At 41.4% G+C, this 126,683-nt stretch overlaps 2 protein-coding genes and 1 long non-coding RNA gene across 19 annotated transcripts; 2 read left to right on the top strand and 1 right to left on the bottom strand.

The window, feature by feature from the left end:
* The first annotated feature begins 15,768 nt into the window (after positions 1-15,768).
* KAT2B (lysine acetyltransferase 2B) lies at positions 15,769-83,064 on the top strand. 7 transcript variants are annotated; one of them, XM_038393487.2, is made up of 18 exons: positions 15,769-15,787; positions 27,538-27,664; positions 36,913-37,058; positions 37,651-37,740; positions 42,731-42,912; positions 44,337-44,528; positions 52,757-52,863; positions 54,749-54,874; positions 58,323-58,459; positions 60,749-60,957; positions 61,804-61,930; positions 65,895-66,005; positions 67,721-67,864; positions 72,005-72,119; positions 72,829-72,865; positions 73,136-73,199; positions 73,297-73,381; positions 80,675-83,064. In XM_038393487.2, exons 3-18 carry the CDS (start codon positions 36,954-36,956, stop codon positions 80,866-80,868), a joined length of 2,025 nt encoding a protein of 674 aa, XP_038249415.1. In that variant the 5' UTR covers positions 15,769-15,787; positions 27,538-27,664; positions 36,913-36,953; the 3' UTR covers positions 80,869-83,064. The 7 variants fall into 7 exon arrangements, with proteins under 7 accessions (XP_038249415.1, XP_038249409.1, XP_038249413.1 ...); XM_038393481.2 differs by lacking the exon at positions 15,769-15,787 and adding an exon at positions 15,859-16,313; XM_038393485.2 differs by lacking the exon at positions 15,769-15,787 and adding an exon at positions 15,973-16,313 and having other exon boundaries at positions 73,141-73,199; positions 80,675-80,813.
* On the top strand, positions 73,388-79,479 carry LOC122458954. The gene is made up of 2 exons (XR_006279326.1): positions 73,388-75,017; positions 75,363-79,479. It is a non-coding gene; the product is annotated as an uncharacterized LOC122458954 (long non-coding RNA).
* A 5,636-nt stretch (positions 83,065-88,700) lies between the features above and the next one.
* Positions 88,701-107,284, bottom strand: SGO1 (shugoshin 1). Of its 11 annotated transcripts, none has more exons than XM_043509043.1 (10): positions 106,843-107,284; positions 103,989-104,137; positions 103,709-103,905; positions 100,945-101,049; positions 99,196-99,260; positions 97,937-98,103; positions 94,391-95,239; positions 92,224-92,403; positions 89,675-89,861; positions 88,701-89,461 (listed from the first exon to the last, which is right to left on the bottom strand). In XM_043509043.1, exons 2-10 carry the CDS (start codon positions 104,128-104,130, stop codon positions 89,320-89,322), a joined length of 2,034 nt encoding a protein of 677 aa, XP_043364978.1. In that variant the 5' UTR covers positions 104,131-104,137; positions 106,843-107,284; the 3' UTR covers positions 88,701-89,319. The 11 variants fall into 11 exon arrangements, with proteins under 11 accessions (XP_043364978.1, XP_043364979.1, XP_043364977.1 ...); XM_043509044.1 differs by having other exon boundaries at positions 94,391-95,242; positions 98,045-98,103; XM_043509042.1 differs by having other exon boundaries at positions 88,701-89,464; positions 89,678-89,861; positions 94,391-95,242; positions 106,906-107,284.
* Between the last annotated feature and the right edge of the window lie 19,399 nt (positions 107,285-126,683).

Raw genomic sequence — 126,683 nt, 5'->3', positions numbered from 1 at the left:
CTTGAGTTAAGGGAACAACTGATATAATAGCAGGTTGTCACCCTCTGTGTGAAGCAGCACTAGAGGGGGATCAGATGCGTTCTTTTCCAGTGGATTTCACAGATATTTGCTGACAACAGAGGAATGACAACAGGGACTCCGAGATCTTGGCTTCCATTTCAGTTTCTTCAGGGGAGTATTCTCTAGGGGGCATAGACCCTTCTATCCCTGTGCTTCCCAAACCTAACCCCTTTTGCTGGTCCTTTCTCTCCCTGTCTCTCAATTCCTTGTCTGAGTCTCTACTCCCCATCCTCCTTGTCCCACTCTCTGATCCCCCAGATAGGACCAGCTCTAGGCACAAGCAAAGCAAGCACAATTCCAGGGGTGGCATTCCAGCATTTTTTTTTTTTTTTTTTGCTTGGGCAGTTGCCCTTTTGGAGCTTGGGGCTTTTTGCTTGGTGTGGCAAAAATCCTAGAGCCGGCCCTGCCCCCAAACCCCCCATCCATGTCCCAATCTTTCCCCAACCCTATCTCCCAGTTTCCCATCCAAGCAACTTGTTCTAATCCCCACCTGGCTGTCTGTGCAATCTGTCTTCCCTCACACTGGCTCATGTCCTCTTGCCCAGTCAGTCCCAATTTCCCCCTACCCCTGGCTCCTCATATGATTTCAGTTCCTCCTATTCCTAGCTCCCAGTCAGTCTCCTTGCCCAGCTGGTCCTAGTATCATCCCCACCATCACCAATTCCTTGTTTTAGTCTACTCTTTCCCCCCCATCTCAGCCCCAGGTCCAGCTCTTGTCCCCTCTTCATTTCAGTCCTCATCCTCCACGCTGACTGAACCAGCAGGGGGAACATTGAAATCAGAGGAGAGAGAGTTTCCCTGTTCTCAGATATTAGGCCTGACACTACTGGAGCAGCAAGTGCATAGAAAGTCTTGTTCAACCACTGCAGCTCCTGCATGTAGCATGCTCCGTGCAGATGGACTTGTTAGGGAATTTAGCTATCAATCACTAATAAAGTCTCTATGGAGCATGTGTGAACTGAGATTTTCCAGGGGCTTATAACTTGACATACTTAGAAAGATTTGCCTAGGGATGGCATAAGGCACATATCTGACACCAGGGTGAATCCCTTGCCTAATTCTAATCCCTAATCCTAATTCCTGCTATCGAGCATGGAGGCACAGGAGTGTCTCAGTTATAAGAATGTGTTTTAACATGGGCAAAACAATGTGTTTTTCCTAGTCTTATTCTTGGAAACAAATTAAAAACAAATAAATAAAATTAAATTTAAAATAAATCAGTCTGAAGTGTGGAAAAAATCCACTCAAACAGCTAACACTGTAAGTGAAAAGATGGTATTATAATGGAAAGTGTCAGACAACCTTTCAATAGGTGGCACTACCAGCTCTGCTTATAATATGTAATGGCTAAGAAATCATGCAGATGGTATTATGAAGCACTTAAACTCTCTCCTTTGCTTACATTACTGTAATGTGATATATGTATAAAAATCACAACTCCTTGTATAGCATTACCTGGCTCTAGATAAATAGATTAACTAGTGTGTGTACATAGGTCCTCAGATACTACAATGATAGGTACAGTATAAGAACCTAGAAGTGTTTGTGTGTGGCACAGCTAACTACAGTATACAGCATTCTATCTAGCAAATACACATACATGCTGTGTTTGTATGTATGAGTACATATGTATAAATATGAGGGAGAAATTAGCATTTGTTATAGGTAAGACTGCAAAATAATTTTCACTGTAACTTTTAGTCACTAACATAATTTTCCAATATATTCTTGTAATACAGTGGGGAGACACCCACCACCAAGGCAATGTCTTTGTCAACCATTTCTTACTCCCAAATGCAGGGCTGCCCTGCAGTAGGAACTCTTCCCCAAAGTGCCTTTCTGGGGGCTGGCCCCTTAAATGTGGTAGACCCAAGCGGCTGCAGACCCAAGGCGTCTACCTGACAATTAGCACTGAGGCCTGTAGTAAAAATTATCCTACTTGGCGTCTGAAAGACGGGGATATTTTCTGATGGCAGGGGGTTGGTCAAACAAAATTCTTTCCATTGATTTTTGTTTTTAGTCACAGGAGAGTTTAAAAAAAATATTTTTGCTATGGTAAAAAGCCTGCAATATATTTAAGATGCTTTATTGAACCTAATACCTCTGATTAGTTTGAGACAGGAAAAATCATTTAAAAAGTTATACGTGGACTCCCCCCTTCTGTGGTCAGTAGCATCTGCTACAATATTAGCAAACCCTTATAAAACCTTTGTAATATCATAGTGTGTCTGCTCCCTGCCCAGTCAGGTAGCTATTGCTCTCAGGCTCCAGGAGCTATTTGTATGAGGGAGGTGGTGTCTTGCTGAAATATGTACAGCAAGATTTTCTTAAAATGCTGTACTGCCTTAACAGTGCAGAGGAAATAATTGCACATGTAACCCCTGTTTGCTGGAAGTGGTACTCTGTCCCCCTCTGGTGGTGGCTAGGCCCCTTCGAGATTCATGAGCCTGCTACAGGCTTGGCCAGTGGTTCTCCACCCACAGCCCAATCAGCACACAGCTCGGTCCATGTGCCATCCTCAGGGCATACAGGTAGTATATATATATATTGTGTGGATGCAGCGCATATAGCTGCATATGTGGCACACAATGGTTAATTGGTTGAGAATTACTAGTCTTGGCTAACAGAGAGGTGTCTTTTAGCTCATGCACTAGCAGCTCATGCATTTAGCTCCAGAGTTCCCAGGTTTGATCCCCACTGCCAACACCCATGTGAGGGTCAGCATTACACACACATGAAAAAGTTTGCAGATTCTGTGATTATGGTGCTCTTTCCATGGTTTTGTTGCGTTCTGCATATTTTAAATTTTGAATTGAAGGATCAAAAAAGTGGTGGCATCAAAAAGGCCTGATGTAAGTGGGGGCATCTCCAGACTAAATAGGGGTAGAGTTTTTACAGTCTTGGTTCTGCACAAAAGTTGTCTGTCTGGTTTAACTAAAATCAGTTTTCAAATTAATTTACTTTAAATCAGTGCTTTCCCACTGGTGGGCACTCTTATGGTTTGTCTACACAGGAAAATTGTACTAGTTACACTACTAGAATTAAACAAGGATATTACACTGGTATAAATCCTCATGTGGACACTCTTATACCAGAATAAGAGTGTCCACATGGCAGTGGTAGGTGTTATACTGTCTTTATGATTGACTCATTTTCCCCCTGCTTGTTTTTTCCAGGAGACATATAAGATCTTGACTTCCCTATTTCCGCTGGAGGGCGGAAGAACTGCAGGGAAATAGTGATATCATAATATACTGAAACTGAGTTACCGCTTTCTGAGCCCTAAATTGAGTGGGAGAGGAATGAGAAGACTTAAGGTTCCAGACTATTGCGATATCCCTGTGCAACTCCAGTGCTCCAGCAAGAAAAGAGAAGCCAAGACAGGTACTGCTGATGTGTTTAAACATAAAAATAAAGCAGAGAAAAACCACACCTTAAAATGGTGAGAAGAAACTGTCAGGTCACCTTATTAAGGAGCAGTAAAAGAGCACCAACAATATAATATTTGCTAAGCAGCTTGCATCTGAGAGCCCATGCATTAAATCTTGGTTAAAATGTTACTACTATAAAATGTAGGCTACTTGGCTTCTGTAGGACTACTCATGTGAGCAAAGCAACTTACCCATGTAAGTGTTGCAGGCTATCAGGCCATAGGATTGTGGGCCACGGGCTAATATTGCACAATGCACCACAATCTCAGTAAAAATTTTAGTTCTGGGCATTGGTTTACTGCTTTTGCACTCTGATCTGGTCAATATGGGTAAAGCATATAGTTAGTCTGTATCTGCTACTGCTACAGTTTGGCTATAATGCAGTCTAGTGAGGTGACATTTCAATCACATGGTTTGTAATTTGTGTACCTGCCACTAATTAAACTGAGCATCAAAAATCTGATGTGTAATGAAAAGTAAAATGTACAAATGTTACCTTTTGTGTAGCCATTAAGAATGCAATATCCAAATGAAAGAGCCCTGTAAACTGCTTTCCTTACCCACGTCATTCCTCTCCCTTCTCCAGAATGTGCTCCTTCCTCACTTACCTATCATAGCCATCACCTCAACTGTAAACTCTTTGGGGCACCAGACCTTCTTCCTTGAGCTTTCTCTGAAACCCCTCCTGTACTTGTGGGCACTACAAGGTAATCACTACTACAAATAATAATAATATGGATGCAGCAAAGGTGGTTGGCTGACTTACCTTTGCAGTCTAGCACATATAGGAAGAAGGGGAGGAGGAGGAGGAGAAGGAAAAGATGATGTGTCTCTGAGGTCATAGTATCCCTGAAAATGTCATCATAATATCACCCAACAACACATTTTTCATCCTCCAAAGGCCACAGTTTGGGAAATTCTCCCTGAACAAGGATCATTCATACCCTCCTATTGTTTTTCATCTCCTTCCCTTCCCTCCTGTCTCCCTCTCTCCTCCCTTCTTTCTCAATCATCCATTCCTTCTCTGTCCCACATTTCTTCCCCAAGCTTGCTTATCCCTATCAGTCCCTCCTTGCCAATGGTGTGGAAATGCTGCTCATACTATCTCTCTATGCTGTCAGTTCTTCTCCTCTCCTTCTGACTTGTGCTCTGTTCCCTCCACATGTAATACATGGACAGGTTGGAGGTAGCTCAAAAGGGAATTGCTTGCACTAGAGAATGTTGATGTTCCCACTACCATTACAACCGTCTAGCAGGCATGTCACACACCTGGCAGCCACACAAATGCTTCCAATGGGAACTAGTATTCGCAGCATTACAGGTACAGCTCTTCCTCTGATCATCAATAAGCTCTGTCTCCCTGCTCCAGTGTAGTGCCGGTGTAGACCACAAGGGCTGGCATAGTGGCTGCAATGGTGCAATTGGTCCCTTAGTGCAATTCCACAATGCTCCGGCCCTACCGCTCAGTGACGGCTCTGACTGCCCAGAGCATGGCTCTGTCACTTGTCAAGATATCTCCTTACCAGCTGCATGCAGGCCCAAGAGCACTCAAGGCAATATTTATCTGGTCTCAGCACTACCCAGACCCTTACCCCAAAACCCAACTACAAAAGCAGCATCAGAGGCCCACAAGTTTACTGTAAAATAAAATTTATATAAGCTGTATTGAATACTTCTAAAATCTATATAAAAACTCCACCTGAAAGACGAAACTCCCTTGTTAGCCAGCACAGTAGTCACATCATAAACCTTCTACCAGGGCACTTATGTCATTGGGGGGTGGACTCAGAGGCCATGCACAGCCTCAGAGCATCTGAAAAAGGGACTATAGCAAAAGGGACATTAATTAGGGGCTGGACAGGAACACTACACTGTGAATCAACATATCTTACCATAATGCTCTAGCACCCACCCATGGTATATCCCAGAGCAATGATACAGCCCCACTGGGCCCCCACTGCAGGACATATGGGAAGGGGGGAAGGGAATTTGGCTGGCCACATGGATGGGGAGGGCCTAGAGGAACTTGGGCCCAGACCACTCCCATTTCTGGATCCTAGAGATAAACACAAGAGATGGAAGCTGTTAGTCTAACTACAAAGCAAAAGAAGAAAATACAAACATAATTAGAATAATTTATAGAATAAATGAATGAACATAACTAAGCTCCTTACTTCCCTCCATGAGAATAGACACTCAATGCTGATGGTGCTCAGCATAATATTGCCTGAGACTTCATGCCATTATCTTTATGGCAGCAAATTCAGGGCTTGCAACTAAGTTTCCACCATCATTTGCAAGTGTGAGGGTGTAAAAGGGTGTCATCTCAGTCCCTTAGGACAGACATGCAGTTCTCAGTGAAGAGCAGATCCATTCAAAGTGGGCAATGGAAACAACCAAAAGTGCTGCAAATGTACACTTATGTATTATAGATATTATGCATCTGCTTCAGGGAGCTGTGCTGCCCATTGTAGGTTAGGTGCAACAACCTACAAACCTGTAATCCTTGCAGTAACAGCTATGCCATGGACATGGTGCACTCTTTGCACTCAAAACAGAATGCTTTGTAGGTATGCACTGCGCTGCTGCAGCTTGCACCAGTGCAGGTTGCAGTGGTGTTAATTTGATCCATAAATATTGAAGCATATCAGAAGGACGTGTACACCATTGGTATGAGGTGGCCACAACAGTAAAACCTCTAAGCCTTTTCCTGGACAGTTGCAGAAAAAGGCATAAAAGTTTTCCTAAGGTAGCTGCATGCACCTGACGGAAGTAAGTGGCTGTGTCTTCCTTAGCGTTTTGCTTTCTCTCACAGCACTGTAATACCAACAGTGCAGCTCCAATGCTGGCAGCAATAGAAGCAGCACTAGAACAGTGCTCCCCGTTAACTGACCCTGGTAAAATACCAGTGGTCAGGATATACTAACCCTCCCACCATCACTAGCCCCCATGGACCTGCGTAGGTGGTAGTATATTCTGGGCGATATTAAGAAAGAAAAACATCAGTGCTGACAAGTAGCCTGTTGAGATAGGGCCAGGAAAAGTTCTGAGAAGTAGGATGATGCAGGACACTTCAGAGGTCTAGCCAACCACGAGCTGTTCACAGCAGCAGCAGGTGAAGAAGATGGGAACTCTGACAATGCTACCACCTAACAATGAGCTTTTCATAAAATAGTAGTGGCAGGAAGGGGAGAGACAAGGGCAGTGGAGTGGGCAGGATACAACGGGAGGAGTAGTAGGGGGAGAAAGGGGAAGGGCAAAACAATGCATGGGGCAGCCTACCATCTTTAAAATCCTGTAAAATAATACAATAGAGGCCTATACATAGTAAGACATTGACCATGTCTTTAAATTCTCATTTTGTGTAGCTAAATAGCTCCTAAAATGAGCTTCTGAACTTAACACCTGTACACAGTCACTGATTTTATAAGGTGCTCAGCAGTTTGTAGGTGAGAGTAGCATAGTATCCTGTGCTTCTATGGCCAACTGCTAAAGCACTTAGTTCATTTTTGCTAAGTCAAAACTCTTACTGAAGTCAATAGATAGTGTTCTGCGTTAGCATTGAATACAAACTATATAATTTCCCTGTAGTTTGTGTTACTAAAATAGCCAAGGTTTCAGAGTAGCAGCCGTGTTAGTCTGTATTCGCAAAAAGAAAAGGAGTACTTGTGGCACCTTAGAGACTAACAAATTTATTAGAGCATAAGCTTTCGTGAGCTACAGCTCAAATGCATCCGATGAAGTGAGCTGTAGCTCACGAAAGCTTATGCTCTAATAAATTTGTTAGTCTCTAAGGTGCCACAAGTACTCCTTAAAATAGCCAAGGAATATTGTAATGATCCTTTCTCTCACTCTTCCATTTATCAGTTTTTACTTTAAAAATTTAGTGTATTTGGGAAAAAGCAAATCTATCAGGAAGGTCAGTAAATAAAAATATCTCCAGCTCTTATTATCAACTTGAGCTCCTAGGCAGGGCAAGCAGTTGAAAAAAGGGGGTTCTCTTCTCACAAGTGACTATGCAACATTCCTGCTCTTCAGATCTGATCCCTGGGTCTATTCAGAGTCTTACCTTCCTACATGAGTGACAAAAATAAGTGCTTTTTACTTCCGCTAGCTCTGCAAGACTAACATAAGCCCTGGTACTTCAAATGCTTACACACATGCTTAACTTAATGCATACATGTGGCCTCATGGGGGTCAATGGAGCTATCCACATGAGTAAAGTTATATATATGCTTGTGTTTGTAGGATAAGAATTATAGCTAGAAGCGAATGAGCTGGATTCAACTCCTTTCTGCGTATCATCAATAGAATTGCTCACTAATTTCTGGTTAGTGCCAATTAGTCATACCTAGGTAAACCAAGTGAAGAGTCACTGAGGGCAGAATTTGAAGACAGTGGGGTTTCACAGATGTTACTTGGGGTATAATTTACCTTGTAGCGTCTTTATTATTGATGATGAATAAGAAGGAAAGAAGCCTCTGTGGGGTTCCGCAGGGATTGGTTCTTGGCCCTATGGTATTGTTTTTGATTAATGGCTTGGAAGAAAACATACAATCCTCACTGATAAGGTTTGCAGATGACACACAATTTGGGAGAGTGGTGTATAATAAGGGGGACAGGTCACTGATACAGAGGGATCCAGATCTTTTGGTAAGCTGGGCACAAGCAAACAATGTGCCTTTTAAAAGGGCTAAATGTAAATGTATACATCTCGGAACAAAGAACTCAAGCCATATTTATATGATGGGGGCCTCTATCCTAGGAAATGGTGACTCTGAAAAAGATGTGGGTGCTGTAGTGACTAATCAGCTGAACATGAGCTCCCAGTGCGGCACTGTGACCAAAAAGGTCTGATGCAATCCTTGGTTGCATGAACGGGGGAATCTCAAGTAGGGATAGAGATGTTATTTTACCTCTGTATTTGGCACTGGTGTGACCGCTGCTAGAATAGTGTGTCCAGCTCTGCTGTCCACATTTGAAGAAGGATGTTGGTAAAGAGAAAAGAGCCACAAGAATGATTACAGGATTAAAAAACATGCCTTATAGTGATAGACCCAGAAGCTCAATCTATTTAGAAAAGGTTAAGGGGTGACTTGATTACGGTAGATAAGTACCTACACAGGAAACAAATATTTAATAATGTGCTCTTCAGTCTAGCAGAGAAAGGTAGAACACAGTCCAGTGGCTGGAAGTTGAAGCTAGACAAATTCAGCCTGGAAATAAGGCATAAAATGTTAATGGTGAGAGTAATTAATCATTGGAATTTACCAAGGGTCATGGCAAATTCTCCATCACTGACAATTTTTAAATCAAGATAGGATGTGTTTCTAAAAGCTCTGCTCCATGAATTATTCTGGGGAAATTCTATGGCCTGTGTTACACATGAGGCCAGACTAGATGATCACAATGGTCCCTTCTTTGTCCTGCCTCAGTGCAAGGGACTGGACTAGGTGACCTATTGAGGTCCCTTCCGGTCGTACATTTCTATGATTCTAGGCTTGGAAAGTATGACTCAATTAACTAGTTTGATTTACAATCCCCAAATTGAGTTTATGAAGTTCAGTTAGAACAGCTATTTTTGTCCTTATAAATTAAGCACACTTGATACCAGAGTATCAGTGGGACACACTAAACAGGGAACTTCATAATATCATAGCAATACTGACTTCATCGGAGTTATGACAAGTAACACCAGCTGAAGATCTAGCCCAATGTTTCCAAGAAGTGAATCACCCTTATATTTTACAGGTGCCAATGTAGTGGATGGAGACAGGTGGGCATATGTTGACTGTCACCAATGCAGTTTAATACAAATTTGTGTCAGGCTTTGATTTATTTACTGAATATTTTAGCAGAGGATTTGAATGAGGATAAGGAATATAATACCACATTTCCTGTTTTTGTTATTGAATGAAAAATTATAAAGCTTACCTATTACTGCTAAAAAGTGTTTTCTTTTGCAGCCATTCCTCTCTGTAACACTAAGTAGTACTTCTGCATTTGTAGTGACACTGGTGTTTGCAACTGTTACCATAGTAACTGTCTCCTTAACCACAGGCTGCTAAATTTATTGTTTGCATTGTCTATTAAGCAATAAAGTTAAAAGATATGGGTGCTGTAAGATAACCAGACTCTTATGGATAGAAGAAGGAAGAACAATAAAAGTGTTATTTCAAACCATAATACCTAATATCCTATCCTATTTTATTTACTTATGACATTGAAACATAACTCATTTTCCCTTCACAAAGCTTACATGAATGTCATATACAGAATATAAACCATGCTAGACAAATTAACAACTAAGTGAGCTGTAGCTCACGAAAGCTTATGCTCTAATAAATTTGTTAGTCTCTAAGGTGCCACAAGTACTCCTTTTCTTTTTGCGAATACAGACTAACACGGCTGCTACTCTGAAACCTGTCATAAAAAGCAGTGTCTCATAACATTTTTCATCTTTGCTTTTATTTTAAATGGAAATAGAATCACTGAAGGCTTTTTAAGACCTTGGAGGATAGACTGAAGCAGTTATTCACATAGGCCGTGAGCCTGCAAGTGTTTGAACACGTGCTTAACTTTATGCACGAGTAGTCCTGTTGAAATCAGTGAGACTACTCACGTGTGTAAAGTTAAGTGCATATATGTTTGCAGGATTGGGCCACACAATGCACTTTTCAACCTCAATTTGCAGACTGAGCGTAAACTAAAGATGACTGATCTTGAAGAGAAGCTCATATTTGAGGGGAAAAAAGGCACTTCAACAAAGCCTAAATCCAAGAGAAATGTGCTCAGGAATGTTAAGAGTCCAATGGAAAAAGATTAATTTTTAAGAAATAAACATTTCACTATAGTGTTTGCAACTTAAACCATGCAGTAGAGAACCTTAAAGTGAAATTGACAAATGTAGTTGAGAGGAAAACAAAAAATAGACAAAAGTAAATGCGCTTAAAAATGATCTTTGAATGATCTAATGTGGTGTTTATAACATACGGTAGATAAGAATTATTATTATGTTTAATCCATCAAAGAAATAAAACACTAAAATTATAACAATTGTATTTTTAAAAGGACTAAATTTGTAAGCTAATGTGAGGTTCAATTTCTACAAACAACTTTAACTGATGTCCACATTATCTATTGGTATTCTGTATTACGTGGTACTGAATGACTAGGCCACCGGGACAGTCTGTCTTAAAAGGATGTCACCAGCCATTTTAATAGGACACTGCTAACTTGAATATCACAAACTTGTCAGAATATGTTGTACCACTTATAGTTACAAGTATCATTTATATTTACTAGAATTGAAAAAAGTTGGAATTTTCCCCTTTGTTTATTTTGTACATTTTGTGCATAGACAGTTTTACTTTACCCTGTGTAATAACCAGTTAGGCCCTGAACCAACAAGTGCCGAGTCCAAACAAGTAGACCCATACCACTATAGCAGTTGTACATCACCCTGGAATTCACTGTGCACCAGTGCTATTGCCTTCAGTGCACACATTGAGGAATTGAAAAAAACCCAAAACACTTAAATGCCCACAACCTTAACTCCAACCTTTTACATTGTGATTTTGTTATTATGGAACTGCCGTTTTTGGTTCCTCAGAGCTGAGTTGAGTTTGCAAGTGAAGCTGGGTTTCAACCACTTTGCGTTGTATGAAGAGTACAGCATATCCTGTCCAAAATCACTATTTGGACACAGAATGAATATTCTGAGAATTCACAAGTAAATCATTTAATTAGTTTTGAGTTAAAATGTAATTAAAAATAGGTCTATTATGAAATTTAGCATCTAGTGTCAAGCTGCTTGTTTTTTGTTGTTGGTGGTTTTGTGTTTGCTTTTTTAGGTTGGTTGGTTGGTTGGTTTGGGATATGGAATGATCTTAATAAACAGACTCTTCAAACTTCCCATATAGTGAACACTGATTGATATTTCATGCATTGGCTACTTTTGACATTTTATTTTTCAAACAAGTCATAAAAGAAATCCAGACACGTTAAGGTCTGAAAATACATAGTTAAGGCAGCCAAACAACCTTAACTCTGCCCTGTAGTGACACCATGAGAAAGGAAAAAAAAAACAACCTAATATGCCTTTAACTAGAAGTCCCCTAGAAGTTGTTTTTTGGAATTACACTTAGGCTTTGTCTACACTAGCACTTTTTGTAGGGAAACAGCACAGAAACCCCTGACTGACATAAGTTTCATGAACAAAAGAGCTGGTGTGGACAGTGCTATATCTGAGGGAGAAGCTCTCCCGCTCACATAGCTACCACCACTTGTTGGGGGGCGGTTTAATTATGCCAGCAGGAGAGCTCTCTCCCACTGGCATAGAGCAGCTACATGGGAGACCTTACAGCGGCACAGCTGCAGCAGTAAAGCTGTGCCTCTGTAAGGTTCGTAGTGTAGATGTAACTGTAGTAGATTGTGTAGGCTGACTTCATTGCACACTTTATCCCTCCGTTCCTCCTACAAGCTCCCTGTATATCACCCTTCCATCCCACTCTATTGTAGGGACTCCTTGCAACCCCGCCTCACCACCCTACCGCCACCATCCCAACCCTCACGCCTTGGGCTTTGTGTCCCCACTGCTTCCCTTATACCAGGGCCCCGGATTCTCTACCTCAACCCCAGGGGTTCACCCCCATTCCCTCTTCTACCCATATTCCACTTTCCCCCTTCTCCCATATGCTAGAGTTCCCCAATCTCCCTATGCTAGGGATTCTGTGTACCCCCATTCCCAGTCCTCCTGTACCAGGGTCACTCATTCTTCCGCCATGCCAGCAATTATGTGTGCATCCCCATTGCCTCTCCTCGCCATGCCAGTAGCTCTGTGTGGCCCCATCCCCCATGCCAAGGTCTCTCTGCCCTCTATTTGCCCCTCCCCCATACCAGGATCCCCCATTTACCCCAATGCCAGGGGCTTTGTGCATGCCCCCATCCCATTATTATATGTCGTCTTCTTGTCTGAAAGATAAGTCATTCATGGGGCCAACATGTTAGTGTTACATCTTTTTGACATTAGCAGCTAGTCAAAGTTTGAGGTTCTGTGGATATTCCAACTGGGAGTAGAAATCAAGGATGGAAGCTGGTATTTTCTTTGATGCAATCTTGTTTCTTTACAAGGAATGTACAAAGTCCTGCTTCTTTGAATGTAAGAGGAACCAAAAACAGAAGATAGCTTCTTTGATTACAGCACCAAGCCTCTCTAGACTGCACCAGACCCAAAAGCTCTCTGATCTTGGCTTATGCCAGTGTCAAGCCCTATTTATGGGATCCTGCTTGGCTTCCTCTGCTTCAGTCTCTCCCTGTTTCTTGTTTGCACCCCAGATTGTGTTTTTCACACACTCACCTAGTCAGACCAATATCCAATGGACCTTCCACACATACGGTGCTAGTTTCTGGACAAACTAACTCTAGTAGGCCTTGCTTTAGGTGTGGTCCCTTAACAATATCTATTTTAAGAGACGAGCACATTCACAGCAAGCCAGCACTAGGCATAATCAGACTAAGCAATTGCTTAGGGCCCAGAGCAGCTCAAGGAGGCCCCCCTATTAGCTTTTTTAGTACCGTAGAACCTCAAAGATACAAACACCAGACTGACTGGTTAACCAGACACCATGTGAAACCAGAAGTAACCAATCAGCAACAGAGACACCCTCCCCCGCACCAAAAAAAAAAAAAAAGAAAAGCAAATACTCCTGTACTGTGCCTGTAATGCATCTTAAAGGTAGGCACATCTGGGCTGCCTGTCCCTACCTTGCTCCCACCCCCACGTGCAGGGCAGCCACTTACAGCTTGGTGGTGAAGATGCTGGGGCTGCTGGCCCAAGGCAGCTGGAGCCGGCAGAGCAGGAGCAGCGCTGAGGTCCACTTTAACCTCCCTCCCCTAAGGGGGATGCGCTGTTTCCCCCCAGGATCCAGCGTAGTGGGGGACTCGCTGTTTTTTCTCTCTCTCTCTCACACACACACACACGTTGGGACGGGGACAAGTTTGCAAACTCAGTCCAATCCAGGGAAAGAAGCTGCCTGCAAGGAAGCTGCCAGTGCTGAGGCGGGAGCTCAGCTGCTGTTGAAGACTGGCCTGGAGTGTCAGCTGCTGGAGTTGCAGCCTGAACTGTACTTTGTGCAAAGTTACCGACAACCTCCATTTCCCAGGTGTCGTAACTCTGAGGTTCAGATGTATGTGTTTTGTGTGGGGGATGAGGGGGAATATGGGCTAGCACTGCCTCTGCATTTACACATTAGTTTCAACCCCCTAACTCAACACGTAAAATTTAACATTAGCTCATAAATAAGGCTGATTTTGTCATGGATATTTTTAGTAAAAGTCATGGACAGGTCACAGGCAATGAATAAAAATTCATGGAAGCTTGTCCCTGACTTTTACTAATAATATCCCTGACAAAATGGGGGCAGGGGGGAGAGGAGGGTCAAGCACCCTGCACCACTGCCTGCAGCAGCAGGGAGCTGAGGCCCCTGCCCAGTGGCTGGGAGCTTGGAGGGACTCTTGACTGCTGGGCTGGGATCTGCAGGGTCCACTGGCAGGGGCTTGGGCGCTCCAGGGCATCCTTCACCACCCATGAAGGCTGTGGCATTCAGGGGATACCCTGCTGGTGGCTGGGGCACTCTGGGAAATTCCCCTGCTGCCCATGGGGCTTGGAGAGCTCCAGAGGATTTCCCCAGTGATGATGGGAGCTGGGGGGCCACTGCCTGTCGAGGCTGGGGAGTCGCTGGGGATCCCCCGCTGCTGGGAGCTAGGGGGTGCCCTGCTGCCGGTGGTGGCTGGGCTGCTGTGGGGCCCCTATGTCAGGGAGGTCTCTGAAAGTCAGGGATTCCATGACTTCCGCAACCTCTGTGACAAATTCATAGCCTTACTCATAACATCAGACTCTATTGAGAATGGGCAGGGATGAGTTAGGGGTATGGTTATGCTGGAAGATATTAATGGCTGTCGTTAACCAGCTCTTTGATCTACAGACACTTGCAGAGGTGCCTGAGGCTGTGACTGCTTATACAGATGACAGAATGTCCATGTGTCCCCCATATTTCACCTTTCTTGTTTTCCCCCAAATCAGTAAGGTAGTACCTACTCATTCCTAGAACATTCCCCGAAGTCTTGGAATTGGTCCATGTGGTGTTCAAAAGGTATCATGTTATAGACAGAAATGCTACCCACTTGAGCAGAAGGCCTTACAAGCCTGGCTAAATATTAGTTTAATTTAGCCTAGGAGTACAAACACTTATGCACCAGTCACAATTATGTGGCTACTGCACGGTGTCATTAGCTAGAGTTAAGCTAATAGAGTTAAGGTCATGGGATGCTTAGGTAGTTCCAACCCTTAAAATATTTGCATTTCTTTTAAATTTAACCTTAATCCTCCATTTCCTGGGTTTGTGATGCTTGTTGTGGGGATAATCACAATATTATGCTTCTGATGTGGTTTACTGTTATTTTACAGATACGCGCTCAATCTTAACTTTATTTTAACAGAGGCTTTGTCTGGTTTTAGAAATAGCATATATACATGTATTGATTCAGTCTATTTGTGTGGGAGGTTCAGTAGTATGTATTGACTGTAGCCGATCTTGTTATTGGAAAGCCATAAAGTAGACATATAGTAGAACTTAGTGGTTTTGGCAGGGCAGTGGTTTTCAACCTTTTTGCTTTTGCAGACCCCCTAAAACATTTCAGATGGAGGTGCAAACCCCGCTGGAAATCTTAGACGTAGTGTGCAGACGCCGCTGGTCTGCGGACCACAGGTTGAACCACCCTGTTGTAGGGTAAGGACTACCTTTCAGGGTCCCCGGAGACAGCGTCTGCGGATGCCCGGTTGAAAACCACTGTGGGAGGGTAAGAAACGCGGACTCTTTCTCTGGAGGGTGTCAGTTCCAGTTTACCTGCTAACTGTGTGAAGGGGGGGGTGAGGCAGCGGACTGCCCCGCGAGGCTCGGGTGTTGGTGAATTGAAAGGGAGCGCGTGAGACCGGGAGCGTGGCCGCTAGCAGGAGGGCGGGGGACGACGCTTCCCTTCCTTTAGACTTTCTTTGCGATGCAAGAAATACACTGCAGCAGCAGCAGCAGCAGCAAGCTTCAGTCTCCCCTCAGGCCGGGTTTGGGCCGTGCGGTTTGTTCTGGGGGGAGGGCAGCCAGCAAAGCCGCTACCGCACGCACCCTGCTTGTGCCCGGCGCCCGGGGCTGGGAGCGCTGGGCGGCCGCAGACAGCCGGACCGAGCGGCCGGCGATGCTCCCGGCGGGCTGGGCAAGGGCCCTCCCCCCTCCCGCTAACAGGTCGGTGCCTCCCTCCTAGAGCTGGGGGAGCCCCGTGGGCTGGGAGGTCCGGAGCCGGGAGCACTAGGGGCGGCCCTCCCGGCAATACCGGGCTGCCGCCGCCGCTCCCCGCCTCCCGGCTCCAGAGGGGCCGCCCGCGGCGCGGCCGGTCCCTCCCCCGGGGAGCAGCCGGCGGGGAAGGGGAGGGTCTAGCGCTCGGCGCACCGAGCCGGGCACGGAGGGAGCTGCCGGACGGGCGGCTCCTGCCGGGTTCCGGGCCGGAGACGGCGGCGGCATGGCCGAGGCTGGCGGGGCCGGGGCCGGGGCGGGAGCGGCAGGAGGCGGCGGGGCCGGGGGGCTGCAGCAGGGCTCCCCGGCCGCGGGGGGGCTGGCTGCCTGCGGGCCGGCCCGTGCCGCCGCCGCCGCCGAGAGCCCCGGGGGCAGCGGGGAGCCCGGCTCGGGCCGCAGCGCGGGGAAGAAGGCGCAGCTGCGCTCCGCTCCGCGGGCCAGGAAGCTGGAGAAGCTGGGCGTCTACTCCGCCTGCAAGGTACCGAGCCGAGCGGCGGGGGGCTGGCCAGGTCCGGTCCCTGGCCTGGGGGCGGCGCCGGGCTCCGGCCCCTGCCGCCTGGGGAGCGCGGAAGCGGCTGCGCCCTGGTTGTTTGGCTTTGGTTTGAAACCAGGAGCAAAAAGGGAGGCCCCTAAAATGGAGCTGGGGAATGGTGGATGTGGGAGCAACCCCCCCCCCCCAGCACTCCCATCCCCCAGCTTGCCACCCCCTCCAACACGCACCGGCCAGGTACCTTCTCCCCTGTGCACCCCCCGCAGTAACCAACCCGTCCTGCCACCTTTTGCCTCTGGGCAGCCTCCGCCCCGCCCCGGTCACCTTCACCCCCTGCCCTCGGACCAACCCGCCCCCCCCATCTCCTTCCTGCCCTCTTCTCCCTTTTGCAAACCCCTCCCTGCCACCTTCACCCCCCTGTAACAACCCCGGTCACAGACACACCCCCGCCTGCCACTCCCCTGCGGCAACCCCCTCCTGCCCACTCGCCCCCCGCAAACCCCTCCCTGCCATTGCACCCTTTTTGCAACGAGCCCCTTTTGCCTCTGTGCGATCTCTTCCCTCCCACGACACTCCCCCTCCCCCTCCACCTCTTGGCCACCTTCATCTCCTGCAACAATCCCGGGCACCCCCCTCTCTGCCACCTTCACCCCCTGGAAGAGCCCCCGTGCGGCCCCCCCCCCCGTTTGCAGACCCCCGTGCCCCCTGCACTTTGTGGGTTGTTGTTGTGACATCTGCACGGAAGATCAGACCGAGGGGAGAGCCCCTCCCTTTCTCCTGAACAGCAGGAAGAGGGAACTTGGCCGTAGGAGGGTGGGGGCGGGACACCGGAGAATATTGCCCGTTTCTGCAGAAATAGTGGTTGATGGGGTAGGGGTGTCTAAAGGTATGTGTGCGGAAATCAGTGCACGTATCTGTCGGGAAGGCGATTTAGGTCAGCAGCACACACCAGCCCCTGTCATTACTGTTTGTTTGGTGAAATGCTGCTGCAGCTGCTTGCCTTGTAAACACAGGATTTGGCAGCGGGACAAGCCCCAGCTTTGAACGCTGTTGCCTTGTTATTTTAAGCCCCCGCCCTCGTTGTCCTCCCCCCCATGTTTGCAAGACGCTGCCTGGCAGAGCCCGATGCCTGCAGTGGCCCCTGCACGGGGGAGACGGGTGCAGGGCCAGGGTGGGAGTTGGGATTTGCAGCTGCACTCCTGGCCGCCGGGGCCCTGAGCTTGGCAGCAGCGCCTTTGTTTTGACAGGATGACAGCTGAAGGAGGCGGGGACTTCGCCTTGTTGCTTCTGCGGCCTCTGGCTGACAAAAACATTGTATTACTGGATTATCAGTAATGTGAGGAGGTCAGAGTCCAGCAGCCAGTGGTGGAGGAGCTTTCCCAGGGCTCATCCTAAAGTTCCTTTCCGTTCTTCTCCTTCTTTTCTAGAGGAAAGAGTCCAGGCTGTGCACATTCATTCAAACACTATTAGAGACTGGGTCTTGAAGCTCTTGATTTTATTAATCTTTTAAAAAGCATCCGATGAAGTGAGCTGTAGCTCACGAAAGCTTATGCTCAAATAAATTTGTTAGTCTCTAAGGTGCCACAAGTCCTCCTTTTCTTTTTTTAAAAACACTTGTTACCCAGGGAGCAATGATGGCTGTTTGATGGTTTTAGCTTGGTTCCCAGTGGGGGGGCTGTTGGCATCACAAAAGCCACTGCTAGAATTGGCACTCTCCTCTGCAGTCTTGGCAGAGAAGCAAAGGAGTGAGTGCAGCCTCTTAACTCCCACAAGCTTATCCCTACTGGTCATGATTTAGGCAAATTGGGGAAGTTGATGTTGCCATTGCCTTTGCTTCTATGGGGAAATAGGCTATGTTAGTCTCTGGGGTCATTAATCCAGCACCTTTGATGAGCAGTTAGCTCATGTAAATTATTTTCAGTACTGAAAAGCATTACTAGAAGTGTTGAGGTGAAGAAGAAAACTGAGAAACCGTAGATCAGTTATAAAGCAGACAGCCTTATTGCAAAGGTCAAGTAGAGTTTAAAAGAGCAGCATGTCTAGTTAAAGCCTCAGTGAGATTGGCTCTAGTTACCTGAGAGATTGATTCTTCTATAGCTGTGACCGTTCAAAACACCTACGTTTCACCAGAACAGTGAAAGTTTTGACTGGCAGTAGGAGCCAGAGGCTTCTGACTGCAGGAGATGGAACCTTCATGGGAGCTGAAATTGATGGAACTCAATCCCATAAAAATGAACACTTTCAGAATTAAATGTGAAATGAATTTCTTTGATTTAGCTCTCCCTGAATAATTTGTTGACACGACACTTCTCCTACCCACAAACATAAGCAAGCAAACAAATGATACCTTTCCTATGAAGGAATCAAGCTTTTTCTCCTTTAGGCTGGGAGGGAAGGAAGAAAGGGAGAGATGCTATTTCTAAATATTTGGCAGGTGTTCAGGTACCATAGTGATGGGGCTATAAAAGAAATAATATTTGCAGGAGGTTGCAACAGTGAAGAGGTTAACTTTGAATTTTCATGCTTTATGTCTCAAATTTTGATTCATTTTTGTGTTTGATTTCACAAGCTCTCAGATAACTGAAGTATGTAATTAGTGTTCCCATTCATGCAGTAAACATATGTGAATCCTGTAACAAAAGAGTAAATCTATGTATAGTTGTTCACCTTAGAGAGTGCAGGGAATGTGCCTGTCACTCAGCATGTTTGGCATTCTCTAGTCCTTGTATTTTTCTCCTCTCCCACTCCAGTGTGCATCACAGCAGTCAGCAAGATGGAATTTATTAGAATCTTAACCTTTGAGGCGCTGTAAGTAGCAAAGGAAGAGAGAACATTGATTAGCTCTGAAGAGACATGACAACACAGGAAGGATCAGAAAAAGTGAGAACACTGAATGGAGGAAGACTAGAGTGTGGGCCTATCTGGTAGCAAATGTTGCTATGCCAGATATAAGACTTCCACAATGCTCTACTTCCACCCTTTGCTCCTTTGGAAGTAGGTTGTTCATACCTTACTGCTATTGCTCTCTAATTATGCCCTCTGGCTCATCTTTGAGAGGCACTGGCAAACTCTGCAGGGAGCGTGTCTGTGATGCTGTGTACAGGTCCTTTGGTGGAGAGAAAAAAGGAAAGATCTTATAGGACTATCCCTTAAGGAGGATACAAAGGAGAGGCAGAGCATAGGAAAGACAAAGCACTTTCACAAGAAAACAAGATGATAAAAATAACCTTATATTCAGCACTACAAGTGTTTTTTACAAAAACTGTCTTCATTAATTTTAATATACTTTTCTATGTGACATACTTTTTAAAAAAGCTCTCTAAAACCTCAAGTTAAAGTGCACAGTTTACTTTAGATAGGCAAAATAGTATACAATTAAAATGAATTAACCCCCCCCTTCATATTGATATGCTTTGTAGTGCATTGAAATGGATACTATTATAAATATGAATGAATTCATAAATATTTATTTTGCCCAGCATGCGATTTGAGCATTTGAATGCAAGCTTGGCAATCATTGGTATGAAAATGGCACTGTGTGATTTACACTCATAAATGCATTTAGTGAAGATTGGAGGAGGAAAAATCATTGGCTTTTTATACGTGTTCTTTCATGTGATGTAAACCAAGTCTCATTGGGAGTTCTATAAATGTCTTTTAAGTATGTACTATTTTTGTACTCTTACAATTTCTATATATTAAAACAGGATTATTTATATGTAGTTCCTAGAGGTTACAACTGCGACTGGAGCCCCATGGAGTTTGCCACTGTACAAACACTTAGGTCATGTATGCACCGTGGGTATTAAAGCAGTACGTTAGTGTAAATGCAGCCTGTAGTGACAGAAAGGGTTTTTCCATTGCTGTAAGAACACCACCTTCTAAAGTGACAGTAGCTAGGTTGACAAAAACATTTTTCCAGGCTGTGTCTACACTGGGGATTGGATTGGTTTAGCTGTGAGGCTCAGGTGTGTGATTTTTCACATCCCTGAGTATCTTAGATATGTTACCCTAAATTTTAAGCTCAGACCAGGCCATAGTAGGAAACAGTCCCTGCCCTGAAGAGCTTAGTCTAAATAAATGAGATAGACAAAATGTTGGAGGGGGAATGAAGAGGTGAAGTGTGTCACAAGAAAATTAGAGCCAGAGTAGAACCCAGCTCCCCTGAGCCCCAGCTCAGTGATCTATCCGCTGGACCACATTGCTTCTCATCAGGTTCTAGTTGTACACTACTTCTGTAATGTTCAGATCCTGCGTGAGCTCAGTGAGGATGGACCCGTGTGCTCAGGTGGAGTCCCTTTTCATGTGAAAGTAGGAGCTAATGACGCATCTATTTAGTGTAATATTTCTGTCTTAGTTAATGTTACCTGCTTTATAGGACTGACTGAGATGACCCTTGACTGTCCTACCTTTTGCTTAGCTTTGTACTCTGGAAGTATAACTTTTGGAAGCTTGTCTGAATGATAAATTAGCGTGTGAAAAAGGGTTAGAGTTGTTCTCTGGACTATGTATAGTTCCGTAGACTCAGATGTTTACTGCTTTCTCAATATCAGTTTAAAAGCTGGGGCAAACCTGTCCAACGAGGTTTTTGGGCCCAATCCAACTTCCATTAAAGTAAATAAAAAATCAGCCACTGACTTACATGTGCATTGGGGAATGGGGGAAACAGCTCCATATTAGCCTACAGCTCCTATAAAAGTAACAACAAAATAGGAATAAATCATATTCTAAAATTTGTCCTCAGAAATCTAAGGGCTCTACAGAATACTTTAGTCAAATGGATCTATTCCCCACTTAATATCTCTGTGATTCTTCTCAATGTGATATATTTTTATGGAGGATACTTGAAATTTGAGTAGGAACAATTAGGAATAACTTTTACAAAGTTATCAACATTTTTGTTTTCGTCCTCATGAAGCTTCTTGTGTAAGAGTTTATCATAGATTTGAGGTTACTGCTTGCTGGGGAGAGCTGACTGCTAAATTTAGACACCCTAAACAGACGTGTATAACTTTTCTTTCTAAATCTGAAGGAAAGATAATCTTGTGTAAGGGTTTTTTTTTCCACTCCCTGGAATTTAGCAATTAACCTATTACATCCTACTTCCCCTTTAATTACTAAATAGGTCAGTCCTTCAAAAAGAGCCAAGTACAATGCCTAGCTCAAAGAGCTAATTCTCAGAGTCCTAGGGTCCTTTAATTTACAGCTAATCTAGCTCAGAATGTGTACCTTTCTGTGTTCATTTCCCCATCTTTAAAATGGGGATACTATTTCTTAGCATGTGAGGTATTGTGAAACATCACTCTTTAATCTTCTTTAAGCATTTTTAGAACCTTAGATGACAGGTTGCATGTGCAACCTTAAGTTTGTCATTTCCTGACTTTTGAATGCTTCATTTTATAATCTTAACATTGTAATTCCACAACTAAAACAAACAACCATGGGGCTATTAATATAGAGTATCTGAAGCATGCTATTTTCAGACTCATTTTGGACATAGTGTCAATGTACAAGGTTCTAAAGTGCAGGTCAGCCGTTTGTCTGTTGGACAGCAAATAATATTAAATGTAAAAGTTGTTTTTGGTTATTCTTGGTTCCTGGACAACATACTTTACTTTAATTACCCATAATGTAGAGAAGGAGTACTTGGACACCTTAGAGACTAACAAATTTATTTGAGCATAAGCTTTCGTGAGCTATAGCTCACTTCATCGGAATCAGCTGTAGCTCACGAAAGCTTATGCTCAAATAAATTTATTAGTCTCTAAGGTGCCACAAGTACTCCTTTTCTTTTTGCGAACACAGAGTAACACGGCTGCTACTCTGAAACCTGACATAATATCGAGGTATCATGAGGATTCAAATGTTTGTATTTTTTACATTGCTTTTATCAAGTAAAGACCATTGTAATTGCTAAGTTTTATACTAATCCAAATCTTTCCAGCATGGGTTGAGGATGTTTCTCAGATAACAAAATTACCTATTGTGGCCATTTAAGGAACAGTGTTAATGTCCCCTGGGTTGGAAGGATGGGGCTCAAAACCAAAGTTCTTGAAGGCTGTGGTAAGGCAGGGGAAAATGAAAGTATCTTAAGTGTCCTTTATTAAAGCCCTGCAGATGGCCTAGAAAATCAATACAAGAACTGGATGTACTAGGTCAGATACTCCCCCCAGACAGCTCCCCCCAAGACTGCTTTTGAAGCTAAATTAAGTTTTTGAGGAGGTAATTTCATACTTTCCTTTCTAACAAAAAGCAGATGAGTGACATGTAAAAAGAAAAACTGTCATGAGAGGGTCAGAGAAAGAACTGAGAGAACAAAACACGGTGGAAGACTCAAAACAACTCAACGGGATGTAATTTAAGCCACTAAGGAATGCACACTGAGTATTCAATGTATTTGCACTGTCAGGGTCCATAATGAAGGCTTATTTATCAAGAGGACCTTGTTCAGGTTGTGCTGCTGTGTTGCTGACCAAGCTTTTATGCTGTATCTGGTGCTTTATGCTGAGTTTTTAAATGTTAATGTTTGTTTGAGGCAGAGATCTCTGGAATATTGGAACAAAAGAATTGAACATTTGTTTCAAAAGATCTGGCTAGGTTAGGAAGTACAATTGAGGGCAGAAAAAATCTGCCACTGAACATATTTTATGTTCTGTGGGAGGGTTGATATTTAAATCTGGCAGTTTAACTGAGCTGTTACCACTATTCATACATCTGTTTGTTTGCATCTTTGGTGTTAATTATCGTGTGATGCTAAAGTTTGTATAGTTACTTGCTGTTTATGGATTTAAGGATTTGGAGTAAACATTGTGTTGTGTGCTTATGTGAAATGTTCACTGATGCTCATAGGAAATTGTCTTAGAATTCTTTAGCCCAGCTTTTCTTACTATTTTTATTAGCTATGATTGATGCAGCTACAAGCTTAATATTTGAGTGGCTTTTTTATAGCATTAAACATTGCCTTTTGTTAGAGACATGCTTGAGTATGAGTGGAAAAAAACCCCAGTTCTGACAGACACATAGGGAGAAAATGGATGGATCAAATCCAAGTCCCTTTTAAAAAATATTCTGGTTTCTGTTTTTCAGAGCTTCTTTATTACTATCTTTTGGAATTTTCCTTAATGATACTTTGTTATAGTCCAGGCTGTTCTTTCTTTCTCTCACAAATAACTTGCATTAGTGCAATGCTAAGGTTCTACATTTACAGTTATAAATTAGGAATTGCAAAAATTAGCAGTTTCATGGTAACACTGACTTTCCCACAAAGCATGTGTGGGAAATTTGGGTGGCATCAGGTCTTATCTTGCTCTGCAACCTAAGAAAAAATATGATATCAAACAATCTCAAAGGGTATGTCTACACTGCAATAAAAGACTCATGGCCCAGTCGTGGCTGGGCCAGGTCAGCTGAGTTGGACTGCAGGGCTGTCCGGTTGCAGTGTAGGCGTTTGGGCTCAGGCTGTGGCCCAGCCTCTGAGACCCTGCAAGGGGGGAGGATCTCAGAGCCCGAGGCCCAGCCTGAGCCCAGATGTCTGCTCTGCAATTTTATAACCCCATAGTCACCTGATCCAGGCTCTGAGACTTGATGTTGTAGTGTAGACATATTCAAAAAGATACTCTGTTGTAAACGGTGGAAAGGTTTACAACAGCGAGTGTCCATGGCTCACAGGCGTCACTCAAACCTTTGCCTTTTCTTCCTAGTAACTAAACATAAACAGGTTTCACAGCCATTGGGTGACTAAAACAAAAGTAGGACTCATGCTTGTCAGCATGTGAAAAATAAGAGTGCTTCTCCAGATAAGCTGGATATCTGTGGTCTTCCAGATACTGGTGTATATTCAGGTATTTTTCTTAGGCCTCGTCTACACTTACCAGGGGTTCGATGTGCGGTGATCGATGTGTCAGTGGTTGATTTAGCGGGTCTAGTGAAGATCCCACTAAATCTACCACAAATCGCTCTCCCGTTGGCTCCTGTACTCCACCTGAACGAGAAGCGCAAGGGAAGTCGACGAGAGAGCGTCTCCAGTCGACATCACATAGTGTGGACCCTGCGGTAAGTAGATCTAAGTACATCTACTTCAGCTATGTTGTTCATGTAGCTGTGTAATTTAGATCGATCTCCCCCTGTAGTGTAGACAAGGTCTTAGAATGCTAGAGAAAACTGCACAGAAGTATAGCCTGAAGTTCACTAGAATTAACATAAATCCTCCAGACTGCTGCTTATTTGGAAAAAAAAAATTATTGGAAAAATTGTTCCTATAAGTCCCGCCCCTAGTTCCTCCAGAACTGATCCTCCCTTTTGCCACATACAGACTCATCTCCTGGGAGTAGAGTTGCCAACTTTCCAATAGCTGAAAACCGGACATCCCTGCCCCTATCCCCTGCCCTGCCTCTTCTCCTAAGGCCCTGCCCTTCCTCTTCCCCGAAACCATGCCCCCGCTCACTCCTCTCCCGCTCTCCCTCAGTTGCTTGCTTCTCCCTCCCCCAGGACTCACCTGCCACCTACAGACCCAGGCTGGGAGAAGCTGACGCGGAGCCTGCCTGCCTGCCCAATTGGGGCACAGCAGTCAGGCTTTGGCTTAGAAAAGGGGCTAGGGTGGGGCAGAAGGTGGGGGGGTTGGTCCCCAGAGCAAGGGGATGAGGAAGGGGCAATCAGGGCACAGGCTAGGGGGGTGAATAGGATCCCCCCAGGCTGTGGTGCCAGTATCTACCTCTCCACCGAAGGCTTGAGCTGTGGGTCCGAGAGCCAGTTCTCTCTATCAGCAGCCGGGAAGCTCCTCCAGGCAGCAGCTGGTGCTCTTCCTGCCCTCTCAGCAGGGAGATTGATTGCGGTTACTCCCAATAACCAGACTTTTAGTGTCTGGTCAGAGGTACTGACTGGACACTTCCAGGTCCAGGAGCGGTGGAAGTTCCCTAAAATTGAAGGGGCCACTGGTGCCCAAATTGGCCTTACCCCCGTGCTGCCTCTTCCTGCGAGGATGCACCCCGGTGCCACCCCTTCCCCCAAGGCTGCACCCCCCACTCGCTCCTCTCCCCTCCTTCCACCCTGTCGCTTGCCCTTATGGCTGATAAAAAGTGGGAGGGCTATACTTTTAAGTGATGGGGCCATGGCCCATTGGCCCCCCGTTCTGGCACCCCTGCCAGATCCCCTTTTTGACTGGACTCCTGACAATCCTACCTGGGAGCTTAGTGGCTCCCTCCCCTACCTGGATACACCTCTCAGCTGCAGATAGCTGCTCACGTTTCTGCCAACCATTTCATGCCCTGACAGTAGCATGTACATGTGGAAGGGGAGGGAAAAGCACACTTCCTCTTTCCAAGGGTGGTGTGCTGTTATGTGCTTCCTGGGAACCTCTAGGGGTAATTCTAAGTCAACCTGTTGACTTCAGCTGCTGCATGGACCTTCTGCATCCCTTCTAATGTGCCTGACTACATTGGGTGCAGTCAAACTATCATTTGGCGTGCATATGGTATCACAGGGATAGACTGGTGGTGCCACGAGCCCTTTCAAATATATCCAGTGAATGGTAATTGTTCAAACGTTATGGAGAGTAAACGTGTTATGTGTTGTCCAGCAAAGAGGCAGCATCTGGCATTGCAATGCTTAGTGCACAGGTTGCATGATTTGAAATGATGGAGTTGAAAAACTATTTCAACACAGTTGACTAATATTTTCAGTTCTGGTACCTGAAAAGCTCCAGCCTCTGTTGGGCACTGGTACCTTAGGTATAAGGCAATTCAAAACAAAAGACGATGAAGTTTTTGTGGAATAAGCTACATTAAATATTTATTTTTCATACCTTTTCTGAACATAATGAAACACACAAGATAGACATTAACACCACAAATTGAAGTACTACACTTATTTTTAAGTTACTGTTAAGTATTATGCAGTATTTTGCAGTAATTTCATTACTAAGAACCTGGAACAGCAAATGATTGTGTATCTTGTTACAGTGCAGTACACAAGTATCTCTAAATATAGAGCAGAGAGGAGATGCTTTTCTTGTAGGTGGGTCTTCAGATTGGAATACGAGTTCAGTTAGGAAAATCCAGAAGGTCTTTAATTGCTTTGATGCTGATACTCAGGGAAAAAAAAAAACAAAAAAACCTTCAGTGCTGCTCTTGTACCAAGTTCTTTGCTTCTCAAGTGCTAGCATTCCAGTGGAACATTGCCACTTCACCCTTGAATGTCTGGAATCTGGCTACCGGAGGCCCCACGGCCTGCCTTATCATGTTATCAGTCCTGTTAGTTAAGATTTACTGAGCATCTTTTAGAGTGGTAGCTGTGTTAGTCTGTATCCGCAAAAAGAACGAGGAGTACTTGTGGCACCTTAGAGACTAACACATTTATTTGAGCATAAGCTTTTGTGGGCTAAAGCCCATTTCATCAGATGCATGCAGTGGAAAATACAGTAGGAAGATGTATATACAGAGAAAATGAACAATGTTCAATGGCAACCCCCATATTTTCATGTTCTCTCTCTCTGTGTGTGTGTGTGTGTGTGTGTGTGTGTGTTTATATATAATCTTCCTACTGTGTTTTCCACTGCATGCATCTGATGAAGTGGGCTTTATCCCATGAAAGGTTATGCTCAAATAAATGTGTTAGTCTCTAAGGTACCACAAGTACTTCTCGTTCTTTTTGGGCATCTTTTGCCATTAATATTTGGATCTAAATCTTCCAAGATAAGCAGCAGCATTTCCTTAGTAGAAACCAGTGCCTCTGGAATTCCCTCGTTTTGGTGGTTTGCTCAAACCTGTGGTTTTGACATCTCTATTGTGTGATGTATTGTTTATTTTGTTTTGCTTCACATGTCTGTTGTATGGTGGTGTGTTATATGGTTCCTAGTCAGCAGGATAGAAGACAGGGCAGTGATGCGGATGCTACCAGATGGGTGACCTATTTATTTTATTGTTTTAATTGTAAAAGTGTCTTGATAGAAGCCAGCACATCAAATAGATGAATGCTGCTTTTGCACAAAAGTTGGAGTGAGGGCCTTCTGTAGAGGAGTTAGCCCATGGTTTGGAGTGCTTGTCTGTTTTCTCAGCTGGTATCTTCTGACTAGCTGGAAGCAGTTATGGGCCACCACAGATAACTGTGAATACTCTGCTTTTAAGTAACGAGTTCTACTTTATTTCTGTGCATTTCTAGAAAACCTGAAATACATTAGTTGTGTGGTAGATATATTAACTGTCTATTTTTATTTCAGGCTGAGGAATCTTGCAAATGTAATGGCTGGAAAAACCCTAACCCACCTCCTACTCCTCCCAGGGCAGATTTGCAGCAGACAATTGTCAGTCTTACTGAACCATGTCGCAGCTGTAGTCATGCACTAGGTAAGTATTTAGCTTCTCCTGGATTTGCAATCCATGTTCTTAGACCGTAGGTCATAATATGACATGTTCTGTTATTCCCAGACAAAAACTATATTAAGATGGAGTTATGGTTGGGTGTATGCATCAGGAATTTAGAGTAAAATAAGGTAGAGATGTAGAAGTAATCTTAAAAACAAGTGCTACAAACCAGGAAATCCAGAATTAAGGTTAAACTTAAAAGAAATCCAGATATTTTATGGTATGAAAACGCACAATTAGTTCACCAAACAACTTTAACTCTGCCCTATAGTTATTTATTTAGCATGTGCATAGCTGTCTAGCCAAGCGTTGGCATCTTCAGTGGCGTGATGCAATTCTTCTAGGCCACCACTGAACCTAATCAGCAGGCATTCATCAACAGTGTGTGTCATCGTCCGTGTTGTGCCACAGCTGCATAAAGAGTTGTCACAAAAAACCCAGCGATACTAATTGGCTGCACAGAGACCTTGCCCAGTCTGGAACCTGTTCAACAGGGACCATTTGGGATGGGGCAGGTCAAAACCAGGCGGGCAGATTGTGGGGTTGGCGACGAGGGACAGGTTGGGGATTATAACAGATATCCATTCCTCTCGCCAGAGTGTTTCCATCCTAACATCCTGGTGTGGCAGATGAGACCATAATGGGCAACGTGACGACAAACGTGCGGCTGGTGGTTTAAAAAGGTCATTGTGCAGTGACAGGCTTGAGTTGGCATGTACTTTCTCTAGTAAGCAACCTCTTGTCTGATATTAGGAGGAGCAATATTGCTCAGAACTGGAAGCCATGGAGTCGGATGCAGGATGCCAGAGATTATACACATGGTGGCATGTAACTGTGTATATACCAGTTTGGTGTGTGATGATTGACACCAAACTGGTGCACGGGACTGTGCCACTGAATACGAGGTAGCAAGAGCTGACATCCGCAAAGTTGGAGCATGAGCACCCCATGACGAACATGCCAGTTTGCAAAGAAGATTGTTGTGTGTCTTAACTTTAGCTGCTGTCTTTTCAGGTGGGCATGGTAACTCCGTGTGCGGTCTAAGGTTACACCTAGATAGACCGGTTCTACTTCATGCTTCACCTTCTGACCATTGAGATAAACATTTGGTTCTCAGGTTGCGCTGGCGTGATGAAGATGGAACAAACTGGAGGCTGTTTTTATGACGCTTGGCTGGAGGCACCAAGCCTTACAGTAGTCAGCTAACTGTATCATGTCCCGGTTTAAGGTGGCATCAAGCTTGTGAAACGTTCAGGCCTAGGTACTACAACAAATGTCATCTGCGTAAATGAACTTTTGTGACTCCGTTGTTGGCAGGTCACTGGTGTAAATGTTGAACAGGGTTGGAGAAATCACAGAGCCCTGGGGTAACCCATTGTTCTGACATCTCCAAGCACTCGTCTTCTCCCCCATGTGGACTCTGAACTGCCTATCATGGAGGAACAGTTCAACAACGCCTCTGACCCAAGGTAGCAGGACCTGTGATACCTTCACGAGCAGGCCAGTGTGCCATGCCGTATCTCACATCACTGTTAGATCAATGAAAACAGCACCTGTTTTCAAGTTTCTCTGGAAGCCATTTTCAACAAATGTGGTCAGCGCGAGTACTTGGTCGCATGTGCTACAGCCTCAGAGAAAGCCGTCTTGATCAGGGCTCAAAATTCTCTCCATGTCGGGTAATATGCGCTGTAGGACCAAGCGCTCCAGTGCCTTGAAGCACACCGACAATAATGATATGGGATGATAGCTTGATGCTTGACTTGGGTCCTTTCCAGGCTTTAGGAGGCCAATGACTTTTGTGGTGCGCCATATCTTCGGTAGTCTACCTTCACTGATGACCTATAGTGAGACTATGCAATAATCATAGGACTAAGATTAAGGCATTTTAGTGTTTGTAGTTGTAGATTAGATTAAACTGATTTTTAAAGACAGATTTAGCCCCTGCCACCTCCATCCCCCGTTGTCAATATTATGGCTGATATCTGTGTTGTGGTTCTTCTGAAACTACAGCCTCATTTGGGGTCTGTCTATGCTACAATTTCACCTCTGTCACGTGACCTAGTTACAGCATGGTTGTCTCACAACATGGTTATTTTTGTAGTATAGATGAGACAGTGACTGTCTCTGGACAGTGCTAAAGGTAAAAGTCCATGTACGCTAACAAATGGAACTATGCTTGTACCAGGTTGTGTGAAACTGTGTTGGAACCAGTCTCCCTGTATGGTTAAAGCTGTGTTATAAACAACCTCGGTGCTACAAAAATGACCGTTTAAGTCCATTGTGAAACATGATTGTATCCCAACCAGGTTACAACATAATGATTCCTTACCAGTGTGGCCAGAAAAAAACCACCATGTATCAGGGACAGTTTGAAACTTTGTGGCTACGTAAGCTAAAACATGATTACTTAACATGGTTATAGCATAGTTTTTCTGACCGTAAAGTCAAGAAGAAACACTGCTAATAACAGTTGGGACACAACAAATTTCAGAACTGTTTAAAATGAAACTTGTTTTGGTTTTGTAGATATGGCCTGGAATTACAAATCAGTAAAATCAGCAATTTTGTTAAATTATGTAAAATCATCACAATAGGTGATTTTTTAAAAAAAGTAAACAGTGTACTTTTTGAGGGATTATTCACTGCAGAATTTCTGTAGAGGATTTATTTACTTCTCTGCTCTCCTTTTTGTGTGTTCTTTTAATATTTAACCTATTCCTGGGGTTTGCTTTTCTTCATTGTTTTCATTTATGTTCAAAATCTCTTCTTTCATGCAAGAGAGGAATAACAAATGTATAGCAGCACATGAGTTCAGCACGTTTAGCGAGGCAGTTCCTTTAACTTCTCAACGTATAGCATACTTTTGCTGCCTCTGGGATATGCAGTTAGATTCATTTATGTTATGAAACCCTTTCACACTGTGCCCTTGGATACTGAAGTTATTTCTTCACTGCTGCCTAATCCTGTTAGGTGCTGAGCCATTAAGCCACCTCTTCTATAGGATTTGAAGATGCTCACCTCCTTTGAGAAGAGCTCAGCGCTTCTGAGGATCTGACTTCTGATGAAAATCTTCGGTCACTCATTGGGAATCAGAAAAAGCAGTACGTTGTTACTTTGAATAAACATTACAGACCAAATCTGGTGTAGTGTTTCTATTTCATTACTGCCACAGTGAAGAAAGATGAAGCTCTGTCCCTAATGAGGATGATGCCTTGTTCGGAATAACTGAAATAAATAACGAGTGCCATGTACCACTCAGTTGTACCTAATGTGGAAATGTAAACATTGTTCAGAAATACTTCTCAAGACATTTTTCCTATTACTCTCACCCTGACCAACATTTTTCCCTCTTGAATTCTTTTAAAACCTGAAAGGTCATGAGATATCTCTATTTCAAGTGCTTCATCTGCACTATAGTCTCTCTTTCTAAGTGAGTTCTGAAAAATAACTATGCAGAAACTTCTCTACTATTCTAGGAAATGTGGTGTTGGCTTTTTGTGCTTAAATTTTTTTCAGCACTGGAGCCCAGGCATCAATGCACAGTAGGCTCTTCCCCACTCAGGACTTGTCTATATTTAGTTTCACTGGCTTAATTAAAGGTTTAGTTAATCAGATGCAAAAGACTGTGGATGCTTATATCTGCTTAAATTAGGCTTATTTCTGGTTATTTTGTGGGCTAGTCTACATGCAGATTTTCACAGAAGTGACATAAATTCACACTTTTTGTTATTTTGGTGAAAGTCCATGTGTGGATCTTCTTATTTTAGATTATGCTAAATTCACTTAAGGAACAATCTGAACTAAGAGTGTCGTGTTGTGATAATTGGGCCTACAAATTTACCCTAATTAAACACTCAATTGTAAAAAGTATATGAAAGTTGTTTTGATAACCTATAATAACAAATGTTGATGGAAAGTAGGTGAAGTCACTTTCAATAGTGAATATAGGCGCCGACTCCATGGGTGCTCTGGGGCTGGAGCACCCAAGGGGAAAAATTAGCGGGTGCTCCGCACCCACCAGCAGCCAAGCTCCCCCCTCCTTGCCTCCTTCTGCCCCCCCCCACCAAGTGCATCTCCCAGCGCTTCCCTCCCCCCCTGCCACCTAACGGCTGTTTGGTGGCGCTTAGGACTTTCCGGGAGGGAGGGCGAGGTGCGGGGACGCAGCACGCTCAGAGGAGGAGATTGAGAAGAGGCGAGGCAGGAAGGGGGTGGGGCTGGGGTGGGAAAAGTCAGGGTGGGGTGAGGGCGGTGCAGGGGCGAGAAGAGGTGGTGCAGGGATGAGGCTGGGGGCGAAGGTCGAGCACCCACGAGGCAGAGGAGAAGTCTGTGCCTATGATGGTTAATGTTATAAACAGGTGCAATAGAACCAAACAGGCTAAATTAGGTTAAACAAAAGGGCCTACTGATACGGTTCAAGAACTGTATTAAAATCATGCTTGGTAAAAACAGAAGATGTAGAACTGGAGAGGATTGGTGTGCAGGATATTAGGCCTAATTGGTGGATAAAATAAAGAGGGGATGGGTTATTTCACCCATCTCTCTCTTTGTGAATCCTTAAAGAAAGAGACTTTGGGGGGAAAATGAGAAGAACAGATATTGACTACAGGAGTGAGCTTCACTATCATGGCTGCCACGCCCCACCATCTCCTGGACCTTCTTTGTCCTAATCCTAAGCAATGACCTGACCAGATCAGGCCAGAGAGAAGGATCCAGATGACATCAGCTGACCCCATCAGCTCCAGCTGAATCCCAAATGCCACCTGCGATAAAACGGGATTGGACTTTAACAGCAGCAGCAACGACTCCAACTCATCTGAATTAACTACTTCTTTTCCCCCCAAAGGACAATTACCACCATCTTTAAATCATCTAACAGAGAGTGCCAAATATGTTTTTTTTCCTTTTAGGATTCTTTCCAGCTAAAGGGAACAAGGGATGTTGTGAAGTATTAAATATGGCTTTAATTTTAACATTTTAAATGCTTTAACTGTTTTTCTTCTTTCTTTATCTGTAATAAAAGGCTAAAATAATCCTTAATGATGTGTTTGCCATGATACTAAGCAGGCAGAGGTCTCTATAGACCAAACTCTGAACTTTGTTTAGTGCTGTTTAATGTTGGACAGTGAGTAGGTTGTGTTAACACCCTTAGCTCATTTATTCCATGTAAATTAATACAACAATCCACATACAGATTTACACTGGAATAACAAGGACATTCTGAAACAGAAATAACAGTTCTGCTCATCTACAAAAGGAAAGTCTGAGTAGCTTTCATCAGCACCACTGGTTTTACTACTAGGCGTTCTTACGATATTGATGATTATTTCTTTTCTATTAGATTGCTGAAGAAAGCATTTGCAGTTTCTGTCAAGCTACTGTAGACGTGTTTGTATGCATGCTTCGGAGCTTGAGTTTATTGCTCTTTTTAGGGTGATAGATCCAGAAATGATGGCTAAAGCTTTTCTTCATTTAAAAGATGTTTCTCACTTATACCAGTGTAAATCAGGTGTAATTCAATTGAAATCAAGTGAAACCAATTGTAAGTGAGAGGAGAATGAGATTCTTAGATTTCAAGTTGTCAAGTACACACAGGGTTAAAGTGGGAAACTTCATGGAAGAATCTGCAATGTCTTTAAACCCTGCTGTGGTTTAATACTTTATTGTGTGGTGGTGCCTGTGATTTATTCTTGAGTATATTAAAAGGGTAGAGAATAACAAATTCGGATCCTAGTTAGACAATTTGTTCTGTTTTCTCAGTAATACTAATAATTAATGAATTAATAACACTGAACCCATTATTAAACACAACATTTAGAACTTCTCTGAGGCTGTAGATAAAAAGTGCTTATGTTATGCAAGTCCCTTCTAAATTCTACTATGGTATATCCCGTACAAAACAGACTCTCTGCAGCATCAGAACAGCTGCAGTTGTTTTTAATTAATTAAGAACACACCGAATCTGGAATAATCTGGATTTCTCCATTGTGGTCCTCAACTCAGTCTTTTGATCTATCCACTTGTGAACCAAGTTACTGTCTTGTGCATGAGTGTTATATTTTTACTATATGGGGATAACCACATTTCCCTGATGCATCTTGATTGGCTGGTAGACTCTCTCCTTTATGGCAACTGATGTTTGTGGGTTAGTCACCACTGGCCGCTGCAGAAGGGTGTAAGCAGTGACGCTCTTGTGGAGAATTGCCTTCTTGCTGGTACTGATTGGATAGTGCAGCTGATAGGGATTACACAGCTCTGGGTCAGTTACTCCGTATTTGGTACCAGTGGAGGGAAGGAAGCATTTCTGTATAGATGGGCTTTAGTATTTGCCCTTTAGAGGTGGGTGACCAAAACATAATTTTAAACAGTCCACTAGACTGATATGATGATTTTAAAAAGTATTCACACCAATAATACAGAAATGGCAATCTGTGGTAAACACTAACTGTTAATATGTTTGAAGCAATTTACTGTTGGGTTCACCACATGGCGGTTAGTTCGACTTTATGTGTTGACATATGGCCACACACAAGTCAAGATAATATATATGATTCTGATAGCAGTTGTACAGGAAGTGGATGTAGCTGGCTTGTAATGCTCTAGTTGTTGGTCGATTCCAAGGTGCGCGCGTGTGTGTATGTGTTTTTTACAATGCTATCAATTTTTAATGTGCTGCTGATCTAGAAGTGAAAATTCATTACTTTAGCAAAATCAAAACTGATAGCTGGAAGTATTAAACTTTCATATCTTGTTGGAGGACAAAACTGGAATCATTTTACTCTGCCTGGAACTCAAAATATTTTTAAATTAAAGAAGATAACGTCTGATGACTATCTCACTTTCAGCTGGAGAATGTTAGGGACATGAGATCATATTGCAAACACTCTTTTTGCACCAATATCTTGCACCAAAGTCTGCTTTCAGTTGCATCCGTACAAATCCACGGAAGTCAATGGATTTGCAAAGAACTGATTAAACTTTCCAAAACAAAACATGACCTCTGAGCTGACAAAAAATAAGAAATTTCAACTCAAAGGGCATTTCCTTCTTTGAAGTCATAAGTGCTTGAGAACAGGAGCATATGATGGAAATACCTTCTCAGTCCTAACCATATTTCACTCCTAGGATAACATGAATAATTTTACAGCAAGTGGGTTATGCCATAGAGTTCAGTGGGACTATTTCAGTGAGTAGAATTACTGAGGTGCTTAAGTTTTGCAGCATTGGGCTCTTAAGTTGTAAGCTTCTTAGAGCAGCGACTGTAATTTCCTTTGACTAGTATAATGCCAGTCGCATTGTCCTGCCTTAACAAATAGTAAATTTCCTTTTTTCACAAAAATAAAAGTCCAGAATTAACATTACAGATGAAGGGCAGACTGAATATTTAGAATTATATAATATGTGAACAGTCTCCTTTTGAGGAGATGACTACAAAGGCAGTAGTGGTCATGGAGACAGTTTGGCATGTTTCAGGAGTCTATTCACTCCATGTTTCGTCAAAAGACATCATCCTTGATAAAAGGGGAAGGGGAATCCTCAAACACTGGGGGGACAAGGCCAGTCCAGAAGTCACTGAGCTGTTTTTGAGCTTTTATTCATCATGTGTCTAGAAATAGATGAGATTATTTTAGGGACAGGCCACTTTAAATTACTAAAAGTTTCAAGTAATATAATTTCTTCAGTCTTTGTGGATTAATTTTACTAATCTAATGGAATGGAAGCTACTGGCTTTTATCATGCTTATCATTGTTCTGTCTTTGTTCATTGAAAATGCATCTTTCAAATCCATATCATGGATATAACCCTGAAAACCCTAGCCAGTTTCTAGGAGTTAGGAGAGACCTGTAGAAGACACTGTGCTAGTTGTGGGGAGGAATGAGGAGGGACTCTTGGCTTAGAGCCAGTTAAGACCACTTACCATTTTTGGTGAACCAAAAATTTTTTTTTTTTTCAGGTTTAACTTCTCTATCTTCTTGCAGGTACTTTTGAGACCAAGTTTTGAGACCACCTTTCAGTGGATTTTCCTCTTTGCACTTACAAAACTGCAGCCTCAAAGAAATTGCAAGTGCAAAATTATGCTTGCGTTTTGCAGGCGCTAAAAGGAAAGACTGGCTTTTGAAATATGGCCCTGTATTTGAAAAACACTTCCCTAAAGCTTTGCTTGGAAGGGCATGTAGAACATGCAGCAGGAGGAGCACTGTAAATATGACCCACACTGTGAATCCTTGGAACTTGATACTATATAAGTAGTCATGAAACATACTTACTGGTGCCTAGTTTAAAGCAAGGTTTCAGAGTAGCAGCCGTGTTAATCTGTATTCGCAAAAAGAAAAGGAGTACTTGTGGCACCTTAGAGACTAACAAATTTATTAGAGCATAAGCTTTCGTGAGCTACAGCTCACTTCATCGGATGCATTTGGTGGAAAATACAGTGGGGAGATTTATATATACACACACAGAGCTCATCTTAAGTGATCACTCTCCTTACAGTGTGTATGATAAAACCCATTGTTTCATGTTCTGTGTGTGTGTGTGTGTGTATAAATCTCCCCACTGTATTTTCCACCAAATGCATCCGATGAAGTGAGCTGTAGCTCACGAAAGCTTATGCTCAAATAAATTTGTTAGTCTCTAAGGTGCCACAAATACTCCTTTTCTTTTTAGTTTAAAGCAAGAAATTTTCATTTGTGATAAGGAATTTTTTCTCTCATTGCTGGTTAAATTGCCACTTGTAAATTGCCACTGTGGGGATTGAATTTGGGATCCCTGAGTTAAAAATCATGAGCTACTACTACTTGGCTCTAGGACCAGATCCATTAGGTTGGAGGCAGTAGCATACTCATAATCTCTGTACATAACCTAGACACTAAAAAGGGAAAGAGAACTAACCTGCGTTAGTGTGAGTTACATAAATAGTGGAAGCACAATCTGCTGGTAGAGTAAAATAGTAGCAGGCAGGATTTGTGGGTTCTGTTCTCAGCATGGCCACAGACTTGAGTGAGTTTGTACAAGTCACTTATCTCTGTGCCGTAGTGTCTCAGCTGTAAACTGTTATAAAAATTGTCCATATGGAGCCTGTGCCTTCAGGTTCTTCTGATGAAAGGTGTTGTTTAAGTGCTAATGGTGGTCGTGGTTGCAAGAGGCGTCCTTTGTGTTGTCTTTGAAATTATGTCTTATTGACCATCCTACCAGCTATTTTTTTTTCACAATGTTTGGATTTTTATTTTGTTTAGCTGCTCATGTTTCTCACCTGGAGAATGTGTCTGAAGAAGAAATGAATAGGCTGTTGGGGATCGTGTTGGATGTGGAATATCTCTTCACCTGTGTCCACAAAGAAGAAGATGCAGATACAAAACAAGTTTACTTCTCCCTGTTCAAGGTAAGATGAAGATTTTTCTCAAAATGCAACATCATACAATTGTATTTCTGCAACCTTAGATACACATGTAGCATCTTGTCATATTTTTCATTCTTTTGTACTTACATTAATTTTATTGTCCTAATGGACCATTATATTTGTATTGTCTTAGACAATTTGTAGGGAAAGCTCTCCTTTTCCCAAGGTAGTAATAAGTTTTTTAATTTTGGACTAGATTCTACTACCCTTATGTTGCACAGTACCTGACTTCTGAAGTCTTCCCAGTGATTTCAGAGTCTGTTCCAAAGTCAGCACCCATTTGGTATGTATTTTCTTTCCAACCATCAGCAGCATCTTCCTTAATTACAAGTCAGAAGAAAAGCCAGTTGACAATGAAGCTACTTTAGCTATATACACAGGCCCAGAACAGCCTTTCTTGGTGCATTTCAGAGGGCGAAGCAATTAACTCTGAAGTTAATTTAGCTGCAAACTTAGTTTATTACATGTACTAGCAAATATTTCAATAATATGTTATACCAGTACATATTTCACTGACTGTCAAGTGTTTATATAAAGATGTTAACCATTTAAAAATAAAATTGTTTTTTGATAGCTTTTGAGGAAGTGCATCTTACAGATGGGGAAACCTGTGGTAGAAGGGTCTTTGGAAAGCCCCCCCTTTGAGAAGCCCAGTATTGAACAGGTAAAACAGAATATGATAATTTCTATGAACAGTGACCCTGCTGCAGTCCACATAAGTGGATTTGGGCAATGTGTGAATATTCGTTCCCTGCATCATTTTGAACAAAGGTGAATCTGAGGTTTGCATGAGGATGATTTCTCCTCCAGCCCCTGGGAAGGGCATTTTGGTTCAGTTATTGAATTATTTTTCAGAGTGGTAGCCATGTTAGTCTGCATCAGCAGAAACAAAGAGGAGTCCGTGTGCTACCTTAGAGACTAACAAATTCATTTGGGCATAAGCTTTTGTGGCCTAAAACCCACTTCATCAGATGCATGGAGTGAAACACACAGTAAGCGGTATATATATAGAGCACATGAAAAGATGGGAGTTGCCTTACCAAGTGGGGAATCAGTGGTAATGAGGCCAATTCAATTAAGGTGGAAGTGGCCTATTCTCAACAGTTGACAAGAAGGGGTGAATATCAAGAGAGGAAAAATTACTTTTATAGTGCTAATGAGGCCAATGCAATCAAGATGGACATCAGCCATTTCCAACTGTTGACAAGAAAGTGTGAGAATCAGCAGAGGGAAAATTACTTTTTGTAGTGACCCATCCACTGCCAGTCTTTATTAATTTGCAAACTGGACACCATCAAATTAGGCCTGAATAAAGACTGGGAGTGGTTGGGTCACTACAAAAATTAATTTTCCCTCTGTTGATAATCACACCTTCTTGGGAATGGGCCACATCCAGCCTAATTGAATTGACCTCATTAGCACTGACCCACCCCGCACTTGGTAAGGCAGCTCCCATCTTTTCATGTGCTGTATGTATACACTGCTTACTGTATTTTTCACTTCATGCATCCGATGAAGTGGGTGTTAGCCCACGAAAGCTTATGCCCAAATAAATTTTTTTCTCTCTAAGGTGGCATACGGACTCCTCTTTGTTTTTGCAGAATTATTTTTACAATTCAACTTACATTTTAATGTAATTTAGAATGTTTTTTCTCAGTTTGATTCACAGGCACCGATTCTTTGGGTACTCTAGGGCTGGAGCACCCATGGAAAAAATATAGTGGGTGCTTAGAACCCACTGATCAGCTGTTCAACCACCCCTCACCCATCTGCTATTCAACCAGTCCTGCTGATCAGCTGTTCGGTGGTGGGAGGGAAGCACTTGGGGGAGGGGGCGGAGCAGGGGCAGAAAGAGGAGGAGTGAGGGCATGGCCTCGGGGAAGGGGTGGAGGGGGGTGGCAAGAGGTGGAGTGAGGTGAGGCCTTGGGGGAGGGGGCATGAGATCTGGTGCCATTGAATTCAGTGGGGCCCAGATTTCACCCCAGGATTACAAAGCAGAAACAACTGAAAGAAAACCAACATTAGTTGGTGCTTTTATGAATACATGGATAGATAGATAACATACACAGAAACTGAGATTTTGATTCAGCAAGATACATAAGCATGTGCTTATCTTCAACCACACAAGCAGGTCTTCAGCTTGCTCAAGAGAGAGCCTCTCCACCTCCAAAGGATACCTAAAAGAAACTGGAACAAAGGACAGTAACCATGGTGGTGTGAGTGATTGCTGGACCCAGACTAAAAGGAGGCTAGTCTGTAAAAGAGGCTTATTGGAACATCTCTGAGGTTTTGTTTTTTTTATTTTCCTGCCTTCTCTGTCAATTACAAACGTTAAACAATCCTGTCAAAATGAGTGTCCTGCTCAGAAGATGTTGCTAATCAAGTCTGTATTTTCCACTGAATTCATCCGATGAAGCGAGCTGTAGCTCTCAAAAGCTTATGCTCAAATAAATTTGTTAGTCTCTAAGGTGCCACAAGTTCTCCTTTTCTTTTTTGCAAATACAGACTAACACGGCTGCTGCTATGAAACGAGCAGTTCTATTAACTTCAATGAGACTGCTCACATGTTTGAATACTGTGCTGAATCAGGGCCTGAATATCTTTCAAGCAATCTGTGGCTTAATGGAAAGTATACTCTTACATAGCCTGTTTTAAGTTGGCACACAGTGTAAATGTTTCTTTGAGTTTAGCTTATCATAACTCAGTAAAATAACACTCTTCATAGCGGCATTCCTTGTTTTTCAGGAATAATTAGAGTGTACATAATGTTATGTAGTAAATTTCTTATTTCAAAAAAGAATTAGTGTACGTAATGTTATATACTCCTACTCCCTAAAATATACATTTTGTACAGAACTTTTTTAGTAGTAAAGCACTTTAAGTTTTCCTTTTGGTTAATTGGGTTAAGAAATCTCTCTGGGTTGATATGAGGGGGTAATTCCCTTTAAAGTTTATTCTGAAAGGATTTCATGTCAAATGAACAATATTTTCTGGTAAATTATGGATTGTTATAAAATAAAAGAATCTAAGTCACATTAAATATTTGCTAAGGCAGCAATGCTATTTTTTGTTGTAAGAGTATGAATTTTGGCAATTTATTTTAATGACACATTTTAATTCTCTTTGAGTGTTTATTAAAGGGGTTGTCAAGGTTCCTTCCCCACTCTGAACTATAGGGTACAGATGTGGGGACCTGCATTAAAGACCCCCTAAGCTTATTCTTACCAGCTTAGGTTAAAAACTTCCCCAAGGTACAAACTTTGCCGTGTCCTTGAACAGTATGCTGCCACCACAAGCGTTTTAAACAAAGAACAGGGAAAGAGACCACTTGGAGAAGTCTTTCCCCAAAATATCCCCCCAAGCCCTACAAGGCTTGATAATAATCCTCACCAATTGGTACAGGTGAACACAGACCAAAGCCCTTGGATCATAAGAACAATGAAAAATCAATCAATGAAAAATCAGGTTCTTAAAAGAAGAATTTTAATTAAAGAAAAGGTAAAAGAATCACCTCTGTAAAATCAGCATGGTAATATCTTGTAGGGTAATCAGATTCAAAACATAGAGAATCCCTCTAGGCAAAACCTTAAGTTACAAAAAGACACAACAACAGGAATATACATTCCCTCCAGTGCAGCTTATTTTACAAGCCATTAAACAAAAGAAAATCTAAAGCATTTTCTAGCTAGATTACTTACTAACTTTACAGGAGTTTTAAGGCTTACATTCCTGATCTGTTCCCGGCAAAAGCATCACACAGACAGACAACCCCTTTGTTCCCCCACCCCCTCCAGATTTGAAAGATTCTTGTCCATTTTGGGTCAGGTGCCAGCAGGGTTACCTTAGCTTTTTAGCCCTTTACAGGTGAAAGGATTTTGCCTCTGGCCAGGAGGGATTTTGTAGAACTGTATACAGAAAGGTGGTTACCCTTCCCTTTATATTTATGACAGGGGTAATATAAAGAGTGAAGTGATGTGCATACGCAGTACAGGCAATTCATGAAGAAATAACACACTGTATAAACGGGAGTAAGATAGAAGTACTCCAAGCTCCACCAACACTTCAAAAGTAGCTGGAAGTTTTTGCTTACATGATCAGGAATTAAATATTGTTAACAATATCTCTCCTTAAATCTTCATCTGTAGTCTTCAGCACTAATGCTCATCTGCCCTGCTAGTGAGATGTGTCGTTGGTGGGTCTCGGAGTGATGGGGACATGCATGCCACCCTTTTCCCCTCCATGTGGGTGAGGAGCAGGGAAAGGGGGGAATTTAGGCTCCCACTGGTGCCTCTCTTCCCTCTTGGGGGGCAAAGGGCATGGCTTGGATCTCACAGTGTGTGAATTCTGAGCCTGTCCCACCCTTCCCTGCTGCCATTGGATGACTGGGATGAGGGCAGACCCCTTGTTTGGCTCCCTCCTGCAGAGATGGGGAGGAGGAAGGAAGGGTTGTTTCTGCCCTCTGCTGACCTCCTGAAACCATTTTGGCATTGTTCTGTCATGGGGATGATTGCAGGAAGCATACACCTCTCCTAGAGCTATTGCTTTAGTCTGTCTGCTGACACCAGAATGCAGAATTGGAATGGATTTCCGTAAAAGGGTGCCTTTTCAATCATAAGGAATAGAAACTCTTTTTCTTAAGTGAAAACTTAAATTTTGCAGGAACAGGAAAGTGTTGGTATGACTCACCAATTATTCGGTTGGTCTGACCCTGTGAGTTTAATGAATCCACGACTACATTGTACACATACAGTATTGGGGGATACAACCCAGAGACTTTGTTTCTTAAATCCAGACTTCCACCACATCCGCTAACATGTTGGTGTATATACTCTTTGCAGACTAATGCCACAAATATTTAATCAGATCTGAATTCCTTCCAGCAGAAACTGTGTTACACATACACACTACTGTTGTTTGACATTTTTATTGTGATAACATCTGGAGGCCTCAGCCAGGGCAAGGCTCCATTGTGCTAGGTGCTGTACAAACATATAGTTAATGACAGCCCTTGCCTCAAAGAATTTACAATCTAAAGGACAAGACATAACAGGTCAGTGAAGCAAACAGTAAGTGGGCTGAGTGTGGACAACTCAGCGGCAGACAGATTGTGCCAAAACATTCTGCTAAGTTTGCATGCAGTTCTGGCCAGTCAGTAACAGTAATCAGAATTGGTCATCTGCCTAGTCTTTCTCAGATGGCAACACCCTAGCTAGTATGTTACATGCTTTTCTCAGTCCCATGCCTAAATCTCAGAGCAGTTAATTTATAAGAAGTGAATGTCAATTTACAAAGAGTACAGCATGGTCATCAACAAAACTGCACATGTGGGGCGTCCAAGAAAAAGCGCATGACCTTTCCCCAGTAAAAGTTCTATGTCGTGTGAAGTAAGAGATTTATACCCCTTATTATAGGCCAATCGCTAGAGGGAAATAGAATCAAACACACTTGAGCAGGCATAACTTTCCATTTAGCAGAACCAATACTTTAGTTATATCTCTGACGGGAGCAAATATTTCAAACGACCCAATGTGTATTTTCTCTGTGTTGTAATATAAGTTCTGTTATAAGAAAAAAAAAAAAGCTAGTAGTGCTCACAGGGAAAAAGGTTACGCCTAAATTGTTAAATAATCATCACTTTCACCCTCTGTTTTAAGGGAGTGAATAATTTTGTACAGTACAAATTTAGCCACCTACCATCAAAGGAAAGGCAAACGATAGTTGAACTGGCTAAAATGTTTCTAAACCGCATCAACTACTGGCATCTGGAGACACCTTTGCAGCGAAGATTGAGATCACCTAATGATGATATTGCTGGCTATAAAGTGAACTATACAAGGTAACTATGCTTTGCTTCAGTTTTCCCTTTCAGAATATAGGCACTGATTCTGTAGCTAGATGCACCAACACAGATTTCTTACAACCATTGTCTTTACCTGTAGACCTACTGGCTTCAATGAAGTTCCATGCTATCATAAGAGGCCCATGCTGTCACTTCTATTTACAGAATTGGGGCTGTATTTAATAATTACTCTTAATCTGATTGGATGCTTAGTGGAATGTCAGGCTTCATTTCATGCACTATAAGTTCATGAAGCTTGTTGTTTAAAAACCTTTAAAAATTAGAAATCTCAAAGCCTCTGTTTCAAATTGAAGTATGAGAAAATGTGCAAATTAACACCATCTTTAAATATTTGAGAGCCAACTGGTTACCTGGCATTATTAGATTCCTTAAAATGAAAATTCATGTGTATATTTTCACCACTTGCATCAGAATTCTAAGGAATGACTTATTAATTGGAAAAAACCTAATATATTTTAATTTCTGTAAACTTATTTTTCTTAAAAAGTAGTATAGTTGCTTTTTGGATTAACAGCGGAGATACTACTTAGTCTTCTATAATAACAAATGCTCCAAGGAGGGGGTTAGAAAGAACTGCAGTTCAAGATCAACAGAGCTCTCCATCTTTACACTGATAATCTTAATTTTATCGCTTTTACAAAACTTGAATTCCATCAGCTGTATTAAAGAGGAAAGGCAAAAGTTTTCAGATAAAAAATATTCCTAAATTAATAAGAATAATTGATAACGTAATAGACTTCCATAATAGACCACCATATTGGTAGTCTTTATTCCCCCATCTGTTTGTGACAGTAATGACACATATTATTAGTGTGCGTAAATGAGGGGATATGATATCACTTCAGACTTAAATCTTGATTATAAAATTGACTCTACATAGTCAACTGTACTGCTGCTTAACCCCTTCAGTGCCACAATCCATCCCCTGGAGAGATGTAACACAAAATGCTGTATTTTTATATTGGTCTGCTAATAGACTATACAAAACCCTTTGTGGAATGAGTCACTTGTAAATTAAGGAGAGTATTGGGATTACATTTAGTGAGAGAAGGTGACTTGGAGAAAGGGAGGGGTGGAAAGTTTAGATAAATTTGGTCAGTCCTAATAAAAAAGTGAAAATCCCCCTGCACATATGCTATGATAGGATACGTCTGATATTCTCCCTTATTCAGTAGCAAGTGTGTTTTACATGGTCTGAAGGTTAGAGAGAGTTTGGGAAGATCCTGAAAGGAGTTACTCAATTTCCAGAGAAATGGCAGACCATGCAAGTGCTACTTCGCTATATGTGCAGGGGACCTAAAATGGATTTGTATAGTCATTTTGTCTTCTTTTGTTGATAGTAGTTTTGACACATCAGGTTATTCACAGGCTGAGGTAATTATCTGGTTTTTTTACTGCAGGTGGCTGTGTTACTGCAATGTTCCCCAGTTCTGTGACAGTCTACCTCGATACGAAACCACACAGGTTTTTGGGAGAACTCTGCTACGCTCTGTCTTTACTATTATGAGACGGCAACTCCTGGAGCAGGCTAGACAGGAAAAAGACAAGCTTCCTCAAGAGAAACGAACACTAATCCTCACCCATTTTCCAAAGTAAGACGTAACTGCTCATCTTCCTTTAAGATTGTTAACTAGCAATATGCAATTTTGTCTTGAGATGCAAAAATGCTTGTTAGGACAACTAACTGGTTACATCTGCAACAGAAAGACTATTTACTCTAATGTTCAGTGACAAATAGATGTCACACAAGCCCTCTGCTGTCACTTGCACTACACATAGTCATTTAGTACATTCATAGCTTCTACTTATATTTAATACTGTGGCTGTATCTCTTTGAGATGGAGTTTTGTTTTGTAAGTAGGGCTGTTTTTGTTGCCAGAGGAGTTGTTCTCACTTTATACTGGAATTTATGATTGGACACTGTTTCCGTTTTTTTTCTTTTCTTTAGACCACATAAGTATCTAAGGGTAGATCTACACTACTGCGCTACATTGGAGCAGCTGCATCATGTCTGGTGAAGATGTGCTATGACGACGGGAGAGTGCTCCCTCGTTGGCATAATTACTCCGCTGGAGGCGGAAGCTGTGTTGGTGGGAGAGCATCTCCCACTGACATAGCACGGTGTGGACAGCGCTTTAAGTGGATGAAACTTGCGTTTCTCAGGGGGTGTCGTTTTCATACCCCTAAGCAATATAAGTTACGTTGACTGAAATGGTAGTGTAGACCAGCATTAAGTAGTACCATACGTTCGTTCTCTATCAGTTTGTTTAGCTCTGCATCTTTCTATTCTCCTTTGCTGTGTAGCAATGAAAAAATTAGTGTATTGTACTACTGTCATTGGAGTAATATTCACAGATACTACTTAGCTTTCCATTAATGTATTTGAAATATAGTAACAGGACACAAAGTTGATTGTTTGGAATAGACTGAGATGGAATCGTTTATTAAAAGAGAGAAAGTAGGTGAGGCAATATCTTTTATTGGACCAACTTCTGTTGGTCCAAGGTACAAGCTTTTAAATGCAGAGCTTGTCTTCGGGTTTGATCTGAAGAAGGGCCCTGTATAGCTTGGAAGCTTGTACCTTGCACAAACCGAAGTTGGTCCAGTAAAAGATGTTGCCTCACCTACCTTGTCTCTCTCATATCCTCGGAGTAACACAAATACAACAACACTGCAATCATTTATTTAAAGACAGACTGATTGAGGTGAAGATGCTGCTACCAGCTCCACAGTCTCCATATTAATGACAACCAATACAACATATCTATATAATAAAATTCCAGGATTGTCATTTTGTCTGTGTGTCACTCTGAAGGCTAGAATGTCTGTTGAGTCATTGTGAAACAATGGAAACAGCTACAAAAGAGCTCTCTTGTTCAGAATTCCACCAAGTTTAATTATCACTGGGATTCGTGATCTGTTACTATCCAATTTTTAAATTCTTAGGCCTTTTGGATTTATGAATTTCACCTGTGTGACAGCACAGGCCTTTGGCTACAGTAAGGCATGTATTTATGCTATGCCAAGAATCCTAAACCATTGTGATATTAGCGGTAACTCAGCCTATCACTACTCTAATTCTACAGCTAATTTACATATAACAATTTCATTAGCTGTGTGAGGGAGTCTGCACAGATAGTGAATTACTTAGTAGTGGATAGTGGCTCAACTGACACACCCATGTGACAGCACAAGTAGGGTGACCAGATTTTCCAAGGTTCTCGGGACAGTCCCGATATTCAAGGTTTGTCTAATATTGGTACCTGTATACCCGCGCAGCCCCATCCTGATTTTTCACACGGGCTATCTGGTCACCCTGTGCATGGGCTTTCAGCTACTAGTATTCCAGTATTCAATACTAGTTGCAGTTCGTATCAGAACTGACAAAACAATAATATGCCGAGTTTGAAGTGGGTGGGAGATATGTCTAATCTCGGAACTTTGTTGAGGTAATTGGTCCTTAATTTCAAATGAACTTTATTTTTTAAAAATTGACTTGTTTGCACAAAATAGCACAGACATTTAAAAAAAAATTTTTTTTTATTTTATTTTTTGCAAAAGTGGCTCCTTTCTCTTATTGATATTTATAAAGGTTCCTTCTCCATGGAAGGAACTGGCTATACAAGGAAGGTAGTGAAACTGCAAGCAAAGTGCTATGCAGCTGTGTTGGTGCCAGGATATTAGAAAGACAAGGCAGGTGAAGTAATATCTTTTACTGGACCAACTTCAGCTTAAGAGAGAGACAAGCTTTCGAGCCAAACAGAGCTCTTCTTCAGGTCTGGGAAAGATATTTCCAGAATGACAGCAAAATGAAAGGTGGAACAGATTGTTTAGCACAGGGATTCTCAAACTTCATAGCACTGCGATCCCCTTCTGACACGACCTGAGGAGTGGGGACCAAAGTCTGAGCCCATCCATGCCCCACGACCCTGGCCACAGATGTCTAATTGCAGTGTAGAAATACCCTGTGTGGATTGAAAGCTTCTCTCTCTCTCTCTCTGACAGATGTTGGTCCAATAAAATATATTAGCTCATCAACCTTGTGTGTCTCAGCAAAGAGCTGTCAAATGCTAGCACGGATATACACCTACAGGAGTAAAGAGCAATATAAACCTACCTTGGATAATAAGGGCCAGATTATGATACCCCTTACTCATATTACCTTTCATTACATTGAAGTCAGTGGAACTGCTTGTGGAGTTAAGGTATTTCTCAGGAAGGCAAAGGGGATCACAGTCTGGCCCCTAAAGTAAAATGGTATTATATTAAATAGGGAGCAGATCTCTGGATCAAGAAGGTGCCATGTTTACATAGTTGTGGTTCTAACCCAAACTGTACTAGACTTGGTGGAAATTTAATTTGAAAAGCACTGTTATCCATGCAATTTCTTGATTTTTCTAAGAAAAGCATATACAAAAGATGTGTGAGAAGTATGAATGGAATAGTAAACCTTTTATACACTATACTCCTGCTCTGAATTATTTTTCCACTCTATCTCCCTCTGCTACCTAGACTTAGTTCATTCTGCAGGCTACAGTTTAGAATACTGAGCTAATTCTTATTTTCAAAGCGAAGTTCTCAGCAGTTAAACCCTGTATGGTCACTTGTCCTTTGTTCAATAATGTCTCCACATGGGTGGGTAAGCATGTGTGCCTTAAAAGCGATCTTTGAGGGATTTGTAATGTTATTTAGTTAAAATTATGACATCAATGTTCTAGGGTAGTGTTTCTCAAATGCTGCCACCGTGGCCTCATGCAGCCACCAGGGGCTTTTCATGTGGCTGCAGCCTCCTGGGTGGTGATGGGTTGGGGGGGCAAAGCAGCAGCCCCTTCCATAGCAGCCAGTAGGGATTGGGTCCTGCCCTCTCTGGAGCCACAAATGCTGGAGGAGCAGGCAGGCGGCAGGGCTTGAGCTTCAGATCTGGGGTGGCAGGCGGCAGGCTCCGGCCGTGTGGTGGCAGGCTCCATCCCCTGACCACCAGCTTTGAGCCCTGACCCCAGCCCTGGCGCCATGCTCATTTTCCCCCCCCAACCTGCTGCCTCCTCTGGCCCTGGGCTCTGGCCATGTACTCTGACCCCCAGCCGCAGGGTTTTGGACTCCACCCATGGGGCCACGCAATCCGGCCCCGGACTTATCGGGCTGTGCAGCTGCAGGCCTCCGGTCCCTGGACTCACTCCCCGCTCATCACCCCTGGCCCTAAGCTGCCTCCCTACCCACCTCCCCATCCAGGGCTTAATTTATCCCCCAGCTTGCCAGGGCTGAGTAAGTCTTTTGTGAAAAATAATATTTGTATGTTTGTTAAATCACTTTTCATTGCTAGCTAGCAGGGAGGCAAATCTGCTGCTGTGAAAAGTGATATTAACAAAATACAAATATCACTTTTCACACAAACAGACTTACTAGCTAGCAAGGCTTAAAAAACACATTATTTGTTTCTATTCTGTTTAGGTCCAGTAAAGAACAGAGAAAACTGTACGTTATTTTTATTATTGAGTCTGCCAAAAAACTCTGCATAAATAAATTACAATGATTTGGACATGTATATGTGCATATTTATTTGTTAATTAAATATTTTAGGAAAAATTGTCAGAGCGGCCACCAGCAGTAGTTGGTGACAGTACTCTGAGGCCACCAAAAATGTTCTTATGAGTAAGATCCTGGGTTCATCTAGACTGCAGTAAAAGACCTGGGGCACAACTGCTGCTGCTGGCCCAGGTCAGCTGACTTAGGCTTGCAGGGCTTGGGGTGTGGGGCTATAAAATGGCAGTGTAGACATTCAGGCTTGGGTGAAGTCCAGGCTCTGAGACCATGTGAGGGTCTACACTGTCATGTGATTTAGTTATAATTATAACATCAGTGTTCTAGGGCAGTGTTTCTCAAATGCTGCCACCGTGGCCACATGCTGCCCAAACGTCTATACTGCTATTTTTAGCTCTGCAGCCTGAGCCCCACAAGCAAGAGTCTGCAGACTTAGGCTCTGAGACGCAGTGCCATGGGTTTCTTATTGCAGTGTAGACGTACCCAGAGGCTATTATTTTCTTAACCAAGATAATGTAGTATTTTTAAAAAAGATGAGGAGGGTTAATTCAGAAGTATTTTCTGAGGTATAAGTTTATGGTGACACAGTGACACAATGTAAGTATACACATGTTATATCTGTGGGCGTCTAGGCAATGAGGGGAGTACAAGGACCATTGTGTCCTGGGCATGTACATTCAATATTTCTGAGGCCTGTAAACAGCCTGGACTAGACTTTAACTTGTTGTGATGCTCATTGTCAGTATGACTGAAAAATGGTTGTGGGGGGCGGGTTCAACCACTTAAAACGTTATATAGCCATTTTCAATTACAGTGGATATCAGTTGACTCCCCAGGTGCCACATATGTGTATAAATGTACTATGTCTAAAATACAATCCTGGGACTCAGTCCTGCAACCACTTACTGCAGGGGTGGGCAAACTACAGCTTGTGGGCTGGATCCAGCCCCCGGGATTGCCACCCCCGTGGCGCTGCGGGCACCATGTACCTGCTGCCGCTGGGGGAGGGGAGCTAGAGGGTGGGTACCTCCCTCAAAGCTCCCATTGGCCGGGAATGGGGAATCGCGGCCAATGGGAGCTTCAGGGGAGGTACCCACAGGCAAGGGCAGCACGCTCAGCCATCTGCCCCTCCTCCCCCAGGGGCTGCAGGGCTGTGGTGCTGGCTGCTTCCCGGAGCGGCGTGGGGCCAGGGTCAGGGCAGGCAGGCAGGGAGCCTGCCTGGTGTGCGCTGCTGCCACCTCAGAGCTGCTCCAGGTAAGCCGGACTGGAGCCCGCACCTGAACTCCTCCTGCACCCCACTCCCCAGCCCCCTGCTCTGAGCCCCCTGCTGCACCTTGCACCCTCCTGCACTCCAACCCCCGCCCTAAGCCCCCTCCCACACTCCGCACCCCTCCCTGTACCGCTGCCCTGAGTCTCCTTCCACACTATGTACCCTCTCCTGCACCCCAACCCCCTTCCCTGAGCCCCCTCATACACCCCGCACCCCTCTTCTGCCCCAAACTCTTGCCCTGAGCCCCTTCCTGCATGCTGCACCCCCTCCCACACCCCATACTCCCTCCTGCGCTCCAGCCCTACATTCATAGCCCTGCATGCAATTTCCCCACCCTGGGGTGGGCAAAAAGTTTGGACATCCCTGCCTTACTGAGTAGTCCTTACTCATAGATTAATAGCTTTGTTTTAGTTTGTTTGTTTTTTTAAGCCAGAAGCACTCATTAGATCATCTACCCAGCCCTCCTGTATAATACAGGCCATTACATTTCTTCCAGTTATCCTTAGATTGAGCCCCATAATTTGTGTTTGACCAAAGCACGTTGTCCGGAAAGGCATCCAGTCTGGATTCGAAGGCATCAAGAGATGGCGAATCCATCACAGCTCTTGGGGCTTTGTTCCAATGGCTATTCACCCACATTGTTAAATGTGGGCCTTATTTCTAATGGGAATTTGTCTGGCTTCAGCATCCAGCCATTGGTTCTTGTTGTGCTAAAGAGCCCTATGTACCTGATAGTTAAACCCAATCCAGGCATTAGAACACCATGATCAAGTCACTTCTCAATCTTCTTCCCAGAAGTCCTGGGTTCTGTTTCTGGCTCTGCCCCTGACTTGCTGTGTGATCTTAGGCCAGTCACCTTCCCACTCTGGGCCTCTGTTCCCTCCCACCCTCCTTCTCTCTCTTGTCTATTTAGCTTATAAACTCTTGGGAGCATGGACTGTCTCTTATTGTGTGATATTGTAGCACCTAGCGCAGTGGATCCTGATATCACTTGGGGCCTCTAGATGCTAATATAATACAAATAATTATAAATTATTAATAATGTTTATTATTAATACTGCAAAAAGGAAGGAACAGAATAAGGGTTAAAACTGGACTGAGGTCTTGGGAGGGATGAGTAACCTTTAATAGTCAGTGCTTCTATAGCAGCTATTGATCTGGAACTTGCAAAGCACTGTACAAAGGTAGTTAGTTTCATTATCCGCCTGTTTTACAGAGGGGAAACTGAGCCACAGATATGGGAAAGCAGAGCTGGGAACTGATCCCAGGTCATATGATCCAACAAAGAATTGGCCGTGATGATCTAGGTTCTTATTTCAGTGAGATATCACTTGGCAACTGAGTGGTGTCTGTGTATGCGTGTCTGTGTCCACTGCCTAGTGTCTGGGACTGTATACATGTGCATATCTGTGTGTGTGGATGGATGGATGGATGGATGGGGAAGGTGGTTTGGGTTTTAAACTAATACAATCAGATGGTCTTCCAGCATTAAAAACCTATTAACAGTCCAGCTGCATTTACTCTCAAAGTCCTTCTGAAATCTGGTACTTGCTGTGGTTACAGGGGACACTGGAGATGAGAGCAGTTGAGGTCGAAAAAGGAAAGACATGGACTAACAATTGCATCTTCAGCCTTTTTTCTTAGTGCCCTTGGCAGCACTTTACATAGTCAGTGTCACTGAATCTCCTACAAAGTCAGTTTCCCAGTGTTTTGTGAGGTTTCTCACATGGGGATATGACAGAGAAAAACATTTACAAACAAAAAATGAGGTGGTAATACCAGACCTTGGGGCAGTACCTGCAATGACTTTAAATCTTCTTTTGAAACTGCCTAGGTTACTGGTTTGATCTTTAAAGCGTCAGGGAAATTCACCCTTGGATCCTGAGTCAGTTTAACTGATTTCTCACTCAAATGATCACATTTGATTTCAGCTGGACAATTCACATGAATAAGGAAGACTCTAGAGAGTAAAATTGTGTACTGTCAAGCTTCTGGCCTCTAAAAACCCTTCTGTGTACCACAGGGTACGACTGCACTGCAGGGGGAGTTGTTATTCCCAGCTTGGTCAGACAGACAAACACACATATCAAGCTAGCATACTAAAAGTCACAATGTGGCCATGGAGGCAGGGGTGGCAGCTCAAGCCAGCCACCTGAGTACAGTGCTGTCTGAGATCCTTGCTGCATAATCAGGTGTCTAGCCTGTGCCATTGTGGTCTCACTGCCATTTTTAGAATGCTAGTTCAGTCAAAACTTGTGCATGTATGTGTAACAGAGCTAGGAATTACATGGTCCAGCTTCAAAGTAGACCTATCCAGAGGATGTGCTGTTGTCTGAGCTATGAAAGGGAATTGCTGTAGTGGTCCTATGAAGGCATGCTGGATGTTCTGATGTGCAACCCTTGAGTGTTATGCTTGTGAGACATTCCATAAGAGTGTAAAGTAAGTTCATTTTTTCTAAACATACAGACTAATTTTTAAAATGTCGTATAAGCACTAGGTGTAATTACGCACTTACATGTAAGTGTTTTCATAAGACCTATGTAAATGGCTAGTGCTATTTGGATTTTTGTACATCAACATGAAAGTAAGAATGCAAACTTGTGCTAAATATTAGATTTTTCAGAATTAATAGGAAAAAAGTGTATCGCAGTTGCATAAGACCAATGCACTCTTGCTTGTCAACACACAGCTCTCCTATTACTGCCCTCACTTGTGCTATGTAAATGCAGTATGCCATCTTTGTGATCGAAAAAAGTTTTAGTAGAGGAAACATTTACATCTAGTTAAGGTGTATAACCTCAAGTTTTACATGTTCATCATGGGCATTTTATTTAAAAATAATTTAAAAAACTGTCCAGCAATGGTCAGTTGTAGAATCACCAGTTTCTTCATTCTGTATTCAAAAGATTTTAATGAAAATTTTAAATGATTATTTTGAAGGAAGGCCTATCTTCCTTTGGGTAGTAGTAATTCTGTGATGTTTAACATTGCCTCTATATTTCTGCATCTAGGTTTCTATCCATGCTAGAGGAAGAAGTCTATAGTCAGAATTCTCCTATTTGGGATCAGGATTTCATGGTGTCCTCTTCTCGAACTGGCCAGCTAGGAATCCAAACAGGTAATCTGCATTTAGGACAGGGTCAGGGAGAGACTATATAAAGAACACAATACATCTGCAAAATCTTCCACTGAGAGAAAATGGTGTAATTGTAAGAGGCAGTACTGGAAATGCAGATTTATATGGAAGTTTCTGTTAAAATTGGTAGCTTGAATATCAGTCCATGGCCAGATGTACACAGGAAACGGTCTCTCTGGTTCCTCATGGAATGATGAAATACTCTCCTGATGAAATACTCTGCAAAGGCATACAACTGGTGTCTTACCTCAGAACATTTTATATCTTGTTGCTGTAATATGTACTTTAGCAGTCTTGTTTTTTTAGAGCTCCCTCAAGCATTGCCTGGTGTCCATTGACTCATCCTGCCCCATACCAGCTGTTCATCAGCTTAGTTCAGAGGAATGCTTTTTCCTAGTCAGGGCTCCCCAGAAGTCTACTCGTGGCTGTATCACAGAAGCAGCACTTATACATTCCAGGAGAATCTGGAAAAGAGGTATCTGTTTGTAAAATATTTAAAATCCATCATACTGCTCAGTAGTCTGTCTATCTATTAGACTACGGGAGTTAGGGTTGTGGATATAGAAGCATCTGATTTAGCTTTTCCTGACTGTCAACTGGAGAAGCATTGTGTGTCTCTGAAAATGGGGCTCTTACCACATATTAGGGACCCTTCTATTGGGACAGGCATGTAACTTTGAGTAATTCCTAGTTTCTAACTAGTATCTGATCATATATGGGCATTGCGAGGTTGGGGTGGAGGACACATGTTGAAAAATATATCTATAAAAATAGCTAAATTGTTAAAGGGCCAAGTAAAATTATACTAAGCTGTCCCCCACCCCCACCTAATCCATCCAGTTTATGAATGGTATAAGAGAGAGGCCCAATATAGCGCTAAATGTATCTTGGTTATAAAGGCCATTTCACCAGCTAATCTTCAGTACACTTCAAATTTTGACCTGTACTCCTTCAGTGTCAAAGTAGCCAGGTTCTTCCCTCATGAATGTTTCAGAAAACAATTGAAAGGGGGCCTGCTGCTTTTGAGGCCATAACAGTAAGGGTTTACAAAGAGAGAGACTGCATGTGTCCAGTTTTCAAGGAACGACCTTGTCAGAAAATGATTAATGGCACTAAACAAATCTGAGGAATTAAATATATTTTAGAAGGGGTGGAGAAGTGTGGGGTTTTTATTTTGAAAAATAATTGTATAGCTTTAAGTAGTGCCACAAGAGTCATTTTCATTGGATTTGGTTTGGATAGCATGTTCATAGAATCATAGCAATGTAGGACTGGAAGGGATGTCAAAAAGTCATCAAGTCCAGCCCCATGTGCTGAGGCAAGACCAAATAGTATAAGTGGAGTGCACTTGAGTGAAATCTTACATCTTTTCCTAGAAGACCCTTGAGAACTGGCTGCAAATCGTTTCTTGACGTGGCAGAATGCCAACTAGCTAGGTAGGTATGTTGAGGAAGCCCATTTTTACTAGCATTTGCACAATACTGCAGAGGAATAAAGCCTGACATTGGCAGTTGAGTAAAATTAGCTCTGTAAGACAATGGAAAGAGTTAGAGCTGTATTTGTTACCTGGAAGCTTTTAGAAGATATAGTTAGTAAATCCCCATCTGCACATCAAGGAATGTGGCTTGCTGTGCAGTATCAAATTTTAAAATACAATAAAAGAAATCAGAAAAAAACCCCTTCTAAAAATAGACACACATAGCATTCTATACCCTGGTTTTTGATTGCACTACATAGCATGGAGTGCTGTTGAAAACCCATTGCATACTTGCTACCAGTGTAACTCTTTGAAGTTGTTTGTTCTTCCAGTCAACGTTGTGGTGAATTCTAATGTCTTGAACGTTCTTTCTCTTTTATTTTGTTGCAGTTATCAGTCCTCCCCCTGTGGCAAGGTCTGTTTCGTATAGTGCAAGTCCTTCATCTCTAGAACAACCCAACAGCGGAAGTATGAGTCCTGCTTGCAAAGTTTCTTCTTGCCATGACCCAGCTCTAGGTAACTTGAAAGGAAGTTGATCTTGTCTTCTGTTCAGCCTAATTATCACAACATGGCTTTATGTTGTGTCAAACCTATAGTTTTCTTTGCTTTTAATAGCTGTGGCATAGCTGAAATCCAGATCTGGTTCCTTGTTGGACGGGAGAAAACAAATCAACTTTAAAGAATTGGTGTCCTTTCTAACGTAGACAAATTACAGCATAGCATTCACCACATGTTGAACTCTGGGGAACATATCCACTGTAACAGAAAGCAAAATGACAGGTTTCAGAGTAGCAGCCGTGTTAGTCTGTATTTGCAAAAAGAAAAGGAGTACTTGTGGCACCTTAGAGACTAACAAATTTATTAGAGCATAAGCTTTCGTGAGCTACAGCTTATGCTCTAATAAATTTGTTAGTCTCTAAGGTGCCACAAGTACTCCTTTTCTTTTTGAGAAAGCAAAATGATGCCCAGTTTAGTTCAAACTCTGTTATTTACTGGACTATTGTTTTGTTTACAGATATGATTTAAAACTCCCATGTTAATCCAGAAAAAAAAAAATCAAAGGTGACCCAAAAATCTTTTTGGAAAAATGAGGCAATTTTAGGGTCACATGCGTAATGTTCCAAATAGTAGGAAGCAGAGGGATATCAGCACATAACTGTTTATGAACTTGCTTTTTTCTTGTAGTTTAAAGTCCTTTGAAGTCATGTTACCGGCTTCCATTCCACTGCTGTGCTCCAGCATGTATCAGCATATGCTATTTGGATTACAAAATGACACAATTAAAAAAACAACAACCAAAAATGTTTGCAACACAATAAAAAAAAATCTTAACCCAGACCCCTTCCCTTCATATGTCGTCTCTGTGCACCAGTGTGTTTACTTGAAAACTGCATCATCTCAGTATGATGCTTATTGGGTCATCATAGCAGAGTGGAAGCCAGAGAACTGTGATTTGACACAAATAAAAGATAAATTTACAATTAGCCATATAGTGGATAATCTCTGCCCCTTGCTATTTGGGAGATTCAGCATTTAAATCATTTTTAAAAACAGTCTTCAGTCTGCCTTTACTACATTACATCTTAGTCTATAATTAACACCAGTGTTGTATCTATTGTATTTTGATTGGGGGTTTTAATATCTTGGTTTCTTAAAGTTGCATATGGTTGAAATATGATATATACTGTCAGACCAGCTGCACTTTTGTTTCCACAATGAGTTAAAAAACATCAATTGTGGATATTTAGTTCTAAGATATCCCAACATGTAAGACATAACTAGCTTCACTTTTATAACAAGTTTTGGGTAAAATTACTTGAGTTAATTTTTTAAAGGGAAGTGGATTTAGTAAACTTCTGATGTTTTGAAGAAAATGGCAAAAATACGTACTATTGGTAGGTTCCTACCAAAGTCATGATCCATTTTGGTCAATTTCACGGTCATAGGATTTTAAAAATAATAAATTTCATGATTTCAGCTATTTAAATCAGAAGTTTCATGGTGTTGTAATTGTAGGGGTCCTGACCTGAAATGGAGTTGTGGGGTGGGGGGGTTGCAAGGTTATTGTAGGGAGGGTTTTCCAATGCTACCCTTACTTACGCACTGCTGCTGGCGGCAGCGCTACCTTCAGAGCTGGGCAGCTGGAGAGTGGCGGCTGCTGGCCAGGAGCCCAACTGTGAAGGCAGAACTATGGCCAGCAGCAGAGCAGAATTAAGGATGGCATGGTATGGTGTTGCCACCCTTCTGCGCTGCTGCTGCCTGCAGAGCTGGGCCCTCAGTCAGCAGCTGCCACTCTCTGACCGCCCAGCTCTGAAGGCAACACATAAGTAAGGCTGGCAATAGTATGACCCCCCCAATATAACCTTTTCACCCCCTGCAACTACCTTTTGGGTCAGGACCCCCAATTTGAGAAATGCTGCATAGTAAAGGTAAATGTACACAAAACACCAGATTTCATGGGGGGGGAGACCTGATTTCACAGTCCATGACGCGTTTTTCGTGGCCAAGAATTTGGTAGTGCCTTAACTATTGGCTCCTAAGTGTGGGAAGCTTTTCAGAACTTTTCTGTGATAGTGCTAATTCACTATTCACTTTATTGGGGTTTCTTGTCATCCCCAAATACTCATAACAGTGCTAGTACAAGTCTGTGAGGTTAATGTGATTTCAAGATGGTGGCAATACAAATCTCTGAAGAGGACATTGTGATGATGAGAAGCAAAATGGCTTTAATGTGAATTTATGGAAATAAAAGTGGTGTAAGCAAATGTATGCATGTCCTCAAGTCAGTGCTGACATTCCAGCATAAAGGCAATGTTGCATTGGTGATGTTTACATATGATAATTTGATATAAACAAACATACCTCTTTGACCTTTCTTTCTATTTCCAGGTTTTTAAAAGAAATGAAATTATATACAAGCACCAAAATCTAGTACTAATGTTAGAATGCAAACCAACTAAAGCAAGAACGTGGTATAAATTGATGATTCATAACCTAGTCCCATAGTGCTTAGACACACAACATGCTGCCAATAACAATAGGAGAAGATTAAAGTGCAGCTAAAGGCAAACAAGCAATTATTAAACTGACATCGTTGGGGTATCCTCTCAAGGACTTTCATATTTAAGCAGTTAATACTGCAAATCAAAATGTGTTTATTTTTTAAATGCCAGCCTAGCAAATACAACAGGGGACCTGAAAGCTAAGCTCTTTTCTTCTTGTCTGTTACACAACAAGTAATAGATTATGCAGCTGGAATTCAGCTGCCAGATTTGTGGATGGTACATGAGTGAGAACAGAATCCAGCTCTGTCTTAAATAGCTATATTGTCTCTTTAGTGCAGGCTGGAGTGAAAATTTGTTTTGGTCAGTAAAGCCATTCAGTGAGCAGATATGTTGAGTCAGAGAAGGTGCCATTTTTAGTCACTCCTCATACCATAACTACACATTAAATAGCAGTGGGAAGATATTTAATCATTATGGGACAGGTTTGTGGAGAGCTATTTAAGACAGAGCTGGATTCTGTTCTCATTTATGTACCATCCACAAATCTGGCAGCTAAATTCCAGCTGCCTGCATTAGTTCAGTGGTAGCTCAGTTGCAACTTAAGAATATAGTGTGGTTTCTTAGCAAGACTTGTAGTGATTTCCTAGGGTTCTGAGTAATGGATTCATGCCTAGTACGGACTTATTAACATAAAGATTGATCACATGTCAGTACCGTGAATTGTAAAATTGACTTCTGGCATTGCTGAAAAAGCACCTCCAAACCTTAGTTCATTTACAGAAATCAGTTACATTAGGAAAGTGATTGACTGCCGGCTTGTGCTTGCTCAGATCCACTGCAGCATTCACGAAGCTAATTTCTTGCAGCTTTTGTCTTACAAGTGGAATATGTTCTGTGTCTGTGGCAACCTGTTTGGCCTTTAAATTATCCTTTCTTTTTGTTCTGATTTGACTGTGTAGGAGAGAAGAGAAAGAACACTGAACCTTATTCTCAGGAAGATTCAAAAAGGCCCAGAGTTGTAGGAGATATTCCTATTGAATTGATCAATGAAGTGATGTCAACAATTACAGATCCAGCTGCGATGCTGGGGCCAGAGGTGAGAAATATAGACTTGGCAATATTGATGGTTCACTTTTGTAACCATTACAACACAAACGGAATAATATAAACTACTAGAATTTAAGGATCCATTATAATTATCATGCCTTGTTTCGCTTTACTTAAAATGAAGGAAAATATTTGATCTGTTTCTCAAATGAAATGCATTGTTTGACAGAACAATAAATAGAGAGTAAAAAAAAAATCTTTTGTTATATAATATGTACCATTTACAAAGACACTTTGATACCAGTGGTAGCAAAGAAATGCTTCAGCAACTTAGATTGCTCACAGCTTGTTTTACAAGGTACTTTTACTACAGAGCAGTTCTATAATACTTCATTGTTAATTGCAGATGTTTCATATTTTCTCTTGTTACTTTAAGACATGGGTGAAGTTGATACAAATCTTGTAGCAGAATATTAGATTCAGATTTGAAACTTCTGCCAATCACAGCAGGGTCGATTTTTCTTTAGTGAATATGTAGATGTGCTGAGGCTCAAAAATGAAACAACTTCTTTGCTTTTTCTCCTAAAGGTTTTTCCTTAACTGGGGGGGAGGGGGGAACTGAATTGCATTCTACCCATTTTCTACATTAGCATACACACCACAACATTGCACACATTTTTTTGGTTTGCATTGCCAGCTCTTCCTTCTCCTCACTCTCCTCTTGATTATGTTTTGCCAGTCTTTCATATTTGCCAAGTTTCAGCCAGAGACTGCAGAAGATTTGGAGCTTTTACAAAGTTCTTACCCAAATTTGTAATCTGATTGATGGGTATGTTCATTGTGAATGTTGGGACAATCAGGACGCAGGGCCTGGCAGTGACTGGATGCTCAGCAGCTAAACTTTTCTCTGGAAAGCAAACAATGCATGGAAGTCTGGTCGAGTGCAAAATAAACGTTACTGTGGGCACCACTGTAATTGGTGACAGTCCTATGTCTGTAGTGTGTTTAGTTCCAAGGAGCACTGACTATGCAAATAAGTATGTGGGTTTTCCCAGACAGCATTAGAAATATTTTAGTATCCAACAACTATCTTTAACCTTTTAAATCACATTTTAAAGGATAGGTGGTTGGGAGTACCTCAGGCTTGTTCACTATGAGTAACTGTGATGAACTTTCATTACCTGTTCATTTAATTCACCATGATAAAGCTAAAAATTTAAAAACAAAATATAGCCACAATTTTAATAGGGCCCACAAAAAGTATTTTTTCCAGTATTGCTAGAGTAGTAATTAACAGATACTATTTTCAGACTTCCGCAGTAGACGCTGATTGCAGTGAGGTTGAAGACTCACTAGCGTGGCGCCTCCTGCTGGTTGTCTTGGGAATTAGCTCAACTCCAGCTTTGGAGCGCCCTCTGCTGGCTGGTGTCTCACCTGCCTCAGGCCCCCATGTCCATCCCGGACCCTGGTGCCCCTTACCCTGGGGTTCTGTCTACTGCAGTACCCCCTCCCCTGGGTCTTCCCTCCTAGGGAAACCCCAACCCTCTATACCCACCTTGCCTCAGTGGCTACTGGCAGTCGTCATTAGCCCCCGCTCGCTGGGGCAAACTGCAGTCTGTAAAGGCCACGCATCATCGGCAAAGGGGTTGGGCCAGCTGCCTCTGCCTAACCCCAGGCTGCACCTCTGAAACCCCAGTACCTGCTTTGGCCTTTAGCAAGGCCTGCAACTGTGGGATTTGCCAGGTTGGAGCTCCCCAGCTCCTCTTTCCTTTCCCCAGCACTCCTCTACTCCCGGTACCCTGAGCTCCCAGGCAGCCAGGTCCTTCTCTCTCCACAGCTAGAGAAAGACTCTGACCCAGCTTCTCCCTGAGCCCTTATAACAGGGCCAGGTATGGCCTGAGCTATGGCTGCTTCCCGAATCAGCCTAGCTTTTTTCCACCAGAGTGGGGTAACTGTCCCGTTACACCCATGTAAAAGCAAAAATGTTTCGGCATGGCAAGGTGTTGTACAAGTAGAAGTTGCTAAACAAATTGGCTGTATTAGTTTCCACTCCATTCGGATATAGACACACAATTGTCAGATTTTAGAAGAAAATGAAATGTTGTTTTCAAATTCTTAAAGTAATTGTGTAATTATGGAAAGTAATAAAATCAAAACTCTGTCAGGCTTATTTGGCAGAATCGCTTTTTATTTAATACCCAGAGGCAGTTCTGTTTGTAAAAGGATGAATTGGAGACTTAGAACATTTCTTGATTGTCCTATTGATAGACGTGAAATTAAGACCGTATCTCCTCAAACTCTCTCAAATGTATTTTTGTTCCCCTCTTGCACGATGCAGACTAACTTTCTGTCAGCACATTCAGCCCGGGATGAAGCAGCAAGACTAGAGGAGCGCCGGGGAGTGATTGAATTTCACGTAGTTGGAAATTCCCTGAACCAGAAGCCAAACAAAAAGATTATGATGTGGCTCGTTGGCTTACAGAACGTATTCTCCCATCAGCTACCCAGAATGCCAAAGGAGTACATTACACGCCTGGTCTTTGATCCGTTAGTATCTTCTTTCTGATGTATGAGAGTCTGTAATGTGCGGTAGATAGGAAAGGATCAATTTACAGGACAAAAAGGACAGAAAGCAGGTCTGTTCTATGCTTGCTTTATTATTTCAAACAGAGATTGAGCCTAGCAAATATATCAGGTAGCTACTTTCCAAATTTACTGAATACAGATATCATCAGAAGGTGTGAAAAATCTGGAAATAATCTTCATTGTTGCTGTCATAAAAGTTAAAGATTAATAGCACTGATTATTGGCTAGTGCAGAGAATGGATGCAATGCAAATTTTCCCAGACCTTGAAGTTTGCAATAAAATTCCTGAACCTTGCCATAAAGAGTTATGAAGGGTCTACTGATGGCAGTCTTGTCCTTTTAATGGTTAGCACATGGTGTAAGTGCAGCTGAAATGGATATTTCTTCCGGTTTTTGCATGCTTTTGAGAATAGGTGCTTAGAAATACCTATAATAATTAACTGCCCGATCACCTATGCTGGAAATTGATCACTTAAGCTCACAGGGAATCAGGCATCTGGTAGTAAAGGCTGAATGTCCTGAAGCTCTGTTAATCTCTTAGTTAGCCAGGGTAAAGTCGTGATAAGAAATGCAACATAACTGTATAACTTACAGTGACAAAGGCAAGAAAACTCTTTTTATGAGGCATTTTACAGTAGATGAGGAACATGATGTTAGTTAAATCAGCAACTGTTCTATAGATACAAGCAATTGGTTTAACAAAGACATTTATAAATGCTTTTGGAAAGCAAAGAATAAATTTCTGAGGGAAAGATGGCACCTGTGCTATGCCCATGAACTAAGGCTGTTATTATTTTATGCATTCAGAAAACACAAGACCCTTGCATTAATAAAAGATGGTCGTGTGATTGGTGGTATCTGTTTCCGGATGTTCCCATCTCAAGGATTTACGGAGATTGTTTTCTGTGCTGTGACTTCTAATGAACAAGTCAAGGTAAAGACAATGTTAGAAGTGGATTTATTGTACACTTGATTAAGTCTATTTGGGTTCTGCGGGGCCAGAACTCACTAATGGATCATAGTCATAATTTTGGAATCACCGTCTTCTCACTTCCCTTTCCTGTTCAAGAATACTTGGCAATATATTTAACACCCAAAACAATTCAACTGCCTAAAAATGTTATAGGTCAGAGGACCACCTCCTTCAGAATAATTAAAAACAACATACTAATCTGTTGGCTCCCATTATTGGGCTCTTTACTCTGCAGTCTTCACTGACTGGCCTTATATCAGCTTATTGTAACATTCGTAGTTGAATGAAAATGGGCATTCTGCTTGTGAGACGGTAATGCTACGGACCACAACCTTAAATCAATCACAAATCACTTCAATTAACAATACAGTTTTTAAAAAGTGGGCATATCTTGCATCTGGCATGCTGTATAACTCTACTAGTGTGTACTTGAAGGGTATTTAAATGTTAGGCCATGTCTACACTATGGGCACTATAGTGGCACAGCTAGGATGCTGTAGCTACGCTGCTGTGTCACCCATAGTGTAGATGCTTCCTAGAGCGACAGAAGGGGAGTTTCCATTGGCATAGAAACTCCACCTCCCCAAGCGACGGTAGCTAAATTGATGGAAGCATTCTTCTGTCAACCTAGCTATGTCTGTACCGGGGGTCAGCCCAGCAATGGAGCTCAGGAGTGTGGATTTTTGATGCCCCCGAGCGTCAAACCTGTATTGACCTAAATTGCCTGAAGAGTGAACTTCTCTGCTTAAAGAATGAAGAGTGTAAAAGTACAGTACCAGATTTCCTTTTAACAGAGGATTTCAGGTGAATCAAAATTATTGCTGTTTGATTTCAACCTCTTGCCTTTAGATGGTGCTGTAGCTGTACATTCAATCAATTGTGTTTATAGATGAGAATGAAACTAATCTGGAGTTCACATCACAGAGTTGGCAGACGTTATGTGCTACATTCAGGCTCTTGGAAATAAAGAGCCAGGGTGGAGGAATAGCAGAGTGGGAGTTGAATGCTTTTACAGCCTTAAGTATATTCCCTCAGTCTTGGATTCACTAAACTCCAGTTTTGGAGAGAGAGAGATTCACTCTTAGCGGTCTGTCACAAGGGGATTCATCCAGCATTTCAGCAGATTCGAACAATAAAATTTAACAGTCCAGACATGTATATTTCTAAGACTAAATAATTAGAAAAATGTGTGTTCACTGTGTAATGGCTTTTGCTGATTTAGTACAAAGTTGTGCTGACACACTTTGTGTAACAGTTCTGCTGGGGTAGCATTTTAAAAAACAAACAACCAAATAAAACTAACAAAGGCCAACTGTCAAAAGTAGCTGCTTAAACAATATATGCATGAGCACTTTGGTGCACAATTTTACACTCCTGGGTGCCTGTTAACATACATATATATTTGAGATAATTACATCTGAAAACTGGGCTTCCTGTGTTTCTTTCTGTGGAAGGTGGCCACCATCAGCAGCTAACTAAGAAAATCTTTACAAATGGATCTTAGCCTCTTCCTGCTGAAAAGTAGTCCTATCTTTATGAACTTTCAGATAGCTGGACTAAGTAAAATGGAGGACTATTTTTTTTTTTAAATTTGGCTTTTCAAAGTTGAAATAGTTTTGAAGTAGCTGCATGTGACTTCTGTGTACAATGTGCATTGTAGCTTGTCTGTCTTAATTTCTCTGTATGAATATTCAGCTGCAGAAGTATTTGTGAGAATGAATAAAATTTTGAAGAAATAAATTTACATAAAATAAGATAGCTAAATTAAAAATCATCTCTAGGACAAAATGTTCCAGGTATATGTAATTGCCACCATCATTCTCAGAATTACTTTAAAAAAATTCCTTAAAGCCTCAGATGTGACATTGGGTTGGCAGTCAGACAAAATAATTTAGAACTCTTGAAATGGGTCACTAAATTGTGACCAGACAATGATGGGCACTGAAAATGTCATAGTGTATGTCTATGCTGCATTTAAAAATGCATGGCTGGCCCATGCCAGCTGGCTTGGGCAAAGGAGCTGTTTAATTGTGGTGTAGATGTTTGGGCTCAGGCTTCAGCCTGGATTCAGCAAGGTGGGAGGGTCCCAGAGCTCAGGCTGCAGACAGAGCCTGAATGTCTACACTGGTTAAACAACCCCTTAGCCTGAGCCTTACAAACTGGAGTCAGCTGGCATGGGCCAGCTGCGAGTGTCTAATTTCAGTGTAGACATACCCATAGTCTCTAACTTACTGTTTGGATTCTTCTGCTACAGAGAAATAAGCTTGACTAGCACTCGCATCTCTAGTTTTTAGGTAAAAAATGATTTTTCATTACATTTTGATCATGGTTTCGTCTATTTAAATTAAACCCTTGTGAATTTAGAATTTGAACACTGAAAATCCCTTTATATCATGTGCACTTTGAGAATTCTAAAGAACTTTTGGGATCCCTCAACGGTCCATCAGTTGTCAAATCATGTATTTGATACCAGTCGTACTCTTGTAAGGGCGAAACAAGTATCTTAGTAGTTTACTTAAATTTCAGAAATATGCAATTTAGTACATAATTTGGGGTTGTAATTTTAAATGTGAAGTCTGTAAAAGGGCCCTAAACTTTTAAAGGGTAGCCACTGGAAATAAGTTGATGCAAAGGTATTATACCCCAAAGTGACAGGCTTTTCCAAGCATGTGTCATTATTAAGCATTCTGTATTAAATTTCCAATATTTATTTATTTATGATATAATTTTGTTGCCATTTTCCAGAGGCCATTAAAGATAGTGAATCATGAGTAATGTTGTACTTTCCATTTTGTAATTTATTGTTCTATCTCACGTCAAAGCATAAGAAGTCTCCCAATCTTCCAATGAAATAAGGAGACCCCAGATCTGTTTCCCAGACATTTTTAAAAGACTCCAGTTTTTTATCCATTGCCTCAATAATTGCAACATAAGCAGGAATGATTAATTCAGTTACATTGTGTGAAGTTAGCATAAAATACTCTGTCTCATTAGTGAAGGATTACTGGATTTAGTCTGTATCAGTTCTTTTTCATCGCAAGAGAAAAAGAATAAGACAGTTTGGAAATATAAATAGCATACTTATTTTCTGTAGGATTATTCACTTTTAGCTACATTATTGCATAATTCTCTTCTGTTTCTGAATGAGACTGGGAATTGTTTTATTTGGCGTCAGAGGACATCTTTATTCATTATTTATTCATTTATATTGTGGTAGTGCCTAGAGACCCCAATCAGAGATAAGCCCTCCACTGGGCTAGGTGCTGTGCACATATAATAAAAAGATGGCACCTGAATAAAAAGAGCCTACAATCTTAGCCTGTGATGAAAAACAACAGGTGGGTAAAATGAACAAGCAGAGGGGTAAGAGGACAAGGTAACAATGAAACAGTCAAGATTACCGTAATAAACAGCATTCTTAGTACATCAACTGCCTAGCCATAACAAAGTGTTTTGTAAGTGACATGACCAAAGTAAGTCTTAAGGAAGAATCTGTTTCTCAGATATATCATTGTAGCATCTGAACACCTTTAACTTTGTTAGTCCCCAAGGTTGTGACTCTATATACTTGATATTTAATTTAAATACAATATATAGAGATATATTCACCTTTAAATTACAACTATCTGAAAAAAATAACCTCTAGATCAACACACTACTCCCCAAGAGAGTTGAGGTTGTTTCTTTTAGATCAAAAGTGAATCAATAATTAGAAGCTATGACATTCTGTGTCCTCCATTGGGTCACATATGTGACCTTCCAAGTATTGTAAAGAGTTCAGTTTTTGCTAATAACTGAGGTCCTTGAGTACATCTCTGGAGAAATACTCCCTTCAAAGAACAGCCCTCACTCCATAGCTTCTAATACATGCAATACCAAAAAGGTTTTTCTCATGAGATGAATTTCCTTAACTATTTCCACATAGGGTTATGGAACTCACCTAATGAATCATCTGAAAGAGTATCACATCAAGCATAACATTCTCAACTTTCTCACGTATGCAGACGAATATGCAATTGGCTATTTCAAGAAACAAGTAAGTCAGCCTAAGAAAAGTCTTCAGCCAATGTAAGACATGGAAATGTAGAAACCCTATGGCCGGGCCAGGTCTACAGTTACGAGCTTACAGCGGCACAGCTGTAACCGGATTTGTGTAGCTGCGTTATGCTGACGGCAGAGAGCTACCCTGTTGACATAATAAAACCAGTTCAACAAGTGGTGGTAGCTGTGTTGGGGGGAGATCATCTCCCGCCGACATAACGCTATGCACATGAGCACTTATGCCAGCAAAACTTGTGGCACTCAGGGGGGTGGGTTTTTTGCACCCCCGAGTGACACAACATTTGTTAACATAAATGCTAGCATAGGTATGGCCTACGTAAAATGTATTAGCAGCTTGTGGTATCTAAGCAGCTGTGTAAAATGTGTAGTGTCTTTTTATTTTAATGTACAAAATATGTTCTGTGTTAGCCAAAATTAAGGTACTATCTTTATAGAACAGTGTATTTTGAAGGAAAAATTTGAATGTATTTGCAGATTACATAATACTCTCAATTAAGTGTGTTTTTTTTAAAAAGTCACAGCTGAACTTGGTTAAGATAAATTCAGACTTTCTGATTTCCTAATTGTATGTTAAAAAGCTGTTACCAGCTCCATGCACTTAATAAATCACTGTTTTTGGAAGGAGTTTGAGGTAGCACAGATGTATGTGGGAATACAGTATTCTTACCACACTGAACAGAAATAGATTTAGAGCTTTATCTTGTATCTCTCTTGTGCTCACAGATCATACTGAAATCAGTGAGTTATGCCAGCAGAAAATTTTAGTCTAGCGTATGGTGACTGTGACTGAGACTGTTTTAATCTTACTTTGATCCTTCTTTAAAATAGATACTAAATAAAAAGTCATTTCAGCACTGAAGCACCAGTCCTGTTTTGGGTCTGCTACTATGGACCCATACACAGTGCTGTTAACTTCAGTGTGAATCCATGTGAATGTAGGGGTCTGTGATAACTGACCCAAATGCAGAATTGGGGACCTATATTGGAAAATTTTAACAAAAACAAAAGAAGTCAGATTCCGCTAGTCTAAGAAAATCCATTAGGAAGTGGCCAAAGGGGAGGAAAACTTCCCCCTCCTTGTTTTGTCAGGGAATTATGGTCGTGTGGTGGGGTGTTCTGTCCCCAGTACCTGTAGATTTTATGAGATCTGTATGCTGTAATCTCTGGAACTTTCTTTGGTTTTATATTTTGTTTTTTATTTTTTGCACTTGATTTTTATGGGGTCGGGGGTGGTTGGCTGATTGGTTTCGTTCTTTTGGGGCACAGTGCAGCAGCCTTACTTAGACAAAACTTTCATTGACTTCAGCAGAAGCCTTGCCTGACTATTGACTGCAGGATTGAGACCCTTTAATGTAATGTTGAAATAGAGCTGAAAGTTGCCTTCATACTCATCTATAAACATCTTACTTTGAATAAAAAACTGTGCGTCTCCCTGCCTCTCCTCTCCCCTCCCCCCCGAACATAACTGGTTACACTTTGGAGTTTAGTTTCTACTCCTGATATGGGCCATGAACCTGCACGTGAGTAACTGACTACTTGTGTGTAAAGCTACTTATGTTCTAACTGGGGCCATGGTCTGAAGCTCTCTCTTTATATTTTTGGCATTTTGACAGTGTAATGAATCTGATTGTAATTCATAAATGTAAAAAGAAAATTGTATTGTATCAATTTGAGTTTATCATTTCTTAGGGTTTCTCCAAAGATATTAAAGTACCAAAAGCAAAATATGTTGGCTATATCAAGGATTATGAAGGAGCCACTCTAATGGGATGTGAATTAAATCCAAGGATTCCCTACACTGAATTTTCTGTCATCATTAAAAAGCAAAAAGAGGTAAATAACGAATAAGATATCGTTTAATATTAACACTGTTTTAATAAAATGACACATTTAAAATGGCTTATATAAATATTTCTAGCTGGCTTATATTTCTAGATGGTTTATATAAACATTTCTTTAGTCAGCACTCAGACATCTACCCCCTTTCATGCCCATATCTGATATTCAAAATATCACAGAAGCATTTGTTTAATTAGTTAAAACCCATGTTTTATTCTGGCCTTAAAATTATCATAAATTTACCATCTCTCAGGCATAAATTCTCCTTTCCTACAGTTAACATAAGGATAACATTGAAAAAAGTATTGATATATTACTGATGTCACAAAATAAAATTACTCATTCTGGGTGAGCAGATGTGTGAAATTTTGTGAGGTTGCTTTAATTTATTTTTCAAATTTTTTTTTTCAGTATTTGAGTTACATAAACATTATTGCAGCATTCATTAATGGTAATTTTGAGTGGAAAGTTCTTATTTATATCCTTTAACTAGTTCACCATTTTTTCACACAAAGATCCTGGTCCAGCAAAAAATTTTGGCATTAAAGTGACTGTTAAGCACATGCTTAAGTGCTTTTCTGAAATGTGGTCCAGCTGGGTAGCCAATGAAACAGAAAATGTTCACAAAAATGTTTCTTTAAAAAGCACAAGGCTACTGAGACCTTCTGTGACAGGTCTTGTGATTTCAATTTTATTTTGTAAAATGGTGTCTGTGTCAAGCAGCCATTTCTTTTTAACAGGAGAACATCCTGACTGAAAAACAGCCTGCTCTGTTTGACAGAAGCTGTTTCCCATATTAGCCTTCCAAGTTCCAGTTACTATCAATTGCATTACCTGAAAGGCAGAATTATTTTAAAAGATGAATGGAAGATGCAGTCTGTTCTTAAAGAACAGAGAGTCAAAACAACTGTTTCTGGCCTTAATTTTTTAAAAAATCTCTCCTGATGCCCCTGTGTGTGTAAATCACACACACGTTCTCTCTCACCCTTTTATTTTCTACAGTTGATGCCAAGTAAAACAATTTTTTGTAAAAAATTCAGTCTTTCTGAACACATTGGTTTCTAAATGATGTCCAGGAACCTAAAGTTGACTAAAGTTGCATGTATACTTAATAGCTAATTTGCGGATCCTTCAAGTACTAAAGCTTGTAATAGATCTATAATGTATCTATAATAGATGAAAATGAATGGAAATTTAAGATCTAAATCATGAAAACTTCATAGTTTTTTCCTTACTATTGTTTCTTCCTTTATGTGTGTATTTAAGTATAAGGAAAGATAATGTAGATCAGGGTGGATAAAAATCAATGCTTTTTTAAAAAAATAAAACAATCGGATTTTTTTTTATTTAAATCGGATTTTTTTGATAAAATGCTTTTTGAGGAAAAAATCTATCTAAAGATACATTATAGTTCAAAGATATCTCATCATGGAATAGGGATTATAAATTCTAATTCTATAGTATGAGACAATATATTCATGTAATGTTTAAGAAAAGTTTTGTAAATGAGTTCTAATAGTTAATGGACTAGGGACTCAATCTTACAGGGTTCCAGGGGCTTCTGTATAGATTATTTAGGTTAATCTTTCTATCTATCCAATGGGACTCAGTGCTCAGTCTAGAAGATACCATCAGAGACGCTTAGTTTTGCAGTTCTCAAACTGTGGATTTGTGTCTCCAGAGATAACATGCTTGTTCGCAGCAAAAATGTTTTAAAATTAATTAATTAATATATAGTGGTGAGAAATAAAATCTCAACCACAGAGTCAATCCCTTACCTCTCTCTAAAAGTGCAAAGTTTCAAAAAGTTCAATGAATAGAAGATTGTTGGGGGTGGAATAGATCTGGACAAGGAGAAGAAGTCTGGAGATAAATTTGAGAAGGGAGGGACTGGAAGTAGAAACAAAAGTGAAACTGTTTGAGCAGCATATTCTAGAAGTCTTGAGGTCTTTCTGAGTGAGTGTAGCCTTCACTTCTACCATACCATTCTCTCACTAGAAGGGAAAACCTACAGTGGCAGCAGGCCATAAAAGAGACCCAGTTTGGGAATATTTTAATGAAGTTCCTCTACCTGTGAAGAATATGTATTAAGGTTATAACAATCAACAAGAATGCACTTTTATGTAGAAATCCATGATTAAATCAAGTCTTCCTGACTAGTGATTTAAATCATGATTTAAATCAATTTGATTTAAATCAAATCCACATTGATGTAGATAACTATAGTCATCCCATCTGATTGTGGTAGTATATTTCGTGACATTGAACTACCTGTATCTATTTAGATTTCTCTCACATTTTGCCCTTTTGAGCAAAAAGTTTTTCTGCGCAGTAGCTAACTTTCAGAACCTCAGGGCAGCTTGAATTTGACATATGCTGTGTATTACAAAACATATTTTTGAGCTAATCAGGCAGCCAGATGAAATTTCAGATTTCTTCTCAGTTTAGGTATCTGTAGGCTATATCCTTTTTCCCCCCCCTCAGAAAATTCAGCCCAAGGATAACATTTTCAAAAGTGACCTGATCTGTACACAGATTTTGTACTGATTTCTGTTAGAGGTGTGATTCCCCCCCCCCCCCCCAGAGCAGTTATGCTTGAACATCTCTGGTATGGGTATAGTTATAATGGTATAAAGATGCCTTATGCCAGTATAGCTTATTCCCCTTCCTACATGGGAATAAACTGTTGCGTTATAAGCACCTTCATACCGGCATAATTGCAGCCCATACTACAGGAATTGTTAAAGTATACAACTTTTGTGTGTACACAAACCCTTTTATCACCCTTAAGCCTATTTTCAAAGGTGACTTAGACACTTAAGTCATTTAGTCATGCTTTTTAAAATTTTACAACAGGTCTGGGTGCTTAGTTATTTTATGCGGTTTTCACTACTCACCTTTGTTTAAAATGTTTCAAAGGAAGTTGAAGTGTCTCAGTTTGAAATACTTTGAAATACTCCATATTCAGATTTTTCTAGTTCTATCAGCTTGTACAGAATTTAAGCTTCTACTTAAAGAATTGGTTGTACTCCTGTGGCTGCAAAGAAGAAGGTTCTGAATGTGAACCAACACACTGCTGTCTGGCATAGTCTGTCAATAAACAAAAAACAATAGTTCTGGGAGGAATGAAAAATCCCAAATCACCTTGATGACTTGTTGTCTTTGAAGTCTAATTAACATGATTTAAATGTCAAGATTAACTATTCCACCACTCATTACTTCTGTAACGTCCATTAATTCTGGGATTGTGGGTGGAGTTTGAGGATATCACCTCTTCCTTCTAACTTGGCTTTTGCAACATGCTGGAGTACTAAGCCTCTGGTGTGGCCCATATTGTAGTTCTTTGACATTTTATCAGGTGTGTCAAAAATCTGAATTTTGTTGAGAGAAAAATAGTAAAGGATGAGTCTTTAGAAATCCCCAGGGGGAGATGTGGTGGTGGTTTTTGTTTTTGAAGAAAATTCTCTCCCCCACACTATTAAAGGAAAACTATTGTAATTTAAAAGATATTGATTAGATCGCTAACTAATTAAAAAGTTAAGTAACCAATATTAAGTGTCCTAAATGTATAAAAGAACAATTAAACAGGAAGCAGTCATCTTGACCATGATGTGTTTGAGAGAGAAAATGTAGTTAAGCATTTTAATGTACATCAAGAGCAGAAAACCAAATTACTTAGAACTGAGGTAACCAAAGGGAAAAAATAGAATAGAATTTATCTTCCGATTCTTGACTTTTTATGCATTCAGATTTTGAATTAAATTTGTATCTCAATCTATATAATCCATCTAGACTTCCTTGGGGGAAACGTGAGTAAAATGGCAGCTCATTAACAGAGAAGCACCTTCCACAGTTTAAGATTTTGAAATGGAACAGGTTTTTCTAAAATCGGGAGTATAAGCAGTGTTCTCATTTAGTAAAACATTTGTTGATGGGGTCAATCCTGCATTCTTTATGCACCCGAAATGCTCACTGATTTCAGTGGAACTCTGTGAGATCAGGGGCCTGTTAAGTTTCTCACTGCCATGGTTTTCTTTAATGTTCTACCACTTTGCCTTTGAGCCAGTCAACTACTTTCCTTGACTTTCAAAACTAAAATTCTCTCCCACCCCCTTCTCTGCAATATTATTACAGATCATTAAAAAGCTGATTGAAAGGAAACAAGCGCAGATTCGAAAAGTGTATCCTGGCCTTTCCTGCTTCAAAGATGGAGTACGACAGATTCCTATAGAAAGCATTCCTGGAATTAGTATGTACCAACCTCCCTTTGTTAATGTGGAGCTACATCAAAACAGACAATGCCCAAGATTAGAGAAATTTGAATTTGCCAAGTATTGTTTTTTTAATAGAATTTAATTATCCTATTAATCTGATATAAGACAGGCTGGATCTGTTTCTAGTACAATTGTTCACTTTTGCTTAGAGACTTCCCTAAGTATTCTAGTGTAGTGCTTCTCTACATACATTTATTTAATTCTGCCCCCTTTGTTTTGCTTCACAGTGCAATCGGCATTTTCCTTCTGAGTCCATCTTATGTCTACAATCCTAGACCACAATACAGTCCTATGCTAAATAGATACTTATTTGGGTACAACAAAACTACAGCCAGTTATTTTTTCAGTTGTCTGTGTAATATATTTTATGTCCATAGGAAATTATTGTGTTGAATCATTTTTACATCTATTTTCTTTACATAGAAGAGGCTAGATGCAATGATAAAAGATGGTAAAGAATTTTTAAAAAGCAGTGCATTCCTTGTAGAGCATGTTACAATATACTTGAGTGTGGTATGTAGGAAATTACATGGGGTGGGAGCTAGAGTGCTGTAGTTTTATTAGGATTAGTCTTTAGAAAGCGTTTTATTGAGGGAGTACTGTAATTTTATTAACTTTTTAGATTCATATTAACTTTCAACCTGAAGTACTTCTCATGTAATGTTTAATTTTGTTGGTGTGCAGGAGAGACTGGCTGGAAACCAAGTGGAAAAGACAGAGGGTAAGTACTGCTTGGACAAAGGATAATGATGAAGCAGTTTGGGAATCCTTTGAGAACAAACGTCTCTAAACTGAGTAACTTTGAAATATTTCTTTCCATCTATCACAAAACGGAGATAAGGAAGCTGCTGTAGAATGGCTCTTGGGTCTTATTTTTCCATTGGTGATAAAATGTTGTAAATTTGTGAGTTGCTCTTATGTAATGTATAGCATCGTAGAAAATGAACATAAGAGATAAAGCTTATCTTCTTTGTTAATATTTTCTTTCAAGTAAAGAACCCAAAGATCCAGATCAGCTTTACAGCACATTAAAAACCATCCTGCAGCAGGTGAAGGTGGGTATTAGTTTTAGTTTACCTACTTTAAAGATTTTGAAATGATTTCCAATATGGAGTTTCCATATTAGATACCTTACTTTTTTCTTTACCAAAGAGCCATCAAAGCGCTTGGCCCTTCATGGAACCTGTGAAGAGAACAGAAGCTCCTGGATATTATGAAGTTATAAGGTTTCCCATGGGTAATGCCATTAACATTTTTAAAGTATAAACTTACAGATCTCTCTAGCTGGAGACATGTGAGACAAGTAGAGTCATCAAGATTTATTGTTACAAACGTTTTCTAATGTATTGCTTGCAGTGCGATTAGTTTGCAACTCAGCAGTTGCAAAAATATATTGCTATCAGTTGAAATGTATGAATAGTTCGTAACCTCAGTGAAGCATCTGTATTATGTACTCCTGTAGGAAAGCACAAAATATTACAGTACCTGAGAGGCTCCCAGCAACCTCTTAAACTGGGTCTGTTCCAGCACCTTTTAGCTAACTGTATGGGTTAAGAAACGTTTGGAGATATGATCTTACATGAAGGGTAATTTATCATTGCATATTTTGTTGTGTATTTTTATCTAACTTGTTAAAAAACCCACAGACAACATTTCCAGACTCACCTAAGTGACTTAGAAGCCTAGGTCCTGTTGTCCAGTTGTGCTGGAAGAAAGACAGGAGGCAATAGGTGTGGTTCCATTAGGCCAAAACTTTGTTCATTTGAAATATCTGGGAGTACCCGGCAGTAAATTGTACAGCGCAAGTCCTCATTCTTTCCTTAATCATTTCCACATAATACCCAATCTGGTCCCAGCCATCATGCTGCTGGGACCTCTCCCCTCGCCTGAGCTGAAAGGAAGTTATGAAAGGAAGGAGGTCAACTCCCTACTATGCAAGACAAAGGAGCCTCAAACCCCCTTCCTCAGCTCCTTTAAGGGATGCTTTCCTTCAAATCCTTCTCCAGTCCATTTTATCCAGTAACAGTGTCCCTTCCATACTGATTACCTGCACTGGACATCTGCTGCAAGTTTTGTGTACCAAGTTGCAACATTATAACCTACCCCCTCTGCCCCACTGTGTCCCAGACCTGCTGTGGCGAAGGCAAAAAAAACCCCAAACAGCATAAAAGAGGGCCTCTCTGTGATTGGCTGGGTATAAATATTCCCCCCCACCCCCCCCACACTTCCTCCCCCACTCTGGTCAGCAGGAAGGGCAACAGAGTGATGGTCTCTTGACTTTGCCCTAGTTATGTCCTGCCCTCCTGTCCGTCCCTCCTCCTCACTCATTTAACTTGTAATTTAAATGTCAATCAAGTACTTGTTTCAGTTTAAGCTTAGCACATGTGCTAATTATCATAACCAGTCTTACAACATTTTTATTTTGAGATCTTGAAAATCAGGGTGTGCGTTTTTTATGGCCCTTCTATTGCAACATAACTGCTAATGAGAAAAAAATTGAATGTTTACATTGCCTTTGGCTGCTATGCTGTACAATCCTAGATAGTGATTCCATCCTGTTCTAAACTAATACTTATTTGCTTTGTGGCACCACAGAACTAAAACTGAATCAAACTATGCATTCATTGCCTTACAATATCATTCCTCCCTCTCTTACTGCTTCTAGTCACGGCATTTTCTCTTCTGATCGGAGAACAGAACACAACTTCATTGAGACCACTGTTGGTATCTCTGTGAATCAGTCTGTAGGGCAAAGAAAGCCCTCTGTTTGGCTATACCGAAAGGACAGGAGACACTGGATGTGGTTTCATTTAGGCAGCAACTTTATTAACAATTGGCTGGGTGCACCCAGCAGATAAAAGTGTAAAGTGCAGGTAACTCTATGACCATTTCAGTGTCTGCATAGGGTGGGGAGAGGGCTTCCATCAGCCCCGCCACTTTTCATCCTGGTCCCCAGCCAACTGGCTGCTGGGTCCTTAAGAGCCTTCCACCTCGAATGAGGGTTAAAGTGGGCTATATAAGGGGTGGGAGTGTTCGCTCCCTGCCGCGCCAGTCAGAGGGTAAAAGTGGCTATCGAGGGGGGGAGTGGTTGGCTCCCTGTCGTGCCAATCATAGGCGCCTTCCCTTCTGCCCCACCCCCGTTTCCATTCCTTTAACAAACACTTCCTTCAAATCCTTTACCAAACCATGTATCTGATCACTTTGTTCTCTCCCTGCAGAGTCCGTGCCCTGGGCATTCACCCCAGGCTTACAGAATGAGTTGCGACATCACAGCCAAACTCCTGTTCTATGCTCGCTTCAACTAAGCACTCACCCCCACCCCCCAAATGTACTGTGGGGAAGGTGAACCCCACACACACACGCTGTCTTGGCCAATCTGGTGGTGAGGAAAAATTTCTTTTCCAATCTCCCCCCCCCCACCCCCACCCCAAGAAAGGAGTCATTAGTGTAGTGATCCTGACCAAACATGGTCTTTCACCACTTTTATGGCTGGGAGGGTGGGTGCTGCTCTGCCTGGTCCAATTAAAAGAGACCTTTTCCTGCTTGGCTTGCATCTAAGTACTCCCCACTCTTCTGGTCACCTGCGGGGGATGAGTCCGCATGCCCAGGCTAACCTGCTCTGAATCTGCAGCAACGTCCATGCCTCTGCCCTTTAAAGAGGTGTAGTGCTTCCCCCAGCAAGCCAGACAACGCCCCTGCCACCACAGGCTTAAGGTGTGGTGTGGTCATTCTAAAAAGTAGAGATGGCAATACCTAGCTTTTCTGTGGAGTCCTCGATTAGTTACTAGGAACATGCCCACCAATCTGACTTAATGATTATTGTACTGAACTAATCCTTTCCATATAGGAAATATATGTGTTTGTATAAAATAATAATCACCTTCCAGTATCCTCTTAAAGCAGAGGTATTTCATTTTCTTTTCTCTACCAGCGATGAAAATGAATGCCATATTGCTAAATATTATGAACCTGCTTTGTGCACAGGGTTTAGGCCACCATTTACTCGGAACAGTTTTATTATGATAAAGAACACTTACTGCCTGGATTGGCAAGCCCAAAATCTAAATATTAGTCTTCATTTTTTCAAATGTCGCGTGCTGAGGATAAAATAAACTCTGTCAGCCTTCATTTTAAGGTGAAGATAAGTTTAGCTTCCCAACACCAAACAACTGAAAGCTCAGAGTTTTTGAGTTGTGAGCCTGCACATTGTACTGTTCTCCTTCTGACTGCCAATATACTGACACTTTAAAAAAAAATCATCATGTGATTGAACATATCAACAATGATAAAAGATAAACAGCCCTCAGCTTTGTGTTTTTCTTGTGTGGGATGAATGTATTTTGCCAGATTTCTACATCCTTGCGTTATCAAACGTAAAACACCCACAATAATGCTCTATTTTTTAAAAGTTCCTGTGAAGCCTAAATTGCAACACATTTTATGGGTTGGTTTTCTGGTTTGGACTGGTAGGTTTTCTGACTACGTCCAAAGGCAGATCTTTCTCCGAAGGTAGTCCCAAAGATAGATAACTAGCCTGGGTTTATCTGGTTTCCACTGTTATTCCGAGTGCTTTTGCAGATACTTATTTTTCTAAACTTTATCATTTCTAAATAGTGCCGCCTTATTTCATGTGATTTTTTCCTGTTCACCTGTGGTAGTCCAGGGTGCATGACTAAATGGACGAATCTTCTAGTTTTGCTGGTCACAGCTAAGCTTTGATGATAACGTCCCTGTCAGATGAATGGGAAAACTCTACACCACTGTTGGAGCTAGATTATACTGTTTGATTTCATGACAAAAGAGTGTTATGGTTAAACTAGTACAACCTGTTAATCTTTTTCTGTGTGCATCCTTTGTAGAATTAATACCATTTATGTTTTCCCCAAATCAGTCTGAATCCTAAAGGTACCAATCATCCCCACGTGAGCTGAACATGAAATTAGCTTGAGGACTACGTTTCACAGTGCTGTGGCCAGGCCTGCACACACAAGTTGCGCTGATTTAGCGAAATCAGTTTAGGCAGATTTAGCTACATCAGTGCAAGGCCGTGTGTTAGACCCTCTTAAATTGGCTTAAGTGTGTCAGATGTTGTCTTAGCCCAGTCCACACTAAAAAGTTAAATCGACCCAACTACGTCACTCAGGTGTGAAAAATCCACACCCCTGAGCAATGTAGTTGAGCCTACCTAACTCCCAGTGTAGACAGCACTAGGTCAACTGAAGAATTCTTTCATTCACCCAGCTGCCACCTCTCAGGAAAGTGGATTAACAGCAGTGACAGGAGAACCCCACCGTTTGCTGTAGTGAGTGGCTACACAGCAGTGCTGCAACTGTTCCTGTAACGGTTTAAGCGTAGACATAACCTAAGCTAATGTCAGCAAGCAATCAACTTTAGCTAAATCGATACAAGGTACTCTTAATCTGATTTAAGAATGCCCTCAGAAGGTGGATTGCACTAATCTAACTAAATCTGTTTCTAAACACATTTACTGATAAATCAGTTCAACTTTTGTCTGACAAGGTCTGAGTCTCCAGGGTGGGAAGGGCTTGACTTGTATACAGCTGGCATATACTACACAATTCCTAGTTTTTGTGAACTCAAGGTTCAGTGCTGCCAATACTCCATGTAAGAAACATGGTGTTCCCTTCATTTTTCCAAAGACGTGTACCTCATTCAAGGCCCAGAAAGGAGCCCTAACACTGCTCCAAACTCCTGTAGTGGTAACACGTTGCCTTCATGCTTCAGTTCTTTTCCCACCCTCACCCATTTTCATGCTGAAATGTCCTCAGTTTGGTGTAACGAACATATTGGCATACTTTTGTGTTATATTTTTGCATACTCCTACTTACTGTGCACAGTATCTGCTTGTAAATTTGGAGTCACTGGTAGAATTGATTTACATAAAATGTTTTATTACTTTTGGCAGTGGCTTTGGGTTGTAGAATCAGTGACTTACACATTCTAATGGCTGTTTTTCTCTTTTTCCCTACACTACATTTGCCACTAAGAAAGTGGATTTTCCTTATGTGAATTTCTTTCCAGTAGCAGAAAGCTGAGGTTTGACATCATCCTACTGGTATTTTCCCCACTGCCAATATCATTTATAGTCTTCCTTCACAAACTAGATTTAAGGGCCTTTGGGGATCTAGCTGGCATTTAAAAATGCTATGCAGCTCTGTTTTGACATAGGCAGAACTGTGGCCCAAATAGCAATTTGACCGAAATCTGAAAGGTATACCTAATTTGTGTAGGGGTGTGTGTATTGTTCACACATGTCTGCATTAATTTTTTCTACAATCTAAAGACATTTATGTCATTGATTTAATAATGCATTTCATAAAAATTAAAAGAGAGATTCAGCGGAGATTCTTTCACAGCCAGGCAGTCTGTGTCAGCAATTTTTATTCCTCTCTCTCTCTCTCGTTGATTTGTATGTTTTATTTTGGTGGATATTTCATTATGTTCAACTAAATAAAACATACAAATCAAGGAGTTTACAAATCAAGTTTAGCAACATTTGAAACTTCTCCCTAAACGGATGTGTGCTTTAGTTATTTGTGGATTGCTCCAGAAAGAGACACATGAAATCATAGCTCAGTGGTTGCTTTGTGTTTGTTATATGCAGACTGTACAAATGTTGTATCTAATTGGGAGGAAAAAAACCTCTGAGGAATTGGGATGAAAATGTTGACTGTATACTCAGATAAAGAACCAGTGTTTTAATGACTTTACCCATTTTTAATATATGGAAGATGTCAATTAATTAATTATTTTTATCACATTTACTCATTTAATGAAAAAAACTGGTAAAAATGGAAATGAAAGTGTCACTGGATTACTGTCAGAGAGACAATAAAATAGTTTACTTATATGTATGGTTGATTTACATTCTGCTAAAGACAGTAGGAGCTTGCCTTTGTGAAAACTGAGTCAGGATCTCAAGCACTGGCCCCAAAAATGAGCACAGGTGTAAGTAGGACAGAAAGCTCACAGTTGTTAGGTATTAGATAAATGCAGTGTTCCAGGTTGTTGGAGGTACAAAATGACAGGAAGTGGATAAGCCTTTGCCTTTATAGTAGCTGTTACTGAGGTTTTTTGCTTCATTGCTATTCATAGGTGGAAGCATGAGTGTCTGTTAGCTGTTTCTTTTGTAGAATGCTGTGCAAGCCTAGCAAATGGCAGAATTATGCAGCTAAGATTTCCAGGCTATTTGTGGGTACTCAGCATACCCATTCTTCTTTTCTGAAAGAATTTCACATTAGTCATAATTCACGTAGGGCATGCCTCTTGATTGGAGTGTCATCTTTTTTGCAGATCAAAGGCAGAAGGACGGGTGAAAAAAGCGCATAGTATCTTTATTTCTGCAGGGTCTGATACTATCACTCCACTGTAACTGAGACATGAATATCATTTTTGCAGCTGTGCATTCTTCTTTAGGGATCTCATGGCTTTACAGGGAATATGCCAGCATCACCACTGCGAGCAGTGGATTATGCATGGTCCTTGGCAATGAGTAAGATTTTTCTGGTGATTAGATATTTTATTAAAATATTAATTTTTTTCTTTCATGTTTCTAGAGCCTGCACTCCAGAACTGCTATGATATAGCTGTGAACTGGAAAAGCATTCTGGCTATATGATTATACCAATGCACGCAGCAAGCATGTCACTACCTCAATTTTTATATCCAGTACTAGCACGTCCCAAAATAGAAACAAGGTTTTAATAAGACCTAGTATTGAACTATGTATTGTAAGGTCTAGATGTGTGTTGAGTTCATTGATGTTTTGTGAGCAAAAATAGTGGAGGACTTTCGTCACTTTGTTTCAAAGGTGCTGAACAGTAGACAGTAAAATACACTTGTTTAGATTGCTGAAAAACAGAAATCTTGTTTCATAAAAACGCTGTATATTTTACTTGATTTTCCTCTTCATTAAAATATAAAATAGCATTAGTGATTAACTCTTTGCACAGTATATTACTTCTATGCACTTTTACTTACCATATGTAATAGAGGAGGTGCATTATTTGCTGTATTCAAACTGAATGGCTTATGTTGATTAACCTGATGCTGTTTTTGTTAATGCAGATACCTAGAAATTACATGACAGTTTAAACTTTTTATTTACATACTGTAGGGCCTCATCCTTCAAGGTGGTGAGCTCAACTTCTGAGGTTGAGGAGACTCAACGCCTTATAGGATCAGGGCCTTACAGAGACAAACAAGAGTATCAGGAGAACAGCAAGTATGCCTTAACCTATACATTGAGACATTTTAGGCGCTGCAGAATTGCATTCATTGTTAGTGGAAAAGATGCTTATGTGACACAGGGCTTGATCCTGCATTCCTGTTCAGTTTTGCTATTGACTTCAATGAGAGCAGGATCAGGCCCTAAGGGAATAAAAGTAATTAAGAATTAGTAATTTTCCATTGAAGAAATGAGCTGATGGCAAAGATTGTGTACCCCAAGCATTGTATGTGTCTTTAGTATTATAGGAATCAGATTGCTAATATTTTTTTTCCTGTACAGATCTGAAAACCATGAGTGAACGACTCAAGAATAGGTACTACGTGTCTAAGAAATTATTCATGGCAGACTTGCAGCGGGTCTTTACAAATTGCAGAGAGTACAACCCCCCTGAGAGTGAATACTTCAAATGTGCCAATATATTGGAGAAATTCTTCTACACGAAAATTAAAGAAGCTGGATTAATTGACAAGTGACAGTTGTTTCTTTTAACCAATCTGTGTGCCTAACTTATAGGCACAGTATGCTATTCACCTTCATGTAGATTTGGGACTTAATACATGTATGTTCAGAAAAACCTCTGTGTATTTTAACTAGCACTTTTAAAAGCCCTTTCAGTTTTGCAAACATGTATTATACTGAAGTTACAGAAAATGTTTATTTTATTAAAATGAAGCTTTATAATGTTTTAACATTACTTTAAAATTTCTTTTGCATACATATTTGCAGTATGATCAAGAATAGGCTTTTTATTGGATATCCCCAAAACTTTCATATGGGAATTTGCACATGTTTGGGGATTTGGAATCAGAAATTCCCATGCAATGAATGTTTTAGCTTATCTAATGCAGTATATATTTGAAGAAGTTTTATTTTTTTCCAGTAAAAACAAAACATTAATGGAAAACTACAATTTAAGAGGCACTGAAATATGTTTTGTCTCTGTGTTTCATTGCAGAGTCCTTAATATAAAAAGAAACAGTCAGCTAGTTGAGATGATATGAGAGAGAAAAGCAACTTATTCTGGAAAGGAATTGCTTTGAATCTTTAGGAAGAAATCCTATATAGATGCAAACTTTTCTATGGATTTTGTTTTTGATAAATATCTACCTGCAAATAACTTGTGATTTCATAACCACTATTTAAACAAAAAAATCATATTGACTTTGCTTATGCAGGACATAAGCTCCCCAAATAACTCAAAAACTGTGGTAGGCAAAAACTATAGTCACATACTTTACTTTAGTAGGGATATGTTTTTGATGTACTTCAGTGAACCATCCCATTTCCTGGTCTTTTAATTGATACGTTCTTTAGAGTTCCCAACACAGATCATGAAGACTGTACAAACCAAAATGTTACTATATCACAGCCTCTAGTTTATGTATTTGCCTATTTGGTAAACTGGATTTTCTACTAAGTTCTGCTGTAAACATTTTATTAATTATAATGATATTTAGAATATTTAGACCCAGGAGTATATTTAAAAAGTTACACAGCTCATATGTTAATACATCATAAGTATCAAATCAAGCACTTCTGTTTACTACTGCTTACACTACATGTAGGAGGTACTCTTACCTTTCTAATAGAGAGAGAAATTAATACAGGCCAAAAAAGAAATTGTCACTTGACATTAATTTTATAATTGAAATTTATAAACTGGTTTTATGAAGGCTCAACTTTAACTTGGTGTTTTTATATATACAGATGTTACATGGTAAAGTGCAGTAGTTATCAAGTTGAAAATAACTGAGTTGTGACGGAACATACCTGTGCAGTGTTAAATCACAATTCTATTCAACAAGTAGATGCCAGAAATTAGTTGGAAGTAGTTATTGTGGTACTAAAGGTATTCAAAATGTTAACATTAGAATTGCCTCAATGCTTAATATCTGAAACCAGTCTGAATTACATTTAGATTTGTAACTATAAAGGTACAATACAAGGATTGTATTAAAGCATCCAGTACTGACTATAAACTATATTGTAAACTGGGCCTACAGATACACCTGTTGAGCTTGGTATCCTGTGAAAGTTTGTTATTTTCTGAGTAGATTTTCTTACTGTCTCTTTAAATCAGATTGTCTCTTCTATATTGAAAGCATTTGTTTTCTAATTTAAAAATTAATATTTTCATAGATATTGTGCAATAAAGCTACAGTAGGATGTGTGGTTTTGCAAATGCTTTAACAGCTGATAAATTTTACATTTGTAAAATTAATATATTGTACTGGTACAGAATAGTTTTAAATTATATATATATATATATATATATATATATATATATATATATATATAAATCTAATTATTTTGGTCTCTTATTTCAATAGATGACTGCTCTGAAGACATTTTATTAGTTCTCACATTTAAAAAAACACACTGAAGCGATTTATATTTTCTTGTATTGAACAGAGATTTGTAAGGCCCAGCTATGCAATTCATTTATCTGCCAGTTGCACGGTGGGTAGTTGCTCTAAAGTCAACACTGCAGGCCAGTGAATTCATTTGAAGTGTAAAGTCTGCAGAATCGAGCCCTTCTTCACGAAGAGCAATGAAAATTCCAATAAGTCTGCAAATACAGTATATGCACTATTCGAGCTGAAACATTCATGTTACAAGTGCCTGTAATGGTTTGAATAAATCTTTATTGGCTTTAGCTGTTTAGTAAAGTTGACAGTCTATATTATTTTTATTTGGGTATCTGCTCTTATGTGGTTCATGATAGTTTTTGCCCTCGCAAGAGCCATTTGCGGTCTTCATTAGCTCCTGGCTTTTGATGTGTGTGCAGTGAATTCCCTTGTCTAGATACTAGAGTACCTAATTTTTGGATTTTAATTCCCTTCCACTTGGACACCACCTGTGAAGAAGCAGATGGTGGTAGGTACAATCCTTCTGCTGTGTTCTGTGCAAGCTGCAAATTATGGATAACTTTCTTAGGCAGTCCTAGATAAAGTGCAGCACTGCACTAGTCCAAGCTGAAACACAGGCGTAACTTCCAAAAGAGTGTAAAAGTGAAACCATCACACTGTTGAGAGTTGGAACTAATTAGCCTTGTCCCTATGTGACACTTGATCTGCCACTGTGTGTAAATTGTAGCTCTGTCAGCACTTTAGGTTATGTCTATACTGCCATTAAAAGCCCACAGCTGGCCCATGCCAGCTGACTCAGGCTCATAGAGCTCGGGCTAAGGGACTGTTTAATGGTGGTGTAGACATTCAGGCTCCAGCCCAAACCCAAACATCTACACTGCACTTAACTTAGTAGATAAGCCAGTGAGCAAGCAGGTGTCTTTCAGGACCAGCCTAGCGAATCATCTGGGTAATTTTGGAAATGATGCAACAGAGCAGAGGGTAGGGCCAGGTTCAGACTCTTGCCTGCAGTGAATCCTACCTGCTCCATACATAGGAATGGAAAACGTATACGTAATTTCCTTTCTGCTAGCAGCATAGCCCTCAATTCTGGACATCTGGGTTGCTTTCCCCTCTCTGAAGCTCACAGAGACAGATCCAGTGTTTTGGCATGACATGGTCTAGTCACATCCCCACTCCTGCTTTTAGCCAGATGAGTTATTACCAAGCTGTAAAATTTGCATAACATCATGAACAAATATTCCAGAGATAAGATGAATATATGCATTAGACCAAGGAAGACAGTCACATGATAATGATTCCACTTAATACCTGATCCCTGACTCATGAGCCATCCAGGGAGAATAGAATTGTGGGAGAGACTGCTAGCAGGAAAAAAAAAATTTCCTATTCTGCATTCCAGCATCTTCCCCAATTCTGGGTATCTGGTACAAGTGAGCCTTATGAAGGAAAAGTTTGTCAGAAAAGAAGCACTCCCCTTTTTCTGTGAGCTCGCTTATCTCTGGGCCAGCAACTGTAGCACCTTCCTGCAGGTCCTCTGCAGAAGATCAATCTTGTGCTTAAAGAAAGTGTTACCTGTAGGCCAAGTAGCCACTTTGCAAATTTCCAATGGCGACACACTTGTTTGTTCCATTTATGAGGTTGCTCAGGATCTCCAGGATCATGCCTTGACCCTTCTGGGACAGGAGCCTCTAATGATCTTTAGACTTCCACAATATATAGTCTACCTAGCAACAGAGAACTTGGAAGTTCTGATTCCCTGGCATTTCAGGCAAAAGGATACGACCAGGGAGCCTGATCTTGTGGATTCTGTACACCTTAGAGAGAGTTTCAACACTCTTCTGACTTCTAAGGTGTGCCACTCCTTTTCAGTTGGATGTTATGGTTTTGGACAGAATGAAGGAAAAATATCGTCTTCAGAAGTGTGGAGGGAGGAATTTATCTTAGGAAGAAAGGATTCTGGTGTCCTGAGCATCACTTTGTCCTTGTGGAACTTGCAGTAAGGCTCCTTCCTAGATAAGGCTGCCAGCTCAGACACTTGCTTGGTGGACATGACAGCTACTAAGACACAAATCTTAATGGATAAATAAGCCAACACTGAAGTCAGAGGCTCAAAGGGATGACTTGTCAGAACCTTCAAAACTAGTGGAGGGTCCCATTTTGGGAAGAGTGGTCTGATTTGATGATCTAGCTTTGGACTGCTTGAAGGAATCTGGCTAGATGTGGATTGTTTGCCAGGAGCCAGAGGATCCTGCAATTGCATGCTACTAACAGACACCTGACAAATAATGGTACTGGGCTGAAGGCATTTGTCTATGCCTTCTTGGAGAAAGTCCAGAATGGTTGGAATTACGGATTTCTGAGGTTTGCACCATGCTCCTGGCACCAGTTGTTGAATCTGGACCAGACAGAGTAATACACTTTTAGTATCTATATTCTCCTAGATGAAAGCAATGTCTTAATGACTATGAAGGACAGACTAAGACCTTCTAGTCACTAGTGGTTCCCTCTCAATATTCGGGCTTAGCTGAAGCTGCTTTGGGTCCAGATGAAAAGGACCTTGAAAGAGGATGTCCTGTTTCCAGTGGGGCTCCAATATCAGCTCTATCCGTTCTGTGAGCCAGTCTCCTCGACCAGTGGGGAGCTATCAGTATCACTGTCGCCCATCCTCATTTTGTTTTCTGAACCGCCTTCCCCAGTATGGGAAAGAGTGGAAACTTGTAAAGGAGGCTCTGCAGCCAACTGTGCAATATGGCATGTCGCCATGCAGCTGGAATCCGCTGCCCTTGTGAAGTATTTTGGCCTCTTAGTGTTCATACGATTCGCAAATAGGTCGGTTGAAGGGAGACCGAATGTCTGAACAATGAGATTGAAAACCTCCTCCTTCAGGCGCCACTCTGAGTTGTTGACCCTGTGTCTGCTAAGCCAGTCTGCTTTTGGTTCGGTTCTGCTATAATATGGATTGCGCAGGGGGAAAGGTGGAACTGTTCTGCCCACCTCACTATCGCCGTTGCTTCTGAGTGTGATGTTGGACTTCTTGTTCCCCTTGGCTGTGTAAATGTGACTGCAGTCATCTTGTTTGCTTGAACCAGCATGTGGTTTCCCTCTTAAGGTGGGCTGGAACCTTTGCATGCCTAGTTTGAACACTCTGAGCTCTGGGAGGTTTATGCTGTGAACCCTTTCTTCCTTGTTCCTGGGCTGTTTGGGTCTCCGCTTCCCTCCAGGCTTATGTTTGTTGCGAGGAATTGGACTATAGATTCTTTACGGCAGATGGACATGCCTTTGTGACGTTGTCATAGACTTAAAGCTATTGTAAGGAGTTGAAAATCTGTGTTGGAACTTGTACTTGATCTTTCATGTGTTCTGGAGAGTGGTCCTACACTTTTGGTCTGAAGCCTTGAAGACTTCTGATGTGTGATTAGTCTCATGAATGATCCCAGTGCATGACACCAGGAGTCCTAGCAGTTGTAGACATAGGACTATGGTATGGTTCCTATAGTTCTGGAGCAAGAAAATAAATTACCAGATGGAACCAGAGAACTTTTCTTGGTACTCATGATGAAGCTGAGCCTGGAGGAGATTCAACATCTGATATGCCCCTGTGCGCTGTTGATTGTGATTGAGTTCTGATTAGGACGTCATCCAGGAAGGGGTTCAAGTTAGTTCCCTGCAACCTGAGTCTTGCTATTACCACCATTTCTCTAAAAATCCTGGGGGCCAATGACAGGCTAAATGGGAGTGTTCAGTAGTGATAAAGTTTCCTGCTGTAGGTGAGTCTCGTATGTCTAAGATGGTACGGTTGGCTAAGGATATGCGTCCGCTGAAGTCAAAGTCCTAGTGCAGGGGATGGCATGGTAGAGGTCAGGGGCTCCAGCTATGCTTCATAATCTTCATCCACTTATTGAGACTTTTGGGGTCGAAAAGGGCTCTGATACCCCCAACCCCCATGCACTTCTGTACCAAAATGATAGAGGAGAGCCCTGAAAACCTTTCTTCTGATACAGTGTTATCACTCCCCTATTCAAAAGATGAGAGATTTCTGTTTGTATCAAATTGTTTTATGGTGTTGTTGGAACTGGATGACTTGATGAAAAAGATGGGGTGGAGATGGCAGCTTGAGGGAGTATCCCTGGCTCACTAATTCCCTGACTGACTTGTCTATGGACAATGAGAACTATTCCTCTAAGAAATGGGAAATCTTATGGCTATAGAGATGCTGGGTGACAATTCTTCATTATTTGGGCAACTTCTCACTAAGATGCTAGATTATAAATTGTAATGTCCATTTAACCCAGAATCCTCTCCAAAAGCTGGCTGTTTAGTTACTAAGTCTACATTTGCTGTATCTTCTCCAAGGCATCCCTTTTACAAATAAAAAATCCATCTGTAGGGGCTAAGAGCATATTCTGTTTAACTCCCTATAAATCCTATAGAGAGAGAGTGGCAATCCTAGGTGTGGGCAGAAGTGGGCTTCTTACTCCAGTAATGGAAATTTACAAGAGCTGGTCCTATATTAAAAAGATATCTTAGGATAGATGTTTTAATTCAGTAGCTATTACTTTCACATACACATAGTTCTGCATTAAAAAATTAATACTTGGTGTATTTTTTTTTTACATGCTCTACTTTGACCACTTAATGTGCTACTTCTCAAGTTCTGCTAGCCCCATCCTTGATGGATTTGGCAGACAAACTTTTAAAAAGTGAATACCCCACCCCTCTGGTATCAGAATTCCAGGATGAGGAAGACTATCCTCTGCCTGGCTGGTGGCAGCTTTGCAACTACAGCTGTAGAGGGAGAAAGTGGCAGCTGCAAATTTTTAGTATAGTGAAATGAGCAGGTAGGAAAAGTAAGTTTCTGTTTGGCTAGATTTCTGTAAAACCCCATTAAAAGGAAAACAACTTTTGCAGGAAAAAAACCCCCAGGAGTTGTATAGTGAGAAAAGCTTTGCATATTCTACATCTTCATTTAAGGGAAAAAAAGTGTTCCTCCTAAGCAAGGAACCTTCTTTTAGCTCCCACCAATAGACCCAAGTCAGAATTAACCAATGGCAGCTGTCAAAGCAGACTACCACAGTTTACTCCCCTTTGCGTAAGTTGTGCTGAACTGTGTTAGTCTGGTTAAAAACCATGTTACCAATCAACTTTCAAATCCATTGCCTTACTGTTTTGACTATGTAGATGGAGCTTAATATTGGGAAACAATTGCGTCTGAAGACTGCTTCATGATACATTGTTACTCATATACTTTATCCAATATTTTTGGTTTGACTTGCACAGTTTAGCTACATGCTAACTCTGCTTCTTTCACATGGAACTTAAAATGCCAACAGCTGGAGTCAGGGCAAGAAGCTTAACATTTTCTTTACCACCTCTGAGCCTGGGCACGGTTACAGTAGAGAGTTTACAGCAGTGCAGCTGCGCCTCTGTAAGCTCTCCTGTCAGCTTAACTTCTCCAGCCCCCATGAGCTGCAGAAGTTATGTCAGTGGGAAAAGCTCTCCCACTAACATGTGCCGATGTGGACAGCGCCATGTCAGTGTAAGTTATGTTGTTCTGGGAGGTATTTATTCACCTCCCTGAGCAATGTAAATTATGCTGACATAAGCTGTAGTGTAGACATAGCTTTACTTAGGGCTTGTCTCCGCTACCAGTGGGATCAAAACTATGGCAATCGATCCACCAGGGGTTGATTTAGCAGGTCTAGTGAAGACCCACTAAATTGACCATTGATCACTCTCCCATTGACTCTGGTTCTCCCAACGGAACGAGAAGAGTAACGGGAGTTGACAGGAGAGTTTCTCTCGTCAAACCTGCGGTAAGAAAATCTAAGCTACGCTGACCTGAGTTACGCTACTAATGTAACTCAAATTGCGTAGATTGACTTTTCCCCTTAGACTGAAACCATTGCAGTTAGAATGTAACTTCTCTACAAGACTTTATAAAATCTAAAAGTTTTATTATACATTTCACATTAGTAGACTACAGCTTTGTATAAGTAACAAGACATCTATACAAACTTGCTCACTTAAAATTGTGATCTAATCCCAAGCTTTACTATAATTCATCTATATCAACTGAGGAGTTACAATAAGCAGGGACTGACAAATCTAGTAATCAGTCAAATAATTCACATATTGCTTATCTTTTTACACCAGAGATTCTCAACATGCCTTAGATAATGGACTTCATAATGGAGTTCAGGAATCAAAGAGTTTAAATAGAAACTATTGCTAGGTAGCAAGACTGCTTTTATAACGAACAAGCACAACAATAGTTACTCCTTACTCTGTTAAATTCACGACCTTAAAGTGATTTAGATGTATTTATCTGATCCCTACTGAAATTCCCATGAAATCTAAATTCAGAATAGTCTATAGTATCACTGCCTACACAAATATACAGTTAGATTTCCTTGGTACACAAGACAGAAGCTGAGCAAGACATTCTTATGGCATAACAGTAATGTGAAATTTTGACAAGCATCAAATTACATAGCAAATTTGTTAGCCAAATGTTCTTTGCCTCAGAACTCCACAAGGGGGTGCAAAAGGGCTTCAACGACATCCAACAAATGCCTCATTGTATTTGGACAGAGATTCCTTTTTAACAGAACTGGGTTTGGGATCTTTTTTCGGCTTGAAAATTGGAGAATTCAGAAAACACATATCTGTAAACGGATCTCCTCTTCTGAGCTTCCTGTCAAAATAATTTAGAAAAGAGTTATTCTTGCACAGCTTTAGATGTAACACAATGTAGTTTTCAGCTAGGAAGTTACATTTAATAATTTGAATTGCTCAAGTAAATTGTTAAATTTCTCACCAAAGCCTTTATTTCCAAATAAATAAAATCCTAAATTCTAAATATAAGAAAATGAGTACATTAACTTGGACAATAAAATAAGATACTAACCCACTGATACTTGGTTCCTTGTAATTCACATTAATAGTACACCTGCGTTTGTGGCTGGGAATTCCTGGTTTTTCATCAATACTTAAAAATGGATGAGAGATTCTACTTTTTGTATCAGAAGATGAAGAGATGTTGGTGATATCACAGAGATGAAGACGAGAAGTCTGAGAAGCCTCAGGTTTCCCTGCTGAAAAAATTGAATGGATACTTTTTTGCATTGCTATGCTACCCGTTATTTGTTTAAAACTAATTTACACAGTACTTATTGAGACAAGGATCAAAAGTTTTCCCTGGGGGAAACAAAGCTTAATGTAGTTTTGTCTAATAAAGAAATTTATTCCCTAAATCAGATTGAGTGTGGGGCAGACCAAATTCCTCTGTTCTCAAGCAAAACTACTGTGTTGAGAGAACCAAAGCAAACTTCCAACTCGTCAACTTCACAAAGTACTTCAAACCTTGTCCAGGCTGAACTACCTCTCAAGGAGAACAGAGGGCAATTTCATTTCCATACCCATTCAAACTTTAGCCTTAACTGCTAGTAAACCATGCTAGTTCTGGAGACATCTATCCATTAAACCAGCGGTTCTCAAACTTTAGCAACCCCAGGACCCCCATTTGGGTACCTCCTCTGGCTGCACAAATTCCGGGGCTATGCTGCTTTCAGAGTCCAGGTCTGAAGGCAGCAGCCATGGGGCTTCCTGGAGATGTAGGTGAGTCTGATCTCCCCTGTGCTGCTGGGAACCTTCATAGTTGGCGGCAGCCACAGAGCTTTTTGCAGCTGGGGGAGGTACCTGGAGGTGGATCTGATCTCCCCACAGAGAGTGGCTGTGCAGGGGAAGAAGTCATCCTGTACCCCGGCAGACGAGCAGCTGAAGCCCAGTGACCAGTAGGTGCTCCTGGCTGACTCCTCTCTAATAGCAAGAGTTCATGGGGGAGATCTGATTTCATGGTCTGTGATGTGTTTTTCATGTCCATTAATTTGGTAGGGCCTTAATTATCACCATGCCCCTTGTCAAACTGTTCCAATTCAGTTATCCTATTAAAACGTCACTCCTTATTTCTAGTTTGAATTTGTCTAGCTGCAGCTTCCAACCATAGGCTCTTGTTATACCTTCTTTTGCTAGATTAAAGAACCACCTATCTGAAACTTCTTCCCCCAAGTAGGTACTTGTAGACAGTGAACAAGTCATTTCAACCTTCTGTTGGATATATTAAATAGATAAAGCTTAAAGTCTTTCAGGGTAAGTCATGTTTTCCAGACCTTTAATAATTTTTAGCTCTTTTTTCAATACTTTGCTGTTTTTAAACATTTTGGAGGTGTGGACACCAAAACTGAACCCACCCCATTCCAATGCTGGTCTCATTAATTTCATATTTGGAAATAATACTACCTTTCTCTAAGTCTACTTGATATGTCCCTGCTTGAACATCGAAAGATCACAGTAGCCTTCTTAACTACAGCATTGCACTGGAAGCGCATGTTCTTCTGGCTATCACGTGACCCCTAAATGCTTATCAGAGTCACTGCATTCTAGGATATAGTTTCCCATCATAAGTGTGACCTAGTCCTTTTTCCTAGATGGATAACCTTGCATTTGGTGTATTAACACATGTTCAAATGAGCCCACTTTACCAAGCAATCCAGATCACTCTGCATAATTGACCCCTCCCCATCATTATTTACCACTCCAACTTCTGTATCATTTTCAAATTTTACCACCAATTATCTTATTCTTCTTTCATGATCAGCCACACAGACACTGAATAACAGTGGACCAATAACTGATTGCTGTGGAAAACTATTAGCAATGCTCCCTTTGGATGATGATTTGCCAGTTACAATTACATTTTGAGATCTAGCAGTTAACCAGTTTTTAATTCATTCAATATAGACTACCTGGTTTTGTATATAGTACTAATTTTTAATCAGAATGTCACACAGGACTACATCAAATGGCTTAAAGAAGTCTTAGTATATTATGTCAAAGATAATCTAAATACATGAAAAATTGTACTCTAATTTATCAACAAGCTTGTAAACTCATTGAAAATATCAAGTTTGTTTTATGGAAAACAGGTCCTGTCACATAATGTTGCTTGCCATTATTTATGACATCATTCTTTACTGATTGCATTCCATATTAGCCTTTCCATGACTTTGTCCAGGATCAATGTCAGGTTAACCTACTCAGGTCATCCCATTAATTCTTTTGAAATATTGACACATTTGCTTGTTTCCAGTCTTCTGGAACTTCCACAGTAAGCAACAATTTGTTAAAATTCAACATCAGGGGTTTTAGAACTTCAGTTTGATCTCAAGTATCCTGTTGAAGTTGATCATACCACACCAACTACTAACTGATGTGGGGGTGTTCAAGAGCATTACCTTTAAAAAAGAATAATGGAACTCCAGGAATTTTTATTTTGTGGTTGTACAGCACCTAACACAATGGAGTCAGTGATCAGAGCTCATAGGTGCTACAGTGACAAACTAGTCAGAGATGGTAAGCAGCAAGCAACAAACAAAAACCCCAAACAAACAAAAGTACCTTTAACAAAATTGCAATATGTATTTCCAGAGGAAGAATTCTTATCTACTTTTGGTACTGTATCCATAGCACATAGAAGAGAATGTGATTTTACTTCATCTACTTTCATCACAGTGCTTGACTGAATGTTGATTTTCCTGATCATGGAGGTACTATCCACTTGAGTATTTTCAACAGTGCCTGCAATTTTAAACAGATTTTTAGAAACACCACTGGTTTGTGCACTTTATTAGTTTTTTATATGGAAAATTTGACAGTACACTTATCCCCCTACGTCAGTAAAGTATGTAAAAGATTACATATTGTTTATGTATAAAATTAGAGTACAATTTTTCATGTATTTAGATTAACTATTATAAGGGGAGCTGCAATGAGTAAAAGGGGACACTAAATTTAGTCTATTCAATTTTAAAAAAGGAATTTCAGTTACTATACCCTACTCTGGAATCTCCCTGTCAATTTGAGTTTGACAGTACTGTCAAACAGAGAAATAATAATACTAAAAAAAAAAAATTAAGTGCCCCAAAATGTCCTTAATGTGGAGTTAAGATAGCTTAGTAGCGCCTTGTGCCTTTCCCGAACCTCAAGTCATCTACCCTCAAACCTCTGAAAGCAAGGAAATACAAAGTTAAGGTAAATGCCATCCATGAAACATAACCCTAACTCTGCTGTCCCTGAGAGATGCCCCAATATGCCAACAACATAATCCTTTGTATCCCCCTTGTTTCCCCTCCAGCCCAAGACCAACCTCTTAATCCCCATTTATCCCATCTTCCCTTAATGCCACAGCCCTCCCTCCTCCTGATTCATCTTCACTTCCCCTTCAATGTGTTCTTCCTTACTCCAACAACCCCCCATATTCCCTAGATCTGCACCAAAAAAGTTATGAGAATCTGGAAATGTTATGCGCTGTTCATATTAGAGGAGCTGTGTAAAAAGCAAGCAACCCTGCAGCTGCTTTCCTTTGATCACACTCAATTCCACTGGCCAGGATGATTACATTATTGCTGCTTATTGTAATCTTTCATATTACCTCAATTTAATTAATGTTAATTTCCTTGACAATACTTCTAAAGTAAAATCACAGTCCACATGTAGCTTTTAGAACACTTAATATCATTCAAACCAGAAATTTTGGTCTCATGGCAAAATTTCCAAAAGACGCCCCTGCAGAATGAGGTAGTGAGCAAGGAACATACACAACCCATATTCTCTAAAGGCTGCCAAGGGTAGGGCTCTCAGTGCTTGGGTACAGCTGAGTTCAATGATCACAGCATGTCTCCTTGAGCCACCCAATTACTGTGACAATCATCTGCCTGGAAGTTTTTTTGATTGGTGGTAAAGGTTTAGTCTTCCTGCACATGCATGTTTCATTCTCTTTGTTTTGAGCTAATCACACTCCCACTCAGAATTCCTAGCTTAACTTTGAATAAATTCAGTATAACCCACCCAAAGGACAGTGCGTGCCATGCATTAACCGAGATAAATTCTGAGTGGCTAAACTCAGTTTGGGGAGGATTAGAGCCATAGTTTGAGGAGCAAACTATATTAGAACCAGGATGATTTTAAAAAATGCTTTAAAAAGGGGATGGGGGGGGGTCCTGTATCTCAGGAACCCCTTGCTCAAATGACTTTCAAATTTGGACCACTAACCCTACCCTGTACCCATATGAGGCAGAGTAAATTTCAAGAGAATGCAAGTAAGCAAGTGGATTTTAGCATTTAGTAGAGTTCTCTTTTAAACAGCAAACAACATGCACATTTAAGTGAAACCAGAGCTACTGCTGTCCTGTAATTACTCGATTATAGCAACAATAGTAGGTAAAGAAAGTAGTGTGATTTTTTTTTTAAGCCGATGGCATCCTGTTAAGGTCTTAATTTTCTATGAAAATAAATTATTGCCTAGTACATCATAGCACAATTTATGCTACTTGTACATTTGGATTTATCTTTTTTGGACTCCTGATTGCCCTCATCCCGAAAACACCTTCAAATACATCTGATTTGGGGAAAATTTAAAAAAATGTATCATATGAAATTTATTCCAATAACTTAATAGTTTTAAATGCTTTTAAAAATTTAGCTTGTTTAACTGACTAAAACAACGACAAACCACTATTAAATAGGAAAAAAATAATGCAAAATGCTTTCCAAAAATGTCACTTACTGATCGATTTTTCATTTGATGTAGTATTCTTAGTCTCTTTTTCATTACTGGTTTTCTGTTGCTGATACACCACAGATCTTTTAGATCGTGGTCTTATATGGACTGGACTTCCATCATTTTTGCACTGTGAACTCTTGCTGTATTTTGATCTACTCCTGTAAGGCACATACAGGCTGTCATCAGAATTCTCTTCTGAATCACTTGCTTCACTGCTCTGTGTTTTCAATTCAGTTGTATCCTCTCTTTCATCCATGTCATGATCACAATCATTCATCTTGTTTTGTCGGAAAGGTGTGATATGGACATTCTCCTCAAACTGAAAATCATAAGCTTTATTGGAGCCAACTGATAAATCCAGTTTCGCTTTGGAAGTTTGTTCTGCCTGGCTTCTCTCTCTTTTTGATCTTGTTCTGGAAGTCTTTTTACTTCCTTCCAATTTTCCTTTTTGTATTTTCTCTCTTCTTGTTTGAGAGTCTTCTCTGCTTTTAAGCTGAATTTGTTTAAGTTTATGTTCTGCAACTGAGCAGTTCAATTCAGTCAATGTATCTGCATGATCTAACACTGGCTTCTTCTTTTCATTCAGTTGAGAAAGATTTGGCTCTATATTTTCTATATTACCTTTTTCTAGACTTCCCTCAAGTCTAGTTTCATCCTGTTTACAAAGTTCTTTGGTCAAATAAGCCCTTTCTGAATTGTCTAGATTATGCACATGAATTTTCCTGTTTGAACAGTGACGCCTGGTAGATACAGTTTTTGGTAAGATATTACCAACTTGCCTATCCTCTTCATCTAAAGGAATATTTTCCAGGTTGGCCTCTAGGTTGTCAAGATGAAAATCAGATCTTTGTCCTTCTGAATAAGAAGATGATAATACACGTCAAATTAATTGTTATTGGACCTAGAGGTGTTTAATTTGTTGGCAATTTTAGGCTTTTAACAAAGATGAACAATCTTAGAATTTTTCTATAGGCAAGTATGAACCATGACACAAGGACAACCAAATTAATCCCTTGAACGCAGCCTCAAAAAAGTAATTCATAGCTGGACTTGGACTTACAGAGGTTTTTTCCAAGCACATGAGGAAAAAATTAGTTTTGTCTTGGAAGATACAAATAGCTTACACTCAATACTTTGCCTCCTGAGGGCTTTTGCAGCAGCTCATGCCTGTTTGTCAGATCAGGTTGTTTTTTTAATGTTTGCATTTTAACAATTATGTTTATATGCTAACAAAAAACCCTTACCCTGTATGCCAAGTTAATTTAGTCTTTCAAATCATTCAGTAGGTAGTGAAAGTTAGTGTCTCAGAACACGCCAGTTGTTTAAGAGATGCTGCCTTCTGATCCCTCCCCCTTTGTTTAAAAGAATTGTCCTTTCCTGGCATTTACCTTCATTTTGAGGCCCTTTTCACTAGTTATCACTAGGTTTTTACATCAGGAGATCCCTCATGCTACACACTCAAGAAATGAGAATATATATGGACTCTTGAAAGAAGGAAAAATACTTAACCTGCTATTCTGCTTCTCTCAGAACATCTTGTAAAATTATCACAGAACCTCGGAATTTGGTGGCCTTTCATTTTTTTCCCCATGGTATTATATCTGCATGTTAAATTTCTTGGTGCTCCCTTTGAATATAATATTTTTCAATCAAATGTTTGATGATTGGGCAGAGTTAATTAAGCCAACCACGAACTGACTGGAACGTTCAATGGTTCGTAGTTAGAGGTCCAAGGTCACATAATCACAACTGCTGAGCTAGCTTGGCTCATATTCCAAAACACTATCACTGCTCGTACGAACAGAAAAAAACCTTTAGGGTTAGCGAGTTCTGCATATCTTTTACAAGTCAGAATCCTACATTGAAGATATTTAAATAAGTAGTTGCTTCCCTTCTTACCCTCAGAAAGTATGCTGCATTTGAGTAGATCTAACATATGCTTTTATGATGGAGGAAGAGAGAAAGCTCTACTTTGAGTACATACAGAAGAGTTATAACCCTTACTTCAACATGTGTGGCAAGACCCTCCCATGGAAGCACACGCTGTAAATTGGGATGGTCACCACCTCAAAGAATTTTTTAAAAGGTAATTTGAAAAATCCTTTGGTGATTTGCTGCTTTTTACTGTCTAGTTGTAGGAATTTTAAAATGTTGATCAGACAACTGAAAACTAATGATCTTACTTTATTTAAAAATTTCCAACCTGCCATGTAAAGTAACTCCTCACTTAACGTCATCCTGTTTAACGTTGTTTCGTTGCTGATCTATTAGAGAACAGGCTCGTTTAAAGTTGCGCAATGTTCCCTTATAAGTCATTCAGCTGCCTGCTTTGTCCATGGCTTGCAGGATTCTCTGGAAGAGCAGCCCGTCCTTGTGGGGGCTTGGAACTCGGGTGGGCTGGCAGCTCCCCTCAGCCCCCCCTAAGTTCCCTGTAAGTAGGTGTGTGGCTGTGCTCCCGCCCAGCAGGCTATCAATTGCCACAATTCAGGTGTCCCTCCCCCACTATGTGCTGCTCCTGCCCTCTGCCTTGGACCTGGCTTCCAGGAGCCTCCTGCTTGCTGTGCAGAGGGGGGAGAGGGGTGCTGATGTCAGGGTGTCCTCCTCCCCTCGCTCTTATACCCCATCTCCACGGGGGCAGGGGTTAGGGAGAGGCACACGACAGGGCTCAAGATGGAGGAAGCTTGCTGGAAGTTGCTGCTGTGTCTGAACTTCTTGATCTATTTAAAAGGGCAGCGTACTTAAAGGGGCAACACGTGTCTCTTTCACTCTCACACACGTACACACAAACACACACACAGAGCACTTTGGAAAGTCAGCTCCTGTGGAGCTGTGCATGTGCCGTCTGGAAGAGGGAGTGGTGCACTCCAGGGGGATAGAGTGGGTTCATCACCACATTCAGTTTCTGCAGGGAAGTGTTCGCAGCCACTGCCGTGCATCTGTTATGTTTCCTCCCTCCTGCCTCAGTCCATGCTGCCTTGTAGAGTGTGAGGCTACGTTAACAAAAACGTGTTAACCGTTGAGGGCTCAGCCGAGTGCTAGTTCATCATTTAGCAGCAAGGCATTCCCTGGGAAATATCCCACCCTCTTACTCCATCACCTCAACCAAGCTTCACAATCATCATTGCGGTGTACAGTATTAAATTGTTTGTTTAAAATTGTTTAAAACCTATACTGTATATGTATATAATGTCTTTTGTCTGGTGAAAAAAAGTTTCCCTGGAACCTAACCCCCCCCCATTTACATTAATTCTTATGGGAAATTGGATTCACTTAAAGTAGTATTTTTCAGGAACATAACTAAAATGCTAAGCTAGGAGTTACTGTATATGACCTGAGCAGCATACTAGTTTAACTATAACCATCAGCTGTATGATCTGACTCGTTTCAAGGGTCAGAATTTTGCAAGAGAAAATCAGAAGCAGGAAAAGAATGATGATAGTTTAAGGAATCACTTTTAAAATCCTTAATTATGTTTTGAAAGTTACTTTCATCTGCTACTTCAATTTTAGGAGGAAGAACCATCGCTAGTTTAAACCTAGGTTTAGTTACCTGTGTTTGTTGCCATTTCCTTAACTGAAGTGGCATTTTTAAAGGTCTGCCAGGAATCTGACATAGAATAAGATGTATTGTTTGCATCAGTATTATTCTCTATTTCACTTCCAAGCATTTCGCCTTCTATGCTAGCATCTGCAACAAGAACACGTGTAGGAAGTCCCCTAGGAACAAGAGTTGGAGTTTGTGTCAGTCATTCATTTTAAGATAATTCATTTTATTTGATTATTATAGCAGCTTCCTCCCCTTAATTCCTACTACAAAAGACATTTTGTAATAATCTGAAAAAGTATTTCCCACAGCAATTCGGTATAAAACACCAACCCTCTCATTTGAGATCATCATCAAGGAGGTACGTCTTTGAATGTAAAATTAAACTCTTGTACATTCTTTAACTTGAAAGTTTTAAGTCATTTCTACCATCGTATTCTACCACCAATATGAGAATTTATCTACTTATAAAAGTGATGAGTTTCTTACAATGACTAACACTGGCAAAAATTATCTTTATCTCTAGAAAATGCTTCTGGAAGAGTGGTGACTGGAGTTTGAGTGCTAACTTGGTGATATGTAACAGGATTGTGGGTAACTTCACATTCTAATGTCTATTTGTAAACATTTCAGCTTGCTCTTGAAAATCTGACTGCTGCATCTTTGCACATTACTATGTCTACTGAACAATTTCTTAAATTGAAACTTTTTGTGGATGAAGGAGAAAGGAGATATGTTGAAATATAATAAAGATGTAATTATGAACTGGTCTAGCAGTAGTACGTTAGGTTGCTATGTAGGGATTCAGGTAGAGTTTCTGAGCTCATGTCATGCCCTGGGACAACAAATATTGAGTACATTTAGAAGCAGTAATCCTTCTCCCAAGAACTAAGTGTTGAGCAGAGCAAACACTTCTATATGTTTTAGGGGTAGTTTTCCTCAGATCTGGATTTTTGGGAGTGGCAATGGGAAAGGGAAAATTTGGGGCAGATAGTTTTTGGAGAGAAAAAAACACTGAGCATCCTTGAAAGACTCCCCAGCACCACAAAAAAGTGACATTTTAATTGGCTAAACATATAAACAGGACTCCCAAAACCAAGATTTTGCTTCAAAACAGACATTATTGGCAATGTATAGATATATCAAACATCACTGCTTATCCCTCATCATTATTTCATGAGCAAACAGAAGGATGCTGAATAAGTTACTATGGTAGGCTTTATAAAGATAAAAATTAATGAATAATAATAAAAAAAAGCACTTACAGAGAACCAGCTTGCCTTAAAATACTGGAGTCATCTTCAAGAACTGAGGGACACATCCTCTTGTTCTGTAAATGGAACAAATTGTACTGTGATGAAGTGGTAATATATAGATTGTTACAAAACTCTAGCAGAGCTATGAGTTAAAGGGACACCACGACCTTGAAAAAAAAAATCACATTTCTGCCTGAAAATTTTGTACATATATTACATGTAACACACTTTACTATAATTGATAGAAATGAGCATAGACTTTTCAGTTTGTTTGCTTTGCACATTTGACAGCTTCTTGTGGATGGTTAGTTTCACTGTTTCTCTCGTTGAAAAAAAAAAATTCAGACTTCAAACAGAGAAGCCTTTAATTTTTTTTATAATAACTTTAAAAAAAATAGGATACATGATTTAAAAAGATACTAGAATATCAAAATGAATTCTGAAAAAATTATGTTTGTGTTCTTTTAAGACAGAATTTTCTTCTTGGTTATAAATTCAGTTTAATACTGTGCCATCTTTTACAAACCCCTTTTGTTAAAGCTTGTTATACAAGTTGTCAGCCTAGAAATGTATATTTTTAAACAACAAATAGTTTAATATTAAATGGTATTTTAGTAATCAAGTAATTAGAACAAATGATGACTGATTTCAATGGTTTTCCTTCCAGCTTTTGGACAACAGGAAAGCTACAGACATGATAGGCCAAATGTGGCACTAGATATTTTAAACAGATCATGCCTTTAGGATGATTGTGGAGGGAAAGTGATGAACAATTTGTCACAAAAAATAAAGCAAACTGTCAAAAAATGTGAATTCAGATGGGCAAGTTTTCAAAGTTGGAGACAGGCACCTGGGAGGGGGGAAAAAATAGCGTGCATATAGTCTGTGCCTACATACTTTTTCTGAAACTGGAAATCTGATAAATACCTATGCGTACACATATAAAACCAAGGTTTTATAGCATACATGCTGTATCTTACTTGGAAAATTTAGCTGAAAGTTTAAAATTTACCTAACAATCGTAAATTTTCTGAGAATGAAGATTTAGAAAAACCTAGAATCCAAAGGGATATGCAGTATCCCTCCAGATACCAATTTTAGAAAAGTCAAAGTGAAAATGTGGGAATAAGATCTTGACTGCTATATTATTGTAATAGTTTGTAGTTCTATAAACTTATAAAAAAATAGTCATAACAGATTGCCATCCATTTTTAATAGCTGTTCATATCCTCTTGGATAATAGGATTTAAGTATTTGGCAAAAATAATCTCTTAAAATGGATTAAAGGGAGAAAAACATACATGCATATTTTAATACATATTCAGTGTAACAGTCTTAAGTAATTGCATATCTTTATTTACTGTACTTCCATATCACCTTATCCTCTGCACTGTTTCTTTTTGCAAAGGATGTTGAGATCTACAGGTGAAAAGTGCTGATAAAGAGTTAAGAATTATTATTTTGTTTGTAGATAAGTTCTGCCTCATATCTACAATTGCACTGTAAGCGCCGCAGGGCAATGACTGTCTAGCTTATCTGTCTAAAAAACAACATCCAACATCCTGTGGGTGCTGAATTAATAATGGGGGGGGGGGATTTTTGTAAGCACCAAAAGTGACTTAGGAACACAGGTCCCACTGAAAGCTAATGGGACTTATGCTAAGTCACTTCTGAAAAACCTATCCAAGAACCAAAAAAACCCACAATGCACAAAAATACATGCAAATCTAATCTAAGAAAAATACAGGCTGGACTTACAAGATCAGTGGAACACAAATCCTGAGCTGGACCAAGAAGATCAGCTGTATCGAGTAGGTTTTGAATAACTTTAGAAATAATCTTGCTCAAGATCAACGATCTGGTCTAATGGAAGGAGAAGAGCAAACAATTTTACTCTAATTCTGTTCAAAATAAGCAATGTAACACACTCTCTCGTACTATTAGGTTACTTCTATCTTTTTTAAGTGTACCATGTGTACTATGCTATACAAAGAAAAGAGAAAATAACCAAACAGAAAAGAATCAGTTACAGCTTGCAGAAGAAAAGTACATTTTTTTCATTAAAAAAAAAATTAGTTTCACAATATTTGTGGTTTTCATATTTTCACTAAAAACCCCAAATCAAAAATTTTTAACAGGGAGAAAAAAATATCCTGACTTGCTCTATTAATGCTGGTGCTTAGGTAAGTACTTTTATAAATATGTATGCAGTTGAATAGTATTAAAAGGGGAGGGGAAAAAACAGAAAAGTAAAGATATTTAGACAGCTAGGAAATACCTGAAACCATTATAACAATTAGAGCGGGCTGAAAGCGAATTTCTGGTTTGGGAGAAATGTAGACATTTTTAATTGTTTTTTTCGGAATAAAATTTTCTTTTTGAAATTTCCACAAACTAGAAATTTAAAAAAATAAATAATTTTAGAAACACCAGTACATATGGTGGTTCTAAAACAGAGTATGTTCCTGGAACCCAGGGCCTGCTGCTTAAAATTGACATTCTTGTCATTTTCACCTTGCTGGTAAAACTAACAAGAACAGTTTCAGTCAACATCTCCCAGAGTCTGCTGCTCTGGGGCAGCCCTACCATGAAGACCAGGGTTTCCAGATTCCTGGGCCAGCTAGAGAATTTGGAAGTGGTGAGGTTACCTGGTCAGAGCAGTCCACATGCCACAGCAGTCCCAGAGCTGTGGACTCTGGAAGCTATTCCCAGGACTTCAAGGCTCCATCACAGGTAGCATTGAAATCCTGACATGGCACACTGCGCTGAAGCTTTGGACCCTGGAAACTTGAGGTCCCCGTCCATGGGGCAGCCCACACTGGTGGGGCTCCCTTGGAGCCATGGATCCTGGAAGCCATTAGGTCCGTGACTCTTGGACAATCTGCACGGCAAGGCTGACCTGGAGCTGTGGATCCTTTAGAAACCCAGGGGGCAGTCCACATGACAAGACTGCCACAGACCCTAGAAACTAAGACTACCAGCATCCTGCTAAGCTGGGTTCCATTGGAACTCTGCCTGTGATTTTGATGAAAGTTCACTGAAATTGTACCATATTTGCAAATCTTTTGTGTTCAAGGAATCAGTATTTTCCAATTGAACTGTTTTGTCAGAAGTTTTCTAACAACAGTGGCTCATTCAAATTGAGTTAGATGTGTAAAACCAGCTCATGGATTGAAAGGTAGCCAAGTACCATAAATGGGTGGTGATAAACAAAATATCGAAGTGTGGTGAAGAGATGAGAGAGATATATCATAAGGATGGGTTACCTTTAATTGGAGTTGTAGGGTGCTAAGCACTTCTGAAAAAGTCAGGCCATTTATATAGGTGCCTAAATAAGGATTTAGGAGCCTAATTTCAGACACCTATTTTTGAAAATCCTGACCTTAGTTTTTGAAATTCTTTCACAGATGTACACACTTTGGAGCCAGATTCTATCTAATAAATAAATATGGTTCCAACTGATTTTAAAAGGAGCCCTTCACTGTGGGCACAATTCAGCTCTTGGTGTTGCATTTGATTTCTATGCATAGATGATTTATTTTCAACATTTCTAATTAAAACTGAAGTACTGATTGTTGTTTAAGTTTGACTGAAATTGAAGTACATTGATCACGCAAGTATATCTTCCAAAGAAAGTGTTTAAGTTAATCACTGATTCAGCTCATGATATTGGAAAGCACTGTTCCTGGTTCCAGCAACAAAAAGGTTTTGTGAAACAGATATGTATAAGAAATTTTCGCCATGCAGAACTTCAGCAAATTCTAAACTAAGTTTTAACTCAGGTAGGACTTTCAGGCTGGGAAGAATGGTGAAAAAAAGGAAGGGAAAGGTTCAGTTTAAAACATTTACTAGTAAATCTTTCCCTACTGAAAATCCCCCCAGTAAGAGTTGGATTAAACAGTTAATTTTGAGAGTTGCTGAGCATCCCTCATCTCTCATGGATTTCAACTAAAATTGTGGATGCTGCACACCTCTCAGAATCAGGTAAAACTGTTGTTTATTACACTGCTTCCCAAACTTGGGACACCGCTTGTTCAGGGAAAGCCCCTGATGGGCCGAACCAGTTTGTTTACCTGCTGCGTCCGCAGGTTAGGCCGATCGTGGCTCCCACAGGCCGCAGTTTGCCGCTGCAGGCCAATGGGGGCTGCGGGAAGTGGCGCAGGCCAAGGGACGTACTGGCTGCTGCTTCCTGCAGCCCCTATTGGCCTGCAGTGGCGAACCACGGCTAGTGGGAGCCGCAGTCGGCCTAACCTGCGGACGCAGCAAGTAAACAAACCGGCCCGGCCCGCCACAGGCTTTCCCTGAACAAGCAGCGTCCCAAGTTCGGGAAACACTGGTCTATTATCAGGGATTTTGACACCGATCTTGCAAAGATTCAGGCATATGCTTGCCTCTATCCATTTTAAGTAGGCCTATTGCCTTGAATGGGGCTATTCAGTACGTAAAACTTGCAGGATTAAAACCTTTCAAAGTTCAACCTATTTCTTACTAGAATAGAAAGATGTCATTGCAATGAAAATACCTCAACAGGTTCTTTCGCTTGCTGTGAGTTAAGATTTCTTTGTAAAACAAATATCTGAAACTTCAGAGACTGATACTCTTTCTTTAAATGCAGAATGATATCTTGGGCTTCTTTTGTTTTGGCTTTTTCCTCTTGCAAAGCTAGAGCTAGTGCTCGATTGTTTGCTTGCAAGCTTTTCAATTGCACAGAACTGTTGGCTGTAAGAAAATAAACAATACTTAGAAATGATAAAAACCGATCTTATGGAAAAATTGTGAAACAAAATAGTAAAGCATCTTACTTGCTGTTTTGCATTTTATAGGTAAGACCTGGTTTGTTTTACCCAACTTTGCCCATTTTTGATTTCTTTTCTCTTTCATTCGTTCTTTTATATCATCCAGACTGTCCTTAAATGGCCTTTTCAAGCATTTTTCTCCACCCATCTTCTACCTAAGGAAATGTAAGTGCAAAGAACTGATTAAAATATTTCAGAATATGTACCTGCAAGCAGCAGTTTACATGACTTCCTGCACTATGAAAAAAATCCATTCTAGCTGAATCAGTTTTACAAATGAGTTCAGATAATAGATTCCTTACCACAGACACAGCTATATTTATAAGATGTGAGATTTAGCACTGTTATTAAGAGCTAAATATAGTTAACACACTTTAGGAGATACCTGAAAAACAGTGACTTATAGCTTCACTATGTTGCTTGATTGAACTGGAACTTTCCACCTGAAAATGTTGTGCCTGCTATTGCTACAAATAATGCCTGAGAGTAATAGAGAGAGGTTTTTTTGGTTGTTGTTTTTGTTTGTTTGGTTTTTTACACTTTTTGCATTTGACAGCAATAAGAACAGCCATACTGTGTCAGACCCAAGATCCATCTAGCCCAGTATCCTGTCTTCCAACAGTGGCCAATGCCAATGCCAGTGCCCCAGAGGGAATGAACAGAACAGGTAATCATCAAGTGATCCATCCCCTGTCGCCCATTCCCAGCTTCTGGCAAACAGAGACTAGGGACACGATCCCTGTCCATCCTGGCTGATAGCCATTGATGGTCCTATCCTCCATGAATTTATCTAGTTCTTTTTTCTGGAACCCTGTTACAGTCTTGGCTTTCACAACATCCTCTGGCAAGGATTTCCACGGCTTGAGAGTGTATTGTGTGAAAAAAATACTTCCTTTTGTTTGTTTTAAACCTGCTGCCTATTAATTTCATTTGGTGACCCCTAGTTCTTGTCTTATGGGAAGAAATAAATAACACTTCCTTATTTATTTTCTCAATTGTGTAAAGTCAATTTTACTGTTTTGTTAATGGTTAATTACATTATTCATGAACTGCTCTGGGGGAGCTCAAGAGTACAGCTTTTCAAATAACTGATTATTCAGCTAACTGACAGGATAGGTCAGAAAAGTTGAAAAAAAATCAGTTTGGGTTGAACCAAAACTGAAGAATTCCAAATTTTTTGGTAAATTGAGAAAGTCACTTCCTGATTGAACTAAACATTTTGTTTCTGGACATTTTTAAAGGGCTAGATTCACAATGGAGGAGGAGGCAGCAGTGATGACTTGAGTAACCACTGAATTAGAGTATGATGATAGCCTGGTGGTTAGAACACTCACCTGAAAGTTGTGAGACCCATTTTCATGTTCCTGCTTCGCATCCGGCAGAGGGGGGAACAAAACATGGTCTCCCACATACTGGATGAGTTTTCCTAACCACAGGGCTAAAAGTGATAGGAGACAGCATTTCCTCCTCTGGCTGTTTTGTGAATGGTACCAGATTCCTCTTGTGAGTCTAACCCTGCCCCCCCACCAATAAAAAAAATTGAGGGGTCCAAACTATTAGTATCAAAGTCATGGAGAGTATTGGGGCAACTGAAACAGCATTTTTAACCAAATAAATTACTTGTCCAAAAAGCTTTGCCCAGCTCTACTCATGAGTGCTCTTCCCTGGGCTCTAAAGGTATGTCTATGCTGCAATTAAACATCTGCAGCTGGTCCAGGTCAGCTAAATTCAGGTTCATGGGGCTCAGGCTAAGGCAGTGGTCTCCAAACTGTGGGGGCACAGAGGAACATGTTGGGGGAGAGAGGAGGCCTGGGGGGCCAGGCCAGCCCTCACGGGGGGGGGGGGAGGAGGCACCATCCAACCCTGCTCTGCCCCCAGCTCCTGGCCATGGTTCCGCTCCCGGCCTCACCCCCAGCCTCTGGCTCCGGGCTTAGGCCCTGCTCCCAACTTCAGCCCTGAGTGCAGCTTCACTCCTGGCCCCAGCCTCAGGTTGCAGCCCTGGCTCCTGACTGCAGCTCCTGGGGGTGGGGGACGCAGACAGATCACATTACAGGTAAGGGGAGAATGCAATGTAAAAAGTTTGGAGACCATTGGGCCAAGGGGTTGTTTAATTGCAGTGTAACGTTCAGACTCAGGCTTTCAGAGATTGCGTTTCCAAACCCACACTTGAGTGTCTGCATTGCAGTGTACACCTGGGTTCACAATTGCTGGACCTGGGTCTCGCAACCATGCTAATGCATCCATCCTGCATTACACAGACCTTTTGACTCCGGTCTGCAGCTTGACCTGCAACCACACACTTGAAAATGGCAGGGCTTGGATCTGAGTCACACAGGGGCACTCAGGCTCTGCCCCAGTAGAGTGCTAAGACCTCAGGCCAGCTTGATTTGTGTGGACGGAGGGGACTTGGGCTAGTCAGAGCCGGGTTCAGTGCGCAGCGCCGGGTATCCACCCCTAAAGCGAGACACCCCAGGAAGCAGCCCCCGCGTATGTAAGAGGGGCTCGGCGCGCATGGCCCCTCCCTTGTCAGGAGACTGAGGCAGCTGGGGAAGAGACCAAAGGCCCTGGGCACCGGCGCACGCCGCAAGCGCCCATCAGGGCCTGTCCCCGCTGCGCCCCGACTCCCCACGCGCTCCCGGGGCCAGGCGTTGGGGGGGCCACGAGCCGGGGCGGGACGCGCTACAACGACCAGGCAACGTCTCCGCGCCGGGCCGAGTTTAACACGCCCCGCCAACTCGCGACGGCCTACCCGTGGGGATACAGAAGCGAAATCCCGGGTCGCCGTCGCCCCTCCCGCATGGGGCCCCATCCAGCAGCCATTGCCCCGCATACCGGGCACCCCCGCCCGCTCGGCCCGCACCCGTGTGGTAGCGGCCGCCGCTTCTTGCTCACTCGCGCGCTCTTGTTTATCTCCGAATCTGACCTCAACGGACTCCGGCACTTAGACCGTTGGCTCCTTCCTCGCTTCCGGAATCTTCCTAGTTCGAAATTCTCCGCTTCCTCCGCCCATTGGCTGGACGTCCCGCGACACGCTATGCGTGACGTCACCGCGCAAACGAGTGCGGCCAATGTTGCTGTTATCATCCGGGTTCTTCTGCTCCGCGCTGTCGCCTGTTGCTGCCCCGCCCCACGGTTGAGTGCGGCCTCCTCGGCGCTCCTAAGGGCCTCGCGGCCACAGCTACGTACGTTATACGTTGGAGTCCCACGCGGGGGCGGCCGGCGCTTCAAGGTGGCACCAACAGCTGCTGACAGAGCCTAGCCCGCACGTGGCTCACTGTAGCTCCTGCCCTCTCAGTACCCAGCCCTGCCCCCCCCCGCAGACCTTCCCGGTCCTGCCCTGCCCCCCGCAGACCCTCCCGGTCCTGCCCCCCCCTCAGTACCCAGCCCTGCCCCCCGTAGACCCTCCCGGTCCTGCCCCGCCCCCTCAGTACCCAGCCCTGCCCCCCGTAGACCCTCCCGGTCCTGCCCCGCCCCCTCCGTACCCAGCCCCGCCCCCCGTAGACCCTCCCGGTCCTGCCCCGCCCCCTGCAGACCCTCCCGGTCCTGCCCCGCCCCCTCAGTACCCAGCCCTGCCCCCCATAGACCCTCCCGGTCCTGCCCCGCCCCCTCAGTACCCAGCCCTGCCCCCATAGACCCTCCCGGTCCTGCCCCGCCCCCTCAGTACCCAGCCCTGCCCCCGTAGACCCTCCCGGTCCTGCCCCGCCCCCTGCAGACCCTCCCGGTCCTGCCCCGCCCCCTCAGTACCCAGCCCTGCCCCCCATAGACCCTCCCGGTCCTGCCCCGCCCCCTCAGTACCCAGCCCTGCCCCCCATAGACCCTCCCGGTCCTGCCCCGCCCCCTCAGTACCCAGCCCTGCCCCCCATAGACCCTCCTGGTCCTGCCCCGCCCCCTCAGTACCCAGCCCTGCCCCCCGTAGACCCTCCCGGTCCTGCCCTATGCTCTTTCCAAATCCTCCCTGCCCTGCCCCCCCCCGTACCCAACCCTACACTCCTCTGGACCCTCCCGGTCCTGCCCTGCCCCTGCAGTAACCAACCCTGCACCCCGCCAGACCCTCCCTGTTCTCCCTACCCCCTCTCCAAATCTGCCCTACTCTGCCCCCTCAGTACTCAGCTCTGCCCTGTTCCAGGCCCTCCCTGCCCTGCCCTGTATCCCTCCGGACCCTCTCTGCACCCCTCCAGACCGGCCCTGCCCCCTTCCAGATCCTCTATGCCCTGCCTGTACCCCTCCCTGCCCTGTACCTCTCCAGATCCTTTCTGCCCTACCTTGCTCCCCTCTAGACCTTCCCTGTCCAGCCTCCAGCCCTCCCCTACACCCTTCCAGGTCCTCCCTGCACTGTACCCGAACTCCCACCCACCAACACCAGTAGCCAGCCATGCCTTACACACCCCCAGGAGATGTATTCAGACACTCTCCTGATCCTACCTTCTCTGAACACTCACACACACCAGTACCCTGTCTCACACACACATCCCAGCTCCAGATCTCTGTTCCTCAGATATTCTTGTTAACTGCTGGAATTAGCCTACCTTGCTTGTCACCATGAAAGGTTTTCTCCTTTCCCCCCCCCCCCCCACTGCTGGTGATGGCTTATCTTAAGTGATGACTCTCCTTACAGTAAAAAGAAAAGGAGTACCCGTGGCACCTTAGAGATGAAGTGAGCTGTAGCTCACGAAAGCTTATGCTCTAATAAATTTGTTAGTCTCTAAGGTGCCACGGGTACTCCTTTTCTTTTTGCGAATACAGACTAACACGGCTGCTATTCTGAAACCTCTCCTTACAGTGTGTATGATAAAACCCATTGTTTCATGTTCTCTGTGTGTGTATATCAATCTCTCCTCTGTATTTTCCACCAAATGCATCCGATGAAGTGAGCTGTAGGTCACGAAAGCTTATGCTCAAATAAATTTGTTAGTCTCTAAGGTGCCACAAGTCCTCCTTTTCTTTTTGCGAATACAGACTAACACGGCTGCTACTGTAAACAGAGTTGCCCTCCAGATCCTTCCTGCCCTGTCTGCACATTCACACATCCGCTGCAATTCAGCCTTGCCCTGCACACACACCAGTATGCATCCGTGTCCTGCCCTCTCAGACTCACTCCCGTTCCCCTCTGCCCTGCACACATACTAATGCCTTTTACCTTTTAACCCACACTGCTATCTTTCCCCTTTGACTTGCACCCATCCCCCTTCCATATTCCCCATCCTGTGGCTGTACACACACACACACACCAACAACCTCCAGCTTCCCTTTGGCCCTGTGCACACCTGTGCAGGAATCATCTATCACACCCCTGTATATACTTACACAAATATACTGCTTGTCACGGTACCCCTCTGCTCCTTGCAGCATTGGAGGCCACCTACTTCTCTGAGGGCAGCCTACTGGGAACAGTGGGAGGAAGTGGCCATATTTTCTAAGGATAGCCTATAACCATAGTGATTTTGAGAAAAAATGGGAGATAGTACCCATTTTGAAAGAGGGCAGTTCTCAGTGAATATCTCTGAAGAATAAAAATTTTGTGGGTCAGCCCCTGCTGAAGGGTAGATTTTCAGTTATGAAGACTAATGGAAAAATAATCATTGTTATTTAACTTTCATCACACTCCACTGTCCATTCCTGCAAAATGAGATAATGTCTTTGATTACATCCTTTTGTGAGATCTGGGCTTGCTGACCTGTTTAGCTTTAAGCTGTTTCTTGAGCTGTACAGGACTGGTAACTTCCAATCTATTAAATGCAAAATGGAATACAAATGAATGATAACACATTAGTAATGGGGCAGGTAATTCCCATCCTGGTAATAAGTATATTGTTGCAAGCAACCAAAGAGAAGTCTGAGTCTGTTCCACTTGATTTTTTTCTAGAAGGTATTTTACAATGACTGTTTTTCTGTTTGCCCTTTTGATTGTAGATACAGGGACTATAAATTGTGTGACAGAAAATCACCACTATATTCAAACTGTTGGAATTTTTTTGAATTGTTTTTTGTTGGGTATCAGCTTCTCATATATTCAGGTTGAATTATCCATTATTGCTCACCTATTACATGGAAGTTTTTGTGTTTCTTAGTCTCTCCATTTCAAAATAGTGGGCCTAATTCTCCTATTGTTTTCACAGGTTGTTGCTATTGTAACACCACTGATTTCAGTAAAAAATTGACCAGCTCACTTTGTGCATATAGTTTTTACGATCTAGTATGAAAATGGCCTCAGAGGTGAGATGGCATATTATGAAGGATTATGAGCTTTTTAGAGTTTGACATGCAATACTGTAAGCCAATTGGACATGTTAATTAGTGCTTCCTTTTCAATTTGTGAATTCACACAAGGCCAAAACAGCAGAACTCTGGCCCTTTACTTACAATTTTCTACTCTCAGTGTCCCAAATGCATGTATTTTGTCTTTTCTAATGGTACCACACATGTTCTGCCTGTAAAGATTAGAATCTCTAGAACTCTGCCACTTAGGGCTGACACAAATATTTTGCTTTTGGTCAATCAGCAGTTCATGGTTTCCAGCAATGAAAGTAATGGGGGTGTGAGCCCCTGGCACCCCTATATTCACCACTGTCATATAATTATAATATGTTTTGTACAAAATATGCCTTGTGAGGTATCATTCTAAAATTCTTGATCTGCTAGACTTTAATATCTCATTGAACTGTATGTGCTATCGTTGTATGTGAAGTTATGGAGTTTGGCTATGTATGTGCTACTGAAACATGTTGTGAGATTGAGAACACCCACAAGCAGCCTGTCAGGTACAACAATAAAAAGGTCAAACAAAGTTAATGGCTTATTGAGGGAATTCACACAAGCACAAGGATTACCCCAGGAACTGTGTACAATAGAAACCTCTTAGAGATAGCACCACACAATGCTGTTTGACCCAGGTCACAGCAAAAGAGCTTTCCAGCAAGTTGGAAGAAGATATAAAAGGGAGAAATGACATCATGACTACATCTCTCTCTCTCTCTCTACAACAACACACCTGCAAGTACTGGAGGAAAAAGACTGAACTGGATGGGCAGGGTTGGGGGGTGGGGGTGCTGGTCCCATGCTAAGCTGATTTCTAGCATGTATATGGAAACTTGGTGGACTGCTTGTATCATCAGCCAGGGTGAGAAATTGCTAATTCATAGCCAATCTTCCTAGTATTTTAGGCTTAGTTTGCAGTTTTGTTTATTTACTAGGTAATCTACTTTGATAAGTTTGCCACCACTTATAATCACTTAAAAGCTATCTTTCTGTAGTTAATAAATCTATTTTACATTTTACCTAAAACACTGTGTGTTGTTGGAAGTGCAAAGGAGATAAATCTCAGCTCATGAACAAGAGTTGGTGCACATTCACTTTCCTTAGTAGAAGTGGCAGACTGGGTAATAAATTCATACTGGTAGGGGTTTTGAGCAGGACAGGATGGAAAAGCTTTGGGGTGTTAGGCTGGGGAGCTGGGAGTATTTTGGCTCTAGCTTCTCTGTTGTGGGTTCATGAGTAGCTGGCCAGAGCATTCATGAACACAGCTGGGTGTGGTTCCTGCCTAGGGGTGTTGGTGTAGTGGGCGCTTGCTTGGAGAGATTTGCAGCTTGTCACAATGTCACAGTGCAAGAGGGAACCCAGATTGGTGAGACAGAGGGCTCAGCTGTATCTCAGTTCCAGGCAGCACCCTGGGAGGGACTTTCCGATGAAGTGAGCTGTAGCTCACGAAAGCTTATGCTCTAATAAATTTGTTAGTCTCTAAGGTGCCACCGGTACTCCTTTTCTTTTTGCGAATACAGACTAACACGGCTGCTACTCTGAAACCTGTTTTTTCAGAGAATACTGCAAAGGCATAATAATTTCTTATCTCTTTCTACTTGCTCTGCTTTTGATGGTATCCACCAAATCATTTCTGACATAACTGTAAAGAGTATGAGGAGTTATTCTAGATCTCGCTTTGTTTTTAAACATCCAAATTCTATGTTCTGATAATCTTTTATTCCTTTTAACGATGACTAAGTTGTGCACATTTCTTCATCACTCATCATCTTGAGACATTTATATCTTTTTGTTACCACATATTTAGGTTGTTGTAGGCTACATCTGCTATATTATTTTGTGCTATTTATAACATTTGATCCTTAAGCAGTGAATCTTTCTAGCTCAAATAACTCTTTGTTGTAAGCAATTTTATATTTTTCTCTATGGAGACTGATGCTATTTTATGTGTTTGGAATGACCTGGATTAGTTTTTTGCTACTACATGCACTAACATGAAAAAACAGTTGTTGAAATTATCAGAGTTGGTAGGACAGTAATAGATATACACCCTTACCTGGGCTTGATCCCATTTCTGTTAAAAACTATAGAAAGACTGACTTTAATGAGAGTTGGATTAGACCTAAATGATTTGTAAAATAATAGCCTTTTTAAAAAATTTAATGAGGTTCACCTTGGAGTTTAAAAAGTGATACCTCTATGACCAGTTAGATATTCTTTTCTAACAGGTTTTTGGAAAGTAACAAGGAGAGTTTTTGCAGTATCAAGCCTTTCTCAGAGCAAATTTTCTGGTTGTTTGCATTTTTTAAAGTCTTTTTATTAGATTTTAAAGAGGCATGATAGCTCACAGTGTATCATACAGCACAATTATATTAATAGTTTCATTTCTCACTAACTTAAAATCAATACCAGAGGCAACCAAAACCATTACATAAATGAAAAGAAAAAAGATGAGAAAAGATAATGCCAGTAACCATAACCATGAGCCTCTAAACATTCTAAATACTTCACAGCGGAATTCCAATTTAAGCTTAGTATAGTGCTATTGCCAAAGAAATTCTAAGCCCAGTCCAAGTAAAGTACTTATTTGTCAATACATTTATTATTTTTCCTTTCTAAAGAAGTGATTAAATTTGAGAAGTCAGATGGAATTTTAAAATTTTCCTTCTGATCTCATAAGTGGTGTTTTTGAGTAGGGCATGATAGGGTATACAAACTCCACACTGGACAACAAGGAGTTAAGGGGCTGCTCTTGGCTCAGGCAGCTCTTCTCCGCCACAACTACAAGGCTTGCACAGGGTGGAGGAGGAGCTTAAAAGGGGAGAGAGCTACTCTGTGATGCCCAGCCACAAGGGGGCGCCAGCTGTGAGTCAACCCCTTCACAACTAGTGGAGATTGCAGGCATCCTTCACACCCTGGAGAAGGCAAGGGAAGGTAGAACAGTCAAGAGTGTCTTCTTAAGTAGATTACTAAGGACCACCAGCAGCAATAGGCAGCCCAGCAACAGCAACTCATGGGGAAAATAGCTGTCCAGCAGCAACTACTAGTTTGGGATTTAGGGCACAACAACAGGATCAGCAGTAAAGGCTCTGATGAAGGCTCAGGGTTTCTCTTCCAGGGACTGTAGACCTGGCCTGGTGGCCCAGCCTGTGCCAGTGAAACTCAAAAGATGAGCCCAGAGGCTTTTCTGGTAACGTTTGACTGAGTGGCGATGGAACCTGACCACTGGGCCATCCTGTTGACTTCTTATCTGATGGGGCCAACACAGGCTGTATACTGAGGGCTGGATGCAGAGTCTGCTCAAGACTATGTCCAAGTGAAAGCTGCTATGCTCAACTACTTTGACATCACAAAGGAGGCCTTCCAATAAATTCTCCATTGGGTGAAATATCCCCGGGGAACCCAGCATCACCTGGTCACCCAGAAATTAAGAGACCTCTGCCGGAGTTGGTTAAAGTTGGAGATTTGGACTCGAGTCAAGATGGCTGAGCTCATCATGGTGGAGCAGTTTTCCCACATACTTCTGCTGGGGATATGGATTGGGTGCTTAAACACTGGCCAGAATCCCTAGCTGTCTGGCTGATGGAAAATTAGCTGCTAAAATGACAGTGGCAGCATCACATGAGCAACTGCCTGAGGTCAAGGAAGCTCCTAGACTCAAGGGAGAACTAAACTGGGGGAAATGGCAATCAGACAATGTGGTCTCAGAAACGCAAGCTCTCTAAGGGGCCCAGCAGGCTGCAGGACCTGGACTGGACTGGCCCTTGTTGAGAAACCCCAGCATCTCAGGCCCCAACCCAGACAAAAGACCCTGGGATTCCTGCAAGCCCCTCAACAGGAAAGCCAGGGGGTGGGAGCTGACAAGCCACAGAGGAAAGAACTACCTCAAACATTAGGCTCAGGGCTGATGCCCACTCAGCCAGCAGTGGGGGCTTTCTTTTTATGTGGGTGCCCAGATCATCGGTATCGTGAGTGCCCCTATATGGAGTGCGGTTATGGACAGGTGTGGATAATACACAGTCACAACCATAAGCGAACCCCGCTAAAGTGACAGTCCTTGGTCAGATAAACAGAACAGAGGTGATGGTCTGGTGCATTCCAGATGTGGGTAGACCCTGGTCCATGACAACTTGGTCCCAAACCCTGAGGCCACTGAGGAGACTGTGTTTCTACAATGTATTCAGAGCGATATTGAATTTTATTCCAATGTATGCGTGCAGTTGACTGTAGGGGAAAACATGAAGTCTCTTGTACTGGGGTTAGCCTCAACACTAACCTATACCATTATCATAGGTTGGGATTGGGAGCATTTCTCTGATGTTCTAAGTGTGTTTAAACCAGTGCCAGAAGGAGTAACTGAGGGGACACTGGAAGATGAGATCTTGAAACCTGTCATGTTAGCAGGAATAGGTGAGGAGCTAGACCCTGAATAGGGGGGAATTCGGCCAAGGTGCAGCTCCCCCAGAACAGCCATGCAATGGTGGTCCCCTGCAGGAGGGGGACATTATAACTAGAGGGACTGACTTCATCAAGGATCAAAGGGAAGACAAACTTTGAGCTGAGTTTATGACCTATTGCCGGTGATAGAGGGAGGTGATAGACCCCCAACAAGCAGAGTAGTACCCCCATTTTGAGCTTCAGGTAGAGTGACTGTAGCAGCTGGAGAGAGATTGACTGGTGGGTGAAGTTTGATCAGAACTCCTTGTTCCCCAGCCTCACAGGTGTGAGGTTATGCGACTGGCTCACGCTATCCCATCTGCAGCTCACTTCAGTCACCAGAAGTGCTTGGTCAGGAATCTGGATTGCTTTTTATGGCCTGGGTTTCACCAAGAAGTTAAAGACTTCATCAGCTCCTGCCCCGAATGCCAACTTGTAGTGTTAAGGAGATTTTTATTTTACCATGTTATCTCCTCTTTGGCCATTTTGTTTTCACTAGGTTGTTGTTGGCCTCCATATTGAGTACCCTCCTTCATGGCACCTTTTCCCCCAAAAAGAGCAGGAAAGAAGAGGGTCAGGTGACCAGTAATCTGCCTGGAAACAAAGATTACTTAAGGGGCTTTTACCCATCCCTCAGTGCTGTCTGTCAGAGTGACAGTCAGTTTTCCACATGCACAGCTGCTGGCCCCAGAGCAGACCCAGACTCGTGGTATTCCATCTTATTCCATCTGGTTCCCTACCTGTGCCTACTTGCACACATCAATAATTCCATCAATCCATATACTACACTCAGGATAGCATGTCAAGTATCGAAGAAAGAAGATACAAAGGTCGGTCACTTACCTGTGTAACATCCTCACGTGTTCCAGTGTCCTGTGTTCCTGATACCGTGTACTGTGGTTCTGTTCCTCCTTCCCTTCGGCATCTATGTGTCTTCTTGTCCTACGAGATATGGTATCCTTTATTGTTCTGGTCATTTTCCCTAGTGTATGTATGTGGTGGGGCGGTGTCCCATCCCGGGCAAGACTGGGCTCCAACAGGCCACAGTGGCTGTGCAGAACGGCAGCCAATCAGAGAGGGCCTGTGGGAGAGCCTGGCAGTGCCGAGCTGAGGGCAGCTAATCAGGGCCAGGCTTGGCCCTATAAAAAGGCTGCCCAGGAGAGAAGTAGTGAGTTGCTCCAAGACTTTCAGAGGGAAAGAGAGAGACCAGCACCTTGGACAGCGCAGTGCTGGGCAGGCTGGGGGGGGGGGGAGGAGAGCGGGACACCACTGGCAGAGGGTGCCCCACAGAGGACAGAGCTAATTCCCAGGTATGCCAGCGGGAGGTGCTGCAGTAGTGAGTCCCAACCTCGTCACAATGTAAAAGGGTTTTGGGGCTCTGGGCTTTATGCCCACATTATATATGTTAACAACTGAGCTGTTTTGGTTTCATTGTTGTTCACATTTTGGTTGGGGTCCTTGCTTAGTATATTATCTGCTTACCTGTCTGTCCAGTAAATCCTATTTGTTTTCACCCTATCCATTTGTTAAGTTTTATATCACTAATTTAAACACCGTTGAACAGATGCAGGTGGGGGTGGGGGACTTGTGATTAGCCCATTCTCAGGCTAACAGTAGGACCTAAAGGAGTGACAAAGTCCCTCTGGTCCCATTCCCTATAGTAGGCATCTCGTTTGAAAGAATCAGGACGGACCTCATTGGGCCCTTAGAAAAAAGTGTAGCTCTATATAAAAACGTATTAGTGGTAGTTGTTTATGCCATCTATTACCCTGAGGCAATCTCACGGCACACCACCAATGCAAAGATGTTGCAGCGGTACTTCTAAAAGTCTTTGCTGGATTAAGGGTAACTAAGGAGATCCTCACTGATCAAGGCACCACCTTTATGTCAGTTAGTGAAGGAGGTGTGTGGTTTTATAAAAATAAAAACTCTGTGTATGTCTGTCATCTGCAAATGGATGGTCTGGTTGAATGATTCAACCAGGCCCTGAAAAGGATGTTAAAAACTGTATTGCTGAGGATGCCCATCATTGGGATGAAATGATCGCTCTCCTGTTATTTACTGTTTGTGAAGTTCTCTAGTCAACAACCGGATTCTCCCCATTTTAACTCTTTTATATGAGAGACAGTCCCAGGGAATTCTTGACCTCATCCATGACATGTGGGAATAGCAAGCTTCTAAGATGAAGACTGTTATAGGGTGTACGCACTGAAGCTCCAGGAGAGGTTTGAAACCCTGAGTCCTTTGCCAAAGAAAACCTCCTCAGTGCTCAACAGACCCAGGAGTGAGCCTATAACAAAGGGGCACATATGGGCATATTCAAATCAGGCAATCAGGTACTTCTAAGTGACTCACTAAATGTCAAGGACCGTACAAAGTAGTCTGACAAGTTAAGCCAGAAAAGTATTAAATCAGGCAGCCCAACAAGAGGAAGCTAACACAGGTCTATCATATTAACATTCTGAAGCTATGGAAGGAGTGGGAGAGCTTATTTATTGCTCCTTCTTCCCCTCAGCCACAGCTGGGACCCCAAGTGCCCAACTCACCAGACCCAAACCCTACACAGATGAGAGAACATCTTTGCCTGGAACAGAGGGACCAGGTGAGAAGTTACTAAAAGCCTTCTTGATGGTGTTTGTGTCTCACCTGAGGTGGACTCATGTCATGCAACACCGTGTCCAAACAGAACCTGGTCAACTCGTCCAGGAGAACTCACAGCTATGCCCCAAAATCATGCGGGAGCCCCTGAGGCAAGAAGCCCATGTAACATTGGAACTAGGGGTCATTGAAGAGTCCCACAGAGCTGTCAAAGTCCAGTTGTACTGGTCTCAAAGCCAGATGGCACCATCCGGTTTTGTATAGTCTTTAGAAAGGTATCTATCCCTCCAGCTGTATGCCTTCCAAATTCAGCATACAGTGGGAAAAACTTGCCAAAATGTTGATGGGGTTTTTTTTGTTTGTTTTGGAGGGGGTACATGGCTATTTTGCATAGTAGAAAATATAATTTATGTAGCAAAGCATTCTGTAACTCTTATTCCAGTCTATAACCAAGAAAGGCTCCTGTATACAATCCAAACTTCCTTTGGGTGCGGAGAGAGACTGGGCCAAAGCTGGCATCTTATTCATTTATGTCGTAACTTCCCCTCTTTGAGATGATGAGCCATGGAGTTCTGAAATGTCAGATGGCTCATGGATTCAGAGGACAAGGCTTCTTGGCATTACTCTTGATTCTTATGATTTGAAAACTTCATTTACTCCATCTTGCAAGGCCTTCAGATAACTTGTGTGCGAGGCCTGCCTTGGAGCCATGCAGGTCCAATCCGGTTCAAATCAGAACATCCTTAGCTAGTGTCAACTTGGAGGGTCTTGCTTAAGCCAGCAATTAAAAACATATTTGGTGTTTGCACACCACAGAGACTGTAAATTTGTGATTCTCAAAATATAAAAAGCACAAGATACTTTTTTGAGGAAGCTGGCACGGCCTTATCTGGGTGAAAAGGTCTTGTGATGATGTTATATCACCAATTTATGGAAAGTTCAACAAAAATCCTATAAAAAATAACTAACTGTTTGAAAAGACCTAGAGGCAACCAGCCACTCATCCATTAACAAGATGAAAGATAAATTTGAACATTTTATGACCAGATGTCATCATTCTTTGCACAAGCAAGACAATTCAGTAATCTTTATATTTAGGAATTAGGCCTAAATCAAGCAGTTTATCTTTGAAAGTTCAGCTTGATAGAGAAAAGTTACTTTAAACTCTCTCAAACTAGAGCCAATTTAAGAAATAATTGAGGTGTGTGTATATATAAGATATGTATTCCCATATATACTATTTTTCTCATATAGCATGGGGATTTGTCAGACTGGCCCCTTAAATTGCAATAACTCAAACAAACTGTGAATTGGAATAAGTTTTGGTAGTGCATTTTTTCTGGTTTTCCAAGGATTTTGTAGCTGACTTCCAGTGGGCTTTTTGATATTTATTTACTTTAAAAAAAAACAACAACAAACCACTTTGTTATATTTACAACTAAAACAACAAATATACAGTAAGATTAAAACAGACATGAGTTAAGTGACACATAAGACAACATATGTCTCATTCAAATGTAATTAATATTAGGGCTGTTGATTAATCGCAGTTAACTCATGAGATTAACTAAAAAAATTAATAGCGATTAAAAAAATTAATCACGATTAATCATAGTTTTAATTGCCCTGTTAAATAATAGACTACCAATTAAAATTTATAAAATATTTTGGATGTTTTTCTACATTTTCAAATATATATATATATATATATATATATAATTTCACTTTCATGATAAAGAGATTGCACTATAGTAATTGTATTAGGTGAATTGAAAAATACTATACCTTTTGTTTTTTACAGTGCAAATATTTGTAATCAATAAAGTGAGCACTGTACACATTGTATTCTGTGTTGTATTTGAAATCAATATATTTGAAAATATAGAAAACAACCAAAAATATTTAAATGGTATTCTGTTATTGTTTAATAGCACGATTAATTATTTTAATAGCTTGATAGCCCTAATTAATATGCAATAAATCGTCAGAGCTACAGTATTTGTGTCAGTATTTTTTTCGTATGTGTATATATAATCTCTGATATATTTTTAATTATTTGTTAGTTTATTATCAATAAGTAGACAAAGGATTAATAAGTATCCAGATATATAAGTGAGAAATTCCAGATAAGAAAACATGCAATAATAATATGGGTCAAATACTGCTATCCCTTTTACCACAGATACAATTTGTTAATACTTTAACATAGATTGGACTAATCTACTACAAAAATCATTTAGTTTAATCACACACAAGATTTAGAATCCCAGAAGACTATCTTAATCTCATGGCACTAAAATAATATAACTCTTACTCTGTAATCTCGATATTGTACAGATAAAATGAGTGAAGGGGGAACCATAAACAGAGAGCAGAATATCATAGTCAAGATCTGTCATTAGGATCTGTGAGCAGAATATTGAACATAATACACACAAGGAAATCTTGGATTAGAAAAACACATCCCAACAGTTTTCTGCTCTCATGTATCTCCTGTACATACATTTTTGACATCACTGGAATTACTCCAGATTTATACAGATGAAGCCAGGAGCAGAACTGAATTCTTTAATTTTATTTTGCTCTCCAAACATGGATACGCCATACATATGTACTGTATCGGAGGCTACATTGTCTCTTATTATGTGTTTATAGTACATAGCACAGTGGGCTCCAGTCTCAGTCAGGGCTTCAAGCCCTATAATATACATAAAGAAGGAAAAAGAATAAGAATTAATAATAGCCATCTGTTGTGCATATAGATATCAGGTGAGGGGAAAAAACGGCTAGGCTATTCAAATTTGCTGCTAGCCCAGAATGTTTGGATCAATCAGATTTTAATGTAGTGAGGAATGGCAGTTTTCTTTCATGCTGTGGTTGTATTGCTGTACTCAGCACCAGACAGTCTGGAGCACAGAAGATGGACTTTCAAATAGCTGATCTCAATAATCACTATTCAAAGGCAGGAGAAATTGACAGGGACTGACCCTTTCTTTGTTCACAATAGGGGTTCATTGCAAATACACTTTAATGACTTCCATCCAACAAGGAGAAAAGTAGAGAGAAGGCATAAGGAATAATTTATAATTAAGGCTAAGATTTTTTCACGGATATTTTTAGTAAAAGTCACGGGTAGGTCATGGGCAAAAAAGAAAAATTCACGGAAGCCATGACCTGTTTGTGACTTTTACTAAAAATTTGTGCTACAAAATGGGAATCTGCAGATCCCCACACCTCCTGAAGCGGGACAAATGCACAGGGGCTAGGAGCCACCTGCAGCAGCTGGGAGCTGTGGGGTACCCATGCCACTTGCAACTCCAGGGGTCCACCCCACTCCTGGTGGGGGCTGGGAGCTGTGGGGTTCCCCTGCTGCCTGTGGCAGCTGGAAGCTCTGGGGGTTCTCTGACGCCCATGGTGGCTGGGAGCTGTGGGATTACCCTGCGACCGGCAAGTCCCGGGGCCCCCACAGCTCCTGGCTGCCGCAAGCTGTGGGGTATCAAGCTGCCTGTGGTGGCTTGAAGCTCTGGGGGCCACCAGAGGTGGCAGGGGTACCCTGCAGCTCTCTGCCCTTGAGGGTGGCAGGGGACCCTGCAAGCTGACATCACGGAGGTTGCTGGAAGTTATGGATTCTGTGACTTCTGTGACTAAATCTAAGCCTTATTTATAATTAAGGATGTACAAAGGAAAAAAAGAGAAGCAACCACTACCCAATAGAAGTCCATTCAGACCTCTTCAGAGTTTACAATATATGTTTGTGAGTAGTGTCAGACTGAGAGCAGAGGCTGAAATCCACTAATAGTCCAAGAGTGCTCCCTCTCATGTACCACTATAATGGAGCCCTCATTGAGAGCTTTCTACTTGACAATATACCTCAACTCATATTAGGGGCCTATCTTCTTAAGTTGGATATAAAGGTTTGAAAGCATTCTCAAATGAGAGGGAGCATGAATGAAAACTATAAGGCCAAGTGAGTTGTTGGAGATATTTTTAGTGTAATCCACTGCCGACATTATGATTTATATTTGAACATTTGAAGCAAATCCATCAATACTGAAAGTTCTAAGCAGTGTGGCAGTTGGTAAAGAGATAATGAAAGCCATAACTGAACTGTAGCTGGTGTCAAGTTGAAACATAACAATATTTTTGATTGACAGGAAATACTCAACAGTAGCAAAATTCCGCCACCCCCATGTTATCTTTGTACTTTTCTCTCTCCATAGTCTCTTTTCATAATCTTTAAAAAAAATTCTACCTTTTTTCATTCTGTTATCTTAGCTTCCAACCATATTATATTGTCCAAGTTGTACCAACTCATTTTCCCCTGCAAAGTCATCAACCTTTCTAGCTGTTACTTCGAAATACTCTCCCTCATTCCGAATCAAAGGTTTATCACAAAAGTCATGATTCGGACGATAAGATATAAACATTGAATAAAATAACATTCTGAAATGAAGATATTGTAGACACAATGCAGTATGTGCTAGAGATCAAAAACATCAGGAGTCAAAAACATAAGGAGGAGTGTCGGAATAGAGCTGGTAGGAAAATGGAATTCCTGTCCCATGGGAAATTCCAAGATTTTGAAATTTTGTTTTGTCCTGAATCGGAACGTAAAGAAGAAATCTTGGAGATTTTTGTGAAACAAAATATTCTGAAATATCTTGTTTTGACTTTAGTGAAACATATGCCACTCACACACATCAACAGGTAGGGGAACTTGATGGGGACAGTCTCAGTAGCAAGGAAGGGAGACACTTGCCAAGGGACAATAGGTAGTTCCTCCCCCTGGAATTCTCTGGCACCCATTGGCCAGCTGGGGGAGAGTCCTGAAGTGTCTCTCTGGATTTGGCTTATTAGATATATTATTTACACAGCAACATAGCAGTAAATTGTGCTTTAGAATGTGCAAAATATATTAACCAAGGAGCATGAGCTCCTGCTCCAAGAAGTTTGTACTGCGCTTATTTGTGCCTTTAGAACAGTCTGGCATATAGGTGTTATAAGTAGATGGTAGCTTCTCCAGGACAGGGGGATTTCTAGTAAAGCTGAGCAATTTATTATTATTTTATTGAGCAAATATTGCCTCTCTTTCTGTTTTATGAACTGTCCACAAGCAGCTTGTGATTTTCTCAAATTTATTTATTTGAAATTGCCTGCCAAATAATTTATACTAATAATTCTTGGCTTTTGGAGATTCTGTGGGCCGTTAATTCTGAATATTCAGTAGTCAAAATTTGAGAACAGCTGGTTTTGATTGGACTCATTCCAAAGGTTACCTAGCATTGTTTCTCTTCCTTTATTTATTAGATGAGCATAATACTTAGAATCAAGTTTCTGTTCCTTTCCTAATGCCAGCTCTGCCTACTGCCACTGTCCTATCCTTCTTTGCTGCTGTTTTTAGTGTTTTAGAAAAGGGCAGATGCAGACACACGAGAACAGAAGTTCACCTGCCTTCCTGTTCTGATGCAGTGTTATAAACAGCAGCTGCCTAACCCTTTCCCTTCTATTTTAGCTCCGCTGGACACCTCCAGATCTGGCAGCCCCTTTCTTGATTTCCTCCCCCTACAACCCCTCCACACTGGCTATTGTTCCAAATTAGTGTGGAAATACAAAGTATCTTGTGCACAGCTGTGGCTGAGTCATGGGCGGTTATTGCAGTCAAGCCATAATCTCTGAGTAACCTTAAAGAATCTTTAGTGCTCTAGTGTGGCAATCACATTACTGGTTTAATGTTTAATTTCTTCATGTCCCCACAGAAATTCACTTTGCCTCCCGAGTCCTGAAGTACATTTTCCATTATCCATCATTAGAATAATTTGAATGCAGATTTATCAGCTTTGTTCCAACTTGCTTGAATGGGCTATTCCTGTCCTTTGACGGACCCTTCAACCCCGATTCTTCCATGGTGTCTGTTAGCATCCAACAAGTAATCCTTGTAGAGTTGCTTTGTACTCTACCTGCCCGTCCTTTTCCCTCTATGCACATTGCTCTCCTTCCTCCATTAACTCATCTTGGCCTCCCCAATAGTCAGTTTAAAATTGGGGAGAATTAGGATTTTTAATCCTAGGACAGAGTGCCTTTTATAAGGTTTTAGAATATGAAAGAGAACGGTTGTTACTTTTATTGCATTCCAAGGGTTGTCTGCCATAAATAACTCTTCTCCTTATTTCCCAGTGTAGAGACCATTTCTGCAATACAGCCATAATTGAGAGTGAGCAGATAGCTAGGAACACAAAGAGCAGAGTTCTGGACTAAATTCAGCAGAAGAAACCAGAAAACAAGAGAATCTGTGTTTTGTCTCATGGGGACAAAAATTTTAAGTTCAAGGAGGAAAAACACAACCTTTTTCTTCTTTTTTTTCAGAAACAAGACAGATTTAGACAAGAGAACAAAGAATCCAAACAGAAATGCAGCTGCAAGAGAAAGAGTTCTACTCTGAACATCTGAGGGAGTACATACAGGGCCAAAGGTGACTTGCACTGTTATCCCACTCACAGGCCTTGGCGTGTTCTTCAGTATAATGCCTTGATACAGGACAGCAGCAGCTCTTACGGAATTGCCCATATTCATCTTCTCCCTCCCATGCATTCCTAGGGCATTCTGCCTCTTCTAGTGAGCATGACAGAAAAAACTGGAATCCCCAGCACATTAATTTTATCTCTGCATAATCCAGAAACCATATTGTGTGGGAGGAGAGGGGTTGCCCTCAGTATTGCAACTGACCTGTATATTTGTTTGTTAAACAAAGTTGATTAGCAGCATTTCTATCTCTGCTAATTGCTCATGAAAAGTACTCTAAATTAAAGTAAGACAATGCTGCTTAACTATTCCATAACTGTCCTCATCCAAAATGCTATAAATGCAAACAATGATAAAAAGAATATTATAATAAGATAAAAGATATTAGGATAAAAAAAATTATATGACGTAAACCCCACAACCAACTAGGAAAACAATTCTATTCAAGAACATCAAATGCTAACATTTGATTGAGCTAGTTTTAGACTTCAGCAAGATCCATCCCCCTCTGTATCTGTAAAGTATGAGCATAAAGGTCCAGATTCTCAAAAGTATTTAGGTGCCTAACTCCCATTGAAATCCTAAATACCTTTGCGGATCTGTGCTAAAGAGTCTCTGAATTGGTTCACAGGCTTGTCCCAATAAACGTTCACAACAGTCACAGATTCTAGTGGTACAGCTTCCCTGTTTGGTTGTGCATAGCTTGCTGCAAGGCCCAAAACCTCCTCGCTCCTTGGCATTTTAAACTTCTTACCTTTGCTTTCACAAATGTTATGCAGAATACAACAGGTAGATGTTATATTACTCATGCTGGGGACTGTCTGTCATCAAGCACCTCCACTTTGCTTTGATCTTTCCCAATACACAGTCTTTCTTGCCCCTGTAGGTAGAGACTGTGGGTGGTTTGTGTATCTATGCCCACAGTCAGCCCTTTCATAGCTGTAGGCCTACAATCTAGCTTCTGCTTCTGGAAGCCAGCAGAACTCAGTCAATTAATCTGTCTCCCCTGCATATTAGTTCAAAAGATATTACTGTAATTGCTGCTAATTCTTTGAACACATTTGTGAAACAAATGTTTAGCATTAACCAGTAATGGTTGGGCAAATAAGAATTTCATTCCAACTCTTTAGTGTTTCATGGTGACATAATCAGAGTGAAAAGAAGCTATTTTACGGTCATGAACTGTTTGACTCAGAGCCTCCACAACAAAGAAAATGATTTTATTGGACTGGTTTAGCGTGCAGTACACGTTCATGTTATTTCAAATTCACTGACAGAATGGCAACCGCAAGAAATTGTCACTTGGTGGAGCTAGATTACTCTACAAATTGAATGCACTTTAAAAGACGCTTGCTTAAGAGGCCTCAAAGGCGAGTTTATAAAGAGTACATAGGAGAAAATAATACAAGGAATTGGGGGATTTTAGCAAATCCTTTGGGGGAATCGAAGTTTTTATAGCCCTGGTTTTAATTCCTCTACCACAGTAGAAGTAAGTCTTGTCTGTTGAGGGCAAAGGTTATCTTCTGCTAGCTGAGAGAGCTGAAATGTGATTTCAACAACTTGGGTGCAAAATTGTACAGAGCAAATTTTACGTCACATTTTTTCCAGCAGTAAAATTGAATTAAGTCCTGATTTTTAAAATTCAGTTGTTACTAAAACATATTGTATGTGATTTTAAAAAACCACATTTGTTTTGCATGTGAAAATCTATTGCTGAAATGCTTTGTTTTTAGAGGTTTTTTTTACCATCCTTCTACACTCACTTCTCTAAATATTCTGCACAAAATCAAGAAAGTCCCCCTGTTTACTTCCAGTTTAGGAACACAGAGCATGCGACCGACAACTCCTCTGTACCCTTCTGTAGTTAGCAATTGTGCCCTGACAAATGTTTCTCTCTCTAAATACTTGTTCATTTCCTTTAAAAACTTAATACCACTACTAGGGCCTTGTCATAGGTCAGTTGGCCTTTTAAGGAGAGCCAAACTTATGGTGGCTTTCTGAAGGCTCACCTAGGAGTAACTGGTTGTGCCAAGTGGCTGGTAATGGTCAATTAGTAGAGGAGCACCAGCATCCTATTCAAAGGCTGCTGAGGCTCAGTCACAGAGAGTGCTGTCAGAAGGAAGGTACCTTTGAGATGAAGAGGCTTGTGAGAAGAAGGCAACTTGAGAGGGAGAGAGTACTCTGAGAGCAAACAGGAGTAGACCAAGGGAATGAATTCAGGGAGAGACACAGACACTGTTCCTCAAGTGGAAGGAGCAGGAGAGTACTCTCAAGGGAAGGGGTCTGTGACTGTTTTCGGGAGAAGAAAACTATTCGGAGAGAAGGGAACCAGAGTCCTGAAGGAGGTAGCCAGAAGTAATTCTATAAAGCTAGTTTGACTGACCTGGGACTGCAGATGTCCTGGAAGTTACCTGAGTAAGGTCTTGCTTATGTTTGCACTAATTTCTGTTAATAAATGAGGCTCTGAAGGGGGGCATTCTTGGATGCCCAGAAGGTCTGTTTGGATTGGTCTATACCTGGCTGAGGGGAAATTAAGGCAGGGCTTGCTCACCTCTCTTGAATGCTAGGGGGCAAGCAGCTGGAGGCAGAGCATCCACAGTCCTATTGCTGCCTTTGGTTGTTTATCTTACATACTGTATTCACTGTGATGAAGGGTGAGAGAAATTTTATCTCTCACTACCACCTTGATCCTCCATTCTTGGTGTATGGTAAGGTATGCCTATTGAGTATGTATATTCCCTGGTAACTTTTAATCTCTGGTCTCTTATCTTGCCTTTCTTTGCAATGAATCAACTCCAAGCCGGGGGGGAAAGGCCAGAAGTGGAAGCCCACGAGCAGAAGTGAGTGGGGTATGCGTAGATGCCTTCCACTTTATTTTGTGTATATAGTGCA

The sequence above is a fragment of the Dermochelys coriacea genome, chromosome 2, assembly GCF_009764565.3.
Source record: "Dermochelys coriacea isolate rDerCor1 chromosome 2, rDerCor1.pri.v4, whole genome shotgun sequence".
In the NCBI taxonomy this organism is placed as follows: Eukaryota; Metazoa; Chordata; order Testudines; family Dermochelyidae; genus Dermochelys; species Dermochelys coriacea.
The sequence above is the reverse complement of the archived record's forward strand: the minus strand, read 5'-3'. Positions and strand labels throughout refer to the sequence as shown.

Excerpts from the sequence above, each read along its gene's own strand:
- SGO1 (XM_043509042.1), bottom strand. The coding sequence starts at position 104,130 with ATGGGTGGAGAAAAATGCTTGAAAAGGCCATTTAAGGACAGTCTGGAT. Across the intron at positions 98,104-99,195 it reads TTAAGGCAAGCTGGTTCTCT|GGGACTTCCTACACGTGTTC; the intron begins GTAAGTGCTTTT and ends TCTTGTTCCTAG. Across the intron at positions 95,243-97,936 it reads GGAAATGGCAACAAACACAG|AAGGACAAAGATCTGATTTT; the intron begins GTAACTAAACCT and ends CTTCTTATTCAG.
- KAT2B (XM_038393481.2), top strand. The coding sequence starts at position 16,062 with ATGGCCGAGGCTGGCGGGGCCGGGGCCGGGGCGGGAGCGGCAGGAGGC. Across the intron at positions 54,875-58,322 it reads TTGCCATGACCCAGCTCTAG|GAGAGAAGAGAAAGAACACT; the intron begins GTAACTTGAAAG and ends TTGACTGTGTAG. Across the intron at positions 72,866-73,135 it reads CCAAGTGGAAAAGACAGAGG|TAAAGAACCCAAAGATCCAG; the intron begins GTAAGTACTGCT and ends TTTTCTTTCAAG.